The following is a 115,045-nucleotide window of genomic DNA, read 5'->3' as shown; positions in this document are numbered from 1 at the left end:
CTCCTTTTCTACCTGGGACTCTGTATATTTCACTGTACTCATAATTCTCAGTCTCTCTCCCCTACAGCACAGCCAAGCAGAGGAGTCGCTGTTCCAGCGTCCTGTGGGATATCAGTCCAGCCGGGCTCAACATCTATTACTCACTACTGCCACCTCTGGTGGTTTCCAAAACTGTCTAAATAAAGAGTCAATCTGTGTTTGTGTGTCCAGAGTCTAGCCTGACACCGTGGTCCCTCACGGGGCTGCCCCCGTGGGCGTGGTCAGCTGCCACAGTGTCCAAGGATCCACCCAAACCTCAATAATCATAACAACTAGGGCAAGTACTAGACTCTAGATTAAAGGCTAAGTACAGAGACAGAGGCCACAACTAGGAAAACAAGACTCCAAGAAGAGGTAGGGTACAGCAAGTGTGGCAGTGTGAGTCATGGCTGCCAACTGGATCTCTAAGCCATAGGAGCTTGGAGAACTAAGGTAGCAAGGAACATAGCCTTAGTGGGAGGACAGCACTGCAGACAAGAGTACTCACACCATACCAAAACAGCATTAATTCCCAGGATTCAAACAGCAAATGAAAAAGCAGCAATGCAAATATTACACTGTGCCTGGAACAGCAATGCAGCTCCCATGGGAAAACCACAAACCGGACTGCAACAGATCCTTACACTAGCAGAATCCTTCACATTGGTCACCTACACAGAACCTCCCCAATATGGAATAAGGGACCAAAATGTTCAGATAAAAACTGAAAAAGGAACCTCTAAGAAGACAGATTCTGCATGCTGGAGAATGCTAATAGAAATGTATTTTCTCTGGTACTAAGAAAAGTACAAAGTTTAAGAGATGCACATTTGCAAAGCTGACATTCCAATCATTAAGGTGAAAATAAAATGCTTTTTTCTATCCTTGTCTGTTAATTTTATTTTCTAATCACATTGGTCCCAGTCTTTTTTTTTTCTGCTTTCTTTTTCTTGATCTTTCTCCAACTTATTTATTATTTATTTATTTAAAGGCTTTTATATTCCGTTTAAATCAAAATATGTACTAAACGGATCACAAAATTGACATAAAACAAATAAAATATCAAGAATAAAATTAACAATACAATAAACACACAAACACTACATAATAAATCAAAATTATATATCATAAAATGTCATATCATGATATTTCAAAAGCCTGTCTAAAAAGTTCAGCCTTCAACAGCTTTGTAAACTGTTTTAAATCATCAAATGCAGTTCTAATGGCAGGGCATTCCACAACATGGAGCCAGAAACAGAAAAGGACCTTTGGCACATTTCATTTAAATGTGGGGTCTCTTGTCCATTTTCTGTTTCTTCTCTTTCCCCCTTGTTTCCTTTACTTCTTTCCCGTTTCATCTCATTTGCTCAATTTCTCTCTTCTCTGCCTCTATCTCTACCTCGCTATCCACTTATGGATTTCACCCTTCATACCCCACTTTCCACGTCCATTTGCCCTTTCGCTGGGTTGCTTCACCCACCAATCTCCCCCTCTGTCATTTCTCCCACTACCTTCTTCCCAGCATCTCTCCTGTCTCTCCCCCATCCAAGATCTTTCCCTTCTATTTATCCCTTTCTCCACATCTTCCCTTTCACTCACCACCTCAGCATTTCTCATTCTCTCCCTCTCTCTCCCATCCAGCATGTGTCCATTTTCTCTCTCCCCGACAGCATCTTCCCCTTCTCTCTACAGCAGGCCCCCATCAATGGAATGCGCTGCCCCCGGACCTAAGACTTGAACCATGCCCCTCGGCTTTCAAAAAAAACAAACCTAAAGACTTGGCTGTTTATCCAAGCTTTCCCTGACACTTAACCTTGGCCTTGGTTTAATAACAGTCCTGTCCAGTTCCCAATGTACACTCACCCAGTGTATTTTCACATCCCATAACTCAATGCACGTAACTATCTACCCGCATACGATACCCATTTTATTTTCGATTGTATAAAATCTCCCATTAATTTCACTGTTCATATCATAGAATATTCAATTTAAGTTCCTTATACCAGTTCTGTATTCCCTTGTTTTATGTACCGCCTTTGTGCGAAGTTGCAGTTTGTTGTAAACCGGGGTGATCTGTATCCCATACAGGAACCTTGGTATATAAAAGTTAAAAATAAATACATAAAATTCTCTGCCCCCTTGCAGAATTTATCCCTCTCAGCAACTCTACCCCCCCCCCCCCTCATTATTTCTCTCCTCTCCCTCCCTAGCCTATGTCTACTCAGTATCTCACTCTCTCTTCCCTCTTTCTCAGCATTTCCTTCCAATTCTTTCCTCCGCCCTGACATTCTACCTCTCTCCTTTATATCCTTGCCCCCTCGTCCTGGCCTAGGTCCCGCATCACCTGGCTGATCCACGGCCCTGGGTGTACTTTGTACACCCATTCTTCAGGACCCGAATCCTCCTCCTGCACAGGCTTCCTGTTACATGGGAAACCCTCGTGAAGTGTGGGGCCTGCTGCCGTCCCGCTCACAGGCCCTGCACTTACTTTCTGTGTTGTAGCTGCTGCGGCCACGGCACAGCCTTTGTACAGGTGCCCGTTCGCTCTCTCTCCTACTCTCTTAACCAGCACTGCTGCGGGGAAGGAGCTGGAACTGGGGAGGCGAGCCATTTTTTTTAAAGGGGCACTTGCCACCCCTTGCCCTCCTGTGCAGATACCATTGCTCGTGCAGGCTTTTAACCCTTGCAACTGATCATTTTAGTTTCTAATTCCCTCATTCTATCATAGTCACCCTTTTTAAAGTTAAATGCTATTGTAGTTTTATTTATGAGCCTCCCTCCAGTGATTATGTCAGATTTGATTGTATTATGATCACTGTTGCCAAGTGGCTCCACCACCATTACCCTTCACCAGATCCTGCAAGCCACTGCAAACTAGATCTGATGTAGTCCCCTGTCTCGCCATTTCCAGGATCAGCTGTTACTTAAAGCAGTCTTACATGGCATCTTTGTTTATTTACAGTCATTTATAGACCGCTCATGAAGAGAATCTAGAAACCTATCCTCTCTGACATGCCCAATTGATACTGGAGTAATTGAAATCTCCCGTTATTACTGTGTTGCTAATGTTCTTAGCCTGTTTAATTTCTGTTAGCATTTCACAGTCTGTTTAATCATTCTGGTCAGGTGGATGGTAGAACTTACGTCAGTGATCTTCACCGTTTCTCAAGTGGGACCTGCATTGGCAAAATCTCCAGCATGGGAACCAGGATGGTCGCTGGACAAAGCGAATGGTGCCCTGGGGTTAGAGAGGGGTCCCTCTGCAATGAGGCAGCTGACCTGGCTGATGAGATGTACTCAGATCGACTCATGTTACTATTTTCTCTCCCCAACTCACCTCTTCCCCCCCCCCCCCCCCATACACCCTCCCCACCAGTCAGCCATCCCCATCCTTTCCTCCCTGGTTGTTAATTCCCCCTTTACCTTCTCCAGGGAATTGCTGCTGGTCTGCCCCCCCCCCCCCCCCCAATGAACAGCCGTGCTTTTTCTCTTCTGGCACCATGGGGCTCTCGGTGAGTTTGAACCACTCCGTGCCCAAACTCCCAAGCTGTTCTCATGAGAATAGTGCAGGAGTTTGGCAGAAGGTAGGAGGAGAGGTCAGAGAGCTGCCCCTGGCTCTTGGGCCTTACGGTGAAGAATGCTATCACCAGTTGCAGCCACTGTATTACTTTCTACCCCAGTATCACTGTGTCCCATTGGTTGTTCTTTTTCCGCCAGGTCTCTGAGATGCCTGTTGTGTTCAGAACTTTGTTTAGCGTCCTCTTCAAGGACCTGTAGAAATGCAGGGGGCACACTGTAATCCCTGAGGCCGCTTCTGCTCCCAACTTTCTGGCTTCTCTCAGTTCACCCCAAGTTGCCGGGGGCTAAACTTCTGGGGCCCTACGCTCACCAGGATGGGAACTCACAGGCAGTCTCTCACTTCCGTTCTACTCACACTTGGGATGTCCTTGCTTGATTGCACCTTTGAACTTGAATGAAGACAACTGGTTAGTCTGGTTGCGTTTTAAATAAATTTTTACTGTAACCAAAAATACTTAAAAGTCAAATTCATAGCAAAATGTTCTCCAATTTTCTTCACAAAAAAAAAAAGTCCCAAAGTGCCCTTTTCTCAGTTTAGTTAGCTGAGTCCGTGTCCCTTTAGATATCAAGCACTAGGAAAAGACACAACACTGTTAAGTGATAGAAAGTGAACTCCTAATAGGGCTGGGATCTCCTATAATCAGGGGTGGCCAGCTCCACTTCTCAGGAGTCACAAACAGGCCTGTTTTTCAGGATATCCACAATGAATAAACATGAGAGAGATGATTTGAATGCACTGCCTCCATTGTATGCAAATCTCTCTCATGCATATTCATTGTGGATATTCTGAAGACCTGGCCTGTTTGTGCCTCTAGAGGACCGGAGCTGGCCACTATTGTCCTATGCCCTTTTCTGCTGCCCACCAAGTCAGAGAGCTGCCCCTGGCTCTTGGGCCTTACGGTGAAGAATGCTATCACCAGTTCCAGCTGCTGTATTACTTTCTACCCGAAATATACCCCAAATCTCTCTCTCCCCTCTTCAGTGGGCAGGAACTGGTAGCAAAATTTCCTCCCAAAACAACTGTAACATAACTTTGTAAAAATACTTCTCTCTGCTTTTCTCTATCAGTACTCTGTCAGGTCACTGCTGTTTCTTCTTAACTGGGTGAAAGGAGTCTCCACACCTTCCTGACCTCCCAGGGTAGGGGGTAGCAGACCTCCTCAGGCAGAAGCAGGATCCTAAAAAGAAAACTCTTTGGAAAAACCAAACAGCTCTTCTCAAAACTCCTTCTAACTTCTTCTTCTTCATTCTGCACAGACACCTCTTCAAGACTTTGGGGTTCTGGACAAGGAAAAAAAAAAAAGCCTCTTCCTTAGAACCAGGCTGGATGCCCAAAATTGGGGAAAACTTCTTCACACCCCAAAACAAAGAGCCAAAACTCCACTGCTGCTTCCCCTGGTATCAAGCTGGGTTTCCAACAATGGGGCGCACTCCAAAAATACTCCTGCAACTTAAGGCTGGAAGCCAAATACCACAAGTCACATCAACCCACGTGTACAGCTGCCTTTTATAGGAAACTGCTGACCAATCCAAACAAACCTCTGTGGAGGTGCCTGCATGGATGGTCTGCAAACTCTCTAAATCCCAAATAGAGAGTAAGCTAGGGACAACTTAGCTAGTGGAGACCTAGAAGTCTCAACACTCATCACCCATCTAGCCCCCTGAAAAAAAAGAAAAAATAAGTCTGATGGCAGGTCACTGACAGAAGTTTTCTAGTTATTAATCCCTTGAGAACTGAAAACAGTAATACATACAGGCAATTTCAAACATTGACCACATGGTGGAGCTCCAGCGCTCCTCACAGTTTGAAACCCATTAAGCACATTCTCCTTCTCAGCCTGTATGGAGATGCTGGATATTTTAAGCATTACAACCCCCCCCCCCCGCCAAAAAAAAAAAAACAACAAACCCCCAAAAAAACCCAAACACCCCACATTATTAGAGAACATAAGAGATCTCACCTGTAAAAGAAATAATGTATTAAGACATTGGCTGTAAAATTAATCCAGAAAACACCATACATTTGTTTTAACACTTTTGCTATAATCTTTTTTGGCATTTCTCTCTCTTTTTTTTTTAATGTAATTTCACCTCAATCTTTAGTTCTTATACTAGATGATGGCTTCTTAGGGTCTTCCGACTTGCTTGTAGGGCAGGTCATCTTTGTAAACAAAGTTCCAATCAAGTCCTATGTAGAAATGTTGGTTCCTTATACTTGAGAAACTTCACAGCCGAGCTTCCCAGGGACAGATTCCCTCCTGCAGTGTTCTAGAAGAAATCAACTCCACAGCCAGTGATCCAGTCCATAATTGCAGTTCATACTGCTCTCCGACCCCTGTGCACTCCCAGTTTAGACTACCAGGCTCTCACAAACAGCTTTTCTCCTAGCACAGCTGGTGAATCCAAAAGGGCAGTTCAAAATAGGTTCTTCTTCAGTATACCCCAGCTTAGTATGCAAGGCTCTCACAAACAGCTTAGTCCAGCCTTATTGCTTTTAGCACTGCTCTGGTAGCACCAACTTGCAAAAGCACAATTTATGCTAGCGATGCTCTATCTCTCCACTGAGCTGCTTGCTGGGGTAGACTGCCACCTCCCTCTCAGGCCGATACAGTACAGTATGCTCTGACGGAGCGCACTGTTAACCCGCGTTTGGATGCGCGTTTTCGACGCACTAGCTTCACCCCTTATTCAGTAAGGGGTAAGAGCTCATCAAACGCATGTCCAACCCCCCCGAAACTAATAGCGCCCACAATATGCAAATGCATATTGATGGTCCTAATAGTTATTCCCGCGCGAAACAGAAAGTAAAATGTGCAGCCAAGCCGCACATTTTACTTTCAGAAATTAGCGCCTACCCAAAGGTAGGCATTAATTTCTCTCGGCACCGGGAAAGTGTACAGAAAAGCAGTTTTTACACCCTCCGACTTAATATCATGGCGATATTAAGTCGGAGGTCCCAAAAGTTAAAAATAATAAAAAAAAAAAATTTTTTTTAAATAGGCCTGTGGCTCGCGGGTTGAAAACCAGACGCTCAATTTTGCCGGCGTCCGAACCCGTGGCTGTCAGCAGGTTTGAGAACCGATGCCGGCAAAATTGAGCGTCGGCTGTCAAACCGCTGACAGCCGCCGCTCCTGTCCAAAAAGAGGCGCTAGGGATGCGCTAGTGTCCCTAGAGCCTCTTTTTACTGCGGGCCCTAATTTGAATAATTTTTTTTTCTGAATCACGCGCACAGGAGAATGGCCTGTGCATGCGCTGGGAGAGTGGGCACTCGCCCGCTCTCCCGCAATTTTTACTGTATTGGCCTGTCTCATAGGGACTCCCCCCACAGGCTAAGTTCAATCCTTGTTCTGGACTGCATTCTAGCCTTCTCCTATTTCACATACATACTCAACCCTCCAGTCAAGCTGCCATTCACATACACCCCCTTTAGTCAGGCTCCCATTCACACACACCACACCCCCAAGTCAGGCTCCCATTCACACATACCACATACCCACACCCCAGTAAGGCTCTCATTCATTCATTCACACGCACACGCACATACCAGCGGGATCCATTCTACTTCTCCTCCTCATGCCGGCCTGTGCGCTAATCAAACCACATGAGCCTAACACTTCCTCTATGCTGATCTCGTGCATAGTCCATTTATTTCTATGGAGATTTTTTCCTCAACTTTTTCCAAGCCGTAGCAAACTCCTAAAAGTCACCTTTTACTCTCACCTTCATTCCAAAACTCAAAAAATCCACCTTGTGAATGCTCTTGGGTCCCTGTTTGAGCATCATCTTGTGTAAGCCCCCACTTCAGGGACTTCCGGGAATGCAGGAGCACACGGTGGTTCCCGGGGCCACTTCTGCTCCCAACTCTGTCTCCTCTCACTTCACACCAAGCACACCCTAGGCAAACCTTACAGCCTGTTTCCCCCTCCCCCCACCTCCCCATACACAATTTTAAATGAATCATTTATAACAACATATTTTACATGAAAAATGACATTCTGACGTAAAATTAATGTACACGTTGTTGTGATAATTTCATGCACTGTTTTGATGCCAACAAGAAAACTTTGCATCTTGGAATTCATATGGCATCATACCTGTTGTGATATGTTTTGGCATGGTTCTCCCGTATCAACACAGTACTATCTGCCAACACTCAAAGAACAACAACCCTACCTATGAAAAAGAATACCACAAATATTACACCAGAATCTAAAATATCAATACACCTCCTATCAGGAAAACAGAACAGGCCAAGCTACTACAGGTCCCTACAGAGAAACCACATGCTAAAAGATTTGCATGCAGAACACAAACCCTCACCAAATACAGAATAAAGCCACATAAAGTATAAATAGAAATGTGCAGACAAAAACAACTATAAAACGCAACACACCAGACTCTATATAGTGCAACAATGGAAAAACAAAAATTTCACCATTCCTCATGAAACAATCAATAAAATCAAGATATATAAATCATTAATCATAATAGTAAAATCATACTAATAAAATAATTTCAAAACAGCTGATGAATAGAATATCCAATAATTAAAGACTCATGCAAATTTTGAAAGCTTTACCAAACACCAATAAAATATTTCAAAACAGCAAACACATAAACACTACTCAATAATTTAGGGGCGACCAAGCAGCCACCTACTGCTTCCATCGGACCTGCTCAGAATTGTGAAAATATTTTGTCCCGATTCCCGACACTGGTGGCCGCTGCAGGACCTAGGTCAGCAATTCTCAACCAGTGTGTTGCAACACACCAGTGTTTCGCCATGCATTAGCAGGTGTGTCGCGTGCTACTCGCAGCCGGTGGGGCCAAAGAAAAGAAGACCGGTGCTGCTAGCCGCCGCCAGAAACCAGGCTGGCGGGCCGAAGACGAGCTGTATTTGAGATCAGAAGGGTGCTTCTGTGTGTGTGTATGTGAGAAAGGGAGGATGCTTCTGTGTGTGTGTATGTGGTGTGTATGTGAGAAAGGAATGGTGCTTCTATGTGTGTGTATGTGATGTCTATGTGAGAAAGGAATGGAGCTTCTGTGTGCTTGTGGTGTGTATGTGAGAAAGGAATGGTGCTTCTATGTGTGTGTATATGTGGTGTCTATGTGAGAAAGGAATGGCGCTTCTGTGTGTGTGTTTGAGATGAGTATGTGAGAAAGGAATGGTGTCAGGAAGTATTTCTTCACGGAGAGGGTGGTGGATGCCTGGAATGCCCTTACGGAGGAAGTGGTGAAGACCAGAACTGTGAAGGACTTCAGAGGGGCGTGGGATAAACACTGTGGATCCATAGTCTAGAGGACGTGAATGAAGAGTTGGTGGCTCGCGGGAATGACGGCTACTACCTGGAGATAATACCCTCATTCAATAAACATACACACGGTTAATGCGACTCCAACATTGCTCTAAAACTCCAACATTGCTCTAAGCTTCAACGGCAAGAGTAAATGTGGAAAAAAGGATTTGCATTCACAAAAAAGCAGGGAGTAGCTTGCTTGTTACGGCGGTTACTACCCCAAAACAAATAAGCCTGATACTTCACTTTCAATGCATATCCAGCATAGCTCTCTGCTTCAACAGCAGGGGAGAAAGACTGATACTTCATACATATCCAGCATAGCTCTCTGCTTCAACAGCAGGGGAGAAAGACTGATACTTCATGCATATCCAGCATAGCTCTCTGCTTCAACGGCAGGGGAGAAAGTCTGATACTTTACTTTCAATGCAAATCCAGCATAGCTCTCTGCTTCAACGGCAGGGGAGAAAGACTGATACTTCACGCATATCCAGCATAGTTCTCTGCTTCAACGGCAGGGGAGAAAGTCTGATACTTCACTTTCAATGCATATCCAGCATAACTCTCTGCTTCAACGGCAGGGGGAATGAAGAAAAGTGGATCTATATACAGACAACAACCAACAAGGACTGAATTACATAGTCTGGGTAAACAAATAAGCATGGGTGTAGCTTGCTTATTGCGGCGGTTACTACCCCTAACTAATTAAGCTAGATATTTCACTTAGATGCAGTTCCAACACTGCTCTCTACATTAATAGTGGGGGTGGAAGGGAAATAGAACCAAAAGGTTACTAAGAGCCAAGAGTAACAGATAAGTATGAGAAAAAAAAGTGCGAAACTTGCTGGGCAGACTGGATGGGCCGTTTGGTCTTCTTCTGCCATCATTTCTATATGTTTCTGTGTGTGTGTATGTGATGTATAAGTGAGAAAGGAATGGTGCTTCTGTGTGTGTGTATGTGAGAAAAGGAATGTGCTTCTGTGTGCGTGTATGTGATGTGTATGTGAGAAAGGAATGGTGCTTCTGTGTGTGTGTATGTGGTGAGTATGTGAGAAAGGAATGGTTCTTCTGTGTGTGTGTATGTATGAAAGGAATGGTGCTTCTGTGTGTGTGTATGTGTTGTATATGTGAGAAAGGAATGGTGCTTCTGTGTGTGTGTATGTGGTGTGTATGTGAGAAAGGAATGGTGCTTCTGTGTGAGACAGGGAAGGTGCTTCTGTGAGAGTGTAATGTGTATGTGAGCAGGGAGGGTGCTTCGTTTATGTGTGGTGAATATGTGAGTCAGGGAGGGTACTTGTATGTCTCAATGTGTGTGTGCGAGAGAGAGATGGAGCATGTTTTTGGCTGGCTGTGGCTGTGAGAGAGAGGGGGCATATGTGTGATTGAGCCTGTTTGTAAGTGAGATAGAACATGTGTGTGATTGAAAACCTGTGTGTAAGTAAGAGATAGCGAGAGCATTGTGTGATTGAGAGAGGTGATGTTCGTATGTGTGAGAGAGACTGATCAGGGAGATGACTGGTATGTGTGTGCTTGTGTGTGTGAGAGAGAGACTGGTTGGGGAAATGATTGGTGTGTGAGAGACAGAAACTGGTCCTGAGGGTGTGACTAGTGTGTGTGAGAGAGAAGAGACGGGTTGTGGTCCCTAAGGAAGAGGACCTTGGGGGCAGCTTCAGCAGCTACTGCTGCGTCTGGTGTGGCCTGCAAGGGAAAGGAGTAGGAGAACTGCTGGAGAGGGTAAGTAAAGGTGGCTTTTTAAGTTCATTTTTCTTGATTGACTACCATTTTAATTATTGGGTAGCATGTGATATGTCTGCTGTTTTGAAATATTTTATTGGTGTTTGAAGAATTTTAAATTATTTTTAAGAGTTTTTAATTGTTAGATGATGTTCATCAGCTGTTTCAAAACATTTTTTCATATAGTTTTACAATCATTTCTGTGTGGGAATCTATAACAGCTTGGCTTTTTCTGTTTTCTTGATTGGAGGTGTATTGGTGTTTAGGGCCTGGTTTAATATTTGTAGTGTTGCCTTTTTATAGGTAAGGTTGTTCCATTTGACTGCATGCCATAATGTAGGTGAAACTTTGTGCGGATTAGTTTGTGTGCATTATTGCAGATCCTGGGACTTTGTTAGGTGCTATATTTCTGTTACCATTTCTCCAGGTTTGCTCTGCATGCAGAGTGGCTTTTTTTGGGTTTTCATTCCAGTTTGTTTCCATATTTAGTTTGTGGTCTTTCTGTACTTGGTGAAGGTTGATCTTGTGTGTATGACCGAGGTGAGATATTTAACTAGCACGTAGGCACATAAAATACCTCATTTTATTTGTTGTGTTTTCTCAATTGGACATGCATTGGTGGTGAACTGCTGTCTTTTTATAATGTTAAGCGCCATGCCATTCTTTGACACTTATACCCAGGGATACAAGAACACTTAGATTTTGTAGAAAGTATAATTTTTTATTTAACAATATAAGTATTCTTGGGAGATGCTGGATGCCATTTCTCTGGCTAACAGATCACCAGCATCTCCTCGTATACATGAATTGACCCTTCTTTTACTAGGTTAGAAATTCTAGAAGTGCGTTACTACCCAGAGAATAATTTGCAATGGTTGTCATGTTAACAGCATGATAAGATTATCCCTAAACTACCCTGATTATTTCTCCAAGGTGGGGCCCATTTACCATCACTCTTTAGATAGTCTTTTGTTCTGTTAGAATCTTGTTGGACAGGGCAATTATCATATCTTAAGCTGTGTTTACAGATGCCTCTGGAAATGGTGACAGTATAGCCTGAAGTTTCCAACCTTTGGTTCCTGCTTTTGTGACCCTATAATTAGGCATCACAACGTGGTGCTAGCTTCAACTGCTGTCCAGGTGTCTTTAGAATTCCTGCAGGTCAGGCTCAGTAAGTCATTTGGAGTTCACATAGGCTAAGATAGCAGAGGATTCTGGGTCAGTTGCCTTCTCCATGTTGGTTTTCAGGCTCAGGCACACATATCAATAAGTAGGGCTATTGCGCCTGGTAGTAGAGGGAGTTTGTGTTGCTGTTATTGAGATAACACCAGAATATCTTTTTTGTATGGTGGGTTGTATGGGGAATATTCTAGTTCTTCTTTATACCCATTTCTGAGGGTCGTGGTGGGGTTAGCCCTGTGACTGTCATGTGTTCAGTGGGTCTCGCATGTGAGGACCATCTATCAGGTGTGTCCTGACAGAAAAAAGGTTGATAACCACTGACCTAGGCAATTGGACCTCCTTCTTCTAGCCCTCGAGGACCGGAACAGGAAATGTGTTGTGGGCCCGCATGGGCCGGAAGAAGGATGCCCAATCGTTGCAGCTGGAAGGAGTGGCCAGAAGAAAAGACTGAGAGGGTCAATTGCAGCATCGGCCAGCCACACGGTAGGAGAGAGGCAGGATCGGTTGGGCTGTGTGGCTGAAGAGAGGCAGCGATTGACTGAGCCACACAGAAGGAGATAGGCAGCGATTGGCCAGGCCACGCAGCAGGAGAGAGGAACCAATCAGCCAGGCTGCACGGCAGGAGAAAGGCAGGATTGGCTGGGTGTGCTGCAGAAAAGAGGCAGCATCTCTGCTGAACGAGGAAGACAGTGGAGGCCTCCTGATGCCATGGAAATCCAAGAAGAAAGCTGCTGCTGCTGCCGCCTACACCTAGGATGGAGAGTAAAAAATATATAGGCATGTGAGCATGTGTGAGTGCATGTGTATATGAGAATATATGGGGAGAGATAGCATGTGGGGGAAAAAAAAGAGTATGTGTTTGTGAGAGTGAGCATGTGAGGAAAAGCGAGTTTATGGGGTGAGAGCCTGTGGAGGAGAGAGAGCATTTGTGTTTGAGAGCGCATGAGGGGGAGAGAGAACACGTGTGTGTGTGTGTGTGAGAGAGAGCAGGTAGGGGAGAGAGCAAGTGTATGTGTATGTGAAAGCATATGGAGGAGACAGCATATGTGTGTGTGTGACAGACGTGGGGGAGAGAGTGAGTGTGTGTATGAATATGTTTGAGTAAGTGAGTATACCTGTGTTGGAGCATATGTATGTGAGAGAGAGGAGAAAGTCTTTGTATTGCAGCCACCGCTTTCTCACATTAATCCATGACAAGCTCAGACTGAAAATCAAAAGTTCCCAGCTATGGATTGTGGGATATTTTTATCCTTATTTTAATTATTGAGTAGTGTTTATGTGTTTGCTGTTTTGAAATATTTTATTGGTGTTTGGTAAAGCTTTCAAAATTTGCATGAGTCTTTAATTATTGGATATTCTATTCATCAGCTGTTTTGAAATTATTTTATTAGTATGATTTTACTATTATGATTAATGATTTATATATCTTGATTTTATTGATTGTTTCATGAGGAATGGTGAAATTTTTGTTTTTCCATTGTTGCACTGTACAGAGTCTGGCGTGTTACATTTTACAGTTCAGTTTTTGTCTGCATATTTCTATTTATACTTTATGTGGGTTTTATTCTGTATTTGGTGAGGGTTTATGTTCCGCATGCAAAGACTGAGATGAAGCATTATTTTAATATGTGGTATCTCTGTAGGAATCTGTAGTAGCTTGGCCTGTTCTGTTTCCTGATATGAGGTGTATTGATATTTTAGATTCTGGTGTAAAATTTGTGGTATTCTTTTTCATAGATAGGGTTGTTATTCTTTGAGTGTTGGCAGATAGTACTGTGTTGATACGGGAGGACCATGCCGAAACATATCACAACAGGTATGAATCCATATGAATTCCAAGATGCAAAGTTTTCTTGTTGGCATCACAACAGTGCATGAAATTATCACAACAACGTGTATATTGCACCCCCCTCCCAAGCAGGAAGTAGCTTCTTATACATTCCACATTCCTTATCTTTCACACATGCATTCTACACACTGCTGAGCAAGCATATCCGGCTGAAGGGCTACTGACCCCCTCCTCTCTAGTCTGGAACTTTCGTGAAACTTCTGTATTTGCAGGAGAGGCTGCCGGGACTTGCAGTTCTGGAAAGGAATTTGCGAATCTGCAGCAATACAGCCCTTCACATAATACATTCATTGTTCTAATCTAGGTTACAGACTTGGCAGGCTAGCAATGAAAGCTTATCAGACAATAAGAACAGCGAAAGCCAAAAATGAAAACGTGCTGACAGAGAGTTTCTCACTGTCCTACTATAAGTTTATTGCAGGCAATAGACCCTTTATGAAGCGGGGAATTCTGGTACATGAAGTCCTGCTGGTAGAAGTTTCAGGTTGTCCTCTGTCAGGGTGAAGTCTCCAGTCTCCACCCCCTACACTTATAAATGATTCATTTAAAATTGTGTATGGGGGGAGGGGGAGACAGCTAATACCCTTGCACCGGCCCTGACTGCTATTCTCTATCAAATACTTTCCAATTGTTGATGTTTCTGGCTTGATTTTAAGGCTCAGTGTCTCTTCTCATTCTTTGCCCTTGTCTCTATTCCTTTTCCTTGGTTTCTGCTTTTTTCTGCTGATCTCTCTCCTTTTCAGCAAAAGATATTTTCTTGTTATTCTATCCTCTTCTGCTTTTTTCCTCTTTTCTTACTCTTCTTAACTTCTCACCTTTCACCATTTTATCTCCTTTCTCTCTGGCATTCTATCCCGCATTCCTTTTTCTCCTTTCTCCTCCATTATTTTCCTGGATAACCCCCCTCCCCCCAATCCAGGGTCCTCTTCTCCATCTCCTGCCATCCTTGGTCCTCTCTCTCTTTCCATTATCATCCTCCTCCCCATATTCCACTTTTGCTCTCCAATCTGCTATCTCTTTTCCCTTGCTATCCTCCTCTTGCTCTCACCTCTCAGCCCACTCTTCTCCCCCTTGTAATTTCCCCTCTCATATACACATGCACACTCTCTTGCCCCCTCCTCTCACAGCCTTGTTCCACTCATTGTCTGAGTCAGTCTTTCTCGCTCTTTTCCTTTACACCTTTGATCAGTGAGGTAGCTCCTGACGCTGAAACAGCAGGAGGAACCTGCGTGGAAGGAACTTTCTAACAGAGTACAGCCCTTGTTTCCCCTCCTCTTGCTGTTGATTGGCCCATTCTGCTAGCTAGAACCAATCAGAGGCAAGGGAGGAGGGGAGTAGCTGCAAGCTAAGAGACTTCTCTCCCCCCCCCCCCCCCTCCCCATGGGCTCTTCCCTGCCTCGGCTGCCATCCTAGTGCCTGCCCTTTTCATCACACTCTAGCAAAAAAGACAGCCACACCATGGAGAAAAGGATGGATTTTAAGACCCCAGAGAACCCGAGTGCTCTTTTGGAGACCGGAGTTGTGTGTCCCGACCTGGAGTCATCGGGTCAAATTCTGATAGTTCCCGGGTACGATGAGCAGACAGCAAAGACTGAGAAGCTGCAGCGGCTGGCCAGGAGGTATGGCATAGAGAAGGTTAGGACAGGTTTCTCCCTCTCCCTCCCCCCCGCCCCCTAATCTTGAACACATGTATATACATATTAATTTATATATTTAATTACATAAGCACATAAGATTTGCCATACTGAATCACCCCATCAAGCCCAGTTTCCAACAGTGGCCAATCCAGGTCACGAATTCTTAGCAGGATCCCCAAAAGTCAATAGCTTCTATGGGTTTCCCCAAATTCACCATAAATAGTTTATGGACTTTTCCTCCAGGAACTTGTCCAAACCACTTTTAAACCCAGCTACACCAACGGCTTTCACCATAGGCATCAGAACAGGGGTGAGGATGGACCCCCCAAATTTTCCAAGCCCCCACCCCTGGCGGCTGTTGCCACTACTGCTGCCCCCTGCACCCCTCGCTCACCCTCCATACGCTGAACAAGTAGGAGGATTGCAGTCTTGCAGTGCCTCTGGCCACTTCCTCCTTGGCTGCTGGCTTTTGAATGGTGCTATCAGGTGCTGATAGCCAAGGAGAGCCTGCGATCTCCTTACAAACAAACGGGCGCGGGCAGATCCAAAGAAAACCATGGCAGCGCAGTGATGAAGAGCCCGCGGAGTCTCAACCCCCACCCCCCCGCGGGCTGAAGAAAACTCGCAGCAGTGCCAAAGAGGTGCGAGCAGGTCAGAAGAGGAGAAAATACTGAGGCAGGCAGTGCCTCCTCCCCTTCCCATCTCCTTCACTTATGCAGCTCCCTTGCTTACAGGCCGATACAGTAAGGACGTGTTAGAAAGAGTGCGGCAGTGGCGGGCGCACCCTCGTTTGCCGCACGCACAGTTCGGATCACATACCGCTCGATACAGTATTTAAATTAGACGCAAATGCAAGCCGCGTCCAAAGCGCGTCCATGAAGCGCAATCCATTTTACTGTATAGAGCGCTATACAGCGCCTATACAGTATCCTGGGTGCGCTGGTACCTGTCATTTCAAATGACAGGTACCAGGAAGTGGATGGTTCTCCTACGCTCGGGCATCGGGGATTGCCAGTCCTCTCTCCCCCCCTCCCGAAGCAAGGCGCAAGGCGAAAATCGACTCGACATGTTATTAAAGCAAATAGAAATTGTAACAAAAGTAAACTTACTGCATGCTTCCAGCAGCTCCAGTCCTCTCTCCCCTCCTCCCGAGGCGCGCATCGCGGCTTCCCTGCCTCCCGGGGGCAGCTGGCGGCGAAAGCGGCTTCCAGCAGCCCTGCCGGCGAAGGTGCATGAACGCACGTCCAATTTGGGCGCTCAAGGTCAGTGAAGGCGCATGATCGCATGCCGTGACCTCGGACGTCCATCCGGGCGCTCAGGTCACGGCATGCGCTCATGCGCCTTTGCTGCCTTGAGCGCCCAAATTGGATGTGCCGCGGGTGGAAAGGGATACGCGTCGATTTAAAGAAGCGGTAAGGATTGGTAAAAACGGATAGTGAATCGCGGGTTAGACTTACGCGGCCAAATTGTGGGTACAAAGCGGGTTAGAAACCGGGTAACCGCGGCCGCGCTTTGCTGTATCGGCCTGTTACTGAGAAGCTTGGAGAGGAAAGGAGAGCTGAAAAGGGAGGAGGAGGAGCGAGTGAGGGGGAAGGGGTTGAGGGGATGAAAGCGAGGGAGGAGGATGGGGTGAAAGGGGAGGGAAGGGAAAACAAATCGAGGAGGAATGGGTTAGAGGAAAGGGGTGAGTGGGAAGGGAAGGAAAGGAAAGGGAGGAGGAGTAGTTGAAAAGGGGGGGAATGAGAGAGGGTGGGTGAGTGAGAGGGAATGATCAGGAGCAGGGTTGACCCATGTTGCCAGAAGGAGCAGGAACAGCTTCAGCCTATACCTCAAGAGGAAAGAGGTTTAGTTCCTTCTGTTGTGTGGGCCGAAGGTGGAAACTGCGCAACTTGTGCCTTCTGGAGGAGCAGAAGAGTGTGTGTATGTGTGTGAGCATGTGAGAGTGTGAGTGTGTATGTACAAGACAATGAACACGTGTGTGGTAGTGTGTATATATGAGAGAGACTGAGGTCAAAGTTTGTGCACCCTCTCCTCCCCCAAATCATCCACCGACAATCTCAGGGTGACTGGAAATCAAAAGTTCGCAGGTATGGAAAGTGACAAATTTTTTATCCTTCAAAAAATTCCCCAAAATCCATTAAATAGTTCAAAAGAGCAGACAAATCAAATAACACCCAATAATTAACATGAATAAACATTTTTATACGTGTTTAAATTAAAAATGGCAGGTGGCACCTTATATAATCTATTTCTCGAGACATGAGCTTTCGAAGACAGAGTTCATTTCGTCAGATGAGGTGTTCTGATTGCATGTAGTTTTCTTTTTCCACATGGTCTGGTTTTGTAGCATCAAGCATTTAGTTGGTTTGGGAATGAATAATTATCTGACGAAGTGGACTCTGTCCTGAAAAGCTCATGCCTCAATAAATTGTTTAGTCTGTAAGGTGCCACCTGCCTCTTCTCATATTTGCTACACAGTCTAATGCCGCGATCCCGCTGAAGATTATATGAGTTTAATTATTGAATGTTCTGTTTGTTAGCTGTTTTGAAATATTTTTTTTCTCGGTATTTTTTTATTATTATGATTGATGTTTTATATTAATGTTGATGTTTGATAGTTTTTCATTGTGCACTGTGTACAGAATCTAGCTTGTTGCGGTTTCCAGTACAGTTTTTGTCTGCACCTTTCTATTTTTACTTTATGGTCTCTTTATTCTGTATTTGAGGGTCTATCCATGTTTTCCCTGTGTCAGATTGTGGAGAGGTATTCTGCTAGCATACAGTTTTTGTTTAGAGATCTATAGCAGCTTGGCTTATTCTGGTTTTGTCATTTTTCTCTTTTACCACTGCGTCTGGTTTTCTAGCATCAAGCATTTAATTGGTCTGGAAATGAATATTTATTTATTTTATTAATTTTAGCGTTTTATATACCGTCATTCCAAAATAAGATCACAACTCTAAGATTTATGCAGAGATTGTATTTAAGAGAGAATGACATTAAACGAAAAGTAAAAACAATTGGCAGTGGAAATGTGGGCGGAACATGGGGCAGAGTTGGGAGTGGAGTTTGGTTGCCCCTCCCAGACTTAAAGCCTTTCTGCTGCCCATGGCTTTCACCACATCCTCTGGCAACAAATTCCAGAAATTAATTATGCATTGTGTAAAAAACTGTGTTCTCCTATTTGTTTTAGTAGACCAGGTCTGATCTATATAAAACAGATCTGGCTACCCGAGGGGGTCTTTTCCTCCAGATGAAGTCAAAGATTTTCCGTTGAAGTTTCTTCAGTAGACCAGGTTCTCCTATTTGTTTTAAATGTACTACTTAGTGCCTTCATTGCATGTCCACTAGTCTTTGTACTTTCTCAAAGAGTAAACAACGATTTGCATTTGCCCATTCCAGTCCATGCATTATTTTATAGATCTCTTAGCGTATCTCCTCGCAGCGGTCTCTTCTGCAAGCTGAACACAGCCTTTCCTCATCTTTCTATCCCTTTTATCATTTTGGTTGCCCTTCCCTGTACCTTTTCTAATTCTGCCTCATCTTTTTTTTTAGATACGATGACTAGAATTGCACAACTATTCAAGATGTGCATCTATTACAAAACCTTGATGTTGATCTTTAATTTAATCCACAACCCCTCTGCCTTCTGGCTATGCACCTCTTTACGATTACACCAATCCCCGCTTCATCTACGTTCAGCTGATAAAAGTCTTCTTCAGGTCCCAACAATTAAAATAGCTAGGCTTGAACTTACAAGAAAGTGAGCCCTGTCAGTAGCAGGCCCATCTCTGTGGAATTCCATCCCTCCAACATTAAGACTTCTGACTAATCCCAAAGAATTTAGGAAACAAATTAAAAACCTACCTATGCTCTATTGCTTTCAGTACATTACACTCAAACTCTCACCTTTCTGTTATGTTTTTTATATATTTCTTTTAAATGTATACCCAGACTCTGTTGTAACTACTTTTTTTTGTGTACTTATTTTAATTATTTTAATTATGCATGTTTAATAATGCAAGGTCTTCCTACTACCACAATAAAACCCCTCCAGCTGCTTCAAAATGCGGCGGCAAGAATCCTGACGAACACTAATCGGAGAGAGCACATCTCCCCTATTTTAAAAGATCTTCATTGGCTCCCAGTAAACTTTAGGATTCTCCATAAATCACTTACAATTATTCACAAAAACATTCACCATCAGACGCCTCTCGATCTGATACACCCTCTCAAACTTCACTCTACAGCCAGACCCTTAAGGGAAGCCTACAAAGGATCCTTACACGTTCCTCCAGTCAAAGTGGTGCACCAATCAAACATCAGAGACCGGGCATTCTCAACAATAGGTCCCTCCATTTGGAACGCCATGCCCCCGGACCTCAGGCAGGAAACCTGTCTCCTAACATTTAAAAAGAAACTCAAGACATGGCTTTTCGGTCGAGCCTTTCCCTGTTCCTAATCCAATAGCTTGACTCAGAATTGTTCCCTTCTCCACTGTAATTAAACATGCGCTAAGACACAAATATGTTATATGAGATTGGCTCCTTGCCTCCCTCCCACAACCCCACCTGTATATAGTAAACTATCTCTGTTCTCCCCCCTTTATTTTCCTTCCCCAGTTTTTGCGCCCTTGTTATAATGTAACTTTATGCTTCATCAAATTCTGCCTCTTGTTAATTGGTTACGGTTAACCGCTTAGTTCGATGTAAACCGAGTTGATTTGATTTGTATCAAGAAAGTCGGTATATAAAAGCCTTAAATAAATAAATAAATAAATAAATGTTTATTATGCTTGGCAATTATTATGATCTTATGAAAAGTCGGAGATTAGACCTGAGGCACGAGGAGGTAAAGTGATTCACTCTAAGCTGACACAGATAGAGCTGGGGATTAGCACCAAGGCTTCCCTGAGTATAGCTAATAGCTGATGTTTTATGAGTTTCTCCAGAGCTGAGTCTGAGGGTGCAGGATAGCTCACCTCATCACTGCCATTCCGTATTCCCCCCCGTGCATTTCCAGAGCCTTTACTACAATATCTGAATCCCAGAAAGTTCCCAGCAACTGTGTCGCTCTGTGTGTGCACCTAAAAACCCTGCCCCTAAAACCAGGGGCGTAGGGTGACTGCTGAAGTTGGAGGTGCATCAGAAAATTTGCTGCTGCTATGTGACCAACTCTTTGAGCTGCCTCCCCAGCCTGACATCAAGTGAGGGCCAGGCTCAAAACGTCTCCTTTGACATGCTAAAGAGTTACTGCAAGACAGGGTTGATAATTTAATAATATTCTAAGTTTCCTTTGTTTGTTTCTTCTGCTAACACATGCAACATTGAGCCAGCCTGTGACGAGGATGTCAGTCTGGGGGAGGTGGAACAGAGCTTTACTTTATCAGTAACTGATGTTGGCAGTTAGGAACAGCTCATGGCAATCTGCTGCCCGAGGTGAGGGATGGGATAGGATGAGATGCCTACCCAACTGCCGCTGCCACCGCCCTTCTAAGCTACCTAAAAAGGATACACTCCCATTCCAAAACAACACTGCCAGCACTCAGTTACAACTCTACCTATGAAAAGGCAGCACTGCAAATATTACAACAGGCCCTAAAGCACCAGTACACCTCCTATTAGGAAAACAAACAAGCCAAGCTGCTTTAGATCCCTACACAGAAACGACATGTTAGCAGAATACTTAACCTCACTCACACACGCAGAACTCAGACAGGCTCTCACCAAATACAGAATAAAGTGACCATAAAGTATAAATGGAAAAGTGCAGACAAAAACTGAACTGGAAACCGCAACAAGTCAGACTCTGTATGTAATGCACCAATGGAAAAACACAAACATTAAGAAATATAAAGTATCATAATAGTGAAACCATACTAATAAAAAGAATTAATATTTCAAAATAGCTGATGAACAGATCATCATCCAATAAATAAAAATTAATTTTTTAAATTTCCCAAACACCAATAAAATATTTGGAAACATCATATAGATTAAATAACACCCAACAAATTAAAATCAATAAGAATAAAAAAAAAATCACTCTCTCTCCATACCTGGGAACTTTTGACTTCTGGTCACCCTGAGATTGCCATGGATTAGGGGGAGGGAGGTACACAGATTTTCTCCGCGCACAGACACGCATGTATACACTGGCTCCCTCCCTACCTCTCTCAGGCACACACACTCACTTGCTCCCTCTCTTTCGGATGCACACATTGGGGCCGATGTAATAAGGTGCGCTGAGGCTGCCGCGGGTTCCTGGGCGCCTATACGCGCATTTTCCCACGCAAAGCCCTACACGGGGATGTAATAAGGGTTTTGCGAGTGGGCAAAAAGTGTCTATGAACCTGCTTACAGACCCCTGCTTTTTCCTGCGTGAATGCATGCTAAGGGCATGCAAAGGAGGCGATTGCCTAATCATAGGCCATGCAGGGAGCTGCGCTAATGCTAGTGTGGTTTTTTTTTTAATGTGGGCATTTTACTGCTATGGTTGGGGCATGAGTCAAGTGTCAGTGCTATCTCGGGGGGGGGGGGGGGAGGGGCTGCATTTTATTCCAATGCTTGCATGGGTGTGGTGTGGTCGTGTGTCCGTGCAGTTCTGGTGTGATTTCAATGATGGAAATTTCTGATGGTGTCCAGCTGTTCCCGATGTCGTGGTATATCCTGCAGGTTCGCCAAAGGATGACAGCAGCGGAAGATTTGGCAGATGACAGAGGTCGTGGCAGGAGAGAGAGAGGATAAGGTGTTAGGAGAAACCCGCTTATCTGGGCACCCAACCACCCTGAATTGCGCCCGACTCTGCGCCTCTCTCAGTGCTCGAGCAGCCAGCTTAGCTAGGCACCTTTCTGGGTGCCCGAGCGTCCAGAAAGCACCTAGCTGAGCGCCTATCTCGGTGCTTGATGGCCAGATTCGTGGCCAGGAAGAGCGCCTATCTCGGCACCCGAGCAGCAAGATTTGTGATTGGCTAGGCACCTGTCTCAGCGCCCAAGCATCCTGATTCATGCTCAGCTGAGCACCTATCTCGCTGCCATGCCAGTGTGAATTGTCACCCATGAAAATATCTGCCATTTTTTCAGCAGCACAGAGTTATCTGAAATATTAAAAATACATTCCAGGGTCATACGTTCACTGACTAGGGAGACCCATTCGCTCGCTCGCTCGCTTTTAGGTGTGGATTATCGGCGCGGCTTTTCAGCGCGGCTGCAGCCGCTTATTACATAGGGCCTTACCGTGTTTAGGTACACGCATTTGTTCTTGACTGTGCGGATTTCTGCACTCAAATCATTTTTCATAATTTTTTTTTTTTTTTACCTCCCGCGGGGGTGCCAGCTTTAGCCGCACACGGCGATCAAACCCCGCGCTCATAACTAACACCTCCTTTGCCGCGGGTCTTATTACATCAGCCCTATTGGATCCCTCTCTCTAAGACATACACAGACACACACGGGCTCCCCCCTTCTTTCACAGGCACACACACAGGCTTCCTCTTTCTCAGGCAGGCACGCATGTGCGCACACACATATGCTGGGCTCCCTCTCTCAGGCAGGCATACGCATGCTAGCTTCCGCTGTCTCAAGCACACACACACACACACACACACACACACACACACACCCTTACACGGGCTCCCTCTTTTTCTCGCATACACACACACCTCCCTGCACGCAGGCTTTCTCTCTATCACACACCCCTTCACACAGGCTCCGTCTCTCACACACAAACATTCACCCTCACAAAATCCCTCTCTCACCCACATCCTCACTCAAGCTCCAAATCACAGACACACACACACAGGGCATCCATCATCTTCAGCCGCGAGCGGCATGGGCCCCGTTTATGGCCCACTGGGGCCTCCCTTGACTTTGGCAGCAAGCAGGATGGGCTCCACTTGTGGCCCGTCCTGCATCTCCAAATGCTGCGCAGTAGGGGAATTCTGTGCAAATTCTGCATTCCGCAATAGTGCAGAATCCTCCCAGGAGCAAAGTTGGTGGTGCACGACATATCCCTTTCTAAAGTTGATGGTGCCTGTGTACCACTGTGCACTATGGACGATGTGCCCCTTCCTAAAACTTTATTAGCGCCAGCTCAACAAAAGACAGATAAAACAAATAGAACACGGTGCACCCCACTAGTTCCCAGCTCTCCATCTCGCTCCCTCTTCTTTGGAACAGAGATTCCCCTTTAGCTCTTCCTTTACACTCTGTGAGCGCAGGTTTCCCAAGCAACCTACTCTGCTGTTGATGTTATTCTCTTCCGGTTGATTTGGGATCTTTGCCAAGCACCCCTCCTAAACCTTAAAATTTCTAGCACAACCCAATGCCCCCTTCCAGTTGCAGTCTAAGGGGTTTAGGCAGGGTCTCCAGGGACCAGAGATGCCAGTTTGGGGTAGGGGGAGCGTGGCTTCACTTTCACGGTTGGTGTTTCCATTAGGCAAACTAGGTAAACACCGAGAGTGGCAAACTCCCACTAGGGGGGTGCAGTCCCAGTGCCAAAGAAGGGAGTAATGTGCTGGAGGGAACCCTGTGCTGGGGCTGCCATGAGTAGGTAAGTCGGGGGATAGGTGCATGACTGAACGTTCACCTAGGGTGCTAAATACTCTCGCACCTGCCTTGCTCACGTTCCAGCAGCTGAACTGGAAAGGAAGTGTAAGAGCGGCTCAGGTAGATAGGGGGAGGAAGGAATGTCTTCTGAAGCAGCCCATTTAAATCTGCAGATTTCTGAAAAAGGGTCGCCGTGCCTTTGGGTGGAAGGAGTCCTAGAATCTCCACCAAAGCACATGCACCCTCAGCGCATGCTCTCCCACCATCCTCTCCCTCCTGGACGAAGCTGTTGGAGGCAAACATGCACAAGACTCAGAGGTCCATATTCAGTAGGCTGGCGAGCTTCAAGTAATATGGTTAAAAGTTAACTGAGTAACTTTAGCTGGTATATTCAGCAGGACAAGTCTCCCACTGAATATACCTGCATAAAAGTTATCCCAGTAGCTTTGCCATGGCTCTGACTGGTTTACTGACTATTAGGGGGGAAAAGCCTGCAGGCCTGCGGTGGCTTTATATCCTCCTCCTCACCCTATGAAATATAAAAATTGTAGTGGGATCAGAGCAGTCCAATATTGCCCACCCCCTACCAATTAAGGGAGCAAATGGCTACTTCCCCCTCCCCCTGAAACCCGCAGAGTTGGCCTGGCAGGGCAGCCGAGCGACAGGCTCCTACCTTCCCCCTCTGGGCCTCCCCTGCTGACTGCTTTCCTGGCATATAGAGAAGATAAGGAGCCGGCCCACTTCCCACTGAGCTTACAGACCAACACTGCAGGTTTGAGGGGAGAGGAAGGGGTGGCGGTTTCCTCTTTTACTTTTTGGAAAGGAGGAGAAATGGTTCTGGCCTGCTAAAATTATCTTTTGATTGGAGTTGTGGGAGGGGGACCAATATGGCCTGGCTACAAGTCCCACTGTCGCTCCTCGTGACCTTGGGCAAGTCACTTTACCCTCCATTGCCTCAGGTACAAACTTACAGGCCGATACAGTAAGGACGCGTAAGAAAGAGTGCGGCGGAGGATCCAAGATGGCTGCACACAGGAGGATCCAAGATGGCTGCACACAGCGTGTAGGAGCCGAGACAGGTCCTGCTTTCTCGAGATTTTTTTCCTACAATTGATTTCTCATGCCTCCGAAAAGGAAGGGGAAGACAAGGGTATATCCCTCAACACCCCCACCATCTTCGGTTATGCAGCAGGAAATAATTCGGTTCCTTACTTCGCAAGCTTCAATTGAACCAGCGGTCAAGGAACCCTTGGAGCATGGAACTGAGGGAGAAGTTCCGGCCCCGGAAGAGACAACGCTGAGCACAGAACTTAGGCCAGTCCCTCAACAATGCTCCGGGCTGATGTTTCTACACGGCGCGAAAAAAGAGGAACTCCCTCCCGGTTTGTTGGCAGAGAAGTCACCTGAGTCTCTGGCTCCTCGGGTTGCCGCTGAGCAAGAGTCTGTATCTGGAGTGCTGAATGACGCGGAGACATCTAATGCCACAGCAGCAGCAGGGCCAGTAGGGGTAAGTCCAATGGGTAATCGCCTGCAGTTACTGACTGTGACAAACCCCGAAGTTGTGCCCCTAAGGATTCCTGAACGCCCGGAGGTTGTTACAATGGTGGCTCTATGGGACTTGATGGTGGGGGTAGCGACAACTTTGAACAATTTAAACTCCAAGGTTGATTATCTCGCTTCACAAAACAGTCTGAATTCAAATGAAATTCAACAGAAAGTCGATGTACTAACCAAACAGGTTTCGGATTTACAACAAAAAGAGCATGAAAATGTTGCTTTTAAGGCTGCAGTTGCGAAAGATAGACAATATCTCACTAGAAGAGTGGAAGCACTTGAAAACTCTAATAGATGCCTTAATATAAGAGTCTTAAATTTTCCACGTATATTGAGAGAAATCCCATTTGTTTCCTTTAAAAGGTTTTTGCAAGAAGTCCTAGGATTTGAAGAAGGCAGTTTACCTGAAATTAACAAATGTTATTTTTTACCTAAAACATCTGTAAATCCTAATAGGTTAAACTTGCAAGAAAACCTAACAGAAATTTTAGAGAGTTCAGATTTAGAGTTAGATAGAGCCACCCTTCTAGTCTCTTTGTTAACTTCTGCAGATATGCAAAGTATTATGAGAGTGTACTTTAGGAAATTTCCAATTACCTTTATGAATGCAAACATAAAGATTTTTCCTGACCTCTCACCAATAACACAAGAGCGGCGTAGGAAATTTTTGGCTCTACGCCCTGAGATAGTTACCCTTGGTTACAATTTCACGTTATAATTTCCATGTAAGTGTGTGTTGAAGAGGGGGGCAGAAATGAATGTTTTCTTTACTGTTGAGCAAGTGAGAGAATTTCTTCAAACTAAATCCCCCATTACATCATCCCCCATAACTTAGAGATATTTGGAAGCTTAGATGTGCAGTTATTTTTATTACTTATTTTCATTGGATTACTCCCTTTATATCGGATCCTCAAATACTTGGTTATAACTATATTGATTTAGGGATAATTGGAGATCATATGTTAAATTCCTGTATCTTTTTCTTTTGGACAGAATTATGATTCTTATGTATTGCTCAGGAAATTGATGTTTAGATCTCCCTGTTTATCATATTTGCAAATTAAGATTTGTAAAAACTTAAAATTGATAAATAAAAAAAAAAAAAAGAAAGAGTGCGGCAGTGCCGGGCGCACCCTCGTATGCCGCGCGCACAGTTTGGATCACATACCGCTCGATACAGTATTCAAATGAGACGCAAATGCAAGCAGGGTCCAAAGCGGGTCCATGAAGTGGTAGGCGTGCGCAATCCATTTTACTGTATAAAGTGGTATACAGCGCCTATACAGTATCCTGGGTGCGCTGGTACCTGACATTTCAAATGTCATTCCACCAGGAAAGTGGATGGTTCTCCTACAGACCCCGCTGCCTTGAGCGCCCGGTGCCAGCAAGCCCCAGCAGCCGGTGATCGGCGGCAGGGAGCGCAACAAAGCACCTGTGCGCGCAGCTCTGATTTTCCGCCTCCTTCGGACGGACAAGAGAGAGACAATTTCACGGGCAAACTTTCCCCCAGCCCCCGCTCACCTGCCCTGGCTGCGGATACACAAGCCCCCAGCAGCAGCAGCAGAAGGGCATCCATGGGTGCCGGTTTCCTGTGCGGGCGCGCCGACAGCTCCGGAGCAGCCCCAGTCCTCTCTCCCCTCCTCCCGAGGTGAGCACCGCGGCTCCCCTGCCTCCAGGAGGAAGCCGGCGGCAAGAGCAGCTTCAGCAGCCCGGAGCGGATCGGGCGCTCCCCATGCGAGGTGGCTCCCAGCAGCCCCCGCCGGCGAAGGTGCATGAACGCACGCCTGTACGCCCAATTTGGGCACTCAAGGCAGCGAAGGTGCATTTAAATATTGACCCCAGCATATTTAGTGAAGCAGCCCCCACCTATTTGGGATTTTTATTTGTACTATCCCATGGATAACAGGTATGATCAAGCAGGATATGAAGTTTTAATAAATTAAATGAAATAAGTGATTCCCCCCCTGTGTGTGAGCCGGGAAGGGGGCATCACTTTATTTCTCCGTGCCTCACTTCTAATCCCCAGCTCTGTCACTGACTCTGGATTTTTGAGGGTGAATCATTTTATCCCCTTGATGAGGGGCAGTGGAGATTGCAGCATTCTCTGTCTTCTAGACACAGCGATCTTTCTGGGAAAGCCAAGTTCCTTTTCATCCAGACCAGTGGGTTGTGTGCACCAAGCAGCAGATGGAGACAGAGGTTAACAGGCTTGCTGATGTCACTCCATATATACCTCTGCACTGACATCAGCTCGCCAACATTTTCTGTCTTCAGTAGATGGTAGGCAATAATTCCTGAGTGGCAGACGTGAGCCTGTTAGGCCAGGATGAATTCAGCTCGGACTCCTGAGGTGAAAGACTAGTTTCTCCTTCTCTAAGTTGAGCGAAAGTCCCTTAGTGTGGCATAGGAGTCAGAAGGGATCCAGCAGGATAAGGTATCTGGGGCTCTAAAAGTGACAGCCTTGACTCTCTCCCTCTGTTGAGCTGGTGACGCCCAGGGGACTTCAGGGTAGGGGCTGAGTTTGGATCTTCCTTTGTTTTTTCCCTCCCTTTCCTCTCTCATTCCTCTTCCTCTCCCTCTTAGCCCTGTGAAGATTGTAAGGGGCACAGTTTGTAGCATTCTCTGTCTTTTATAAATACACAGCAGTGTTTCTGGGAAAGACAGGATGCTGAGGGAGGAGGCGTGTGGACTGGATAGTTCATAGGGGTAAGAGATAGTTAAGGATTACCTGCTTAATGACTCAAGCCTTTCCCTTTTTCTTCACAGTCACCGTCAAGGAACATGCCTGTTGTGGAGTTTGTTGCAGGATGGATTTCAGGTAAAAGAAAAGTTTTAGATTTTCAATCAGATTAGTTTGAGGTTACACTGATTTTAATTTTATTTAAAAAAGTATTTATAAAGCGCATAATCCAGTGTACTTGGCAGGTTACAACCAATACATACAAAATAAAATAACATATATGGATAACAAAACATTACAAAAAGCATTGTCGAAACCTCAAAATATGTCCAGCAAATCTTAATAAAGTAAAAAATACTTGGAGAGTTGTTATACAGTAAGGGGCAGATTTGAAAATCTACGCGCGCAGGGTACATTTGTGCGCGCTATGATTGAGAAGTCCAGAAGGTCTCAGAGAAATTGTTGAGACGCGTTGACAGGCCTGCCGATGCGGTACATAAAAGTATAAAAACTGAAAAATAAAAAACACATCTAGTTTTTGGCATAATATTAACATTTTTTTTTAATTTCGATTTCCTTTTGAGAATAGGAGAACCATAAGAAAGAAAGAAATGGACAATAACATTCCTACTACAGAATGTTTCTACATAATTAGTAACTTATTTTAACCCTTTTTACATGTTACATGTCAGCAATTTGTATGCCTTATCATAACACAATAAAACTTATAACTCCATTTAGTCTCTTCTTCTGTCATTTTTTACCCAAATCCCAACCCTCCCCCCCCCCCCCCCCCCCAAACTGCAAATACAAAGAAACCAAGCCTCTCAAGAACCTGTTGAATAGGTTTCCTTAAAAAGGGGGAAAGTAACCATCAATAGTTTGTTTGCGTGTTTCTCCAGTTCAGGTAAGAGGACCGTTATTTTGAAATGCTGCTACCCTTTTATGTTTGTATGCAGTTATTTTGCACAATCGATAGAGTTCTTCCATACGGGCTAAAGCGGGCACTCTGCATGCTCTCCATTTTCTGGCCATTTCACTCCTAGCTGCGGTAGAAATACATTTTATTAGTTTCTGTTGATACTTGGTTTCCTTTGACATATGGTTCATTTAACAGCGCTGTTTTGGCAGTTAATATAATCTCACTTTTGATAATAATACTCAGCCAGTTAGAGATATCCAGCCAGAATTTTTTTTAACCAAGGAATAGTTCTACCACAACTGGTAAAATGTGTCACATTCACCACAGCCCTTCCAGCATTTATCTGGTACACTAGGGTACATTTGTTGGAGTTTTGATGGAGTGTAATGCCATTTGAGTTTAAGACCACTTCAATTAGGGTGGTAGATATCAGGTCTTTACTAATTGAGCAGTAGGTGCTAGCCCAGAAGTCTTCCTCTTGTTCCTCCTCCAAATCTGCCTCCCTGGCCCATACAAAGACTGTTTTTTGTTTAATAAATTATGGACATTATTTTCTGTGTTTTATCCGCTGATTTACGAGTACACCTCAAACATGGTAATATTTTTAGTAAGGTCCTGTTGTCTCAATGGGGGTCTGTAAAAGTGCTGAAGTTGCAAATAGTGAAAGTATTCAGAAGGGGGTAAATTGGATCTAGTTTGTAAGATGCTGAATTCTAACATGCCACAGGATTCCCAGACCTGAGCGCAGCTATGAATACCCTTCTTTAGCCAATCCATCCATGAAATCCATATGGTGGTAAAGGCGGGTATTAATTGACCAGGATTTAGGGCCTATAATAGTAAGCTTCCACCTGTTCTATGTTTGCAATGCATGTAAAAGAGGTTCGGGAAAAGATTGAATAAGTGGCCAGGTCTTTTTGGGTTGCCGCGGTAAAGCCTGTAAGGGCATACGGTCAATAAATGCTTGTTCAAAGATCGCCCGTGGTTTATGCGGTGTAGTCTTGTGCCAGTCAATAATAGCTCTTAATTGAGCAGCTGCATGATACCACAAAAGACTAGGTACTGCATTTTGGGTTGGAATACAGTTCTTTGGGCTATTCTAGGATGTTTTCCTTTCCAGATAAATTTCATTAGTCTACGTTGCCATTTTTCAGCATCTCTGAAGGGATATTATAAGGGATTGTTTGAAAAAGATAGCTAAGCCTGGGGAGAATATTCATTTTTAGTGTTGCAATACGCCCTAGCCATGATATATGGTAGCGGTCCACTCTTCAAGATCCTGGTAAATACATGCAATTAAAGGTGGGTAATTAAGTTGGAATATATCCTTCGTAGCGCCAATATAGATACCTAAGTATTTAATTTTTTCTTTGGCCCATTTAAATTGGAATCTTTGTTTAAGATCCTTTACCTGGCTAGCTGAGAGTGTTATATTGAGAATCTCAGATTTATCCCAATTTATTGAGAACCCAGATACAGTGCCAAATTGCGCAATGTCCTTGACAATCTCCGGTAGAGAGATCATGGGATTCGTGATTGTAAATATAACGTCATCTGCAAACATTGATAATTTTGATGAAAACTCACCTACTTGTATTCGGCTAATCATGGAGTTTTCATAAATCTTTTGAGCTAAGGGCTCTATAAATAGGGCGAATAGAAACGGGGATAAAGGGCATCCCTGACGCATACCGTTCTATAGCCAAGCTGCTATAGAACCTTTATACAAGCCATAGGGGAGTCGTATAGCTTGTTTAGCCATTTAAGAAAGAAAGGGACAAACTTCATTTTTTGAAGTTCTTTAAATAAATAAGGCCAGTGAACCAAATCAAAGGCCAGCATTCATGGCCATTAGTAAAAAGGGGAGTTTTTGCTGTTTCACCCACCATATAGAGTCCAGGAATTTTACGGATTTTGTCTGAGGCCATTCGTCCAGGGATGAATCCAGCTTGATCTGGGTTTATAATGTGTGCTATAAAGCTATTAAGCTAATTCGCTAGGATTCTAGCTAATAATTTTAAATCTGTATTAAGGAGGGATATGGGTTGATCAGGGCCGGTGCAAGGGTATTTGGCACCCTAGGCAAACCTTACAGTCTGGCGCCCCCTCTCCTTACACAATTTTAAATTATGCATTTATAACATATTTTACATGAACAATGACATTCTGAGGTAAAATTAATATACAAGTTGTTGTGATAATTTCATGCACTGTTGTGATGCCAACAAGAAACCTTTGCATCTTGGAATTCATCTGGCATCATACCTCTTGTGTTATGTTTTGGCATGGTCCTCCTGTATCAACACAGTACTATCTGCCAACACTCAACGAATAACAACCCTACCTATGAAAAAGAATAGCAAAAATATTACACCAGAATCTAAAATACCAATACACCTCCTATCAGGAAAACAGAACAGGCTAAGCTACTACAGATCCCTACAGAGAAACCACATGCTAAAAGAATGCTTCATCTCAGTCTTTGCATGCAGAACACAAACCCTCACCAAATACAGAATAAAGCCACATAAAGTATAAATAGAAATGTGCAGACAAAAACTGAACTGTAAAACGCATCACGCCAGACTCTATACAGTGTAACAATGGAAAAACAAAAATGTCACCATTCCTCGTGAAACAAATCAATAAAATAAAGATATATAAATCATTAATCATAATTATAAAATCATACAAATAAAATAATTTCAAAACAGCTGATGAATAGAATATCCAATAATTAAAGACTCATGCAAATTTTGAAAGCTTTACAAAACACCAATAAAATATTTCAAACAGCAGACACATCACATACTACCTAATAATTAAAATGATAGTCAATCAAGAAAAATGAACTTAAAAAGCCACCTTTACTTATCCTCTCCAGCAGTTCTCCTACTCCTTTCCCTTGCAGGCCATACCAGAAGCAGCAGTAGCTGCTGAAGCTGTCCTCACAGACCTCTTCCTTAGGGACCACAACCAGTCTCTTCTCTCTCTCACACACATACCAGTCACACCCTCAGGACCAGTTTCTGTCTCTCACACACCAATCTCTCTCCAATCAGTCTCTCTCTCTCTCTCACACATACAAACACACCAGTCATCTCCCTGATCAGCCGTTCTCACACATACACACGTCACCTCTCTGGCCAGTCTCTCTCAATCACACATGCTCTTGCTCTCTCTTACTTACATACAGGCTTTTAATCACACACATGCTCTATTTCACTTACACACAAGCTCTCAAACACACACATGTTCTATCTCACTTACAAACAGGCTCAATCACACACATGCCCTCTCTCACAGCCACAAGCCAGCCAAAAACATGCTCCATCTCTCTTGAGCACAGGGCCGGCAGAACCACTAGGCGAGCTAGGCCGGTGCCTAGGGCGCCGAGACTTAGGGGGTGCCGCGGCAGGCAGCAGAATTTTGGATGGGCAAAAAGTGCCCTTTCAAATTTCTGCCAGCCTTCGCTTCGCATAGGTGGAGACCAAGCGTCGAGATTTAGGGGGCGCTGCAGCAGGCCGCCAGTTCCCGACTCGCCCTGCCTCCCCCCGAGTGTCACCCTCCCAACACCCCCCTAGAGGCCCAGCGGAGGTCCCGCCGCTACTAAGCAAAATGGCGTCGGTTACCTTCAGCCCCTATCATATGACAGGGGTCAACCAATGGCACCGGTAGCCCCTGTCACATGGTAGGGGCTGAAGGCCACCGGCGCCATTTTGCTTAGTGGCAGCCGAGGCCCCAGGAGTGGCAGATCGCTCCCGGGACCTCCTCTGGACCACTAGGGGGGGGTGTTGGGAGAGTGGCACTGGCAGGGAGGCAGGGCGAGTCGGGAGCTGGCTGTCTGCCTGCCACGGCACCCCCTAAGTCTCGGCGCCGATCTTCTTTCTGTGAGTGTGTGTGTATGTGAGAAAGGAATCTGCCAGTTTAAAAAAATGAAATATGATAATACATATAGCTGAACTTTTGAAAAGTTGGATGAAAGATAAAATTACATTTTAAGCATCCCTCTTCTGGAAAATAAAATTTAACATAAAGTGGGTAGAGACATACTAAAGCAAAAAAAATTAAAGTTTTTAAAATGTTCATTTCAGCAATATCACAAATTTAAGATACTGATGCCAGGTGGGGTTTGGGTTTTTTTTTTTTTTTTTAAGCATAATTTAAGCATGAAGACTAGAATAGAATCTGAAATGGTTTTGCTTTTTTTTTTTTTTAAGCCTTTAGAAAATGTATATTTTTAAATGACTAAGACTGGAATCTTCCCATTTAAAAGGGAAGCCGACTAAGGATGTCTTTCTGTTCCATATCTCCCACATGAATGATCATACGACTGATAGTTTGAAGAAAGACACTTGCTTGATTGCCTGGAAGCGTAAAACAAGAGAAGCTGTACTGTGTGGGTGGCTGTCCCTTGGGAGGACAGAACCTGAAGGAAGGGTGTCATTTCGCCTTTTGATAGGAATGTGGTTTTCTTATTTAACGGTTGGAAGCATCACTTTCACTTTTAGTAAAAGTGAAAAATGCTGCAAGTCTGAAAGCAAGGTGCTTCTGTGAGAGTGTAATATGTATGTGAGACAGGGAGGGTGCTTCTGTATGTGTGTGTGGTGTATCTGAAAGCAAGGTGCTTCTGTGAGAGTGTAATATGTATGTGAGACAGGGAGGGTGCTTCTGTATGTGTGTGTGGTGTATACGTGAGGCAGGAAGTGTGCTTGTGTGTGTCAATGTGTGTGCGCAAGAGAGATGGAGCATGTTTTTGGCTGGCTTGTGGCTGTGAGAGAGGGCATGTGTGTGATTGAGCCTGTTTGTAAGTAAGATAGAACATGTGTGTGTTTGAGAGCTTGTGTGTAAGTGAAATAGAGCATGTGTGTGATTGAAAGCCTGTATGTAAGTAAGAGAGAGCGAGAGCATGTGTGATTGAGAGAGACTGGCCAGAGAGGTGACGTGTGTATGTGTGATCAGGGAGATGACTGGTGTGTTTGTGTGTGTGTGAGAGAGAGAGACTGGTTGGGGAGAGATTGGTGTGTGAGAGACAGAAACTTGTCCTGAGGGTGTGACTAGTATGTGTGTGAGAGAGAGAAGAGACTGGTTGTGGTCCCTAAGGAAGAGGTCTGTGAGGACAGCTTCAGTAGCTACTGCTGCTTCTGGTATGGCCTGCAAGGGAAAGGAGTAGGAGAACTGCTGGAGAGGGTAAGTAAAGGTGGCTTTTTAAGTTCATTTTTCTTGATTGACTATCATTTTAATTATTAGGTAGTATGTGATGTGTCTGCTGTTTGAAATATTTTATTGGTGTTTTGTAAAGCTTTCAAAATTTGCATGAGTCTTTAATTATTGGATATTCTATTCATCAGCTGTTTTGAAATTATTTTATTTGTATGATTTTATAATTATGATTAATGATTTATATATCTTTATTTTATTGATTTGTTTCACGAGGAATGGTGACATTTTTGTTTTTCCATTGTTACACTGTATAGAGTCTGGCGTGATGCGGTTTACAGTTCAGTTTTTGTCTGCATGTTTCTATTTATACTTTATGTGGCTTTATTCTGTATTTGGTGAGGGTTTGTGTTCTGCATGCAAAGACTGAGATGAAGCATTCTTTTAGCATGTGGTTTCTCTGTAGGGATCTGTAGTAGCTTAGCCTGTTCTGTTTTCCTGATAGGAGGTGTATTGGTATTTTAGATTCTGGTGTAATATTTTTGCTATTCTTTTTCATAGGTAGGGTTGTTATTCGTTGAGTGTTGGCAGATAGTACTGTGTTGATACGGGAAGACCATGCCAAAACATCATAATAGGTATGATGCCATATGAATTCCAAGATGCAAAGGTTTCTTGTTGGCATCACAACAGTGCATGAAATTATCACAACAACTTGTATATTAATTTTACCTCAGAATGTCATTGTTCATGTAAAATATGTTATAAATGCATAATTTAAAATTGTGTATGGGGAGGGGGCGCCAGACTGTAAGGTTTGCCTAGGGTGCCAAATACTCTTGCACCGGCCTTGCTCCCAACCTAGGTCCTGTTGTTTGGGTTCAGGCTGTCTCCCCCTGTTACCAACAGCACCTGGTTAGGTGTTTGTTGGTCCCCTTTTGTGTTGGGGAGCAGCATGTAGTTAGGTATTCACCCGTGTGTGAGGACAACCATCCTGCTTGTCCTCGGACAAAGCAGAGTTGCTTACATGTAACAGGTGTTCTCCGAGGACAGCAGGATGTTAGTCCTCACGAAACCTCCTGCCACCCCGCAGAGTTGGGTTTCTCCTGTTATTTTATTTTAATCATAATTGTATGTTACGAGACTGAAGATGGACCCCACAAGGACGTGTAAGTTTTCTCGGGGCTCCATCCGATGATATCACCCATGTGTGATGACTAACATCCTGCTGTTCTCAGAGAACATCTGTTACAGGTAAACAACTTTCTTCACTGCGTAATCATGGAAGAATCCTCAGCAAGCTAACTCTTCTGAATACAGTTTTTACCCAGCAAAAGTATTTTGCACACCCATAGTCTAAGAAATAGATTGCCAAATACAGTATCCTTGAAATGATCAAAGAGAATTGTTTTAGCATTAATTGGTAGAGTTACACCTGTTATGAAAATATATTGTCTAATAGATTGCCAATAAGTCTTAATGTGCAAGGATTCCCAAAATTGAAGTCCCAGTGTCCCTATGGCAGCATGGCATTTAACACATTGATCTGTATCGGTAATTTTCATGACAAACGCTCTATGCTGAGGGATATATCATCTCATTAAGAACTTGTATTGCAGTTCACAAAGAGAAACAGTACATGTAAGGAATGTTATTATTTTAAACAATTTCATGTATTGATTTTCAGTAAATACAACCCCTGGTTCTTTATCCCAGAGCCTCAAAATTGAGGTTTTCTCAGCATTCAGACAGGCTAATGCACCTCTATCAGCAGATGGAGACAGAGCAAAGCTGGCGTCACTATATATATATATCCCTGTACTGACATCAGCCCACCAGTATTCTTAGTCTCCAGCAGATGGTGGAGGTGAATCTCCATACTGAGGATTGCTTGTTTAAAAAAAAAAAAAGAGAGAGCGAGAGAGAGAGGAGAAGGAGTTTTATCATGCATCTCTTCTCCTAAGGTGTTACCTTGTGGTCCTTCCCTCAAGACGAGTTCCTCAGTCTGGTAGCCAGTTTTCCGGTATGGACTTAGCTGCCTGGAGAGAATCAGCTGAGAGGCTAATGGGTGCAGGAACAGAGCACGGGATTTCCCTATTCCTCAGCTCTTTTGCATAAATAAAGGTGTGGTCAGAGGCCCTCGTCAATAGCCTACTGTCAAAGACACCGGACAAGAACCCCCAGTATACTCCTCTTTCTACTAAAATATGTGTATTTTAATCTCTCAAGGTCATCCCTTCCTCAGGGGAGGGTGAATAAGAAGTAAGGAGAGAGCCTAGCTATTTGCATAATTTTTCGTGTGGCCCCTGTATTCTGGGTAGGAATACCAAAGTTACCCTCTAAGTGGTGCAGAAGGAAGACAGGACTTTTCTAAGAACCACGGTCCTGAAGGACAAATCATCCTTCACTTCATGCTTAGCAAATGAATGTAGGAACGACCAGGTGGCAGCTCTGCAGATTTCTGTCATGATAGGCTGGGCTGGACTTGGGGTGCACCATCTGAGGAGTGTCATGAGATGGCAGGTTAGGACAAGGGCTGGCCTAGCTAGCCCCCTCCCCCACAGGTTGAGCCCTTGGAATCTGGGGGTCAGTAGGACTTGATTGCGGTGGCAGTACATCATGGCGAGTGCAGGTAAGTACTGCAAGCTTGAACTGGAACAGAAGCTGGTGCAATGCAGGACTGGATCCAGGGACTGGAGCTGGACACAGACAGAGGCAGAGGAAAGGCAGGTTAGGAGAGGAACAGGACACACAGAATAAAGAAAACTTAATATAGAGCCCAAAGGCACACTAAGCAGTAAAGGCCTGGATAGGCCATAGAGCAAGGCAAGTGACAAAAAGGTCTTTAGGCCACAAGGCAAGGTAAGAAGCGAGAAGGCCCTTAGGCTACAAGGGAAGGCAAAGAGCAAGAAGGCCTGGAGGCCACAAGGCAAGACAGCAGTGGCCAGAACAAGTAGCCAAGGATGACTCCATGCGAAAGCAAGGAGATTCTGACATGGCTGGTTAAATGGGGCTGGGGCTTAGACGTGGTGCAGGCAAGGCGAAGGAGCTTGGTAAGGGTAGAGACTAGGCTCAGTGAGGAATCCTGGTGTAGAGTCTGCACCACAGACTGAGTTGGATTACCTGTGAGTAGATTGCATTAGTGGCTAAGAGCAGAGCTCACTGGAGGCCTCTGCAGGTGGGGTTGCATTATAGGTTAGGGTACGGTGAGGCTGCTCAGACAAAATCATAACAGTGCTCCCCCCTTTTAACACCCCTCCTTCTCCTGGGTCCCAATTTCCATGGAGGCTATAGCTGGGTAGACAAGGCAAGTCTTGGCTGGAGAGCTGTTTATCTGAAGAGATGCCCTCTCTGGACAGACTGGATTTGGAAGAGCACCTTCTGCTGGGCGGACTGGGTCCGGGCCAGAGCCCTCTAGAGGCAGGCGCCTTCTTCTGGGTGTTCGGGAATGGTGATTGAAAAGACTGCTGACTCGGGGTGTCTGAAAAGCAGGGACCACTGGCACAGGATGAGTGGAAGGTAAAGCCACTGCTCAGGATGCTTGGAAGTCTGGAGCACCGGCACAGGGTTTTCCTTGAGGCTGAGGAGCAGGACTCGCAATCACTTCCTCCTGGGTGCTGGGGTAGAGAAATGGGTTCTTTTTCATGTAATGCTGACCCAAGGCTGCAGATGCAGAGAGAGACAGTGAGGCTGAGTTCCCCCTGAAGGTGCAGTAGGTGGACTGAGCTCAGAATCTCTGCTTGGCTGGCATGCAGATCCAGCCTCTCTTCGAGGAGGTTAGCAGGGAGAGTTTCCCCAAGGCATTTAGTAGTAGCAAGCAGTGTCTGCTAGAAGCTGGTTGGTTAAAGCCCTATTCCCCGAGCACTGGATGGCTGAAATGGATTCCCCCTTGGAGTGGACCAACAGGAAAGGAGTCCGTCTCAGAAGCTGGTTCCTCAGAAGCCGACATGCTATTTCTTAGGATACAAGGGTAAAGTTGTTAATGGCCTTTGCGCTGCAAGTGTGGCCAAGTAGAGCTTTCAGAATTAACAGCAATTAAGTCTTTCTGTCTTACTTTCCATAGAGAAAAGCAGCGATGTCAGAGCAGGTTACTTGGCACATTTATGAATCTTCTGAAACAGTTTTTATCTTTCAGGTACAGAATTTAAAATTAGCCTGGCTAGTTGTTTTTTTTTTTTTTTTTACCTTGATTATGTTTCTCAGAAGGGCTGTGCCAGATGTTTGCTGAAAGGCAGGTCTCAAGCTGGGAACCTCAGAGGGCCGCAGCACCGAAGCATTTTCAGAAGCTGTAATTGACTGACTCAGAGGTAAGAGATCAGTAAGGAAACCAGATGGAAAAGATGCTTTTCCCTTTTCAGGACCTGATTTTGACTTCTCTTGGTTGTTCTTAGTTGTGTCAGAATATGCTGGGGGTCTCAGATAATCAGAGCTGAATCTAGGAGCAGGCTGTGCTTTTGCAGATAAGCAACTAGGATTTCTCTGGCAAGTTAAGTCTGCAGCAGGATTTTTAACTGTGTTTTAAAGGTGTCGAGGACTTTACTGGCACTCGTATAGTTTTTCCCTGAGACTTTAATCACTCTTTTGCCACAGGACAATCGTGAAGAAGGCATTATCTGAACTATTCTTTAAGTTGCTTTGGCAAGCTGGCTTTTTCAGTACTGTTAGGGGAGCTGGTTTAGGGGGCCACACTGAAGAAACAGGTCTCTGCTGAATGGTTGTTTTCAAGATGGCAGTGGTTGCATACCCAGAAGGAAGTGTCTGGGTTTGGGCCTTCACAAGATCTGCACTTGGGTTTCAAGAGGTGGGGTCACGTGCTGGCATTTAATACACAAGTAATCAAGATTGTTGCTTGACCAGAGCCCCACATTATAGATTTGGGTTCTATACAGCTGAGTTCTCTTCAGGCAGGTTTTTAGGTTGGACTTGGCAATGGCTAGGGAGCAGTCAAGAGTAGAAATATATTTTTATAGGACTCACTGGACATGCTAGGGTTCACAGCTTCTTCTGGAGTTGGTTTGAACGCTCAGCTGCCAGCATCGTTAGCTGATAGTTTCATCACTGATCTTGAGATGGATTTTTTTTTCTGCTTGGTGCATTACTAGCACAAAATCAGAGGAAAATGCCTCCAGGGTGAAGCCTGCCAGCTCTCTGGACACAGACCCTGCTCTGGGAGTAGCAGAGCACTCCCCCTCTCCCAGAGGGGCATCAGAGTGCTTGGTGGTACCACTTAACCTTTGTTGTGCCTATGACGAGCGGTTACTTCTGGGCCCTTCCTGGCCAGTATCACATGCTGGGCAGAAAGAGCTTCCTGGTGTCACATGAGCTGCACTGAGCATACTTGCAGGTGTGGTTTTTTCCTTCAGACAGAGCACAACCAGCCTTCTTTTCGAGAGGCCCCAGACCTTTTATACTAATAAAAAGAAAATGGCTTAGTGTTTTTGCTGCCTTGGAGTAGGACTCAGTTTATGCCTCTCCCATATGTACACTGCTCTGCAGAGAGCACCCTGGAATTATTTTCCTCTGTGGTATTACCGCTGCTGCACGGGCCTGCTACAATCCCCCCTCAGTGCAGTGACATTCACTCTATTTCTTCTCCCTCGATTTCCCCCTTTCATGTACTCCCCTCTTCTGGGGAAGTGAGTTTTCATGGCCAGATCTCCTTTCTGGATATGGGTGGCCCCCTAAGGCCCTCTGGAGGTCTCTCTCTCACCTGATAGGCAGGCCCCACTTCTTTTTTTTTTTTTGCTATACTTTATTCAGGTGGGCCTTGGATCACAGAAGCAGTGCTAATATTCAGGGGAGGGAGGCAGATAGACTTCCAGTCACCCTGAGATTGCCATGGATTAGCGGAGGGGTGGGGGGCAACTGCAGAGTGGGACTGGATGCTTACAAATTTGCTCTCATACACATTAACATTCTTACATGTTCACAGTTACTTTCACTGCTCATTCTCTCACATTCTCACTTACACTTTTACTTCTCCCATTCTCCCACCAACACACACACACTTCTCTCCCTCTTCCATACACATATGCCCACTCACTTTCACACCCATGCTCACTTGCACTCAGTTCTCTCCTACACATCTACATACACTCTCAGATTTTCAGTCACCCTGAGATTGTCATAGATTAGTGGAGGAGAGGGAGGGTGCACACATTATCCCCTGTCTCTCATATACACAATCTCTCTAACTGTTATGGTTAATGGTGTTTGGGTGGATCCTTGGACACTGTGGCAGCTGCCACACCCACGGGGGGCAGTCCCATGAGGGACCACGGTGTCAGGCTAGACTCTGAACACGCAAACACAGATTTGAATCTTTTATTAAACAGTGTGAATGATCACCAGAGGTGGCAGTAGTGAGTAGTGGTGTAGAGCCCGGCTGGGCGCGTCTCTCACAGAACGCTGGAACAGCGAATCCTCTGCAAGGCTGTGCTGTAGTGGAAAGAGACTGAGAGTTATGAGCACACAATAAGAATAACATTCAGAGTCCCAAGGTAGAAATAGAAGAAGCTCCAAGGCAGGGAGAGCAGGCCCTCGAGGAGCGAGTACCTGATCCCTTAGAGCAGAGATACTCAGTGGTTTTGTACTCACTTAGCAGTAACAGAGATTCCACTAGACGAGAGGTCTGGCACCGGAGCAGAGAGCAGGCCCTCGAGGAGCGAGTACCTGATCCCTTAGAGCAGAGATACTCAGTGGTTTTGTACTCACTTAGCAGTAACAGAGATTCCACTAGACGAGAGGTCTGGCACCGGAGCAGAGAGCAGGCCCTCGAGGAGCGAGTACCTGATCCCTTAGAGCAGAGATACTCAGTGGTTTTGTACTCACTTAGCAGTAACAGAGATTCCACTAGACGAGAGGTCTGGCACCGGAGCAGAGAGCAGGCCCTCGAGGAGCGAGTACCTGGTTCCAGTGAAGCAGTACTGTGGAAAGAGATGGTTTCTGTACTCACTGATGGTGACTGTAAGTTAGTTCTTCCAAGTAGAAGGGTAGAGGGAACATGGGCCCTCGAGGAGCGAGTACCAGTTTCCTGATAGCACCTGAAAGAAGCAAAGAGGCCCCCGAGGAGCAGGTACCCCGTTAGAGACCCCGAAGGGTAGTAAGAGCTCCAGATAGCGCTGGAGTGGCAGAGTAGCTTAGGAACGGAGAGTGAATCCCATCCGTAAGAATCCTGTTGCTAACTCAACGAGCTAGGAAATACTGTAGGCAGATATACCCGGAAGTTGTGACGTCAGAACAGGGGGATGCCCCTGAGGTTTGCCCCAACACAGAATTAAAGATGAGGGCGGCGTGTGTGCGCGCACCCTAGAAGTACCTTGAAGGAGAATGGTGGGAGGCAGCACCAAAGCCGCTCCAGGGACGCCGGAGAGAACGGCAGGCAGACGCCGCGGCGGCCATCAATCCAAGGTGAGCGGAAGGAGCCGAAAGTAGAGAGAGATAGGCGGGGTAAAGCCGTCGAAGACCGACGGACGCAACACCTACATATATTCATTCTCTCTCTCACACATGTTGACTCATGCACACTCCTCCTCTCTCACAAATACAAACACACTGGCTGTCTCCATACTCCCTCACACACACAGGCTCTCTTCCCTCTCTCCCACCCACAGATACAGGCTCTTTCACACTCATTGGCTCTCTCCGCCCCCCCCCCCCAAACCACAGAGACAGGCTCTTTCACACACAAAAGTTCTCTCCCCCCGGACACACACATTCACCGGCTCAACCTAACATATACCTGCAGACTCTCGCATACTCAGACTCTCTCTCCCTTACATACACCCACAGGCTTTCACACTCACTGGCTTTGTCTCCCTCATGAATATATATACACACATGCACACACAGACTCTCTTCCTTATCCTCTCCCCTCCTCACCCCACCCTCACATACACACACAGATTCTTTCACACTCACTACCTTTCTCTCCCACTCAGGCTTTCAACATACAAGCTCTCCTCACACTCACACATACATACACCCACAGACTCTCTCTCCTTCAAATACACACACATACACAGGCTGCTCTCCCCCCACCCCACTCAACAGACTCTCAAACTCTAGGGCTCCTCTGCTGGGGATGGGAAGGAAGATGCTGAAGGCCCCACCCTCTTCTCTGCTTATATATTTGCCCTACAGGGTTTGGATATCCTGCCAGCGCTCTATCTAAAAGATGAATCATCTTCTGCCGGCAGAGCTCGAGCTCTCTGCCGGTCTGCTACTCCTGGCGTGTATCTTCTTCTGTCAGCTGGGCTTGGACTCCTGCCGGCCTGCTGCTTCTGGGGCGCATCTTCATTTCTGTCTGGGCTGGGAATACCATCCCTACTGCGAAGGGCATAAATACTGCATCGGCCCCAAAATGCCCAACTCACTATTCTTACCACCAGTGTTTCTACAGGATCGGGGGAATTACCCCCCCCCCTCCCCGACATCCTACCTTAATTATAGCCTTATAAATAATAAGGCTACCTCCCCCTCTTTTTACTGAGCGTTCATGTTCAATATAATGATAATCTAGAGGGCCTAACTATTTCAAATGGTGTGTATCATACAATTTTAACCATGACTCCATAATCAATATATCAAGCCTATATTGTTTAATTATATTAATTACATAACTGTCCTTTCCTCTAACTGACCTAGCGTTCATATAACCTATATTTAAAACAGGCATCATCCTTTCATCACTTTTTTCATTAAAATTTCCCTCCCTCACGACACGTTCTAAAACTCTATTAACCTGACAGTTTAGGCAATGGTGTACAAAGCATAAACAAATTAATATATCTAAGAAAGAAGTAGCTGTCCTAATGTGTGGAAAAGGTGTTATTTCCTGCGTTAAATCTGTTGGTAGCATGCGATATTTTGTTGCGAAATGCAGTATGACTCCTTTATTTGCACGGCTTGACAAACATGGTGCAATAATACCGCTGTTGCGCGCGATAAAGCTCTTTTATCCCGCGATAATGCCCTAACCTGGCTTGATGAATTTCCCTATAAGTTTGTACTTGAGGCAATAGAGGGTAAAGTGACTTGTTCAAAGTCACAAGGAGCAGCAGTGGGATTTGAACCCTGGTTTCCTGGTTCATAGTCTGCTGTGCTAACCACTGGGCTACTCCAAAAGAACCTACACTGTCTACATCCGAGCCAAATTTAACTTGGAGTATTCCCCAACATCTCGTCAGGCAAGAGCTAGATGTAATTCCCTCTTTGAGAACCTTCCGGACTGTAGGGCCACACTGTCTCTCTTATTACCGGTTCTCCTCTCTTCTCCAACTTACAAGGGCACCGGAGTGTTGAGGTTTTTCTGCCGGGAGGAGAACATAGTAACACAGTAAAGACGGCAGAAAAAGACCAAAATGGTCCATCTAGTCTGCACAGCAAGCTTCCCAAGGTAGTAACTGCCGCTCCGTGCAGGTTACCCCCATGTTTCTCTTAATGGTAGTAACTGCCGCTCCGTGCAGGTTACTCCCATGTTTCTCTTAATGGTAGTAACTGCCGCTCCGTGCAGGTTACTCCCATGTTTCTCTTAAGGGTAGTAACTGCCGCTCCGTGCAGGTTACTCCCATGTTTCTCTTAAGGGTAGTAACTGCCGCTCCGTGCAGGTTACCCCCATGTTTCTCTTAATGGTAGTAACTGCCGCTCCGTGCAGGTTACCCCCATGTTTCTCTTAAGGGTAGTAACTGCCGCTCCGTGCCGGTTTAGCTTTTTTATTTACTCCCATCCTCTAGCCTTTTAGGGATCCACCTTTGAGGCCCCAGGCTCACAGGGTGGGGACCAGGTCACACAGTTTCTCAGGCTCGCTGTTGGTTGCTTTCACAGAGGTACTGTTCTCATGCTTGCCATGTCCTCTGGACACTCTGGTTGAGTGTTTAACGAAAGTTTACTGCAACCAAAAATACCTCAAAGTCCAATTGACAACAAAAATTTTCCAGATAATCTTCATCCAAAAATGAACAGTCCCAAAGTGCCTTTGTCTCAGTTTGGTTAGCTGAGTCCGTGTCCCTTTTGGATGGCAAGCACCAGTGAAAAACCCACACTCCTGCGTGAAGGGAGTGGGTTCCTATTTCTTTTTCTCATGGCAACCGAGGCTTTAGGTGGCAAAGTCCCCAAAAGATGTTCAACATCCAACATCTCTCCTTCTCTAAGTGGTCGGGAATAGGTGGTCAAAAGAATTCCTCCCAAAGCAAGAAAAAAAGTCTCTACAGAAAAGCTTCTCTCCTTCTGAGATTGGATACTGCTGACCAGGGCTGGTGCCAGAATATCTGGTGCCCTGGGTGAACCTTTGGGTCATGCACCCCCCAATGCTCCCTCTTCCCAGCAGCAGTGGCTCCAGCACGACGTTCCCTTCTTTGGTTGTATTAGCTCTGGCACAGCACATTTCTGGGCCTCATGCCGGTGGCATTTTACCCCCCCCCCCCCAAATCTTGGCGCTCTTAAGCAACCACCTAGTTTGCCTAATGGAAGCACCGGCCCATCTGCTGTCCTTTCCTTACGTGGCTGGAGGGAGTCGCCGCACCTTCCTGACCTTCCAAGGCAGAGGGGGAATTCTCCTGAGACAGGTTCAGGGTTTTAAGAAAAATAAAATGCAAAATACTCATAACACCAGCTGACCTCTCAGGTCTTCTCTTCAGCCTCCCAGACAATGCCTTCCTAACCTGTGGAGATACTGGCAAGGGCACAAGCTGTGGAGCCTAAATTGGGAACCAGCTCCACATTCTTATTCCCCAAAACTTCAGTTCATAAGGCCAAACCAAAAAGCCCACTGCTCCTCGTCCACAGCTGACCAAGCCAGACAAGCCTCAATGGAGGGTGCCTGAAGGGATGGTCTGCAAACTGCTAAATCCCTAGCCAGGGTTACTCCTGGGGGAATTCTGTGCAAAAAAAAATTAAAATTCTGTGCCATAAAAAATATAAATTCTGTGCACAAAAACTTACAATTCTGAAAAATTCTGCAAACTTTATATTGGTCAAAATAACACAATTTACATGATGGTCCTTAAGTAATTACATTTTAAATTAATACAGAAAAAAAGTTATTACTTAAAGATGCAGAATTTTAAATATTTTGAGCAGAATTTCCCTAGAAATTCACTGTAAGAGTGTCCCTTTCACTCTCTCTCCCTACTCCCCTGGCCACTTTGCCCTCTCAGGCCCCAACTCCTCCACCTGCCAGTATCTCTCCCCTCCATCTCTAGGCTCAACCCCTTCCACTCTATCTCCACTCCCAGAGATTGACCCCGTTCTCAGTTCTGTCCTTCCCTCTCTCACACACATGCTCCCTTTCTCTAGCACACATACACACACCCTCATACAGGCTCCCTCACTCTCTCGCACATACATATCCCCTCATACAGGGTCTCTCTCTCTCTTGCATGCACACTCTCACAAGCTCCTTTCTCTCTCACACATACACCCTCACACAGGCTACCTATGTCTCTCTCTCACACACTCCTTCACACAGGCTCTCTCTCGCATATACACAATTCCTTCACACAGGCCAGCACCCTCATATACTCAGGATCCCTTTTTCATACACACCACCTCCCAGTCTCTCACACACATGCACACTCCTTCATAATCTCTCCTTATATTGGCTCCCTCTCTCTGGCACCCACACTCAAACACCCCCCTGCTCTCTCTCACATACCCCCTTGCTTACCCTCTCTGGTCTCTCTCCCACCCTCCTTCTCACCCCCCCTGCTCTCTGTCTCTCACCCCCTCCTTCTGCTCTTTCTTTCTTACCTCTCACCCCTCCTCCCTCCTAATCTCTCACCCTCCCCTCATACTCCCTCCCCTCCACCTTCTCATTCCCTTCCCCCTCCTCACACACACACACACACACACCTCTCTACATACATTCATGCTCACCGGGGCCTTCATCTTTCCTGTGAGTGGAGTGCATCCCGAGGCACGTGGGGACCTTCATGTTCGCTGAAAATGGTGCACGTGCATAGTTTGCGGTGCGCCGGGGGCCTTCATATTTGCCGCGAACGGTGCGCTCCATTTGCGGCATGCCGGGGTCTCTGCCATTTTCTGCATAGAATTTGGCAATTCTGTGCAGGGGGGAAATTCTGCACAAATTCTGTGCTCTGCAGTAGCGCAGAATTCCCCCAGGACTACAGGGTTTACTGCTAGGGACAATTTATCTGGTCGTGGTCACCCACATCCACTTAGCCAGATAAGTACAAACTTATCCAACTAACAGGCCGAGTCAGTACAAGCAGAAAAAAACCTTTTTTTTTTTTTTTTTGCTTGTCCTTCATTTTGAAGGGCCAGCGCAGCCATGCTGGAAACTTTACTCCGTCTCTGACCCAGGCATAGTTTCCACCATTTAAAAAAACATGTGAGGTCAGCCAGCGCACCTCTCTGCATCGAGAGGGAATACTTAATGCCCTCATTCGCATGAAATTTACATGCGAGGGCACCAAGCTGATATCATATTTTTTAATGCACGTTTCATTAGTATAAAAATCCTTGCTGCATCAGATTTACGTTCACAGAATGTATATTCTACTCATGGTAAACCTGTGTGTTCAGCTGAATGTATCTCTCTGCATCGGCCTGTCAGTTGGTGGACTTTAATCGATGATGTGCTCCCTAGTGAAGGTAAACACCAAGGAAAAGTGTTTACGTGTGCGAGGTAAAACCTGCCACCCTAACCAAAGCGGTGACAAGATGATTCCTGAGCAGGATGGTAGCATTTAAGAAAAATTTGAAGATAAGCTGGTCTGATCCTGTGGGGGGCTTTAAAAGCCAACACCAAATTTTGAACTGAACTTGCCAGAATTTGGGGAAATCACCAAAGGCTTACCAGCACTGGTATAATATGATCATAATAATGGATCCTGGACAATATTCTGGCTGCAGAGTTTTCTATTAGTTGCAGTTTGCATATATTTTGCCAGCAAAATCTATGAGCTGTTGCAACAGTCCAGGTGAGAAACAATCATAGCCTGAATCACAGTAGCCAAATCAGTTCAAATAAGAGTGGATCTGACCATCAGACTGCAGAAGGAAGAATGTACTTTTTGAAAGATTGGCAATGTAATGATCAAGGCTCAATGCAGAGTCTAAAGTGACACCTAGGCTGTGGACACATTGTTTAGATGATAGCATTACATCCCCCAGCCTAAGAGATGGTTGGGAGCTGCAGTCATGTTACATGCCAACTCATAACCCACATGAAATTATTCAGTTGTTAAAACAGCAGCGGACTGTGAAGAACTTCAGAAGGACCTGTTGAGATTAGGAAACTGGGCATCTGAATGGCAGATGAAATTTAATGTGGACAAGTGTAAAGTGATGCATTGTTATTATTCGTGATGGTTGTGGGTGGATCCTTGGGCCAGTGCCAGATGACCACGCCCATGGGGGAAGATCCCGAGAGGGACCACCAGTCAGGCTCAGAGTTGGGAGACAGACACACACAAGTTCTTTTATTAAACAGTTCTTGAGAACCACCAGAGGTGGCAGTAGTGAGCTGGAAGAGCCCGGCTGAGCTGTAGTCCTTCAGGCACTGGAACGGCGATCCCAGGAAGGCTGAGCTGTAGAGAAACTGAGATAGTGAGTAGGCAGGGTATGCAGAGTTCAGGAACAGAACCTTGATGGTAACACTCACACCATAGTCTCTTAGAACAGCCCAGGAGCTGGAATGAAGTAGGCCCTTAAGGAGCGAGTACCTGGTTCCAGTGAAAGCTCTGAGAGAGCGATGGTAACTCACTGGTGTTGTAGGCAGCGGTGACTTCCTGGCAGAAGTTATATTCAGTAGCAGGTCTGGGAACGTGGGCCCTCGAGGAGCGAGTACCGATTCCAGACTGCGACCTGAAAAGTAAAAGAGAGAGCGAGGCCCCCGAGAAGCAGGTACCCCTGGTAAAGTCCGAGGAGGCAGAGTAGCAAGGTATGCGGAGAGCGAATCCCATCCGCAGCGATACCTGGAGGCAGCTAGGTATGAATCCCTTTGCTAACTCGATTAGTTAGCGAAATGAAAGACCTTTAAATATCTGAAGATGATGATGTCATCTCAGGGGGATGCCCCTGAGGTTTGCGCCACTGCTGGTACTTGAGTCAGGGCTGTGCCGCGTGCGCGTGCCCTTAGGCCTCAGGAGAACATGGCAGAAGGCAGCATCTAGCCGGTCCGGGAACGCCGGAGGAGGTTGGCAAGATGACGTTGCGACAGCCAAACTTCCATCAACCCAGGAGGCAGTCGCCAAAGAGGTAAGGAAGGCGGAGTGGAGACATCAGGCAGCGACTGTCGCAACATGCATATAGGAGAGAAATAATCCCAAATCCAGGAACATAATGCTGGGCTGTGTATTGGCAGTCACCACCTAGGGCCTTGAAGTCCTTGTGGACAAGACATTGTAATCTTCAGTTCAATGTGCGTTAGCATTCAAAAAAGCAACTAGAATATTAGGATTGATCTGAAAAGGAATGGAGAATAAAACAGAAAATAACATAGTGCCCCTATATTGACCCCTGTTGCACCCGTACCTTTTGTGCAGTTCTGGTCGCCCCCATCTCAAAAAAGACAAGGTAGAACTAGAAAAGGTACAGAGGAGGTTAACGAAAATGACAAAGGGGATGGAACAGCTCCCCTATGATGAGAGGCTATGCAGGCTACGAAAAGAGACGGCAGAGAGCGGACATGATAGAAATTTATAAAATCGTGTGTGTGTAGGGGGGGCGGGACAAGTAAATAAAGGACAGTTATTTTTAAAAAATACTAAAACAAGGGAACACTCCATGAAACTAACAACCAGCAGCTTTAAAACAAATAGTAGAGATTACGTGATGTTGTGAGAGGAGCAGGATGAAAGATCCTACTCTCTCGGGCCCTCTCACCTGAAATCCACTCCCATCGACATCAAATTTCGGGCTGATTTCTTCTTCTGCAGCTGGATGAAATAAAATTACTTCCCTTAGCTTTGTTTTTTTTTTGATTTGGGCGTATCAGCTCAGCTTGTGAAGAAGGAGAAGAGAAGAAGCAAACCGGTTGTCATCAAGATGGCCGACGAACATTTGAGTTCAGATCAGGATAGACCCAAAATGTTGGTGGTTGCCGAGCTTAAATCCCTGGTAGTAGATGTTCTGGAGTTTGAGTTAAAAAAAAAAACCCAAAAAAACAATCGCCAAGCTGGACTCAGTGTCAGTGTCGGTGTCGATAACTGGGTTTGAGCGGCGAATGGAGGAGGCAGAGCAGAGAAACTTGGATGTGCAAAACAGCCCGCATACGGCACAAACTGAGATCACCATGCTGCAAGAGGCTCTGACCAAACAAGAGGAGTGGCTGGAAGACCTGGGAAATAGGTCTCACCACATCAATCTGTGGTTAGTAGGGCTGCCGGAACCACTGGAAGACACTGAGTTACTGACCTTTTTGGAGGGGTGGTTGCCCCGCAAACTAATTTATCCAACAAGTATGGCATCTTGCGAATTGAGCGGGCCCATCACCTGAACCTTTAAGTGGGAAAATGTGGAAAGGCCTCAGGTAGTGATAGCGCGAGTGCTTAACTATGCACACAAAGTAGAAATCCAGCAAGCAAGCTGAGCAGGAAAACAGTTGACTTGCGAGGGTAAAAAGATTCTGGTCTTTCAAGACTAGTCCTCTAAGTTACCAGTGCACAGACGGGAGTTTGCTTCTGTTTGTTCTAGGCTATTTCAGATGGGCATCCGATCACTCACTTTATCCTGCAAAGCTAAGAGTAGCTCATAAGGCTGGAGACAAATGGTTTAACACAGCTTTGGAAGCGAAGAAATTTATGGAGTCCTTAGAGTCAAAGCTGCCGAGCATCCAGCTTCACTATACTTCCTGATTTGGGAGGATGAGAGGCTCTGTGGGTCGCTCTAGTAATGGGGGCTCCATTGTTGTAAGCTCATAGGATTTCGTTGGTCTATGGATATTCACATGAGTGAGCAAAGGGAAGCCTGAATATACATGACCTGATGATACAAAGGGAGAAGTCATGTTTTCTGAAATGGACGTTTATCTCCAAAGATGTTCTGAGTCCATGATGCTGTGTTTGCTTTGCTGTGCTATGGGTTTTTTTTTTCCTCTCTCTCTTTCTCCTCCTTATTGTTGCGAGTTGTCATGTTGTATTACTTAGGGTGCTATTGTTGGGGGCAACATAGATTGCAAGTTGTGAGTGAAGGGGAGTAGGGCATGGGGTGTAGGGGGGTAGCTGACTGGAGTTGCAGGGAAAGGGGGAGGATAAGATGGGTCACGGTGGGGGGTAAAGTGTAATGGTAAATATTTAATTGCATGGATGATACAGGATCTGTTTTGGTCTTTTTTTTTTTCCTGAAATATGTATATATTGGGATTGGGAAACTGGGTGGGAGTCCATGCTGGGAAAGTTCTCGCTTTCTCTCTTAAAAGAATGTAGACATAATGTTGGTAGCTATTTAATGTTGTGAAAGTATTGTCTTGGAATGTATGTGGAATAAATTCAGCTATTAAAAGACCTAAGATTTTGGCTGCTTTGAATAGGAAGTGAGCAGATGTGGTTTTTCTCCAGGAAATGCATCTGAGTGATTGTAAACACCAAAAATTAAAAAGGTGGTGGGTGGGAGAAGTTAGGTTTGCATCTGGAAGCACAAAATCAGCAGGTATGGCTATTTTAATTCGTAAAAATTTACCTCTAATAAGTGGGGAAATTAAGGATCCCAGAGGTCGTTTTGTGATCTTGATTGCTGAGTTGAATCACAAACTGATGGTAAGCTGTAATCTTTATGCACCTCATACTTACGAGCACTGTTTTTTTGAAGAACTTTATAAAACTCCTTGTCCATATATGGAAGGAGGACTCGTCATAGGGGGGGATTTCAATCGGGTTTGGGATCCAATGATAGACAAACCTACGATCAGATAGGGGAGTTAATTTTTTGGCAAAAGAGTTGCAGATGATTGATCCCTGGAGCATTCTCCATCCTTAGAGAAGGATTTAACCCACCTGTCTAGGGCTCATTCTTTATTTTCTAGACTTGACTATTTGATGGTGTCTAAACAAATTTTTTCTAAAGTTATTGATGTGGCAATTGGCGATATTACAATATCAAACCATGCTCCAATATGGTTTTGGGTTGAGTAGTGGGGCTGGGGATGGATTGAGTAAGCCATGGAGATTCCCATATTTTCTGGCTATGGATCTGAATTTTCATGTATTTTTAAAAGAAAAATGGGGGGAGTATATGAGACACAACAGCGTACATCGTGACAATCTGATTTTATTTTGGCAGGCTGCTAGGCAGTATTGAGAGGTGATATCATCTCTTATATAGTCAAAAGGAGGTGGAACATTGATAAACAACTATTGAGGTTGGAAAAGCAATTAAATAGAGCTAAGAAGCGTCTAGGGTGCTCTAATACTAAGGAAAACAGAGACAATTATCAGGCCTTACGATCTCACTTAAATATGTAAGTTCACCAGAGAACAAAGAAGAGTATAGATTTCTATAAATATAAACTATATCAATATAATAAAACTGGGAAATTATTAACTAACTTAGGGCCTCATTTTCCAAGGAGTTACCGCGGGTGATAATTCCGCAAATCGCGCTAACAGCCGTTAACGCGATTTGCGAATGCAAATTTTTAATTTTGTATTCAGGGGGCAGAGCAAATGTAAAGTAGGGAGGATTTATCGTGTGCCTCGAAACAGCCGCAGTGTTAGCACGGCTCCTAACGTGGCCAATGAGAGAGAGAGAGAGAGAGAGAGAGAGAGACTTGCTATAGTTCCTCCTCCCTAGACAGGTATTTGTATCCCTATGGGAGGCCCACCTAGTAACTGGAGGTGAGGGTTAAGTATTAGTGTAGGGGGGTAGGGGCCACTTTGACATTCAACGTGAGATGTACAAACAGAACAGTGGTCTCTTGTGAAGATTTGCTGGCCTTCGGAGTGAGGAAACTCATTCCAAGATGAGATTTGTGCAATGTTCTCTCAACCTAGCTTGTTGTTACGCAGGTAGAGAGTCCATCAAGCTAGGAAGCGAATGTCAAAGTGGCCCCTACCCCCCTACGCTAATACTTAACCCTCACCTCGAGTTACTAGGTGGGCCTCCCATAGGGATACAAATACCTGTCTAGGGAGGAGGAACTATGGCAAGGCTTGCTCTCGCTCTTAAGCCTGCAGCATACTGAAACAGGCCTGTCCGGAAACATCATAAACCGCGATAATGTAGCCCAAATTGGGCTAATAGTGCAACTTGCGATAACAGCCTTTCGCATAGCTGATATCGCAATTTGCGATACACATGCTTATTAGCATAAGGTACACCCCTTTTTGGTATTGCATGCGATACCAATGCGATATTGGAAAATGAGGCCCTTAATTAGGGCCAGTACTGGTGCTCGGTGTATTACTGCACTAAAAGCAAAAGATGGGGTGCAAGATAGAACTAACAAAGAAATAGCCAGTACTTTGAGGGGGTTTTACAAGGAACTGTACGTATCAGAAGGTCGTGATGTGTCTAAAGGTAGGACATTTTTGAGTAAGATTCAGCTCCTGAGGATCACAGAGGCTCATTTTGAGTGGTTGAACTGGCCACTCAGTGAAGATGAGATTAGGGCAGAAATTAGGCAAACTAAGCTGTTAGAGGCCCCAGGCCCACATGACCTCAGCAATGACTTCTATAACATTTTGGTGGAACCACTAGCAGCGCCTTTAAGAGCTACGTATCAGGCACTATTAGATAGGGGTTAATATACAGCAGGCAAGAATCTGGCACAGATTATAGTAATTCCCAAGCAGGGCAAAGATGAGTCTTTACCGACATCATATTGCCCTATCTCTTGCATAAATTTTGATCAGAAATTATTTGCAAAAATTTGGGCTGATAGATTAGCTGTTATAATGCCAAAGATTATAAATGGTGGACAGTGGGGTTTGTTTGGGTTAGATATGTTCTGATAAATGACTATACTATAATGACACTGTGCAAACAGCAAAATTAACCTTTTTTGGTGATTGATTTTGATGCCAAAAAGGCAGCTATGAAAATTATGGGATTGACTGGGCATTTTCAAGAAGCTGTGAGACTGCTATACTCCAATCTAGAGACCTATGTGGTCACCAACAGTTCTCACTCTGACACTTTTTTTTTTTTTTCATTGAGAGAGGCACTAGACAGGGCTGTCCCCGTCCCTATTATTATTTTTGCTATTTCTGGAACCATTATTGTGCACCATCCAAGAAGTTAGTGAAATCTGAGGATTATGGTTAAATTTGTTTATTAAAGTTTTAACAATTAAACAAACAAAAGCTAAGGTGTGTGTACTCTTCTATACCCCGGCGCACAAGTTCACAAAAATACAATCAAATAATACCCTCTACCCCCCCCAAATACCATTTCCTTCGCAATTCTGGTTGGAAGATAGCAAGAAATGCAATGTCCTAGGTGACCCACGTCATCCATGGACCATTATGAAGTAAGATTGTTCAAAATCAAACTTCTTGCAAATATAATTCCCATATTTTCAGGAAAGACCAGTGCTTTTTCTTTAGCTCCAATCGATAAGTTTGAAAGAGCATCTTCTTCAATTAACCAATAACAGGGAGATCCCCTTTCATGCATTTTTGTAAGATCATTTTTTAGCCAATAAGAGTACCTTTTGGCACCACATTTTTGTGTAACCTGAGGGAAAAGTATATGTGCGTAACTCATCGAACAAAAACACTTTAACATCTAAGGCTAGCACCACACCTGTAACATCAGACAACTATTTCTGCACACCCCTCCAGTAAACCTGGATATGTTCACATTCACAAAGACCCCAACATATGGATGACATTTCAAACAAATGTCGGAAGGCACCAAGTTACATTTGAACGCAAAATGGAGGCATATGACTTTAAGTATGCAGCTTTTGCTGACGACATCTTGGTGTTCCTCAGAGATCTGGAGACCTCTTTGGGGGCCTTACTTTATCATTTCACACAATTTGGGGAATTTTCTGGCTTCAGACTAAATATAGATAAATCTGAAGCCCTACCTTATCCACAGTCTTTGAAAGACTAGTGGGGAGGGGTGTTTCCCCTAAAGTAGGCTGACAGTGTTTTTCGATACTTAGGTTTGGAGATGTCAGCTGATCCTTGTGCACTCTATGACCTTAATTTCTCCCCAGGTTTTGGAATATACTACGAGGAAATTTCAGTGCTGGAAGGGGTTACCTTTATTACTGCATGGGCAAATTTAATCTTTTTAAAATGGTGATTTTTCTTTTATACAATCTCCCCCAGGCCCAATTAATGGTGACTGGGTCCCTATCAGAGAGATTTACTTTGAGTATGGGCACCAGATAAGGCTGTTCCCTGTCTCCTCTATTATTTGTCATTGCGCTAGAACCTTTGGCTGCCAAAATGCAGAGCCTTCATTCCTTTCAGGGCCTACGGATTAGGAATAAAACTATTAAACTGAGCCTATTCACAGATGATATGCTGCTCTTCATGGGGAATCCTCATGATTGCTTCTGGGATATTTTTGGGGTGATAAATGTTTGTGGCCTTTTCTGGTTATCAAATTAATTATGGGAAATCTAAGGCCTTCCCTATATCTTAGACCTTATCACAGTCCTGGGAAGGTCCATTTCCACTATCATGGACTGGCAGTCACGCTACTTGGGCATTCAAATTGCCCATATTCTTGAGGAGCTGCATATACTTAATATTGGCACTTGTATTTATAACATTAAAACATTATTGCATCGTTGGAGGGCTCTCCCTCTCTCTATGATGGGTCGTTGTGCCCTGGTGAAGATGGTGATTCTTCCTAAACTCCTTTTTCCTCTACAAATGCTTCTCCTCTGGCTCAAGATGCAGAGCATCAAATTGTTCCGTGCGTTGGTTGGCAGCTTTATTTGGCAAAATAGGAGAGCATGGGTGAGATTTGATGCTTTGAGGTTAGATAGGAAGCATGGTGGAGTGCCCTTCCTGATTTAAGAGTATATAATGTTGCTGGTCTCCTGTGTTATGTGCAGGGATGGGCCTCCTATCATCCTAAATTTGATATAGAAGGGCTGATGTTGGAATGGGCATCCCCCTATTTACCCATTAATTTATTACAATTCCATCCAGCTAAACTCTCTTCATTGAATGTCAAAGCGTTTTGGTTCACAGCAGTACGAAGAGCTTCGTCTTGGTGGATGGGGGTCTCGTGGTCGTAGCTTGGTGGTCTCTCCTTTTTTAACATGTGTTGGGAACTCAGATTTTTTGCCTGGTTTGGTCAATTCATTTTTTCAGGGGTGATTTTGCAAGGGTCTCCACAATTTCTCTCATTTGGTCGATTCTGAGTCTTTCTGTTTACGCTTATTTGAGCAATTCAGTGAGGAATGGTATATCCCAAGATCGATTGTTTTTGCTTATCTGTAAGCACGTCACTACTGTTTGAGTGTCCACCCTGGTGATATCTCCCCTATTGTGTTGACTGATGAGGAGGAGAGCTTGTTAGAAACTCCTCCCAGTTTTAATAAAATTGCTATTTGGTCCAGACAGTTGACAGCTAACTTGCCTGCCCCACATGTACAGCACTTAGTGGCGTTGTGGAGTAATGATCTGGGGAAGCATATCTCCAAACTAATGCTTCAAGCTTTTAAAAATTTGTACCAGCATTCTCTCTCAGTTAACATGAGAGAGATCCAATTCAAGATTCTTCCTAGAACTTATATATTTAGAGTACTGGGAATGAAAATGAGACTGTGGGATTCTGATCTCTGTTTAAAATGTAAGGTCCTTCCGGGTAACTTTTTGTCATATGTTCACAGGGTGCCAAAAATTGCAGCTTTTTTGGAGGGAGGTGGTAACATTTTTGGAACAGGTTGTGGGGTGTGAAATTCCTTGGTCTGGAATATTTGCATATTTGTGTATTTGGGACAGCAGGTCTGTTCTGTCTTCAGGTGCACAAAAACTTATAGCAGTGGCTTCCCTCCTAGCAAAAAAAGTCTAGTTTGTTGTGCTGGCAGTCAGAAGAGGCCCCATCGCTAGCCCAATGGAAAAGTTGGATGCAACAGCATGCGGAATTGGAAATAAGGAAGAAAGAAGCTGCCGCATTTGAGGTCTTTTCCTTCCAGGAGGGGCTATTATGATTTATGGCACAAGGTTTTGCTTGCTATATAGGATACACAAAAAACAAAAATAATTAAAAAAAAAAAAAAAAAAAGGGAGTTATTGTTTTGCCTTTTCTCTTTTGGCTGACCTAGTGCAACAGTGAACACTCTGGTCCTTCTGTTGTGCATTGTGGGTGTTTTAGTGTGAATGTGTGTAGATGCTTTGAGGTTATTCTTCTCTTTTTTTTTCTTTTTATTTGTTGCTGTAATATTGGAGAGTAGACTGTATACTTATTTGGAGCTATTGCTTGTTGTTGTGAAGTTAAAGTGCATTTTCTCTGCTTTTTGTGTTATGACTGCTTGTAAATGTAATTTCTGTTGACTCAATAAAAATGAAGTTAAAAAAAATATGATGATTTTCCTGAGATGGATTTATGTTCTTCAGAACTTACCTTAAATCCTTCTTCAGCAGCCTAATAGGTATCTAGACTCGTTGATCTTAAAATATATTTGGCAGGATAAGAAGCCACGGATTCCCTTAGTCTGAAAAAGGACTGGGGGCAGGGAGGGTTGGCGATGCTAGATCTGGAGGATTATAATTTTGCCAGCCTCTTACGGATACTGCGTGATTGGATTTACTGTAAATCTGACAGTACAAACCGTGAAGGGGAAAAGTCAATAGTTGCACCTCTTAATTTGAAATACATTTTACATGCAGCACATGATAAGCTGCGGAAGGAGTTGTCAAGCTGTATTCTAATTTCGCCTATTAAATGGGCATGGAGGCGATTGACGAGATTTTACAAAAGTTCTTCCCAATGCTCACAATTATTAACAACTCAGGGGAACCTAGATTTTATTCCTGGTAGTCATTCTAAGGATTTAAAAAAAAATGGGAGGAGTGTGGTATTACCCAGTTGCATCATGTGCTGAATGAAGAAGGTGTGTTACTTCCATTTTCTGCATTAAAAGATCAATATGGGTTGCAGGACACAAGTCTGTTTTCCTACCTGGGGTTGAAACATTACATAGCCTCTATGTTGGCACAGGATCTATTGTCCTCATTTTTGGATGAGTTGGAGAAACTTTTTCGCCCTGAGTTCAGTAAAAGATCATTATCCAAAATACGTAAATCTTTGCAAATGCACAAGCCTGACGTGGACTTTTCTGTTGTAGTAAATCGTTGGATACATAAAAGTGGCTTTGAAATATCAGAGCAAATGGTAAAATTCTGTTTTCAACATATCCCGGATCTTTCTGGTAATATTTACCTTTTGAGAACTTCAGCATAAATGTTTGCGTTGAGCATACATTTCTCAGGCCCAGGCCTACAAGGCTGGTATATCTATTACAGAGCTACGTCGAAGGTGTAATTTGGCTCAGAGCTGTAGTGTGCCTATGGCCAATATGGCCACAGGCGCCACCAGCAAAAGATGCCAAGGAGAGCTGTGTAGCTGGTGGCTCCTCAACAGAAGAAAAAGCATTACCGCCCTGGCGAAATTGACAGGATAGTCGGGCAGACTTAGTAAGTGGAAAAGCAGCGTGGTCCCACTGGCAAAGCTGCTGATTCTAGTGGGGCCGCGCTACTTTTCCACTTACTAAGGCAGCGTTTATGATGCTGTCAATTTCAGTGGGGCTCCGCTGCTTCGGAGAAAAGGAGTGAGCCCTGCCGGAAATAGTCCAATTCCCCGTGGTCAGAAGTAGTTCCCTTGGCCACGGGGGCTGAAGAAGGAGACTGCTGCTGCCTGCTAAGTCAAGGGAAGTGAATATGAGAGAGAGCATGTGTGCTTGTGTGTGGGGAAAGTGAGAGAGAGCATGTGTACTTGTGTGTGGGAAAGTGAGAGGGAGCATGTGTGTGCACACCTACCCCAATTTCTCTCTGCCTGCTAATCTATGACAGTTTCAGGGCATCTGGAAATCAAAAGTTCCAAGGTATGGATAACGGGAATTTTTTTTTAATCCTTATTTTAATTATTGGGTGTTATTTGATGTTTGTTTTGAAATATTTTATTGATGTTTGGAAGATTTTTATATGAATTTTTAATTATTGAATATTATTCTATTCATTAATTGTTTTGAATTATTATTTTTATTGGTATGGTTTTACTAATTTTGTTTTATGAGGAATGATAATGGTTCTGTTTTACATTGTTACAGTGCATACAGAATTTGGCTTATTGCAGTTTCCAATTCAGTTTTTGTTTGTACATTTCTATTTATACTGTATGGTCTCTGTATTCTGTATTTAAGGGTCTATCTGTGTTTTGCATGTGTGACTGAAGTGAGTTATTCCATTAGTATGTAGTTTCTATGTAGGGATCTAGATAAAAATACAAAGCAATCTTAAACATCTTTGTACAGAAATACAAGTGATCTTATCCAAATAAAGTTTTACAAAAAGAAATTACAATGAAAATAAATTGAGATCTCTCTATAATGGTTCCACAACCATAATTTGCCAAGGGGTTTCAAAAGAAAAATATGAGGAGAATATAATTTCACAACGTTCCAAAAAAATTATTGGTTAAACTACTCCAATTTAAATTTAAATATGCCTAAAGGGCTCAGATATTACCATTTAACTTAGGGGCCTTTATGACTTTCCAGAAAAGTACTCATTTCTTTAGGATTAAAGAATATAAAAGTGTTATTTCCTTTTTTAACCACACATCGACAAGGGTAACGTAGTGTAAATGTTGCACCAATTTCCAAAACTTTTTGTTTCAAGTTTAGGAAATCCTTACGGTGATCCTGTGTAATTTTTGCAAAATCATGGTAGATCCTAACTTGGCCACCAAAAAAAGAAATTTTATAGTTTTGGAAGCAGTACCACATTACCAGGTTTAAATTTTGAAAAGATGTAAACGTCAAAAGAAGAGTTGCTCTCTCAAGAACTTCTTCTGTTGATGTTTCTAAGAAAGCTGACAAATTATCCAACTCCAAGGAGTTAGAACAAATTAACTTTAAACCCTGTTTCTTCTGAAATGGAAGGAATGAACTTTTTACTAAATACAGAATTTTTTCCTCTGGTATTTTTAAATTTTCCAGAAAATATTTCCTCACTATAGTGAAAATAGGTAACCCTAAAATTTTGGCGAAATTTATTACCCGTAAATTTAATCTACGAGAATAGTTCTCGAGAGGTTCTATTCTCCTAGTAGTATAGATACGGTCTCGAATCATCGAGGCATTTACTTTTTGCAATTCTTTTATATCAGACCCAAGGGATTTCATAGTAGAGGACAGAATTTTTTGATGGTCTCTAGCAACTAGATCCACCTTTGTTGATACCTCCTCTAATCGCTGGGATTGTTCTCTGAAAAGTTTCATTAGCCCCGCAGTCAAGTCCCAGAGAGATTCTAGCATCACTATAGCTGCTTTCTATTAATTGAGGAGAATCTAAAATCTAATCTCTGCAGATCTATGATGTACAATTTCTTCTCTAAGTGAGATTAATGGATGTAATACCTCTGCAGCATCGATCTCGCTCTCCTGAAATGAATCTCCACCTTCTTCTACAGCAGGATTAGCAGAAATATTTGCTCCCCTCGAGGCGGTAGAATCATCAACAGGGGTAGTAAGCATTAGTGTCTTAGGCATTGGCGCGGTGTAAGTGATATATCCCCAGGTGACAAAGATGCTCCTCCTTTACTTATATCACCAATGAGGCTTACCCGCAAAGGATCAGGAGTAGAAACAGCAAAGTCTGTGATGACTCTTTGATCTGAAGGCAGGGAGGGTTCTGAAGGAAGGAAAAACCCTCACCCTGCCCTTCCTTTTGTGAGGCATTATTATTTATTCAATAAACGTAAACAGGTTGTCCCAGAAAATAGATCAAAAAACTTGTTATTATAACCAATTTATAAATTTGCAATCCCTTGTGGGGACCAGTACCTGGTTGGAGTGGGAGAAACTTGAAGAATTCCAAATGCACAAATTCTCAGGCAAAGGGCGCGCGGCTTTGGCTGCGCGCCACTACGAGCCAGTTTTTGTAGCTCCTCCTCGGCGCAAACCGGAAATGACGTCACTGGCAGTCAGATTCGGAAACCAGGGTCTCTGAATGAATGGTGGTATTCAGGAAGCAGGGCGATACCTTTCCCAGACCAGGGCCTCTCTGCTCCAAACAGTAGGTCCCCTATGTAGGGATCTATAGCAGCTTGGATTGTTCTGTTTTCCTAATAGGGAGTGTATTACTATTTTAGGACTGGTGTAGTATTTGTAATATTTTCTCCTTTTTTGTCCGATGTGAGATATTCTTGCCTTGGGACTTGTGCGTGCACGCGGGTGGTTTTTAAATCGGGTGGATGCAGGCCCTACATGTGCGTACATCTCCCAATTTTAAAATTCACCTCTAAGTGAATATCATCTGCCTAGAAATAAAAGCTGTGGCGATCTTCATTGATCAGATCAGCGGGGGGTTGGAAATACCTGTTAAATAATAGTGGTGCTACTACTGATCCCTTTGGTACGCCAATTTCTAATTGTCTAGAAGCCAATTGGTGCTCTCCAAGAATCTCCGATTGGAAGCATCCATCTAAAAGTGATCTAAATCATTCCAGAACTTATCTTCTGAAACTGTGTGACATGAGGTTCAAAAGGAGGGAATAAATCCTGGATTTTAAGGGCGAAAAATCCAATTTCTGGTTTGGATACATTTTCTCTCTCTGTTTTGTAAAGAATGCTTTCACTATTTTCTTCCTGGTCAGGGGCCCTGGGATTGCTGGTTGGACATCCCATAGACACAGTGAAGGTGAGGTTTGTGAACCATTCTCTGTGTTTGTGTGCAGTGTGTAAAGGAGACCTGCCCTGTCCTCGGGCTGGGATCAGTGTGTGCCCTGTGTAAAGGAGACCTGCCCTGTCCTCGGGCTGGGATCAGTGTGTGCCCTGTGTAAAGGAGACCTGCCCTGTCCTTGGGCTGGGATCAGTGTGTGCCGTGTGTAAAGGAGACCTGCCCTGTCCTTGGGCTGGGATCAGTGTGTGCCGTGTGTAAAGGAGACCTGCCCTGTCCTTAGATGGGAATCAATGTGTGTAATGTATTAAGAAGACCCACTGTTCCCTCAGCCTGGAGTCAGCTGTGTTGCATGAAAGATTACCTGCCCTTTCCTCAGGTAATATAATCCTTGTCTTCCAGGTGCGCCTGCAGACTCAGTCAGCCTACCGCGGGATTGTAGACTGCGTGGTCAAGACATATCGGAAGGAGACGGTTAGTTTAGGATCTGCCTGTGGTCCCGGGGCTTCCATTGTCAACCCTTGACCCAAATAATATCTCTTCACATCGCAGTGACAAGTCGCACCACTAAAAAGCTTGTATGCCAGTCCCACCTCCCAAGCCCCCTAATAATTAACAAGTTCTGTAGCCTTGTAGCAAAGTCATTCACATTCTCAAATGTGTCTATTTGATTCCGAGCTCATGAAGTCCCTGCAAGGAATCTGACGTGCTCCATCTTGCTGGGTTAGACTTCATCGTGTGATTACAAGACCCTGGGCTTTGCTTGGGTGGATCCTGGCTCAGTTTTGCTGGCGAAGGATCATTGGTCTATGTGCGCTGGGCTCCTACATGGAAAAAATTAGACTGCCAAGCTTGGGTTGTGCTCCAGGCAGCCTGATCACTACACTGCAACATTATTTGATGTATCTGATTGCAGCATCTTCTGAACACAGCCTGAGCTTTGCAGGGTACTGTTGCTCTGCCTGTGTATATGCTAGTGAGGGGGTGGTGGGGTTTGGGAGAAGAAAATGGAGCAGCTAGCAACTGGCTTCATCTTGAAACATTTATGGGATGCGGACTACATTAAACTCTTGCGATGTCTCTGATTTCTGTCTGCAGGTTTTTGGCTTTTTTAAAGGTATGAGTTTCCCAGTGTTCAGTGTGGCGGTCAGTAACTCAGTGGCCTTTGGCACCTATAGCAATGCCCTGCTATATCTTAGGGGCTCAGAGCAGGAGGACAGGAGCTGCCCAGCAAGCAAGGCTACTGTTTATGTGGCTGGATGCATCTCTGGATTCATGCAAGTGAGTGATGGTTGGCTTGCTGCCGCAGGAGCGCTGCATCTCTGATTTGTGCCAGAGAATTGTTTATTATTATAATTATTATAATGTATTTATTTGATATGCCGCCATTTACCGGGGTGGCTGAGTGGTTAACAGATGACACTGTAAGTCACAGGCACAGCCTTTGTACTGGGCATGGTATGCTGTCTTTACATGACATGGATTAGCAGTGTGATCTCCGTTTGTGGCCTTTCAGGTGTACGTCAGCGCTCCTGTGGACCTAATCAAAGTACGGCTGCAAAATCAGACTCACGCCTGCTGGCCGAGACATGAAAATAGGGGCGCAAGGCCTCGCTACCAAGGCCCCCTGCACTGTGCAGCTGTCATATTCCAGGAGGAGGGGCTACGGGGCCTGTTCCGGGGCTCCACAGCCTTGCTACTCCGTGATGTGCCCTCCATGGGGGTGTACTTCCTTACTTATCATGTCCTTTGCCAGTGGATGACCCCAGAAGGCGACCAGCCAAGTGAGAAACCTTTTAAATCTGACTTTTTTATACAGGTGGCATTGGAACCCATGTCTGTAGATGTAAGAGCTCTGTGCTCTTCCCCTTAGGTCACATAATGAGGGCTGGTACCAGTGGTGGGATTGCAGGTGACTTAGCTATGTGCACTCTTAGCAGAAAGTCACACAGTGGCAGTGGCGGGATTGGAACATGGGTTTGCAGGTGTCACAGTTCATGCCACATATAGCAATGGTCAGTCTCAGTGGTAGGATTGGCACCTGGGTCTGCTGCATCGCAGGTGTACACCCTCACCATGAGGTCACAACTGGCAAGAATCATTGGCAGAGGTGGGGTTTAGGTCTGCAGGTGCCAGAATTGTGAGCTTAGCTACAAGGGCACAGTGAGAGCTGCGCATCCGGGATCTGTGTTCTGGCGCTGTAAAGTGGTACCATTCAGTCTGCTTTTCCATGGGAGAAAAGTGACAGGCTCTTCTGCAGAGTCTCTGCTATTTCACAGAAACATAGAATATGATGTCAGATAAAGACTATAAATCCCTTGAAGTCTGCCCAGTTTGCCTCCTGTACAATGCTATAGACCTCAGCTGATCTCTGGCTTTCCCCTCACAAAGGATACTCTTTGCTTGCCCCAGGCTTCTCGGTTTCTAGTACTGTTTTTGCATCCATCACCTCCCATGGGAGTCTGTCTCTTGCATCCACTACCCTTTCTATAAAGAAATATTTTTGGCTATTATTTAACTCTACTCTCCGCAGCGTTATGTCAAATTACTTTTTGTTTTAGAATTTTCTAGCTTCTGAAAGATATTTTCTTCTTGTGTTTTTTTTTTAACTTTTTATTTGTAATTTTTCAAGCCACCACCACCACCAAATACATTTGTACTGTTTTCTTTTAACACTGGTTGGATATCAGTGCAGAGAAATGTACACAGAAAAGGAAAAACAGAATATCACGGTCTGTCCACACCTCCTCCTTTAGAAACCCACAATAATATCTAACATCAGGAATCAATCACTTGTGTCCATTTCACAACATGCCCAGTAAGGGGCTCTTATCTGATTATAACATTCTAACTTATTGTGCAACAAATCCGCCACTTTTTCTAGCCTAGCTATCGCAGCAAGCTTCACATCCCAACAATGTCTTGAGGGGGCCTGTTCCCACTGGTGGATTGTTGTAAGATGCACTGTGTGCAGCAAATGCCCAACCAGTTTCCCAGGTCTCTCATATCCCATTTCCCAGCAAATATAAAGGAGCATTTACTGTTAGCTGCCATTTACACATCCTAGAGATTCAGCCAGTAACTTCTAACCACAACCTCCTGCGTTTCTGCACGCTCCTACCACATATGAAAATATGTCCCAATTATCCCGCATCCCCTCCAACATCGTGGACTTGCATTACTGAATCCAGCAAAATAAACAGGTGTACGATACAGTTGGTGCAATAATTAATAAAGCAGTTCTTGACCCTTATTACAAATAGAGATATTTCTAGAAGCTTTCTATATAGATTTCCAATCTCGGGCATCAAAATCAGTATTCAAATCAGTACTCCATTGCCGCATTAATTTATCTGTTGACCTAACCTCACAGAGCTCAGATCTGATAGTAATATATAAAACAGATATCAGATGACATGCTCCTTTTTTTTTTTTTTAACAATGTAACACCCCCCTCTATCTTTTCACATTCTTCCAACTCTTCATAATTGATTGCAAATTGTGATAGATCTTTTCACAGCTGCAGGTAGAGACACAGAGTAGAACCAAGTAACTGGAATTCACTCATCAAATCAGTAAAGGACTTAAATCCACCATCCTCTATTAACTGCCTTAAAAATCTGAGTCCACCTCCTCCCATTTGTCTATATCTGGAGAGAAAGTGGACAGATCCGGATTCCGTGATAAGGGAGATATATAAGTCCTCAGGACATCTAATGTTTTGACATACAATTTAATTGATCTCCAAAATAGAAGAGAATGAGCTAAAATTGGGTGCCTTCCTAAACTTTGCCGGTAAGTGTTGGCTTAAGAGTTTGAGGGGCTTGCAGGCTGGAGGCCGGTTCCCAAGAATTATCCTTGGGTCCATAGTTTTTCCATGATATAAGATATTGTAGCTGGTTTTGGACTTTTCAAGAATCTATGATCTCTTCGACCTCGAATTGCATGTCCTCTTCTGTGGCAACCTCAGTTTCAAGGGAATGTGAGAGGGCATCTGCTTTTCAGTAGGATGGTCAATTCAAAGCCAAACCAATTAAAAAAAAAACAGGGGTTGAGTCTCTGTGCTAGATGTTCCATGGTTTGGTGATCCATATAGATATACTGGTTGTTTGGCTTCTTCCGGCAGGTGTCTCCATTCTTTCAAAGCTAGCTTGACAGCTAGTAGCTGACTATTTCCAATGGCCAAGAGAGAATGGCAGGTTTCAACAATGAGACAAGGAAGACATCATGAATTTGTAAAGATGCCTGTAGTTTAAATTTGAAAGCCACAGGGCCCAGCTGTCATTCAGTGGGGAATGGGCCCACAAATAATGGAGTGAACTTCATAAAATGATATCTTCAATCGTAGACTTCTAGTGCTGAGCCAGACTAAGCTTCCTGGGTGAAGCTGAGGCGCTGGGCGATGTCTCTTGTCTGCATATTTTTTAAAACACACTGCTGCTTGCTCTAATAGCCGGTTTGTCTTCTGGTGTTCCTGTCCTATCAGATTAGCTTCTGGGCATGAGTCAGAGATTGGGACAGGTCTGACAATATGAGGGTGGCGCCCAAATACAATATAAAAGGGTGATGAGCCTGTGGAGCTGTTTACATGTTTATTACTATGGGAATATTCAGCCCATGGCAGGAGAGCGGCCCGATTATCCTGCCATTGGTTCATGTCGACTTGTAGAAAAGCCTTAAGACTCATTTATTCGCTTAGTTTGTCCATTGCTCTGGGGATGGTAAGCTGAGGTGATATCCAAAGTAATTCCAAACTTCCTGCACAAGCAGTTCCAATAGCAGGCTGTGAACTGGAGAGAGGATGTCAAAGGGGAGCCCATTAAGCTGGAAGATCATTTTGATAAAGAGTTTAGTCAGTTCAGGTACAGATAGGAAGTCCAAAAGGGATGTTAAATGAACCACCTTAGTAAATTTATCCACTACCACCCATATTGTGGTGTTGTGGCAGAGAGGGGAAGGTCAGTGATGAAGCCAGTGGCCAAGTGGATTTAGAAATCCTTGGGGGCTGGAAGCAGCTGTAACAACTCCAAAAATAGAGCTCACACACTTTATTCATGGCACATGTGGGGCAAGACTCTACATAATACTTCATGTCAATCTTCATCTGAAGCCACCAGTAGTGTTGCATGATTAATTTCAAGATTTGGGTGATACCCAGATGCCCTGCCAAGCAGGAGTCATGAGCCCAATGAAGAACCTTCTGTCATAGGCATCGGGACACCACAGTCTTCCCAGGAGGAACTGTAAATGTGGCAGCAACCACAGTCTTCGCAAGGTTGATGATATGCAGTAGAGATTAGAGATCCCTTGGTTTCATAGGAACATGAGAGAGCATCTGCTTGTTGGTTCTTCTCAGCAGGACGGTAGCACAATTTGAAGTCAAATAGATTAAAAAACAACAACTAGCGAACTTGGCGGGAGTTGAATCTCTGCACTTGTGCTAGATGCTCCAGGTTTTTGTGGTCCATATAGATAGTTACTGGGTGCTTGGCGTCTTCCAGCAGGTGTTGCCATTCTTCCAAGGCCGCTAATAGATGATGATTTCGAATGATATACCTTTTCTCTGCTAGGGAGTATTTCTTTCAAAAATAGGAACAGGTCACCAGGGTACTATTGTGGTTATGCTGTAGGAGGATAGTGCCTACTCTGAGAGTAGACGCATCTACTTCCAGGATGAATGGCTTGAAGGGTTCTGGGTGGTGTAGGCATGGATCAAGGGGTGAACTTCTCTTTGAGACGCTCAAAAGGTGTGGATAGCGTCCACGGTCCAGTTCTTGGTGTCTGAGCCCCTTCTAGTTAAGGCTGTGCATGGGGCTGCAAGGAGGAGTAATCATGGATAAATGGCCTACAGTAATTTGTGAATCCCAGGAAGCACTGCAGTGCCTTAAGGCCTAGGGGCCGGGGCTACTCCAGTGTTGCCTTTAATTTATCTGGGTTCATACAGAGCCCTAGGCTCTCCATGAAGTTAGCATGTGGCACATTTAAAACTAATTGGAGAAAGTTCTTTTTCACTCAACGCACAATTAAACTCTGGAATTTGTTGCCAGAGGATGTGGTTAATGCAGTTAGTATAGCTGTGTTTAAAAAAGGATTGGATAAGTTCTTGGAGGAGAAGTCCATTACCTGCTATTACTTAAGTTGACTTAGATACCGTATTTTTCGCTCCATAAGACGCACCTAGGATTCAGAGGGGGAAAATTAAAAAAAAAAAAATTGTGCTAAACCGGCTCTGTCCCCGGGCATCTGTGCATCTTATGGAGCAAATTAGGGGAGTGCATAACATTTTTTTTCTCCCCATTTTGTTTTCGGGTCTAGGGAGGGCCATTTCGGTCCTCTCCCCAGATCAGAAAACTTTTATCTTTCTCTGGGAACCCATTCCAAACCTTTAAATTAATTAATTAATTAATTAATTAATGAACTTTTATTTACCGACGTTCGTAAAACACATCACGCCGGTTTACAATGAACTGAAAAGAACGGAAAAAATTACAATGAACAAGGAGAGGGGAGAGGGGGGCAGGCTAGAAAAAGGAGGAGGCGGGGAAGTGATAGACTAAAAGTGAGAAACGAGAGGAATGCAGAGAGGAAAAATAGTTGAAAACCAGATTAAGTGGTTATGAAACTGCGATTGTTATATACCAATAAAGGATAGATAATTCAAATTATGAAAAACGATTGAAAAACTACATACAGTTGAAGGCTAAATACGAGGGCTGCGTACAATTTAGGGCTGGGTACAAGTAATACTTGTGGTAAGTAATTACTTGTGGCAATTAACAACCTCCACCCTCCTGACCCCCCCCCCAAGACCTGCCAAATTAATTTACTACAACCCCCCACCCTCCTGACCCCCCCCCAAAGACCTGCCAAAAGTCCCTGCTGGTCCAGCGGGGGTCCAGGAGCGGTCCGGGAGTGATCTCCTGGACTTGGGCCGTTGGCTGCCAGTAATCAAAATGGCGCCGACGGCCCTTTGCCCTTACTATGTCACAGGGGCTACCACTGCCATTGGTCGACCCCAGTGACATAGTAAGGGCAAAAGGCCGTCGGCGCCATTTTGATTACTGGCAGCCAACGGCCCAAGACCAAGAGATTGCTCCTGGACCCCCGCTGGACCACCAGGGACTTTAGGCAAGTCTTGGGGGAGTCAGGAGGGTGGTGGGGGGGGGTTGTTAGATTTTTAGTTTTTTTTTATATTTGCTCCATAAAACGCACATACATTTCTCCCCCACTTTTGGGGGAAAAAAAGTGCGTCTTATGGAGCGAAAAATATGGTAATAACCACCGCTATTACTAGCAATGGTAACATGGAATAGACTTAGTTTTTGGGTACTTGCCAGGTTCTTATGGCCTGGATTGGCCACTGTTGGAAACAGGATGCTGGGCTTGATGGACCTTTGGTCTGACCCAGTATGGCATGTTCTTATGTTATCACTACCGCATATGTGGATGTTGAAAAGCCTTTGCTTACTCAGGTTAGGGCTCATTCCACTAGGGCTCAGGCAGTGTCATGGGTGGAGATTAGATTGTTGTCTCCCGTCAACATTTGCCAGGCTGCGACATTCTCCTTACATACTTTCTCCTGGCGTTATCGCTGGATGTGCAGGCCAGGGAGGATGCAACCTTTGCACGTGCGGTGTTGATTGGACCACAGGCAGCCTCCCACCCTGTTCGGGAATAGCTTTGATACATCCCACTGGTCCTGAGCCCATCTATTTACATGCTAGGAAATGGAGAAATTACTTACCTGATATTTTCGTTTTCCTTAGGGTAGACAGATGGACTCAGCTTCCCGCTGTCTGCTGCCGAACAATTGTGTCAGTATTCCTGTGGGGCTCTGGGTCCCAAGGGATTACTGGTAAGTGTTCAACCAGTCCCTATATTGGGATACCTATGATCTTACTTGAGTTCAGGGTTTCTTGTTGGTTGAGTACAGTTATGGTTGACTGTTGTTAATCAATTTTTTTGCTAGTCTGTCCACAGTTGCTTTTGAAGAGTATACTGGCAGGCTGGGGTCACTGCAGGAGTATATATATACTGTGATGACAGCTTGCTCTGTCTCCATCTGCTGGCAGGGAAGCATAACTCACTGGTCCTGAGTCTATCTATCTATACTAAGGAAAACAAAATTATCAGGTAAGTAATTTCTCCAGTACAGGTGTATTGGTGTTCTAGGGTCTGGTGTAATATTTGCAGCACTGCCTTTTTATACATGAGATTGTTGCTGTTGAGTGTTGGGAGTTAGTGCAGTTATGGTACAGTGGGTTTGCTATGTAGGTGCTAAGTGTGTTTTGCAGGGTTTTCAGTTTCTTCACAATGTGACTGGTAGTGGAGGGAGTTTCTGTCGCTGTTACTGAGATGACACTAAAATTTGAATATTCTTTTTTATGTGGTGAATAGCTTGGAGAAACAAATATTCTAATTTTGCTCTGTTGGGAGAGATTCTGTGGATGCAGAGTATTTATTACAGAAGTCGAGGTGCAGGGTTTGATATGGGATCTTGTGGTTAATGTAGACCTAGATTACATAGAAGGCCCTATTTATCCCTTTTATCTTCTCTGACCGTGCTAGGAACCTGGGGGTTAATTTTACCCCTGTCTTCACTCTAGTACTGACACCTTGTGTGGTGAGTGCCGATCCATTCCACCTGCACACTTGGATGATTCAAGTGGACTTGGATGGACTCTGGCATTTCTAGGTTAAAGCACCTTAAGCTTTAACCCATATTCTTTATTGTATTATGTTATAATTTACCTCCTGCCTTTACCTTTCTTCCAGCTATTTAAGCTTCCAAGTTTTTACTCCTTGTTAAATGTAACTTTGCCTTATTCACCTCTATTGTTAATTACTTTATTTATTGCTTCAGTTATACCCTTGTTCTATGTAAACCGATCCGATATGGTTATTACTATGAAGGTCGGTATAAAAAAAAAAGTGTTAAATAAATAAATAAATAAATAAAATGATTCAACCATTGGTAGTGCTGAAAGGTACAAACTGTAGCACAGTAAGAACAGGTGCGAGAATTGCAATTGGAACCTTGGTTCTTCAGGTGTTGTGGCTCTCTGCGCTTACCCCAAGGTCACAAAGCCAGTGTGGATTGACCTTTGGTCCACAAGTGTTGCAGCTCAGATTATGGGCAGCGATTATCAGTGAAAAGATGGGCAACTGGGCCTGTAGGTATAGAGCTAGCGTCTGTGCTCTCATCATTTAGGTGGGTAGTAACTTTTTTCTCCATTGCTTTGCTGATCAGTATCCTTCTTCCTTCCCTCTGCAGGCTCTCTAACTGTGCTGCTGGCTGGGGGCTGGGCTGGCACTCTTAGCTGGGCATTGGCCAACCCAATGGATGTGGTGAAAGCACGGCTCCAAATGGATGGGGTCCATGGCATCCGCTACCAGGGTGTTTGGGACTGCATTCTAAATGATGCCCGGCGGGAGGGACCAAAGCTCTTCTGCAAAGGACTGGCACTGAATAGTCTGCGGGCCTTCCCTGTCAATGCAGTGACTTTTCTGGGCTATGAGACACTAATGGCCCTTCTGAGATGACCTAAGACTGATTGAAGGTAAGGGATGGACTGGCTGATAGCTGTAGTGTGGTGCTCAGGAACAAGAGTTCTATTATAGAAACAGGATAGATGTTGATAGAGAAGGACAACTTGGTTATCCTAGTCATTCCTCTCTACACCACTCCATGGTGGATGTCTCCTGGCCATCAGTTATGCGAGCTTGACTGCCTGTGGAAGATTGCTTCTTGTCTGAATCAGTTTGGTTGTTATCCATCTTGTTTCTCTTTTTTTTTATGGGTAGATGAGCCAACATTTCCATAATTTGTCGGTCTCACCCCACCTCATTTATTGTACCCAACCTCTAAGTCCTATTTAGGAGCATATGTACTTCAAATAGGCCAAGTACCATAGAATTTCTGGGCAATGGAGAAAAACTGGTGTAGAGTCAGTCCCTGCAATCGTATGCTGGTCCCCATGCTGCTATAGTCATCAAGAGCGGTGGGAGAAGAAGTCAAGAGGGAATAAAAAGGAAAGAAGAATAGAAGAGAGGAAAAGTTGAAGGGGAAAGCCAGAGAAGGGGTAATGGAGGTCCCATAGGGTGAGAAATGGCCAGTTGTTGAAATGAGAGATAGAGATGTACAGGAGAAAATATGAGGAGGATGAGAGAGCAGGGCTGCTAAAGAAGGGGAAGCAAAAGGGTAAGTGATGGAGAGATGTGAAGACCGATGGACCGCCACACTTACCTCCAGCCCCAAGCCCGGTGGAAGAAGCCCCAATGCCCAGGGAAGGCCTCCGAACAGACATGAGGCAGAGTGCCGCGCTCTCCTGCTTTTGGCACAACGCTGCCACTTCCCCTGATCTTCCTAAGGCATGCACACGCCTGACGTCGTTAGTCTTAAAGGACCCATGTGGGAAAAGGTCAGCAGCACCCAATGATGACATCACAAATGTAGACCTATAAAAGACCACTACTGCAGCTTCTCCTTGCCTTGACAATAGGTCTACTACTGAGAAATAGAGTGAGTTGCCTCAGCGTTCCAATCTTTATTTCATCTGTTCCTGGTCTTCGTCTTAGTGTCTCTGCTCTTCATCTCTTCACTTCCTGGTCCGTTCCTTGTTCCTGTGGTTTTCATCTGTGGCCAGTCTTCAGTTCTTTGTCTGGTCTTCGTTTGTGGTCAGTCTTCAGTTCTTCAGTGTCCTTGCCTGCCCTCCTGTGTTGTTCCTTGCCTCCCAGCATGCCTGTCCGTCCCGCCTGCTGTTTGACAGATCTCTGGTTCTGACTTCGGTCTGATTCTTGACTACGCTTGAACTCCACCTGCCACTGACTGCTGCCTGACTCTTGACCATGTCTGCACTCTGCCTGCTTCAACCATTGCCTGCTTTCCGACTACGCGTGTTCCACCCGTCCCAGCCCCTGGCCTGTGACCAACCTTTCCCCATGGATCTCCAGCTTAACCCCCGCCTAAGACCAGCCAGCCCTGGCACTGAGGGCTCAGCCTAAGGTGAATGAGGGCTGGTTTAGGTGAACTTCAGTTGTGCCTCTGCCTCCACCAGCTCTGCCAGCCAATGTTGGGGACCTGCAGGGCTCCATAAGAACATAAGAACATAAGAAAATGCCATACTGGGTCAGACCAAGGGTCCATCAAGCCCAGCATCCTGTTTCCAACAGTGGCCAATCCAGGCCATAAGAACCTGACAAGTACCCAAAAACTAAGTCTATTCCATGTAACCATTGCTAATGGCAGTGGCTATTCTCTAAGTGAACTTAATAGCAGGTAATGGACTTCTCCTCCAAGAACTTATCCAATCCTTTTTTAAACACAGCTATACTAACTGCACGAACCACATTCTCTGGCAACAAATTCCAGAGTTTAATTGTGCGTTGAGTAAAAAAGAACTTTCTCCGATTAGTTTTAAATGTGCCCCATGCTAACTTCATGGAGTGTCCCCTAGTCTTTCTACTATCCGAAAGAGTAAATAACTGATTCACATCTACCCGTTCTAGACCTCTCATGATTTTAAACACCTCTATCATATCCCCCCTCAGTCGTCTCTTCTCCAAGCTGAACAGCCCTAACCTCTTTAGTCTTTCCTCATAGGGGAGCTGTTCCATTCCCCTTATCATTTTGGTAGCCCTTCTCTGTACCTTCTCCATCGCAATTATATCTTTTTTGAGATGCGGTGACCAGAATTGTACACAGTATTCAAGGTGTGGTCTCACCATGGAGCGATACAGAGGCATTATGACATTTTCCGTTTTATTCACCATTCCTTTTCTAATAATTCCCAACATTCTGTTTGCTTTTTTGACTGCCGCAGCACACTGTACCGACGATTTCAATGTGTTATCCACTGTGACGCCTAGATCTCTTTCTTGGGTTGTAGCACCTAATATGGAACCCAACATCGTGTAATTATAGCATGGGTTATTTTTCCCTATATGCATCACCTTGCACTTATCCAAGGGCAAGTCCATCCCGCAGCTTGTGCCAACTCCACCTTGGTCCAAGTGTCCACACCCGCAACAGGAACGAAGTGTCCACACCCGCAACAGGAAGGAAGTGTCCACACCAAGTGTCCACACCCGCAACAGGAAGGAAGGTAAATCAAGTAAACGTTATGTTTGGAAAACAGATGGAAAGGAGGATGAAGACAGGAGAGCCAGGAAAGGGAGTTACTAGACAGACTGGATGAAAGCAGAGAAGAGTTAGAAGTGTACGATGAGGGACCAAAGTCTTGGAATGCAAAGGGAAGATAAGAAACATGTTGAGTGTCTGGAATAAATGATAAAACATTTTAAAATTATACATTCACTACTGGCTCAGTAGCAGCGCTACCATGCAAAAGATCAGCCAGAGCCTAAGGATGCTGTAGAGGTAATGTGCACAGTCCTAGGTGGGAGGGAGGCTCAGCTGTTGCTCAACAGTGACAGCAAGTGGCAATACTTAGGTACCATGCAGTTTGGGTTCCTGAAAAAATTGTGGTCTGCGGCACTGTGAGGGAGTGTATAGGCGTCTCCCTAAATCTACTTTAAAGGACCGGGCTCAGATATCCTGCCCGGTCCTCCTTAAGCTTGGGCTCCCCAAGGTATCCTGGGAGAAGGGAGAAGTCCAACCCCTCACCATAAAACATGACGGCCTAGACAGGCCCTGGGGAGCTGCTGGAGTCCCAGTGTACCGACTAAGGTCTTATCTATAAGGTTGGTAAACTGCTTGTATTTAAAGCTTAGAGACTACCTGAGTTCAGGAGTCTGTTCTCTTGTCTGCATCACTTGTGTGTCTTTAAGATCACTGTAAATAAAGAGCACTTTAAGCACAGCCAGAGTTCCTGTGTGCTTTCCTCTGGCTGTAACCACGCCACTGACCACTCGAGTGCCACAGGCTCCTGGCCAAGGACTGTCACTGCAATAGTTGGACTAGTTGGCTTCTAAAAGAGGTGGAAAGCCCCTTGATATTTGTGAATGAAGGCTCGTGGTATGGTAACCCACTGGAGGCCATTTCCAAGTGAGCGGGAAACCCAAAACTGCTGGGCCAATAAAAAAGAGAAAATTATACTGGCACCAAAGTAATGTGGTTGCCTTATTAGTCCTCTTAGAAAAGTGGGCTAGCATGGCAACTGGAATATTTGAGGGAGATATTGAACCGAGAAGGGGCCAGCTGAGTTAGCCAGATAACTTTACTCTGCCATAGAACTGCCCCTGAGTTATCCAGCTAATTACATACAGGCCAATACAGTAAAGCGCGGCCGAGGTTGCGCGGTTTTTAACCCGCGCGATTCAGTATCGGCTTTTACGCGTCCTTAGCGCTTGCCGAAAAAGACGCGTATCTATTTCCGCCTGCCGCATGTATATGATATGTTAATGATCGTATTAGCTATTCCCCCCGATACAGTAACGCGCGCCCAAATTATCACTTTTTTAACCAGCTTATTTACCGCGTCTTTAACCTCTATATTTACCGCCTACCCTGACCCTGGCGTTAGTGTTCTTGGCGTTAGTGTTCTTGGCGTTACGCCAAGAACAATGCCATTCAACTTTCAGAAAGAAATTGAAAACCTGGCTGTTCGCAGAAGCCTACCGCTGAAGGATCTCCTCAACCATCACTGACTCTCACTCCCCCACCCCTCCCCAATCCCTTCCCCCCACCCAACCTCACCCTTTCCTTCTCCCTCTGGACATACCAGGCTAATAACTGCCTAGGATAAACCTATGTTTTTGTATCTTACAGTTTTGTTGATTTATATATTTATCTCTCTCTAATTGTTTCTTAGTTTAAACTCTGTACTGTCTTCCATTGCCCAGGTTTTATGCTCCCTGTTTAATGTAACTTTACTTTCTACCTTGATGTTAATTGGTTTCCCCTCAGTTACATTGTAAACCGGTACGATAAGACCTAGTCTTGAGCATCGGTATAGGAAAAGAAATTAAATAAATAAATAAATAAATAGTGTGTTCAGTCAGCTTCGGACCAGACGGCTTCATGGACAACATGCATAATACTGGTTCTGGCGATCTTTTTCATTCGGTTGAAAAGAGAAAATCAACCAGACAGAAGAGGAGCACATGGAATACAAAGGGAAAATCAACCAGACAGAAGAGGAGCACATGCAGCGCTTACAGACGTCCGTACAGGCAGCGGGGCCTTTCAGTCATGGATGTCTGGAAAGAGGCAGGAACGTCCATGAACGGAAGCCCCGACCTTGGACGTCCGGCTGGGCACTCAAGGCAGCGGCCATGGACTTTGGAAGGCAGGGTTCCCCTCTTTCCGGGCGTCCATGCTCGGAGGCCCCGACCTTCACAGACGCCCGGACATACTTGCACGTCCTTAAGCGCCCGGTCGTGGAAGGTTGCGGGTGGCCTCCAAACAAGAGGATGTCCGGATGTTCAGGGCAGCGGCCCTGGTGTCCATGCGGGGTCTGTAGAAAAGAACCATCCACTTACCTGCTGGAATGACATTTGAAATGACAGGTATGGCGCCAGCGCACCCTGGATACTATATAGGCGCTGTATCCCGCTCTATACAGTAAAATGGATTGCGAACTCCTACCGCTTCATAGGCGCACTTTGGACGCTCGTTTGCTGTCGCTTGGATTTGTGTCTAATTTGAATACTGAATCGAGCGGGTTGTGAACCAAAATGTGTGCGCATCAAACGCGCGGCACCCAGCACTGCCACACTTTTTTTTACGCGTCCGTACTGTATCGGCCCGTTAGCCAGATAATTTGGGGCTGTTGAAAAGAGTGGGATTTTTGAAACCCCTTCCAATTTGTCTATATCAATTAACACAAACAGCAGACTACAGTTGCCCTTGGTGTCCCTATCTGAGTTGACAGGGGCCCTGCACCACTCCTGTTAAATGCCACGTCTTGCTCTTAATATTTGGAAGTGAAATGCATCAGCTGCTCTTTCTGGGAATTTTGTTATGGGGAAGAGGGGAGCGGTAGGTGGTTAGGAGCTGGCATTGCCAACATGGGCTGTCTATATACCTATGCATGCCAAGAAGTTAATGTAGGGTGCTTGATTCTATGAGCATGCTGCTGCGATTTCAGGGGACTAGCTGAGGGATCATAGATAGGGGAATACTTTACCATTGTCCAGTACAGGGGTGAGCAAATGGTCCCCAAGAGGGTGCGTGAATGATCCTGAAGGAGGGCACACTGGCTGATGGATTAAGGAAGAGAAATTTCATTTTCCAATCTCAGCATGGCGGAAGTACTGCAAGCTGAGGAGGGAGGGAGCATAGTGATGTTATTGTAAGCATGCCATGGCTTAGATACACATCTCTTTCTGTGGACCCCAAAGAAAAGCTACATCCACTGTGGTGAATCCAGGGAAGGAGCTGCTTCCACTGTGGCAGGCCCGCACATGGGAGGAACAGCTGTGGTATTCCATGGGAAGAGCGGCCACTCTCAGAGCCCACCTTGGGAGGAGTTCCAGCTGCTGCTTCGTACACACGGAGAGAAATCACAGCCGCTGTCCCCCCAGGGAAAAAGAAGTGGAGAGGTAGGAGAAGGAAATGGATAGAGGCAACAGAGAGCGGGTTAAGACAGGGGAGGGGAGTTAGGGAGGGAGAATAAAGCAAAAAAGTTAAATAAGCAAAACGTGGCAAAATAAGAAGACTAAAATAGGAACAATGGTAAAGGAAAAATAAATGTTGGGTAGGGTGGGTCCGAGTTTTTTCTAGCTCCTAAAAATGTTGGCTGGCACCTAAATTGCTCATAAAAAGTTGTCCCTTACAGTTTGTCTGTGTTGTGTGGTCTCTCTCTGGGTCTGGGTGTGGAGTGTGTGTGTTGGTGTGTGGTGTGCTCTGACTGGGCCTCTCTGTATCAGAGTGAGGGGTGTCTGTGTATGGGTGTGATGTTTCTGTTTGAGTGTAGGTGTCTGTGTCTACGTCTGGCTGGGTGCTCTGTGGCTGTCTGGGTATAAGGTGTGTGTGTCTGTGTCTGTGTCTACGTCTGTCTGGCTCAAAGTGTTTTTGCTCATCCCTGGCCTAGTAGGTGGGTAGAGGAAATTTCAGGTGAGGGCTTAGTTTTATGCTGTACTCTTTTATTTTTTTAAATAGGGCCGGAGAGATGGCCTCTTTGGGGCCTAGGGCACAGGTAGGGGGGCACAGAGTAGAGCTGGACTCTTAGATGAGAAGGCAACCCCTATCAAGAAGCTTTCTGTAGGGAGTGGGAAAGCTGGTTGTCAGGTGAAGGGGAGTGGGTTCTGTGGTAGGGAATGGAGGTCCTGGTTTGGGAGGCCAAGGCTGTATGGATAAGTAGGTGGAATTACTGCTATAAGCCTAGCACATGTATTCTCAACTGTGGTTTACAACAGCCATCAACAGGTTTGGTTGTCTTAGTAATCAAGTTCTAAATTATGTAAATACATCTAATAGATGCTTGTGGAGTTCCTGAAAACCAGACCTTTATTGGCCATTGCCAGAAAGTGTAACTTGCTGTTTTCCACCCCTCTCCTGGAGCCACACCTAACCAGTCGGGTTTACAAGATTGTGACAATTAATATACATGAGAGAGATTTGCATACCCAGGGTCTCTAATATATGGAAAACTATCTCATACATATTCATCATGGATACCCTGAAAACCTGACTGGTTATGTGTGCCTCCAGGAGAGGGTGTGAGGTGAAGCCAGGGATGGATTTGGTTAACTGCCATCTCTAAGCACTGAATCAGTGCTATTGTCAGACCTCCAGTGGGAACACTGAGAGGAGAGAATCACCTTACTAGTGGCTGAAGAGAATTGGTAAGTACTGCTTTGGGAAATTTTAGAACTTAAAGTTTTGGGGATAATTAACTATTGGTGTATGTTCTTTATTGTGTTTTTGTATCTGTATTAAATAGCTAGTCAGAAGCAGGCAAAAGCCAGGAGTTTGTGTGTTTTGTATTAAATAGCTAGTCAGAAGCAGGCAAAAGCCAGGAGTTTGTGTGTTTTGTATTAAATAGCTAGTCAGAAGCAGGCAAAAGCCAGGAGTTTGTGTGTTTTGTATTAAATAGCTAGTCAGAAGCATACAAAAGCCAGGAGTTTGTGTGTTTTGTATTAAATAGCTAGTCAGAAGCAGGCAAAAGCCTAAAAGATTCCAAATTATCCCTATTAACTGAAAAGCAGAATGTTAATACAAACAAAAAACACACTTTGAAATGTTTGTATACTAATGCCAGAAATCTAAGAAGATGGGAGAGTTAGACTTAACTGGCATCTCAGAGACATGGTAGAAGGAGGATAACCAATGGGACAGTGCTATACAGGGTACAAATTATATTGCAGTGATAGAGAGTAGCAACTTGGTGGCGGGGTAGTGTTTTATGTCTGGGATGGCATAGAGTCCAACAGGATAAAGATCCTGCAATCTTTATGGGTAGAAATCCCTTGTGTGTTGGGGAAGAGCATAGTGATAGGAGTACACTACTGTCCACCTGGCCAAAATGACGAGACAGACAATGAAATGGTAAGAGAAATTAGGGAAGCTAACCAAATTGGTAGTAGAGTAATAATGGGAGATTTCAATTACCCTAATATTGACTGGGTAAATATAACTTCAGGAAATGCTAGAGAGATAAAGTTCCTGGATGTAATAAACAACAGTTTTATGGAGCAGTTGTTTCAGGAGCCAACAAGAGAGGGAGCAATTTTAGATCTAATTCTTAGTGGAGCACAGGATTTGGTGAGAGAGGTAATAGTGGTGGGACCGTTTGGCAATAGTGATCATAACATAATCAAATTTGAATTAATGACTGGAAGAGGGACAGTAAGTAAATCCACGGCTTTAGCACTAAACTTTCAAAAGGGACACTGAGAAAATGAGAAAAATAGTTTAAAAAAAAACTGAAAGCTGTAGCTATAAAGATTAAGTGTGCGCAACAGGCGTGGACATTGTTAAACAATACCATCTTAGAAGCGCAGTCCAGATGTATTCTATGCATTAAGAAAGGTAGAAGGAAGGTCAAACGCTTGCTGATATGGTTAAAAGGTGAAGTGAAAGAGGCTATTTTAGGCAAAAGATCTTCATTCAAAAATTGGAAGGATCCATGGGAAGAAAATAAGATAAAGCATAAGTTTTGGCAAGTTAAATGTAAGACTTTGATAAGACAGGCTAAGAGAGAATTTGAAAAGAAGTTGGCCATAGAGGCAAAAACTCATAATAAAAACTTTAAAAAATATATCCGAAGCAGAAAGCCTGTGAGGGAGTCAGTTGGACCATTAGATGATAAAGAGGTTAAAAAGGCACTTAGGGAAAATAAGGCCATTGTGGAAAGACTAAACAAATTCTTTGTTTCGGTGTTTACAGAAGATGATGTTGGGGAGAAACCTGTTCCGGAGATGGTTTTCAAGGGTAACGATTCAGATGAACTGAACCAAATCACGGTGAGCCTGGAAGATGTAGTAGGCCAGATTGACAAACTGAAGAGTAGTAAATCACCTGGACTGGATGGTATACATCCCAGGGTTCTGAAAGAACTAAAAAATGAAATTTCAGACCTATTACAAACAATTTGTAACCTATCATTAAAATCATCCGTTGTACCTGAAAATGTAACCTCGAGATTTAAAAAGGGCTCCAGGGGCAACCTGGGAAACTATAGACCGGTGAGAGCCTGACTTCAGTGCCAGGAAAAGTCGTAGAAACTGTTATAAAGAATAAAATCACAGAACATTTAGATAGACTTGGTTTAATGGGACACAGCCAGCATGGATTTACCCAAGGGAAGTCTTACCTCACAAATCTTCATTTTTTTTTTGAAGGGGTGAATAAACGTGGAAAAAGGTGAACCGGTAGATGTGATGTATTTGGATTTTCAGAAAGCGTTCAACAAAGTCCCTCATGAGAGGCTTCTAAGAAAAATAAAAAGTTATGGGATAGGAGGCGATGTCCCTTTTGTGGATTGCAAACTGGTTAAAAGACAGGAAACAGAGAGTAGGATTAAATAGTCTGTTTTCAGAGTGGAAAAAGATAAAGAGTGGGGTGCCTCAGGGGTTTGTACTTGGACCGGTGCTTTTTAATATATTTATAAATGATCTGAAAAGTGGTATGATGAGTGAGATGATCAAAGTTGCGGATTACACAAAATTATGCTGAGTAGTTAAAGCTCAAGTGGATTGTGATAAACTGCAGGAGGACTTTGTGAGGCTGGAAGATTGGGCGTCTAACTGGCAGATGAAATTTAATGTGGACAAATGCAAGGTGTTGCATATAGGGAAAAATAACCCTTGCTGTAGTTACACGATGTTAGGTTCCATATTAGGAACTACCACCCAGGGAAAAGATCTAGGCATCATAGTGCATAATACATTAAAATTGTCGGCTCAGAGTGCGGTGGTGGTCAAAAAAGCAAACAGAATGTTAGGAATTATTAGGATGGTGGATGTCATAATGCTTCTGTACTGTGTGCAATTCTGGTGGCTGCATCTCAAAAAAAGATATAGCTGCACTGGAGAAAGCACAGAGAAGGGCGACCAAACTGATAAAGGGCATAGAACGGCTCCTCTATGAGGAAAGGCTAAAGAGGTTAGGGCTATTCAGCTTGGAGAAGAGACGGCTGAGGGAGGATATGATAGAGGTCTACGAAATCATGAAAGGACTTGAACAGGTAAATGTAAATCGGTTATTTACTCTCAGACAATAAAAGGATTAGGGGGCACGCCAAGAAGTTAGCAAGTAGCTCATTTAAGACAAATTGGAGAAAATTATTTTCACTCAAAAAGCATAATTAAATTCTGGAATTCATTGCCAGAGAACGTGGTTATGGCAGTTAGTGTAACTGGGTTTAAAAAAGATTTGGATAAGTTCCTAGAGGTGAAATCTATAAACTACTATTAATCAATAAGGAATAGCAGCTTAGGATCTATTTAATGTTTGGGTATTTGCCAGGTACTTGTGGCCTGGATTGGCCACTGTTGGAAACAGGATACTGGGCTTGATGGACCCTTGGTCTGACCCAGTATGGCATGCTCTTATTTAGTTAAGGCAGCTAGTCTAGCTGGGTTTAAAAAGGTTTGTTGCTGGCATTAGTAGCATGGGATCTATTTAATGTTTGTGTACTTGTGACCTGGACTGACCACTGCTGGAGACAGGATACTGGGCTTGCTGGACCTTTTGGTCTGACCCAGTATGGCAAGTCTTATGTTCTTATATTATGTTCTCCCTCCCCCAATATCAAACCTCCAAGACAGGCATGTCTCATGCATAGTGAGCGTGGGACTAAGCACTCTCAGGCTTTGCCTCTGCACTGAAACCCAGACGTGGTGGAGCCTGTGAGTGCTTGCCTGAACCTCACTCTCATGCTCTTTGAGGAACTGCTGCTGATGCCAAGGCCCTGGGGGAGGCAGCATTGGAAGGAGACCATTTAAGGTGCAGGGAAATGGGGCAGGAAATGTGCAGCTCCCCCAAATTTTGCCACACTAGGAAAAATAAACTAAGAGGCCCATATTCAATGTGCTGGAAAGCAGGCAAGTTATCCAGCTAGAATTAGTGGAAAACTTGTCTCAGATATTCAGGGGGATAAAAGTCCTTCTGAATATACTTGCCTAAAATTATCCGGCTACATGTAGTCGTATAACTTAACCTAACCAACTTTGTTTGGACATAACGGGTTAGGTTTTTAAGTTATCCAGTTGTGTGCAGCTGGATAATTTGAAGCTTAACCAGCTCTATTAAAAGTCTATAAGCCATGTACGTGGCTCTCCTGTAAACCAAAAAAAGTGCATCACAGGCCTCTTGGCCAGAATGCTGACCCCACCCAATATATGCACACAGAAGTCTACTGGGCCGAGCCCCCCAATTTAACATTGGTTGAAAGCCAGACTGTCCTCATCCTCCCTGCCCACTCCCTGGTCTCCCTCCCCCTCAACCCTAACCCTTCCATCTCCCCGGTACCATTTGAAATCACTTTCTTCATGCAGCTACTGTGATTCTGGCTGGTGCCCTCTCTGCAGAATGAGTTCCTCCACGCTGTGTTTCTGATGTACAGGGAGGTGGTCACCTGAACTGCAGGGATCATCAGATGGCTGAAAGGGCTCATACAAAAAAAGTCAAAGTCCTGGACTTCAGGTGGACTTTAGGAGGGACTGGCAGGGTGGAGTAGAATGGCAGTGGGCTAAACTATAACTCCTATAGCAAGAGCAGCACATTTTCCTGTTAGGAAAGTAAATAAAAGGGACTAGTACATTTTTTCCCCCCCAAGAGGTGGTTTAAAAATAATGGCAAAAAGATGAGCATTCAAAAAAATACCCAAGAGCTCCAAAAGAAGAAAACAGGAAAGAATGTCTGGTAAGGCTAAAAGAAGCAGAGATGGCAGACAGGACGGCAAAGGTGAGAGCTTAGGTACTAAAGCAAGGTGACAAAACGGAAAACCGTCATGTCGGTGCAAGGAGGAAGTGCGGAGGTGGAACTGTGAGACAGAAGGGAAGAGGAGGAGTATGTGGAGGGTGGCAAGGCAAAAAGCAGAACCGCTAAACGCTGAAGAAGGGATTAGAGAAGGACCCATAGTTAGGTGGCAGGGATACTGATGGTAGTGGAGGAGAGGCCACACCATGTCTGGAAGAGCGGCTTTGAGCAGAACTGAAAGTGGACAAAGCCATTGGGCTGCATGGGATACGTCCTAGGACAGTAAGAGAGTTCAGTGAGGTTCTGGTGGCTTTGTTCAAGAGATCTTTGGAGATGGGTGTGGTCCTGCAGGGCAGGAGAAGGGCAGATGTTAATTATTAGTGGTAACAGACAGGAGGATGAAAACTCGCCTTACCTTGATTGCGGGAAAATTAAGGGAGACTCTACTAAAGGAAAGGATAGTAAAGAGATGTGGATGTGGACCCTTAGGCTCAGAGGGAGTTGGCTCCTCCCTGCAGGTACCTACCGTCACTGGCTGAAGCAGAGGCCCAACTGGAGCTTCGCCAATATCAGCCCATGTTCCCCTTAGGTTGAGCCCTCACGTGCCGGGGTGGCTGGTCTTATGTGCGGGCCTCTGTGGAGGTGAAGATCTGGCGGAATGAAATCATTGCAGGCCAGAATGAAGAAGGAAGCAAAGTCAGACAAGCAGCGGTCAGGTTCAGACTGTGGTCAGAGGCAGGCAGCATTCTGGCAGTGTCATGATCCAGGCGGCGTACAATCAGAAACAGAAGCAGGCTGTGGTCACAGGCACGTGGAGGTCAAGCAGTGTCAAGGTCCAAACTGAAGCGACGAAGAAGGGAGGACAAGGAGCCACAGGAGCAGGACGAGACACTGACGCCAGGTACCACGAAGACGAGAAAACAGAAGACAAACAAGACGGCCAGGGCCAGGACACAGGAGCTCAGGAAGACACACAGTGGAGACAGGAACCAGGAAGTGAGAATCAGGAATGCAGAGGTAAAGCACTACTCCATCGGCGTCCACCCATTGCCAAGGCCTTGAGGGGGTGTCCTGGCCAGCTTTAAATAGTAGAGTCCCTGTGATGTCATCAGGCAGTGCCAGCCCTGGCTTCCTGTCACTGGCCCTTTAAGGGGGAACAGGATCAGTGTGCGTGCCTAGGAGGACCCGGAAAAGAGGCTGCATTGGAGGCAGGCTGAGCTCCATTGCCGCCGACGAGGAAGAGCCGCTTTGGAGGTCCCTGGAGCGGGGAAGGCTGGCACCTCGCACTAGGCTGAAGCCAATGAGTTGGGAGGTCTTCCCCCAGCGTCTACAGGAACTGGCTTGGGTCCGGGGCTGGAGGTAAGAGCCGTGGTCCGTGGGATGGGCCCGTGGATTGCTGATCGCAACATAAAGAATCCAGCAGCTTGCAGGCTCCAATGCAGCTGGTCTTACCAGAGGAAAATCATATAAAAAAATCTGATTCCTTTGACTGAGTTATAGAGAATTAGAGCAGGGAAGTGCACTGGATATGGTTTACTTCGATTTCAGAAACACTTTTGATACTGTGCTGCATAAGAGGCTTAGCCTAGGGGTGGGTCCCAAGGTGATGGACGGAATTAGAAACAGAGGATAGTGGTAAATGGAATTCACTCTGATGAAAGGAGGATGATTAGTGGAGCGCCTCAGGGATCTGTTCTGGGGTAGGTTCTATTCAATATCTCTGTGAATGATACTGCAGAGAACTTAGGGGCCTGTTTAAAGGTTTTTCTCCCATTCTGTGTGTCTGGGCAAAACGCTTTGTAAATCAGGTCCTTAGTTTGCCTTTTTGTAGATGGCACCAAGACCTGCAACAGAGTGGACGCTTCTGAGGGAACAGACAGAATGCAAAGTAAGCTAAGAACGCGTCGGCTGTAATTTGCAAAACAGTGCAAACTCACTGGATCTGGGCCTCAGAAATCCAAGGAAGTAGTTTTACAGTGAGGGGCACTCTCCTGACATGCACTAACCAGGTCAGCGACCTTAGCGTGATCATGTCCGATTTATCTCTATTTAGAAAGACAGTGGGATAAGGTGGAGGCCAGGATGTATGCAGCCGAACAAAGGAGATGACAAAACCTCTCTATATGTTTTTAGTAAGACCTCACTTAGAATATTGTGTCCAGTTCTTGAGGCTGTACCTCTGAAAAAATATAGATGAGCTGGAATCACTTTAGAAAGAGGCTACCAGAATGGTGCAGGGTCAACAGTAAAAGTCATATGCGATGAGACATAAGGATCTAAGTCTGCATCCCCTAGAGAAGAGGAGGGACAGGGGATATGCCAGTGACTTTCAGATATCTTAAAATTATAAACTGGCTGCAGGAAGCAAAACCTTTTTGGAGGAAAAATGCTCTAGTACAAGAGTCCACAGTATGAGCTCTGAAGGGACAGACTCAGGAGCAACAGCAGAAAATATTTCTTCACAGAAAGGGTGAAGGATGCATAGAACGGCCTCACAGGGAAGGTGATGGAGACCAAAAAAAAAACAATAGCAAAATTCCTAAATCCTGGGATAAGCATCCTCGAGGAGAAAGTCTGAGATCAACAGGGGTCTGTGGGTTTTGTACAGGAATTAAATTGGGCAGACTAGATGGACCTCACTTGCCATAATATTTTGTGATCCTCAGGCACCTTGGCCAATCCCCTCCTCCCTTTCACCTCTCACACCGTCAGCCATCAGCATGTAGGGCCTATTGGCTCCATCCTGCTGGATTAAAGGGAAGTTTCTCTCTTTGGACACAAACCTTTGCAAGAGCAGAATAAAAGCTAGGAAAAATGACCTCAAAACTACCAACAAAACACCCTTCCCTCTTCCATCCTCTACTTTCCTATCTGCTTCTAGGAAACCTGGCCCTTCTCCTCAGAGGTCCCAGCTGAAGGCCTTCAAGAGACAGAGCAGATATCGAGACATTCAAATAGCTCAAAGGTATACGATGGGCACCAGAAGCAAAGCTTTATCAGAGGAAAGAATGCTCTAGAACAAGAGATCAGGGGGCACTCAACGCACAATTAAACTCTGGAATTTGTTGCCAGAGGATGTGGTTAGTGCAATTAGTATAGCTGTGTTTAAAAAAGGATTGGATAAGTTCTTGGAGGAGAAGTCCATTACCTGCTATTAATTAAGTTGACTTACAAAATAGCCACTGTTACTAGCAACAGTAACATGGGATAGACTCAGTTTTTGGGTACTTGCCAGGTTCTTGTGGCCTGGTTTGGCCTCTGTTGGAAACAGGATGCTGGGCTTGATGGACCTTTGGTCTGACCCAGTATGGCATGTTCTTATGTTCTTATGAAGCTCCAAGCAATAGACTCAGAGCAATATCAGAAACTATTTCTTCATGGAAAGGGTGGCAGAGGCATCGAATGGACTCTTGGTGAAGGTCATGCATACAAAAACAGTAACAGAATTTGAAAAAAGCCTGGGATAAGCACAAAAGATCCATAGTGGCAAATGTGGTAACGGGAGAGCTAAAGAATGGCTGGGTTGTATGGCATTGCACTAGGGTAGAACTGGGCAAACTTGATGGGCCAAATGAACTTTATCTGCTGTAAGAACATAGTTTTGAGGTTTGCAGTCTTAAATTTGGATTTTGAGATTTAATTACTTGCCTTTTCCAAATGTGAACTTAAGCCACGTTACAATTCAGTTATTTCCCAGTCTAAGCAGACTTACAAATGAAAGTGTACATGAGGCAATGGCGGATGATGTGACTTGCCCAAAGTCACAAGGAGCATCAATGGGAGAAACCAGATTTGAACATAACCAGAAGGGGACCCTGCCTTCTGAGAAAATGTTCGTTCTATACAGTGGAGTTGCCGATTGAAAATAAAGGACCTTCTTGAATTTAAACTCTTTGGAATTTCGGGACTGTGTAACCCTCTATCTAGCACTCATTCTTGGTGTGTGATGGTAACAGCCTTGCCAATTTTGGTAGCTGTTTGTAATAATTTAAAGTGTGGTGATTACAGGGTGAAAAGGGGTGATGGGGGATGGTCCTAAGTGTGGAGGTTAAATATGGGATTAGAATAAGACCAGAAATGACAGATTTTGTACAGGCTTTGAATAGAGGAGGAGGGCAATGGTGGGAGGGGAGGCTGGAGGTTGAAAGTTCAGGTAGAAGACCTGATGAGAGGGATAAAAGGAAGAACTGGTGTTGGTTTGCATAAGGCAATGTGTTTGCTCATCTCATCTACCCAGAGTGGTAGAAAACCAAGGGCAGAATCTTAACTGGTCAGACTCGACAAGCCATTTGGCCTTTATCTGTTGTCAAACTGCCGGTCTCACTTCCACACCAATCACATATAAAGATTTGAAGAGGTCTTGGCTGTACCTCATTCTTTCTCTTTTTTTTTTTTTTAATTTATACTTTATTAAACTTTTAATTTTCAATAAGATATTACAGAGCTTATATCACCTATGACGAGTATTACATTTAACAAAAATATTACTATAATACCCTCTGTGAACTTAAGAAAGAATATATAATACTAGCAATTACAGAGACTGGCTGAAAAAGAAAAAGAGCAGTCTTTAAACAATTATTGTACTCTCAGAAAAGTGTCTAAACCATGTTCTAGTACTATCTTAACCCCAAAATATCTAAGGGGAAGTATGAGATTAGGAGTCAAGGTATGTACGTAAATGGTCAGGGTGGTGAAATACATATCTTGATTCTGATGTAATAAGATACATTTACAGGGGAATCTTAAAATGAATTTTGCTCCACGTTGGATTGCTTTATCTCTCTTTCTCCTCTTTTAGGTTGGACACATCCATAAGAATTAGTCAGCAGTTGCACTTCTAGACAGCTGCTCTAAGAATGAAGCACATTTACATAGCAATGACCCTGAAAACCTCTGCAGTAGGCCAAGATAGGTCTTTGGCTAAAGCCCGTTCTAGACCCTTTTTAGCCTGCTTCAGTAAAGCTGAACTTCACTTCCTGCCTTTCTCCTAAATCTCTGCATAGAAGTAAAGGTCAACAAATAAGGTGGTACCTTTTTATTGGACTAATTTAATACATTTTTTTGACTAGTCTCTTCTCCCTTAGTTCACATCATAAAAATGTCATCAATATACTGGTAATATCTGAAAGGCCTAGTCTGACACCACAGTACACTAACCTTTTCATGGCAGAATTGGGAGAGATTTTTGAATGGTTGCCAGATTGGACTTTTCAAATATTACCAGTGTATTGATGACATTTGTATGATTTGGACTAAGGGAAAAGAGATTTTCAACCAATTTCACATCTATCATTCACTCAGATTACAAATGGACTACTCCACAAATAAAGTTAACTTTTTGCATACTACAGCAATGGCCATCTACAAACATCTGTATGCAGAAAACTGACTGACAGATGCAGCAACCTTCACAGTTTCAGCTTCCACCCTTCACATACGCAAAAGATCATTGTATGCAGCCAAGCCACACATTATCTATCACTGTATACATTCTGATCCAAATGATAGGAAAAACACCTCAAAATCTTGAATGAATCCTTTGAACAAAAAGGCTACAGCCCTAAAATCATCTCCAGGAATATTGCATCTTCATGTAAAACACCCAGAGCAAACTACTGCAGTGGAAAGAAAGGTAAGATTGTAATTTAGTTAGCAAAATTTAATAAAATATAATTAAAGTACAAAGAAAGAAAAATCACTCACTGAATACTCTTTTAGATAAACTGAGAAAAATCAATAAAGAATATTCCCTGCTTCTTTGGTGTTGGTTGGCCTTCCAGCAATCATCAAACATGTAACAAAAACTAGAAAGAAGCAAGCTTGTAAGAGAAACTCAGAAAGAAAAAATGGTGCAAAATCCTGCAAATCCCCAGGCTGCAAACTAAGTCCACCTATATCACAGAATCCCACATTTACCCACATGGGAAAGCCATTCAACCCAAGTGGCTGCTCCCGCTCCCCCTTTAATGCAGTGCATATTATTCAGTGCAGAACAGTGAGGAGGGAAGTTACACTGGTGAAACAGGCCAGAAGCTGAAGACAAGGTTACACATCACAAAGAAGAGCAAGGCAACATGGGGGTATTATGCGGGGGAGGGCAGGGCATTAATGATATTAGGATCAGGATAATAAAAAGGTAAATTCAGAACAATCTAGACATTAGGGAAAAAGCACAGGACTGTTTCTACATCCAAGTCCATAAGCAAAGCACGTTCAAGCAGCATTGTCCGAATTATCAAGAAGGCCGCTCACATTGTAAAAAAGTTGCTAGGAGTAATTTTGTTATGGATTTGACAGTTGCTTGGTTTTGACTGTAAATATTACTACCCTTAACATAAGGTTTTGGGGTAACCTGCATGGAGCAGCAGTTACTACCATAAGAAATGCGAAGCGGACTGAATGGACTACATGTATTTTTCTGCTGTCATAATGTTACTATGTAATTTGCAACTGACAAGAAATGACTTAACAGAGACCGGTTTTAAAACCCAACTTCAGATTGGCTCTTACTCTATTTCTCTCAGAGAACTGAAGTTAAAATGGATTATGGTTTGGCTCTTCACTAACAATGGAAAAGCAGATTAATACTGAGGTGAAAAAACTGTTTCTTTCACATGCGAACTATTTGGTATCTTTGTTCCTATCTAGACAAAGATGATCCTTTCATTTTAGTGTAGATGCTTGTTACAACACGCACTGATTATTCTAATTCCTTGTTGGTTGGTCTTCCTAAATAGTAAGTTCACCGGCACCAAATGATCCAGAATAAAGCTAGCTGATTGATCACATCCAGCCAGTGCTCAGGGCTCTTCATTGGTGGCCTGATGTTTGCAGAATCGAATTCAAGTTAATATGTGTAATTTTTTGCATTCTCCATGACTGTGTTCCACAATACTTGGCAGATGTCATTTCCTATTATTAGCCTAGGCTTTGTTCCTCACAGCAAGCTTTACTCAAGATTTCAAGGGTAAGAAACAAAGCAAAACGCCTTCCCATGTGTTGGCCCTATTTTTTGGAATGCATTGCCTCTGAATCTTAGACTAGCACGGTGGTTCCTAACTTTGTTCGTGTTGTGGCACACCTGGCACAGAGTTCACTTCATTGTGGCACACCATCACCTTCATTTTCTCTTCTCTTCACCCCCCCCTCCCAGGCACCATCACCATCTCTTCCATCTCCCCCCACCCCAGGCATCATAACCATCTTCCCTTTTTTCTCTTCCACTTCTTGGCATCATCACCATAACCACCACTCTCTCCCTCAATCCCCTGGCATCATGTTCCCCTCCCTTCCCCAACCCCTTGGCATCATCCTCATCACCTTCTTTTTCTCTCTTCATTGGTGGCCTCCCTCCACCCACCTGGCATCACCTTCTCTCTGGCATCATCACCTTTTCTTCCCTCACTCCCTGGCATCATCATCCCTTTCCCTCCCCCTGCTCCCTGACATCATCACCTACCTTTTCCACCCACCTTCTGCCAACCTTCTGCCAACATCACCTTTCTCTTTCCTTCACTCTCCCTCCACTCCCTGGCATCCTCACCTTTTCTTCCCTTTCCCATGACATCATCCCCTCCTCTTCCTTTCGCTCTCCCCACTCCCCTGGTATCATCACCTTCCCTCTCACCCACGCCCCTGGAATCATCACTTCCCTTTCCCTCTCCCCCCATACCTCGTGGCACATTCAGCCGCACCTTCCCTCTCCTGGAACCGGCAGAGTGTGGTACTGCTGCTTCCTCCTCACTAGCTTCCCTCTGCAATAGGAACTGAAGGGGGACACACGAGACTTCAACTGCGGACGAAAGCAGCAGCAAAAGATACGACGCGCTGCTCTCTGACACTGCTGCCCCCCCCCCCCCTGCTGGCAGGAGGGCATCCTGCAGCACAGGAAGGAAAAGAAATGAAGGCTGCAGCTGAGCCTCAACTCCTTCCTAGCTGGCTTCTTTCATGGCACCACCTGCACCGCAGCCACAGAGCACTGGGTGGGAAACGAAAGCACTGTAAAACTTAGTTTTTTTTCAAAAGTCTTTGTCTGTTATGCTAATAGTGTTTATGTATTATTGTTCGCTGCCTTGTAGTCCAATGGGAAGAGGTGATTTATAACTTTGAAAATAAAGTATCAGAAATAATTCTACTGCCTGTCGCTTTCATATCACTCTTAACACATCAACTGCCCCTCCCTCTTCCACCTGCCACTGTCATTCAGTCTATGATTCACGCCTATTTTTTTGTTACTGCCAAGCCTTGACTTTACGATTCTGTTTGGACATGAGGAAAGGAGTGTTAGCCCCAAAAAGCTAATCAAGAGATCAAGTTAGTCCAATAAAAAGGTATCCCTTATATATTTTTTGTTTGTTGACCTTTATTTAGGTACAGTCAAGTGAACTGACATATCAACTGCACTACTTTATCTTAACAGCCTGGAAAGGAGGCTCTTTTTCAATAAATACCTTCTCCTATTAGCTTTTGCTTCAGCAGGGAATCAACTTGCTCCATGATCTTTGAAAGGCCTTCTGACTGACTACCTACTGCTCCTCAACTGGACCCACACCAACTTTTCTCCATCTCGCCAGAATAAAAACGGAGTCTGCGCCCAACCCGAAATGTGTATGTAGCAGGATTTAGTAAAATGCAGACAGTCTTCACCAGGGCTGGCAACCAACAGTTTTCCTACTGCCAAGTCACTGCCGCTGGGGAGATTCTCCATGTCCTGCAAGGGTTGCTTCTTGGCCAACTGTGAATCAGAAATGGGGAAATACTGGATCTGCTTCTTGAAAATGGGAAAAGTATTTCTAATGACTGGGTAGGTGGTCACTGGAGCTGCCATGATGACCATTCATTATAGTTCCTAATGAGCCCATAACCATTTGTATTGAGGAAATCTCCAATTAATTTGCATGATATACATTTGTATATACTGGGTCACTGGTATATACAAATATATCTCACACATATTTGTGGATATCTTGAAAATCTAACTGGTTGTGAGGTTGTTAGCACAGGTTTGGGAATCACTGGGTGTAATGGGAGTCTGTGTGAGTGCCTAAGGTAGAGAGAAAAGGAAAGGATGCAGAGAAGGTAGTTGTTTATTTTAATGCTTAACCTATCTCTGAGAAACTATGCAGAAATGGAAGATGTTTATACTAAAATGCTTACGAGAACCGTCAGGCAAAAAAGTGGGAGCTGAAGTTAGTGCCAGGCAGTTCTTGGTACGAAAGTAAATAATTCACAGATGTGTGGAGCAGCAAGGTCTGACTGATAACACTCAGAGGGAAAGGGCATCACTATGCTTGCCTCAAGCCACTGCCAATTTCAAACACCTCACAATTGTAAAAAGTAAGCAAAGCTGGACGAGATCAGATTGCCATACACCCCAGACTTTCAGAAGTGGCAGAGCAGACTGATCCCTTGGACCCTTGTTTTTGACATCAATCAGGAATGTGAGCTTTTAGGAATTCTCTGTAGTAGTTAAAACCTGCAATCAACTCTTCAGTATTTGGCTTTATTTATCCACTCTGTTCTATCATCATTTTGCTTAGCGATTGCTCAAATAAACTTGTTGTTAAGTATCTGGAACCACAGTCTACTGACTCAGGCATATGTGTGTGTGTGTGTGTGTATGGTGGGCAAGCCTTGAGGTATATCCTGTGAGTGTGCAGGTGAACCCCTAGGTATAGCCCACCTCTGACCTGGTTAGTGAATAAAGGAAGAGCCTCCAGAACTGAACGCAAAACTCAACGTGGGGGTCTCACTAGTGACCTGCACTCCTTTTTCCTGCTGGTGCACATGAGCATACTGTTAGTTTTCCCATACAATGACTGGCTGCCTTAGGCATCTGAGATGAGTACTCCTATATCTCTTTTCTGTTTTTACAGTCGCCTGTTTTTAGCCTTATAATAAATACCTGGTGGAGTTTTGCATCCTAGAAGCCCAATTTTACGTTTGTTTTTTTTTTTTTTGTTGTTTTTGCTGTGAAGCACAGCTTCCAAACCCTTGACCATTCTTCCAAGCCCCCTTTCATCTTTCACACCCCTCCTGGTATGTCTCCTCTGTTACAAATGTTTGCATCATCTGTGAATGAGCATAATTTTCTCTCAAGCCCTTCTGCAACATTGCCAATAAAGATATTGAAAACAATTGAATCGATCTCTGAGACCTGGCGTACCCCACTAGTCACTTTGCCTTCAACAAAAATAATACAAGGGATGGAATGATTCTCTTATGAAGAAAAGCTAAACAGATTAGGGCTCTTCAGCTTGGAGAAGAGACAACAGAGAGGGGATATGATAGAGGTTTATAATATTATGATTGGGGCAGATCATGGAAACAGGGAACAGTTATTTATCCTTTCAAATAGTATTAGGGGACACGCCATGAGACTAACAGGTAGATTTAAAACAAACTGGAGAAAGTACTTTTTCACTCAACACACAATCAAACTGTAGGATTTGTAGCCAGAGGATGTAGTCATGGCAACTATCATAGCTGGACTGAAAAATGGTTTGTACAAGCACTTGAAGGAAAAGTCCATAAACAGTCATTAATCAGAAGACTCCAGGAAACCCTCCACTTATCCCAAGGAATGAACAAGAAATTGGATCTCCTTTTTGGGACTGGCAACTGTTGGATGCAGGATGATGGGCTCGATGGACTTTTGCTTTGACCCAGCATGGCACTTAAGTTCATCAGGGTGAAACCATTGACCACACTCTGAATTCTGTTGCTCTGTTTCTCACACAGTTTACAACTTTCTGGATTACTCCCATCATCATGGAACAGTCTCAAAAGCCTTATTGAAGTCCAGGTAGACAATGTCTACTGCACCTCCCTAATCCACGTTTGTCATTTAGTTAAAGAACTCAGTCAAGTTAGGAATTTTCCTTTGTGAAATTATGTTGGCTGGTGTCCTGTAATCTACTAGTTACAAGGTGGTGCACTATCTTTTTATTTAGTTGTGTTTCCATAGTTTTGCGCACTACTGAAGTTAGACTAACAGGTCTGGAGATACCTGCCTCCTCCTTGTTCCCACTTTGGGTAGTGCGCCCACATCCGCTCGCCTTCAGAGCCTTGGAACTTCCTGTCTTCAAGGACAATGTGAACAGAGCTGTGAGGATGCAGTCAGCACTGTTAGTGTCCGGGGAATATACTGAATTCCCATTGGCATCTGCTTTCATTTGTGAGTACTTCCTCCTCTCTAAATGGGTTTGTGACATTTTCATGAGCATTTATGCTTTGGTTTCTTGCCTTAGGTCAGTCACCTTTTGTTTATTTTTTTTTCTCTATATACCGAGCAAAAGAATTCATGTAAGATTTCTGCTTCCTGCTGTTCCCTCCTTCTCTTTAACCCCATTTTCTCTTTTTATCTTTTCACCCCATAGAAAGTTATTAAACAAAGAGGGTAATTTGCTAAAGCGTTTGCTGTGCGATAATGCATATTAACATATTTTAGTAAAGAGGTCCTATTTGCTGTAAGTTGCATTAAAATCAGCCATTAACAATGAGCATTATAGCATAGCTTAGTAAATCAGCCCCAAACAGAAGGACAAGAATGAGATCCATCCCACTAGGGGAAACTTTGTGGGGAAATCTAGCACGGGGCATCTCCTCTGTTCAAGTGCCTGCAGAGGGAGCATCTCTTCCCGTGCCCTACAGTAACACAGACTGAGGGCTGTCCTCTTCCTGTGACTGACACCATCACACTCTGGGAGACTGCCTTTCACTGCTGCTGGCACCAGCACAGACTGTGGGAGCAACCTCTTCCTGTGACTGACACCAGCATAGACTGAGGGGAGCACCTCTCATTGCAGCTGGCACCAGCAGACTGCGAGCTCCCTCTCCCTGTGACTGACACCAGTATCGACCAAGGGATCCACACTCTCCAATGCCTGTCACCTCTTTTCTGTGCCTGCTTCAGACCCTCTCCCACTGCTCCTCATCCTTTCACTCGGATTCTTACCGTCACTCTGAGAACCACTGAATTCCTTGAGCTGACTGGTGACCAGGAGAGAGGAAGGGTCGGAGAGGGGGTTACTGAGGGTCAGAAGCGCAATTCTCTCTCCAGTCAGTGGAGAGACAGATGGCCAATACATTTAAAGTATTAGGTTTCAGAGGGGGAGCAGGTTTATAGATACTGTGGATGTGGATAACCAGGTTTCAGTCCTCTTATCACTTTCCCTGATTCCCCTTTGCACTTACTATATCCTGTAGATCGAAGTATGCTGTCTGCAGGAGCAGACTGACGGGGCATGTGCGAGAAGTTGATGCCCTGTCCTCATCTTGCACTGCTGCTGTCCATGCCATCCACGTTCCATGGTAGATCAACGGGTGTGTGTAACTCTTGCACTGCTGCTCCCCAGTAGGTTATGTGATACAGCTGCGTGTGAAACTTGCACTGTTGCTGTCCCTCCTGTATCTGTTCTACAATGAAAAGATGTGTGTGTGTGTGTGTGTGCAAAGCTTGCACTGCTGCTGCCTATGCTATACCTGTTCTGTGGTGGGGTAATGTGTGTGTGTGTGAGAGAGAAAAGCTTGCACTCCAGTTACCTGTGCTGTGGTTGGGCAATTTGTGTGAGGGGAAGTTTGCACTGCTGCTGTCTGGGCTGTATCTGTTTAGCAGTGGGGCATTATGTGCATGTGTGTGATGGAAGTGTACAAGCAGTTAATCAGAAATGTGCTATGAGGAAAGATCTTTGGTTTCCTTGAGAGAGCTCAGGGCTAACCATGGAATGAGTATGTCATCCTCTAGTAACTCAATTACGGGATGATATGAAATTAAGGTGCCACCGGCTTGCTCACAACCTCCATGTCTTCCTTGATGTGTTGCTTTTGTACATGCTCTAGAAGAAACTCTGCCACAATGAAAGAATTATGCAGAACACCAATTGTAAAGCTGAGACCCTGATTTCAGAGCCAGTAAGCCCTGAGCCCTGGCTTAAGTCAGGTTGATGCAATAAAGTGCACATAAAAAACATGCATCCAAACTGGGTGCCCGTTTTTTACTGCACACATTTACCTTTCTTGGGCATGTGATGAAATAGGAAAATGATCCGCTGCGCTAAAAAGGACGTGGTAGGGATAAATTATATGTCCCTAGTGCGTCCATGGCATTGGGCGCCCAGGAGACATGGCTGAGCATGGATTAGGAAAACAGATGCTCAATTTTACAAGAGCCTGTTTCCTTTACCTGTGCAAAGCCATGGGTAAGGAAAATGGATACTTGTAAATTGAGCATCTGTTTTCTTAACCTGACTGCAGTCAAGACTTTTTTTTTTTCTTTCATGTTGCTGCTTTCTGTGGTTCCTCCTACTTAGTATCACAATGATATCAAGTTGGAGGAACCACAGAAAAGCAGTATTATCTGCTTTTCTGTTCAGGTTTTGGGGCGCCTCTGGGGCTGATGTTAATTTTTGAAGGTTAAAATATGTGCGTCGGGCTCACTTTTTTTTTTTTTTTTTTACATCGGGGGTGCTAGCTAATAGCCTCATCAACATGGTTTGGATGCACATATCCCCTTATTGCATTAGGGTTATGGACGCACATCCAAAACACATGTCCAACCGTGGATTAACCCGTGTGCTAGCCTGTGCGCTCTCTCAAATTCACACAACATAGAGCTACATCCCCCCAGTATAACACCGAGCCTTGCTCTCAGATCTTCCCTCGCCCAACGCTGGCTTTGTTCCTTCACTATTCCACTAAGCCCTGCATTCAGACACTCCTAACTTGAAGGCTCTATCCCCAGTAAACCCTGTTTTCTCTAATACCATGCTAACATACGGTGTGTCCTCCTAAGTATAACAATAAGCAATGTTTTTCACATCACAATAAGCCTCTCTCTATCACACACACCCAATGTACAGACTCTTTTTCCCAGGCATAGCACTGAGTCCTGCACTCTTACACACTCCCTGTTCCCCCAAATATAAGGCTGAGCCCTGCTCTCTCAACAAATAAGCTCTTGTTTCCCTGGTACAGAGGTGGCCATGCCTGTGGGCTAAAACTAGTAGCAGGATGCATGTTTTCTGGCCCACCACTGCCTCCTTCCTGCCAGTCCCACAATTAGCTGTTCAAAATCTTACTAATTAAAAAAAAATCTTCATGAACCTGGGAGTCATGCCTGCTGTGATAAAAAAAAAAAAAAGTAGGCTCAGCCGATCATGTGCTGGTTGGAAGGAGACGCTGTGACAGCCACTTGGAAGGAAGGAAACATTGTTGAGAATATTTTCAGCTGAGCTGTGCACAGCATGAGGCCTGGCTTCTCCTCTGGGCTCTCTTATTTTGCTTGGCTGGAAGCAGAGTCCGCCGCTGTGCCACACAGGGCCAGTCTTGCGGTATGTGCTGCGAGCTTGATGGAAATCCATGCAGCTTATCCTGTGGGACTGAGCCCGCCAATCTCTTTCCTCTCTCCTTATTCTTTTACCAGTTTTCCTCCTCTCTCTCTGGCATTCTTTCTTTCTTGCATTCCTTTTCCCCTTCCTCCTTCATTACCTTCCTCAATAACCCTCGCCCCCCTATCCAGGGTCCTCTTCTCCATCTCCTGCCATCTCTCTCCCCCATTATTGTCTTCCTCACCATCTCCCACTTTTGCTCTCCCCTCCCCCTTGCTCTCATCTCTCCCTTCTTTACTGTCTTCTTCCCCCATCTCTCCACCCACTTCTCCCCCTCCAACTTCTGATCTCCCCTCTCATATACGCATGCACCCTCTTGGCCCGTTATTCTCTTGCTCTGTCCTCTCACTGCTTTGCTGTCCTCACAGTTTCTCTTTCCCTTCGCGCCTTTGATCAGTGCAGTCACTGGTAAGGCTGAAATAACGGAGAGACCCGTATGGAAAGGGCTTCCTAAAATACAAGCCTGATTTTGCCATTTTCTTGCTGTTGATTGGCTCTGCCTAGCAGAATGAGCCAATCAGAGGCGAGGGGATGGGGAAATAGCTGCAGGCTGAGGCTTTCCCCCTAGAGAATTCCCAAGAGAGCTGAGCCCTGCACTCACACAAACTGTTCTGCTCGTACAATCTTCCTCTTTATCTTTCCCATGATTTCCCACATTTAGACTGAAAAGCCTTACTTTGCCTTCTTGTGTAGAAACATATCCCAATAAGTAATTTAGGGTAAAACAGAATGAAATTCCCTTCCTTGTCAAGCTGCTTCCTTCTGATGGAGGTTGTGAGATGTAGGGGTTCACTCACTATTGCAGGAATGAAAACCATTTCAAGATGAAGTTTCAAGTGCTCCTAAAATCAGCGTTTGCTCGAACTTACTCAGCCCTGTCACATATTCCTTGCTGTTTCAAAACAGGATATGTAACAGGAAAACTAAGTTGCTTACCTGTGAGGAGTGTTCTCCTTAGAAAGCAGGATAATCGACTGCACCACTGGGTGACATCATCCAATGGGGCAGACGAGAAGCGATTTTTGTACAGAAGCCTAAAAAGGCTTTTCTGGGTATGTGAAGGACTTCCTGTGCAGATGCTGCTGAACTGCCATCCTCAGTCATATACAGCAGTTTAAAGAAGCTAACTCCAAAAAGAGAGGTGGGAGAGAATGTGCAGCTGATTATTCTGCTGTTTTCAGAGAACACCCGTTTCAGGTAAGCAGCTTAGTTTTCTCTGTCAGCATGCAGGATATAGCAGCCAAACAAGTGGGAATCCCTAGGCAAGTGTTGTCTTCCAACAAAAAAAAGGGGAAAATAACAAACCACCAAATGGCTGGGCAAACATGTTTTTTGTGGGACAAGCCCCTTTCCAATTTTATTTACTTTTAGAGGGAGACAACTTGAAATAAAAACTGGCCCTGAGGGGATGGAGTTGGATCTTGACCTTAAAGAGATCCTGAAGATACAATCTGACCAAACCAAACAATAATTTGATGTAAACGTGTGGACAGAATTCTATGTCACAGCTTTGCAAATCTCCTTAATGGAAGCCGATCTTAATGCCATTATGAGCTCTGATACACCTGTCTAGTGTTAGACCTGCTTGGACATATCAGAAGGAGATGCAATCTACTATCCAATTAGAAAGTGTCTGCCTATAGCAAATCAAGGCCTGTTTGACTCAAATGAAACAAAAAACTGGGTGGACCTAAGAGCTTTAGTCCACTCTAAAGAAAAAGCAAGGCTCTCTTCAGTTCAGACTGTGCAAGACTTGTTCACCTATGAGCATGGGGACTGAAAAAAACATGTCGGAATAAGCACACAGCCCCACCTTATTGTGATGAAACTTAGTATGAGGTGAGCAGGTCACTAAGGGCTGGAGCTCATGGATTTTGCAGGCTGAAATGACCGCCAACAACAAACATATGACCTTCTAGGTCAGCTACCTGAGCTCACGAGTTCAGAAGCTCATATTGTGCTTTCATCAGTTCAGTAAGCACCACACTGAGCTCCCAAAACACAGCAGGTGGCTTGACATTAGGCTTCACTGAAGCAAGCCCAGTATGAATCTGACAGCTAGAGGCTGTACAGTTTAATTTATTACTTGATTTATCACACTACTTACAATTTTAATTCAAGGTGATTTACAATTTAAATGTAAGAAAGATAAAACATAATCATTAGACAATAAATATAAAAAAGCTAAATCAGAACATAAAATAAACTAAAATAGTAAAAATTCAGCAACCCAATAATCAACTGTTTGCATAAGTTTTTAGAAATAAAAATGTCTTTAAGGCTTTCTGGAATTTAATATAATTATTCTCAAGTCATAAATCAAGCAGAAAAGAATTCCAGAGGCTTGGTGCCAAATAAGAAAACTAATCTCTCTAGTTCTTTGCAGAGATGGGGCTTCCTTCTACATGCTGGTAAAAGTGCCAAGTGCATTGAGATGTATCTTAATGAAATTGATTTTTAGATTAAACTCTGAAGGATGTAGAAGGGATTCAAGCAGTTTTTGTGACATGTAAATGGGTCCAAGGCCTTGCACTCACACTTCATCAGAGAAACTAAAGGAACAAACTATTTAATACTCAACATCCAAGTCGTTAGAGCTAGGGAACGGATGCTATAAAAATGGATAATAATAATAATGATAATGTTGGGTTGATTCTGCATAATCAGAGTTGGAGAATTACCATATAGGTCTCCTGGTGGATAATTCTGGGTGGAGTGGAAACCGTTCATGTCCCGCCCATGCTCTGCCCAGACTCTGCCCATGTCCCTCCCCTCTTGATGAGAAAAATGTTTATGCGCGTACTTGCGCTGGTTTTAAAATCCATGTGGCACATGCCAAGTCAAGTCACACGTGTATCTTCCAGCTTTGACATGCATAGGGCTTTTAAAATGGACCAGATAGTTTCTTGGTCTCTTTTGAGTTTTATTAAGGATTTTGCAACCAATGATATCAGAGGATATGCATATAGAAGACCTGTCCTCCAATGAAGATAGAAAGCATCTAACATTAGCCTTGCCTCTGATCCTCTCCTGGAACAGAAGGTGTGGACCTTCCCGTTTAGAGGAGTCACAAACAGATCTATATCAACTGTTGCCCACTTGAGAAAAATCAAATGTTTGACTTGCTGATCCAAGGACCATGCATGGGGGTTTAGGATCCGACTAAGCTTGTTTGTCAGGACATTGTCTTTCCTTGCCAAGTCGATGGCCCTGAAGATAGTCCTGTGAGAGACAGGCCAACTCCACACTATTTTCCCCAACATGGAAGAAGTGAACCTGGTCCTTCCTACTTGTTCAGGTAGAACATGACTACCATATTCTCTTTGGACAGGATAATTTTGTTGGTTGCCTGATCTCTGAAAGCTTGCCCGTGTTGGGCATGAATTTATTTCTTTGATTAAGGGAAGTAGTGCACTTTTGAAAATTTTTGGTGTGAAATGCTTTTAAAAAATTCTTCAAAAAATTGGACCAATGATTAAAACCGTACCCCTTTGAGCTATCGATGGAGCATAATTAATGCTCTAAAAGATATCAACAGTTGGGGTTTAGATGATGGTCCCATAGAAAAATATTCACTTATGTGTTATTTTTGATGAATACGTGTTCATTGTAGTTTATTTTCTCGTATCATCCACCAAGGCTTTTCCTACATTATTATACACACTCAAATATACATTCTCGTTCTCAAACATATATATATACATATCTAGCATACTTCTCTCTCTCAGACTCTTCTCTCCCTTTTCCTTGTCTTCCTCCATCTTCCAAGCCTCCCTACCACAGACAGATCAAGTTTGGATTATGGACTTCAGGGAGACAGAAGTGTGGAGTGGAAGCAAAAGCTCCCCCATCCAAAATAACAGGACACAGAGCTAAACAGGATAATACCCAATGTCAGGTGAATTTTAGAAATGCATACAGGGAGAGGAATTTAGGAACTTGTTGCAGGATTTGCAGCCCAAGTGCACTGAAGAGCCTGCTGGCACACATAATCCATGTACAAAGTACCCATGTTTCTTGTGCCCACTCTGAAGCAATCACAAAAGTATGCACTGTAAAGAACCCCCGGTGACTGAAAAAGCAATTTCCATGTGTAGTTTACCTCCTCCATCCTCACTCTGATCCTTTTTCTTGGTGCTGTGTCAGCTTCGGGGGTGGATGCAATAATGACACCATGAGTTTACCCATGTAAATCACATTATTCCCCCCAAAAGGATTAAATAATTCCTAAAGTCACATAATTAGGAATATTGAAAACAAAAAAATTCATTTTTACCTTTGTCTTTTTCCCCACATCACACTTACTTTTTCCTCTTTGGCTCTTTTGTGTTCTCGGGGTATTTTTCGATTTTACTTTTCCCTCTCACTCTCCTTTCTCCAGCTGACATTATTTCTCTTCAGTATCACTTCTCCCCATTTCTTTTCTCTGCCTTTCTTCCGCTCATCACTTCACGCCTCTTATCCTTTTGCATTTCATACGTTTTGTTCCTCGCTCTCTCTTATCTTATTCTTGTATCACTTCTGCAGTCTCTCACTCCCACTCAACCATTTTTCTCTTCTCTCATTCCCTGGTTCTTAAAGCGAGTTTTCCTTCTCTTAATACGTCCTGTCTGCTTGTGCCCCTTCTGTTCCTCATTGTGCTCTTTCTCTCTCCTTTGCTCTCCCTCCCTATCCTTTCTCTCTACTCCCCCACCTCTTCATTTCCCCTTTAGCTCTCTTCTCTCTCCCATGGGCCCCCCTCTGGATGTCTGCCCTCTTCCCTTGTGTTGCTGTTGCTGTGGGTTATGTTGTGCCCCATCTCCTCTTCCCTTGCTTCCAGTCATGGCCCTGAGCCTGCTATAGTAATGGGACGTTCACTGTCTTGTTATAACTAGGCTCACTGGGGACTGGGCAGGAGTTTGACTTGCTTGGTCAGAAGTGCCAGAGATGACCAATGAAAGAAGGAGGCTCCAGCCAAATGTTGGAAACTTGACTGCTCTGATGTGGAGAAATATGGAAGGGTAAATCACAAGTCAAACTGGTATAGATGAGACCCAAGATGTGGAGTCTCTAAGCTGATTATGATACAGATGTCCTCATAAGGACATTAACTTTCAGGGACGTGGCCATTTTATAACTTGCACGGGTATATGCTAGCAAGTTATAAAACAGCCTGGCTGCGCACACATGTGCACCCAATTTTAAGTGGGTGTGCTCATGTGCGCCCAAACCCCACTTCTATCGTGTAAGTTAGGGGATTTTTAAAGGGGCATGTGCTGCCATTCCCAGTTGACCAGTTCATCCACCAATTTGCCCAGTTAACAGCTAGGTCCTCCAGCCACCCCTGATTTGATAGCCTACACTGCCCCCAGCTATTCCTGGCCCTTTAAACCTAAGAAATGTCTTGATCCTTTTATTATATAAGTTACATATCATCCATAGCAGAAGTAAAGTTATGTGGCAGGAGACAGTGCACGCTGGGTCCCATATATATTTATGCGCACATCTCTTAAATGCCCATGCCGTACCCAGACTCCGCCCAGATCATGCCCTTTATGGAAAAAAAGTGAGATGTACATTCTGCAGGAGATGCATGCGTCTTTCAGCGGGTTTCAAACTTTGCTTGGCACACGCCAGCCCCGTTATGTGTGTGCAATTTTGGTGCGCACTGGGCTTTTAAAATTCACCATGTATTCTCCCAAGTGGCTTGATTCCCCTGAGACTTTTAAGATGCATGTCACAAGAAGATGTGCCAGGGCATGTCCTATGACCCAATATCCTCCAAGCGGATGTATACTGACTCCGCATGACTCCCATTACCTTCAGTCTTAACTCATTGATACTGCTGACAGGGAGAAAGGCTTTAACTTGAGCCATGCTTAGCAGAGCCTCAATGAATTTAAATCAAGATAATGGGGCAGACGTGACTTGGGCTAATTTATTTATTTTTTGATAGTTCCTTCATTCTTTCTCTGCTGAATCAGAAATATTTCTGGAATTCTGGTGCCATGAACTGTCATTCATAACTACCCAGAGAATTTTTCCCCCCCAATTTTAATAGATTTATCCTTCCACTGTTCCTATTCATGTCACTGCAGCAACAGTCTTGAAGGCCAGGAGTCATGCACCAGGGTTCCTTCTAGAGCCCTGTATCATAAGCTCTAAATCTAGTCAACAGCTGTCACCCTCAACAGAGAATTCTGTCTCTGGAGACCCAGACCCAGCCAACTTGGCCTATGGAAAACTAGATTTGGGGATCGAGCCAGAGACCTTTTGTATGGTCCTATGCACAGTGGCGTAGCCAGAATTGATTTTTTGGGTGGGCACAAGGTTAACATGGGTGGGCTGTAGGCATGCAGGTCTACTAGTTGTTTTTTTTACTGATAAATAATGCCAAATTTTGCAGCATAGCATTCACATCTACGCCTAAGTATGAGGTTTACTTAATGATACAAACATAATTCACGGTGATTTGTGGTACTTTAGCCTTCTTATTATTACGATTTTATACACGGCTCCTACCTGTCCATAAATTTTGAGAGAGCGGTTGTGTTGCTTATATTTAAATTGCTAACATCTCAAAATAAAGATATATATTTTTACCTTTGTTGTCTGATCTTTGTATTTTTCTAATCAGTTGGTCCTGGTCTCTTTTTCCCATTTTTTCCCTTATAGCTCATTTCCTAATTCCTTTTCAGTGTCTTTCTTTTATTACTGTCTTCTTCCCTTCCACACACACACACACACACATACACGCTTTCTCTCACAGACTCCCTCTCACACACTCAAGCTGTCACTCTCATATGCTCTCCCCCCCCCCCCACAAGCTCACATTCTCTGCAGACACACATACAAGTTCTCACTTTCTCACCCCTCCCCAGGCTTATATTCTTATGCACACACAGACGCACATCCAGGCACCCATTCTCACCCACACACATAAACCCAGACTCCCATTCTCACCCACAAACCCATGCTCCCAGTCTCACCCACACATATTCAAGCTCCCATTCTCATCCATACATATACACATTTAAGGTCCTATTCTCACCCACACATACACACATTCAAGCACCCATTCTTATCCACACATTCAAGCTCCCATTCTCACCCACCCACAAACCCAGGCTCCCATTCTCAACCACACATACACACATTCGAGCTCCCATTCACCCACATATTCAAGCTTCCATTCTCACCCACATACACACCCAGGCTCCAGTTTTCACCCACACACACTCCCATTCTCATCCACACATACACATTCAAGCACGTGCACAGCTTCCGCTTTCTCCCCCAGAGCAGGAAGATCAGCTGCCTCTCCTGCTGCCACCGGACTCCTGCTATCTTCGGGCGTCGGGCCGTACAGCCCACCGAACTTCCTGTCGGGGGGGGGGGAGCGGAAGCGCAGCGCACAACGTCCGCTTCCTCCCTCCCCAAGCAGGAAGATCGGCCCGACGCCCGAAGATAGCAGGAGGCCGGTGGCAGCAGGAGAGGCAGCTGATCTTCCTGCTCTGGGGGAGAAAGCGGAAGCTGTGCGCGGCGCTTCCGCTCCCCCACCCCCAAACAGGAAGTTCGGCGGGCTGTACGGCCTGACGCCCGAAGATAGCAGGAGTCCGGTGGCAGCAGGAGAGGCAGCTGATCTTCCTGCATTGGGGGGAGGAAGCAGAAGCTGCGCGCGGCGCTTCCGCTCCCCTCCCCCCCCAACAGGAAGACCGGTTGGCCATACGGCCGCAGCAGCGCTTCCCCATGTGTGCCGTGATGGCGCGCGAGGCGTGGGTTCTCTTGTTCGCTGTCGCGGGGATGGGATCCCGCGACAGCCTTGCAGTTCCGGTGCCAGTTGGGTGGGCCTGGGTCTAAGTTGGGTGGGCACCTGCCCACCCAGGCCCACCCGTGGCTACGCCACTGCCTATGCAGCACTGTCACTGAGCCAAAAAGCTAGGCTAAGCCAAACAGGATAATTTATGAAGTCTATCTACTCCAACACTTGGATGGTTGTGCATATGAATTAATTTGCCTCTGTCTGAGAGTTGCTCTTGACCAGTCAATTGTCCAGATAGGGAAACGCAAAAATCCTCAATTTGTGTAGATATGCTATGATGATGACTACAAAGCCTGAAAACAAACTTAATAGCAGAACACAATAGGGAAGGTGAAGTTTCCCTACTACAAATCAGACATAGTTCCTATGACCTGGATACATGTTTTGTGGGACATAGAGAGCATAGTCAGTCTCTTTTGTTTAGAAAAGGAATGATGGATGTCATCTTACATTTTTATTTTATTAGAAATGTGTTTAAGGCCCTTGGGTCTAGGATGGGATGATATCTTCCTTTTTTTTTTGGGCATCAGGAAATGTGTAGAATAAAATCCCCACCCTCTCTCCTGTGATGATATAGGTTCCACCATCTTGGTCTACAAGAGGGAGCAGAGATCTTTTTTATTATTTCCTGGTGAGAAGGGGAAGGAAATAATCCCTTTGGTGGGATCTTCCACTCTTACTCTGTAGCCTTCCTTTACTCTCTGGAGAACCCAACTATCTGAAATTACTATAGGCAAATGATTTATGTAAAACCTCAGCTTTCCACCAATTGGTAAAATTTCCAGCATGGAGACTGGGATTCTGACAATGAGCTCTAGAGCCGGTCAAAACCTGACACTGGATTTGCTTAAATTGCTGATTGGGGCTTTGAGTTTCTATGGTCATGTTGATGAGCCCTGAACTCTGTTGTTGTCATAAGAACATAAAACTTGCCATACTGGGTCAGACCAAAGGTCCATCAAGCCCAGTATCCTGTTTCCAACAGTGGCCAAGCCAGTTCACAAGTACTTAGCAGGATCCCAAGGGATAGATAGATTCCAAGCTGCTTATTCCAAGAATAAGCAGTGGATTTTTGCAAGTCTCCCTTAATAATGGTTAATGGACTTTTCCTCCAAGAACTTGTCCAAACCTTTTTTAAATGCAGCTACACTAATAGCTTTCACCACATCCTCTGGCAACAAATTCCAGAGCTTAATTATACATTGAGAAAAAAATATTTCTCTTATTAGTTTTAATTGCATTACCTAGTAACATCAATGTGTCCCCCCTGGTCTTTGTACTTTTTGAAAGAGTAAACAGCTGATTAACATTTACTCGTTCCATTCCACTCATTATTTTATAGACCTCTATCATATCTCTCCTCAGCTGTCTCTTCTCCAGGCTGAAGAGTCCTAACCTCTTTAGCCTTTCTTCATAGGGGAAATGTTCCATCCCCTTTATCATTTTGGTCGCCCTTTTCTGTACCTTTTCTAATTTTGCTACATCCTTTTTGAGATGTGGTGACCAGATCTGCACACAATACTCAAGATGAGGTCGCACCATGGAGTGATACAGAGGCATTATGATAATTCAGTTTTATTCTCCATTCCTTTCCTAATAATTCCTAGCATTCTATTAGTTTTTTTGGCTGCTGCTGCTGCACACTGAGCCGAAGATTTCAATGTATTTTCAACGATGACACCCAGATCCTTTCCCTGTGTGGTGACTCCTAATGTGGAACCTTGTATTATGTAGCCATAATTTGGGTTATTCGTCCCTAAGTGCATCATTTTGCATTTGTCCACATTAAATTTCATTTGCTATTTGCATGCCCAATCTCCCAGTTTTGCAATATCCTCTTGTAATTTCTCACAATCCTCTTGTGTTTTAACAACTTTGAAAAATTTTGTGTCATCGGCAAATCTGATCACCTCACTTGTTGTTCCCAAAGCAGTCGTCCCAGAACAGATCCATGGGACACTCCACTATTCACCTTTTTCCATTGGGAAAATTTACTATTTAGATCTACTCTCTGTTTTCTATCTTCTAACTAGTTGGCGATCCACAATAGGACACTGCCCCCTATCCCATGGCTTTTTAATTTAAGAACATAAGAACATAAGAAATTGCCATGCTGGGTCAGACCAAGTGTCCATCAAGCCCAGCATCCTGTTTCCAATAGAGGCCAAAACCAGGCCACAAGAACCTGGCAATTACCCAAACACTAAGAAGAACCCATGCTACTGATGCAATTAATAGCAGTGGCTATTCCCCAAGTATAATTGATTAATAGCCATTAATGGACTTCTCCTCCAAGAACTTATCCAAACCTTTTTTGAACCCAGCTACATTAACTGCACCAACCACATCCTCTGGCAACAAATTCCAGAGCTTTATTGTGCGTTGAGTGCAAAAGAATTTTTTCCGATTAGACTTAAATGTGCTACTTGCTAACTTCATGGAATGCCCCCTAGTCCTTCTATTATTAGAAAGTGTAAATAACCGAGTCACATCTACTCGTTCAAGACCTCTCATGATCTTAAAGACCTCTATCATATCCCTCCTCAGCCGTCTCTTCTCCAAGCTGAACAGCCCTAACCTCTTCAGCCTTTCCTCATAGGGGAGCTGTTCCATCCCCTTTATCATTTTGGTTGCCCTTCTCTGTACCTTCTCCATTGCAACTATATCTTTTTTGAGATGCGGTGACCAGAATTGTACACAGTATTCAAGGTGCGGTCTCACCATGGAGCGATACAGAGGCATTATGACATTTTCCGTTCTATTAACCATTCCCTTCCTAATAATTCCTAACATTCTATTTGCTTTTTTGACTGCTGCAGCACACTGAGCCGATGATTTTAAAGTATTATCCACTATGATGCCCAGATCTTTTTCCTGGGTGGTAGCTCCTAATATGGAACCTAACATCGTGTAACTACAGCAAGGGTTATTTTTCCCTATATGCAACACCTTGCACTTGTCCACATTAAATTTCATCTGCCATTTGGATGCCCAATCTTCCAGTTTTGCAAGGTCCTCCTGTAATGTATCACAGTCTGCTTGTGAATTAACTACTCTGAATAATTTTGTATCATCCGCATATTTGATAACCTCACTCGTCGTATTCCTTTCCAGATCATTTATATATATATATATATATATATATATATATATATATATTGAAAAGCACCGGTCCAAGTACAGATCCCTGAGGCACCCCACTGTTTACCCTTTTCCACTGAGAAAATTGACCATTTAATCCTACTCTCTGTTTCCTGTCTTTTAACCAGTTTCCTAAGAAGTCTCTCATGAGGAACTTTGTCAAATGCTTTCTGGAAATCCAGATCCAGATACTGGCTCACCTTTATCCTCATGTTTATTTATGCCCTCAAAAAAATATAGCAAATTTGTGAGGCAAGACTTCCCTTAGCTAAATCCATATTGGTTTTGTCCCATTAAACTATGCTTATCTATATGTTCAGTAATTTTGTTATTTATGATAGCTTTTATCATTTTGCCTGGCTCAGGGGTTGGACTCACTGGTCTGTGGTTTCCTGGCTCACCCTTGATCCCTTTTTTAAAACTTGGCTTTACATTGGCAACCCTCCAGTCTTCAAGTACCATAGATGATATTACTGATAGTTTACACATTTCCAATAGCAGGTCCGCAATTTCAGCACTCTGGAATACATACCATCTGGTCCAGGTGATTTGCTACTCTTTAGTTTGTCAATTTGCCCTATTGCATCTTCCATGTTCACTGAGATTTGTTTCAGTTCTTCTGAATCATCACCTTTGAATATAATTTCTGGAATGGGTATATCTCTTACATCTTCCTCAGTGCATACCAAAGCAAAGAATTCATTTAGTCTCTTTGGTATGGCTTTGTCATTCCTAAGTGCCCCTTTTACCCCTTGATCATCTGATTGACTCCCTCACAGGCTTTTTACCTCAAATGTATCAGAAAAAGTTTTTATTATGAGTTATTTGCTTCCACAACAAGTTTCTTTTCAAATTCTCTCTTTGCCTTCCTTATCAATGCTTTGCATCTGTTATGCTCAGGCTTGTGAACCCTTGGCCGACGGGAGGATGGAATACCTTTCGGAAGATCCGTAGGTTCTCTCGTCAGGTGGCGAGGCAGAACAGAAGATGGGACCAGCTGACCCTCGGCACTGGAGACTGAAGTGACTGCAGAGACGGATGAAGAGACGAGAAGAGGAGCTGTGTCTTCACCACTGGAAGACTGTGATCCCCCCCAGGAGGAGCCCATAGGGGACCCAGACCGCTGGGACGTAGGCGGACCTTTGAGAGGTCAAGGTATCGGTGCAAGGGCTGACTGGAGCTTCGCCCTGGAAGCCCGCGGTCCCCCGGCGAGGAGCCCAGAGGGACCCGGGCCGCTGGGACTTAGGTGGGCCCTTTGAGACGGTAGTCTAGAAGGAGTCTTAGGTCAAGTGCCAGAGGGTCGTTGCTCACCAGTCCGAGGTCACACACCGAGGGATCACCACTTGCCAGTCCGAAGCCACACACCAGAGAATCACCGTAAACCAATCCGAAGTCAGGAACCGGGAACACCAAGACGAAACAGGAACAGGATCCAAAGCTCAAGAAACTCACCGAAGCAAGCAGACTAGACAGTGCTGGAGGACTTTGCCAAGTCACTGAATGAGCAGAGGAAGCTTCCCTTTATACTTCCCCTGCTCAGGCTGATCAAGAACAGGTGAAGCTGGTTAAAGGGATCAGGTCCTTTAAATCAGTAAAGGAGGCGCGGCCTCCCACCGAAGGATGGCGGCGGCCATCTTTGATTTCCCCCGCGGAGGAGAGACGCCACTGGACGCCGCGAGGGGGGAGCAGGACGGCTCCCCCTGCAGCGAGCAGCACTGAGGGCCGCACTGATGCGACGGCCCGAGTCAGAGCCCTCCCCGGGGCTCCCGTGGTGGAGGAACTCTGCGGGCAAGGTAGGGGGCCGTGGTCGTGGTCTCCCACGGCCGCGGAACACAACAGCATCTAACTTGCCAGTGCTTAAGCTGTTTCCTGTTTTCTTTATTTGGATCCCTTTTCCATTTCTTGAAAGATGTTCTTTTAGATATTATAGTCTCTCTCACTTCACCTTTTAACTTTGCCAGTAGTTGTTTAGCTTTCCTTCCACCTTTTCTAATGAGTGGAATACATCTGGTCTGGGCTTCCAAGATGGTATTTTTAAATAATGTCTGAGCTAAACTCTTAATCTTTGCAGTTGCTCCTTTTAGTTTTTCCCTAACTATTTTCCTCATTTTATTGCAGTCACATTTTTGAAAGTTAAATGTTGTCGCAATAGATTTCTTTTTTTGTGCTCCCTCCATTTATTAAGTCAAATTTGATCATGTTGAGATCACTATTACCAAGTGGCTCCATCACTGTTACCTCTCACACCAAATCCTGTGTTCCACTAAGGACTGGATCTAAAATAGTTTCCCCTCTTGTTGGTTCTTGTATCAGCTGCTCCATGAAGCAGTCATTTATTTCATCTAGGAACTTTACTTCTCTAGAATGTCCTGATATAACATTCACCCAGTCAATACTGGGGTAATTGAAATCACCCATTATTACTGTGCTGCTGATTTTGTTAGCTTCCTTAATTTCTTTTAGCATTTCATTGTCTATTAGTTCAATCTGGCCAGGTGGATGGTAAAACACCCTCACTACTATTTTATTTCCTTTTTCACCTTCAGTTTCTATCCATAAAAATTAATTTTGCTTCCTGCAAAACTTTTATCCTGCTTGACTCAATGCTGTCTTTAATATATAGTGCCACCCCTCCACCAATTTGATCCATCCTATCATTTCAATATAGTTTGTACCCTGGTAGAGCACTGTCCCATTGGTTATCTTCCTTCCACCAGGTCTCTGAGATGCCAATTAAATCTACCTCTTAATCCAGTGCTATACACTCTAACGCTCCCATCTTATTTTTTAGATTTCTAGCATTTGTATACAGACATTTCTAAGTATGTTTTTTGTTTGTATTAACAACCTGCTCAGTTGACAGGGGTAATTTGGAATCTTTCTGCACTTTACTTAAAGACACCTGGTCCACGTTGGCATTTATTGCACCTCTCTACTGGGATGCTTTCCCACATCATCTAGTTTAAAAGCTGCGCTATCTCCTTTTTTAAAGGTTAGTGCCAGCAACCTGGTTCCACTCTGGTTAAGGTGGAGCCCATCCTTTTGGAAAAGGCCCCCCTTCCCCAAAATGATTCCCAGTTCCTAACAAACCTGAAATCCTCACCCATGCATTGAGATTCCGGAGCTCTGCCTGCCTCTGGGGTCCTGCACATGGAACGGGGAGCATTTCTGAGAATGCTACTCTGGAGGTTCTGGATTTCAGCTTTCTATCTAAAACCCTAAATTTGGCTTTCAGGGTCAAGTGTATGAAGAATTGTACTTTTTTGAGGAAAAAACTGCCACTTGACTACATCCTAGATGAAGGCAGATTGGAAGTAATAGCAGTGAGTGTCTGATGTGTTAAACAAAAGTCTTTTATGTGATCCACTACTTCCTTGACCTTAGCAAAATGAATCTCTCTGCTGCATGGAACATCAGCAAGCCTCTCATGCACATCTTCTCTGAGAGTCCATGAGGATCTGCGTGCTCCAACAGTCATGGTGGAGGCTCTCAATAGTATCTCAAAAGCATCATAGTTCACATGGCCCATGCGCTTTCCATTTTCCTCTACTTGATTTACTACATGACCCAATTACTACTTTATCTCTGGTGAGAGAAACCAGCAAACATCAGAATCTTTTGCAGAATGGTGTGCATTCCTGCAATCATGTAGATCTGATGAGAACCTATGTGGGAACTAAGCACAGCATTCTGAAAAAAACTTCTACAGAAAAGGTTCAAAGTCTTGGACTCATGCCCTGGTATTACTGAGGAATGATTCCATGATTTCTTGGCCTTTTTCAGAGCAGATTCAAGTGGTACAGTACCTGGACCTTGTGGAATCCAAGAACCATTTGGATAAGATTCTTGGTGTATACCTTCTTAGCAACAGAAAATACAAGTGGGGTATTCCACATCCACTTTTGCACATCATAGTGAAGCTGGTGAAAGGCCACTGTAACTAGATCCTTGGGGCACTGAGGTAATGAAGGAAGCCAACAAGGCCTTAGGCTCATTTTCTACTTCTGAATCAATGAGATGGCCTTAGCCATCTCCTGTACAAATACTGGATAGGAGAGATCATCAGTTGGGGATTTTATTCTAGTCTGTGGCAGATAGGGATCCAAGGGGAAGCCTATGGCTTGCTCCTGTTCAGAACTGAATTCTTCAGACCCAAAGGACAGATCTCAGGAGTCCTCAGATTCTAACTCAGCTATAACAAAAGTCTCAGAGATCTGAGGAAGAACCAATCTTATAGTCTGGCCCTCAGAGGGCTGACCATGAGACTGTGGGGCCTGGTGACCAAAGGTTGATGAACTGCAGATGAAACTTCCCTCTCTGAGGCTGGCCAACTATGGCTAGATGCAGACAAAACCAAAGTTAAAACACTTTGCTATCACTTCGATGTTGACACTACAGTCAGTTCCAAAGTGCTTAATGCCAATACCAGAGCACATCTCAGGTCCTGAGAGAAGCCTTGAGGAGCCTTCTTTCCAGCTGTTGCTCAAAAGTCATTGATGCCAAAACTGGAGATACAATAGGAGAGGAGACATCATTCTGGGTAACCAAAGGGGATGTAATGAAGGTAATGGCATAGATCCTTGGAATGTTGCAGCCTAGTTACCAGCAAAGAGGCTGAACTCATCTCTTTACATAGCTGTTTGGTAGTGAGTAATGCAGAGGCCTCAATCTTCTTGCCCTCAGCCTTGAGCAAAAGAGGAAAATGACATCTCTACTACAGTTCCTCTGCATGACATATGGTATCGATTCTCCTCAAGGCCAAATTTGATGTAGGTGAATTCTATCATATCAAGAAGAAACAGGATGGTTCCCTGCCCCTGAACTTTTTCTTGGGTCTCAACTCCAATGATGCCAATTGACCTCTTTTGGTACCAATGGACCACCTGAAGGAGATACCAGAGGTTTCACTGTATGCAGCAAAATATGAATTCTGATCACAATATAGACACTGACCTGTATTCCTGCTAAGGGATACAGAGGTGATGAATGACCTGGTGAAGTGATTCATGGCTGAGCTATTTGTTCTGCCAGCAAGCTGTGTACCGAGCATCCTCTAAGGTTTGACTGTTTTTTTTCATAAACAAGCTGAGAAACAGCCCAGGTTTTGGTAGGGACAGGTCCCAAAATCTGCCTGGGAACAAAACATGACGAATATAAGAAGGGAAGTTTATCAGACAAGGAGGTTCATAGGTGAATTTCACCACAGCCCAAATCTGTCTATAGATGAAAAACAACCAATTCGAAGGGCAGTTTGTGGGTCAAGATGTTTCAGGACTGAGATCTGACTCTGGTCTGGAGTTGCCCAATGGCAGTAGCAGAGATCCCCCCCCCCCAATGGGAAAGGGAGTGGCCAGCAGAGACCCCTTTTCATGCTTTGCTTCATTATGCATGAACTGTTGTATATTCATGTCCCTACTGTTAAAAGCAGCAGTGGAGAGAGATTCAGGATGGCAGCCAACAGAGAGAGACTCATTAACACCTAAAGATGACACCTTAGCCATTGCTGCCTGGCCGTCCTTACAGCCAGCAGACCCGCTTCAGTCTGGCTGAGATCTCCCCATATAAAAGAAGGTTCTGCCTGCTGCACATGGCCAGAACAACAGAGACTTCAAGTATGCTGCTTCTCCAGGGACATCCTTCATGAGCCACTGCATCTGCCACGGATCTGTAAACTGGACTGCTATAAGGGTGAGAACTGATGGTAATCTTCTACAGTATTGAGGGCTATGTTAGTTATGTTTATTAATTAATATACCCAAAGCAAGTCGAGGTCTCTGATATGCTAAGTTTACTAATGATGCAGAATTTTACTCAGTATAAACCTGTGCTGTGTTAAGGACGTTAGAGGCAAATGTTTCTCTTATTCTAACTGCTAAATCAGAAATGTCTGAAAATAAAGCAGTCTGATTCTGAGACAAACACATGTCCGTTCTTAGACTTTTCGGACTATCGTACCTTTCAGGGTGATGAAACATAGAAACAGAAATGACGGCAGAAGAAGACCAAATGGCCCATCCAGTCTGCCCAGCAAGCCCTCGTACTTATTTTTCTCATACTTATCTGTTACTCTGACCGCTGAGGTCAGGGCCCTTATTGGTAACTTTTTGGTTCTAATTTCCATCCACCCCCCGCCATTGATGTAGAGAGCAGTGCTGGAGCTGCATCAATGTGAAATATCAAGCCTAAATGGTTAGGGTTAGTAACCCACGCAATAAGCAAGCTACTCCCACGCCTATTTGTTTACCCAGCCTGTGCAATTTAGTCCTTGTTGGTTGTTGTCTGAATATACATCCTCTTTTCTTCATTCCCTCCTGCAGTTGAAGCCGTGAGCTGCACTGTATATGTATTCAAAATGAAGTATCAGGCTTGATTGGTTCAGGGTAGTAACTGCCACAACAAGCAAGCTACTCCCACGTTTATTTGTTTTTCCAGCCTGTGCGATTTAGTCCTTGTTGGTTGTTTGAATATAAATCCTCTTTTCTTCGTTCCCCCCTGCCACTGAAGCAGAGAGCTGCTTGGATATGCAATGAAAGTGAAGCATCAGGCTAATTTGGTTTGGGGTAGTAACCGCCGCAACAAGCAAGCTACTCCCACGCTTATTTGTGAATGCAGATCTTTTTTCCCACATTTCCTCTTGCCATTGAAGCATAGAGCTATGTTGGAATCACACTAACCTTGTGTATGTTTATTGAATAAGGGTAGTAGCCATCATTCCCGCAAGCCACCCCCATGCCTCTTCTCTTCTCTTCATTTCATTCCATTCGCATCCTCAAGACTTTATGGATCCACAGCATTTATCCCAAGTCGTTTTGAAATCCTTCAGATTTGGTCATCACCACCTCCTCCGGAAGGACGTTCCAGGCATCCACAACCCTCTCCGTGAAGAAATACTTCCTGACATTGGTTCTGAGTCTTCCTTCCTGGAGTTTTAAGTCATGACCCCTGGTTCTGCTGATTATTTTCCCAACAGAAAATGTTTGTCGTTGACTTTGGATCATTAAAACCTTTCAAGTATCTGAAAGTCTGTATCATATCACCCCTGTTCCTCCTTTCCTCCAGGGTATACATATTTAGATTCTTCAATCTCTACTCATAAGTCATTCGATGAAGACCCTCCACCTTTTTGGTCGCTCTTCTCTGGACTGCCTCCATCCTGTCTCTGTCCCTTCTGAGATATGGTCTCTGTCCCTTCTGAGATATGGTCGTGCAATTGTGACACTCTAGGACATCATGCGATGCCCCTACACACAGGACATTTCTATCATGAGCATCAGTGACAGACATGACCTTGGCATATCTGGGGCATTGCTGGAACCCACTAGACATGCTCAATTGAAAAATAAGGGAGGCAAAATCAAACTCAATGGCAGGGCAATCGATGCCCATTGGGCATCAACAGAACACCAACCAGCACCAAGACAAGAACAAAAACGTAAAAAATACACAAAAACCCTATCTA

General features: G+C 44.4%; 1 protein-coding gene across 7 annotated transcripts; it reads left to right on the top strand.

Moving 5' to 3' along the window:
• Positions 1-15,115: 15,115 nt before the first annotated feature.
• Positions 15,116-91,826, top strand: SLC25A45 (solute carrier family 25 member 45). Of its 7 annotated transcripts, none has more exons than XM_029612992.1 (10): positions 15,221-15,278; positions 28,160-28,211; positions 38,359-38,462; positions 60,904-60,947; positions 61,329-61,400; positions 62,025-62,207; positions 62,443-62,710; positions 70,201-70,486; positions 79,219-79,295; positions 87,056-91,826. In XM_029612992.1, exons 6-8 carry the CDS (start codon positions 62,046-62,048, stop codon positions 70,467-70,469), a joined length of 699 nt encoding a protein of 232 aa, XP_029468852.1. In that variant the 5' UTR covers positions 15,221-15,278; positions 28,160-28,211; positions 38,359-38,462; positions 60,904-60,947; positions 61,329-61,400; positions 62,025-62,045; the 3' UTR covers positions 70,470-70,486; positions 79,219-79,295; positions 87,056-91,826. The 7 variants fall into 7 exon arrangements, with proteins under 7 accessions (XP_029468848.1, XP_029468847.1, XP_029468849.1 ...); XM_029612993.1 differs by having other exon boundaries at positions 15,227-15,294; XM_029612988.1 differs by lacking the exon at positions 38,359-38,462 and having other exon boundaries at positions 15,116-15,294; positions 90,721-91,826.
• Positions 91,827-115,045: the final 23,219 nt, after the last annotated feature.

This window comes from Rhinatrema bivittatum, chromosome 8 (assembly GCF_901001135.1).
Source record: "Rhinatrema bivittatum chromosome 8, aRhiBiv1.1, whole genome shotgun sequence".
Taxonomy (NCBI): Eukaryota; Metazoa; Chordata; class Amphibia; order Gymnophiona; family Rhinatrematidae; genus Rhinatrema; species Rhinatrema bivittatum.
Note: the sequence above shows the minus strand (reverse complement) of the source record. Positions and strands in the feature narration are given on the sequence as shown.

Bases quoted from the DNA above. Each gene is read 5' to 3' on its own strand.
- SLC25A45 (XM_029612988.1), top strand. From the start codon at position 15,118: ATGGAGAAAAGGATGGATTTTAAGACCCCAGAGAACCCGAGTGCTCTT. The intron at 62,208-62,442 runs GTGAGTGATGGT...GTGGCCTTTCAG, and splicing joins GCATCTCTGGATTCATGCAA to GTGTACGTCAGCGCTCCTGT. The intron at 62,711-70,200 runs GTGAGAAACCTT...TTCCCTCTGCAG, and splicing joins CCCAGAAGGCGACCAGCCAA to GCTCTCTAACTGTGCTGCTG.